We start from the raw sequence: 125,594 nt of genomic DNA on the forward strand, positions 1-125,594 counted from the left end.
TAAACCTGATTTAAATTCGGAGAAAAAATATGACTATTTTCCAATCTTTATCCTGGTGATTTTCCCATATCTAACTCAAGATTAGGCCAAGAAATTAGGCTCAATTGTTCACTTAAGTCCTGCTCAAATGGAAAGCATCTTTGGAAGATTAGCAGCAAAGAACAATTTAGGATCTTTGTTACAGTAGGCGTGTATTGCATCTAGCATCGCTGTATATGGACCATAAGCAGGAAATGCTTATTCACAATATTCACTGAGGGATTTATGTAGACTACCTCAGGCAGTCCTCGACATACGACCACAATTGAGCCCAAAATTTGTTAAGTGAACTTTGCCCCATTTTATGACTTCTTGTCACATTTGTTAACTGAATCACTGCAGTTGTTAAATTAGTAACACCGTTGATAAGTGAATCCGGCTTCCCCATTGACTTTGCTTGTCAGAGGGTCGCAAAAGATGATTACGTGATTCAGGGACACTGCAACCGTCATAAACGTGAGTCAGTTGTCAAGTATCTGAATATAATTCGTGACCACGGGGATGTAATTGGCAAAAGAAATATCCTGGGTTCAGTTCCAAGTGGGGAGAGAGACACTGGAAACATGGTAGCTGATTGGAAAGATGGTTTAATGGGGAATAGGACCACATGGCTTGAGGTCCTGGGCAAAAAGGCACATGGAGCAGGGAGAGATTTATACCATCTGTTGGGATTTGAATTTCAGCTTGTATTCTCATTGGTTCAGACTCCCATGGGGCCATTCAGGGGTAACTTTGTAGGTTGCGTTTTTAAGTCCCAAGCTTGGTTGAGCCTTGCTGGATGATGATGTAATGAAAGGGTTTTGGGAATCCTATTATGGTTCTGCTCTGCCTTTATGTAGAATAGACTGCCCCAGGCCTTAATGGCCCATTGACAAAGGTGTGTGGTGGGGTGCGTTTCTGCCTCTTTTTTAGGGGAAATATTCTGCCCTTTTAATATTTCCTAAAATCTTTTTCCAAAAGGGTGGATGCTAACTTCCTGCACTATAATGATTGTACGTGTCATAAAACCAGTCATAAGTCACTTTTATCAGTGCCACTAATTTCAGTCACTAAATGAACTGTTATAAATTGAGGACTACTTGTATTTTAGAATAGAATGGAATAACAGAGTTGGAAGGGACATTAGAGGTCTTCTAGTCCAACCCCCTGCCTAGGCAGGAAACCCTACACTATTTCAGACAAATGGTTATCCAGCATCTTTTAAAAAACTTCCAGTGTTGGAGCATTCACAACTTCTGGAGGCAAGCTGTTCCACTGATTAATTGTTGTGAGGAAATTTCTCCTCCATTCTAAGTTGCTTCTCTTTGATCAGTTTCCACCCATTGCTTCTTGTCCTGCCCTCAGGTGCCTTGGAGAATAGTTTGACTCCTTCTTCTCCTGAGATATTGAAACACTGCTACCATGCTCCCCTAGTCCTTCTTTTAGGCATACCCTGCAACGATTCTTCCATGTTTTAGCCTCCAGTCCCCTAATCATCTTCGTTGCTCTTCTCTGCATTATTTCTAGAGTCTCGACATCTTAGCATTAGCAACTAGAGAACAAAATAATGAACCACATGTACTCTTAATCCAAACATTCTTTATTTTAATCATTTTACAGAACAAGTTTTCAACATGCCTATAATCAACTAATTATCCTCGTTGTGGAAATTTAAAAGCTATGCCTCAGACCTGAAAAAAAAAGATCATATGAAGCATGTATTATCTGAGCGAAATTAAGCTACTTCTTGTACGGCAATAAACTTAACTCCACTTCTTTTGATTATAGACCACCTCCTCCATGCATTTCGCCGGAAATCAGTGTCGCGCATCAATGACGTACTTGTATCGTCATTCCCTTCGCTTAGTCCTGAGCCGGAGACAATCTCGTTGAAAGGAAGTCACATCTCTATGATCGGAGCGCGTCAGGCATTTTGGAACGCAGGCGTAGAAGAGCGCACGGAGTTCGTCGCTATTGCGGCCTGCGAAGGCCCGCGCTTTGGCCAGCCGACGCCCTCGGAGACCCGTTTCCCGGCTCCATGTTCCCGACGTGGGGTTTGTATGGGGCAACCCCCGGGCATTATCCTCCGCCCCCCACAATGCTTTTGCCGCCCCCGCCTCTGCCGGGTGTGCTGCCAACCTCCATGCCGCCGCCGCCGCCTCAGGTCCCGGTAGTCCCTCCGCCTGTTTTAGGCGGTTACTCGACCAGCTCGGCGGCTACTAGCAGCAGCAGCGGCACCGGGGGATTCCTGAGTCTCCAGGAGCAGCACCTGGTCCAGCTCCAGCAGCTCCAGCAGATGCACCAGAAGCAGCTGCAGTCGGTGTTGCTAGGGGGGCCCCCTCCGCCCGGCCCTCCTCCCCCGAGTATGCCGCCCCCTCTGCCCGCTTCCTCTGCCGCCAGCACTTCCTGGCAGCCGCCGATTGTCGCCGGACCGCCGGCGGCGCGGAGCTACCAGAAGCAATTTAAACACCGCGATCCCCTCCCTCCGCCTTTGCCTCGGGACTCCCAGTTCCGAAATCCCCCCATGGCGCCGCTCCCGTCTACAGATGAGGTTGCCGAGCCATCGCAGCCCCGCAAGGAGTGGGAGCCCGTGGCTGCCCCGGCCAGTCCTTGCATGGATATGGACATGGATCTGTCTTCGCCGCCGCAGTCGCCTCCCCAATCTTTCCTGCCCCAGGTAGAAGCTGACCCCTATGTACCCCCGCCTCAGACTTTGCTGGCGCAGAGTCAGATCCCACCACCACCACAGGCTTACCAGCCCCTTTTGCCCTTGTCTCAAGCAGTTGCCAAGACATTTTCAGATACCCCACCTCCAACTGTTTCTCAGTCTTACCCAAACCAGTCCCAGACTTACCAAGCCAACTCCCAGCCATCCACCCAGCTAGGCCAGCCACTTGCAACATCAGCCCCCCAGCCCGAATCCCACTTCACTTCATCCCAGATTACTCAGAGCGCTTCCGAACCACCAGAATTAAGACTGAGCAGTGGCCCAGAGAAAGAGTGTGAGCCACAGCAAAGCAGCTCAAGTGCAGATCTATCCGCAATGACCTCCCAGGTAAGGATAAAGTAACCATTGCAATTTGTCTCTGGACTACAAAAACTTTTTTCATTGTTTAATTAAATGTTCTAACTATGAGGTGTGTATGTACAGCAGTAGGACAAAATGTTACAGTGGCTTTTATTATGAATGGGAGGAAGGCATTAAATGCTTAAGTGAGATTCCATAAAGGCCAAACTTCCCTATGTTATTTGTGGAGTCCTTGGTGCATCCTAACTTTGGTTGTTTTACTTGCAAACATTTCATTATTCAACTAGATAAAATCAGTGCTCTAGTGGCGCTAATCTATTACAGTGCTCTGATGTTACTGGTCATTGCCCTGATGGTACAATCAGGGCACTGATAATACATCTGCAAGTAACAACCAAGCTCAGAAACCACCAAGGACTCAACCCTAAACTACATACATTCTCTTTTGGATATGTCGTTTGCTCAGTGGTTACTTAGACTTTTTCAATAGCATGGCCTCAATTTTGGAATAACCTATAATAATGATAGCTGACATGTCTACTGTGCTGTGTTTGGGGAGGGGAGGTGTCTTGCACAATGAAGACCTTTTTTTATTTTTAGACTTTATTTTTATCCTGCCTTTATTATTTTTGTAAATAACTCAAGGCAGCAAACATGTCTAATACTCATTCCTCCTACTTTTCCACACAACAATCCTTTGAAGTGGGTTAGGCTGAGAGAATATCTGGCCCAAAGTTTCCCAATAGTTTTAATGCCTAAGGTAGAATTAGAACTCGGAGTCTCCTGGTTTCAAGCCAGGTGCCTAACTACTGGCCCAAACTTAGTTTTTATTATAGAGTGTGGCATTCTGTCTGCCATTTGTGATATCTACTACTTTTCCACACATAAATATAATATGTATAATGCTATTTGTTTTTAAAGTAAGTGACACTATACAAAGCACAGGTAATAATTACAAAATAGAAAACTAAAGAATTAAGGGCATGAAGAAAAGGGAATACAGTTTAACATAGTTTATCTAGATAAGATTCACTGCATCTCTATTCTGTCCTTGCAGACCATCCTGTCTTTTAATATGTTTATGAACTGCTTTATACTTTGCCTTTTCATTTTTAAACATCTGACTTCTGAGGGTTCACCAATTCAATCCAAACACAAATGCCATGATGTTCTTGATCATTCTTCCTTCATATATTTATTTTGCAATTTGCTCCTCTTTCATTTTCTTTCATCCAGAATGTTTTAACGTATTTCTTTGTACTGGCCACTCTTATATTCAATCCATGCTTTATTGAACACCCATTACCATATTTTTGGACTATAAAATGCTCCAGACTATAAGACACACCAAGCTTTTGGGGAAGAAAATAAGAAAAAAAAATCTGCCTCTATTCCAGGTTGCGGGGATTGCCATCGTCATTGCTCATCACCGCTGTTGCTGTCTCCGCATGTCCCATTTTCGGCCTCCATGCGTCCCACTTTTGGCCCGTTCTAGGCAGTGGGGATGATTGGCAGCAATCCCCGCTGGAGCGGGCTAAAAATGGGGCACATGGAGGCGGTGATGGGGCGGGGGTGGTGTTTGTTATGTGCACTCCCTGTTGGGGGAACGAGTACGTTCAGAGAAGCGTTGTTAGAGTTGTGTTGGAGAACACACAAACCAGCGTACAGAGACACTTTAAATAGGCTTTTACTTTCATGGAAATAGAGGTATCAGAGTCCATCAAACAGTCTCAAGTCATACACAGATAAGACAGTCAGTCATCAATGTCTTTCAATTAAGGGATAATCCAAATAACATAGTCCAGTATCATACAATCAATTCGGCAGTCAAACTTTGCTAACAGTTGCAAAACTTACAATAGCTCAGGGCACTCAGATCAGATCAGCCTAGCATCTAACAAAACAGAGAGCTAACAGTCATTCTGGCTCCCTCTTATGGCCGATTGAGGAAAACAGCAACCAATCACATTTTGCAGTATGATTTAAAGAAACAGGTATAGCATTGTTACATGATTTATATATTGCCAACCCAACCGTTAGATCATTTCCTAACATTCTCCCCTTTGGGTAGGATAATATATAAATCTTACAATCTTAATCCATATTCCTCGCAACAACGTTTATGCTTTATATTACCTTGGGCCTTAATAAAATGATCTGTGATGTTATCTTCAGACATACAATAATCCAGTGAAACTAATTTATTATTCACACTTTGCCGTACATTCAGATATCTTATATCCGTGTGTTTTGACCTAGTTTTTACAGCAAGATTGGATGCCATCTGAATTGCTGCTTGATTGTCTTCATAAACAACAATAGGCTCTCGTACATCAATCCCCATATCAAGTAGGAGTTGTTTATAGCAAACCAAATCCGTACATAATAATGACAGACATGAGAATTCCGCCTCCATAGTTGATAGACCTTTTTGTCTAATAGACCACTGTCCAATTAGTGCTTTTCCCAGGAATACAACAAACCCTGATGTTGATTTCCATGTAGACACATCTGTAGCAAAGCTTGCATCAGCATATGCAGTTAAGCTCAGATCATCTTTAGGTTCTAAATACAATGCATAATGCATCGTTTGCTTAAGATATCTTAATATCCTCTTAGCAGCTTGCCAGTGCCTTTCAGCAGGTTCAGCATTAAACCTGGCTAATTGATTTACACTGTATGCTATGTCGGGCCTTGACCAATTACTCAGATACAATAAACTACCAATTAATGATTGATAAATACCTTTATCAAACACAAGGCTTTTTACATCATCATGGCTAAATTCCTGACCCATTGGAGTTTTAGCTGGTTTACACAGTTCCATCGTAAACGTCCTGAGTAGCTGGTTAATCTTCTCATTTTTTGAGATTTTGTATCCTCCCCTAGTTTTACCTATTTTTCAATCAAGATATTGCCTAATCTCACAGAGATGTTTTATACAAAATTTTGTCCTTAACAGTGTTATAATACTCATAGCTTCTTGCTCAGTTTTAGTGATTAATGCTATGTCATCAGTGAACAATAGCAACAATGAAATGACACCATTACTTTCTTTCTTAAACAAACATGGATCAGCCATGCCAGCTTTGAAACCTATCTTTGCTAATTTCTTCATTATGCATTGATTCCATTCATAGCCTGATTGCTTTAAGCCATAAAGACTCTTTTTAACTTCCAGCAATCAGTGTTATTACCAGTGTTTAACCCTAAAGGCTTCTTTAAATATGTAGTATGTTGCAACGGTGCATGGAGATAGTCCGTCTCAACATCTAAATGATTCACTACATATCCATGCCTAGCTGCCCAAACTAATGATGCACGTAATGTTGTAGCCTTTAGACTAGGTGCAAATACCTCATCATAGTCATTGGCTGAATGATGAAACCCTTGTGCTACCAATCTGACTTTATGGGTAACAGTCCCATATACACTTGTTTTGATCTTCTAGATCCATTTACATCCTATGGCATGTTTACCTGGGGGTAACCTTACATTTTCATACACCTCTAACCTTTGTAAGGATTTCAGTTCCTTTTCCATTGCTGTTTTCCAAACTATCTGCTCTTGTTCTTCTGGTTCTTCCTGTAACTGTACTTCTTCTTTAATTTCTTTAATTACTGGTTTTACTATTTCATCACTAGGTACTATCTGGGTGTCGATAATTACATTATCATTTGTTTCTAATTTATTCCACCCCACGTGTTCTATAAACTTAGCACTACGCTACAGTAAATCTTAGCTGTACCCTTCTCCCAAAACCTATGATCTATGGTTAGCCTCATATCCTACAAAAAATAACTGTTGAGCTCTATGTTGCCCTTTCAGTCTCACTTGTGATGGTATATGCACCCATGCTGGGGCTCCAAATGTATGTAGGTAACTCAGATCTGGTTTTCTGCCATGCCACTTAGTGAATGGCAGTTCACCGATTGTTGTATTCACCACATTATTTAAAACATGGTTACTACACATCATAACTTCACCCCACAGTGTTTCTCGCAAACCTGAATCAGCTATCATAGTTCGAGCCATGGCCTGTAATGTTTGCCCCCTTCGTTCTACAAACTAATTATGTTGTGGCCTATAAGGAGCAGAACATTTGTGCTCAATTCCAGCTGTTTTTAACATTGTTTGGAATTTATAATTGGTAAACTCTGTCCCATTATCAGTAACTACAGTAATAACCTTGGCTTTTATCTTTCTTTCCGCAAACCTCAGCCAATTAAAGAAATTCTGAAACGTTTGTTTTGTTTTTCATTAAGTAACAGAAACCGTATCTAGAATAATGATCCATGATATTCAAAACATAACAGGCACCTCCCAAACTGGGTTTCTTAGGTCCTATTATATCAGCAAAAACAACCTCCAGAGGTTCCTTAGTTTTAAAACCATTCAGTCTGTTTGCTGGAGTAACTTTGCTTTTCTCCTGATTGCAAACATTGCAGTTTAAATATTTTCCGCATGGTTTTAGTTTTACTCCTTCTGCCAACTTAACAGTTTGTTGTAGCATCTGGAAGTTAATGTGCCCCATGCATCTCTATGTAGTAAATGTATGCATTCGTCATGGGGTTTAACATTATGATAAGCTGTGTTAGCCATCTGGCAATCCGGTATAACATACAAACCGTTTTTTAAAGTAGCAGTAACCCTGTTACCCTCCTTTTCAATTAAACATATATCTCCCCTAAAGGTTATCACATAGCCAATGCTAACCAGAGCCCTAACTGATAGTAAGTTCAATTTCAGGTTAGGTACATATAACATTGGTAACTGCTCATTTAGGAATGAACAACATGCATTACCTTCACCTTCCATCCATTTGCCAAAAATATATGTTCCTTGCTCATGGTCATTTTTACAAACCTTTTTCTATCTCTAGCAATGCACTGTGATGCTCCATTATCAACAACCCACAAATTATGGTTTACAGTGCATTGCTAGACATAGCCAAAGTAGACATAGCTAAGTTGACATTTGCATTTTTTCTAGCTCTTCCGGCATTCTGTTGTTTTGCCTTTTTACAGAACCTAGCTATATGTCCCTTAGCCCCACAAGAATAACATTTTCGAAAGGTATAGGCAGTAGAAGGTGACTCCTCATGTTGTGGTGGTTTCTTTCTCAGATGTTCCTTTTCCATCCTTCTTCTTGACTCTTCCAACAGCCGTGCAGTAATGTCAGTCAATGTAAATTCATTTCGGGTTAGGACTTCAAGAGAAGATACAAAAACATCATAACTTTCATCCAGTGAGGAGAGTATGATATAAACTTGATGTAGCTCAGAAAAAAATAGTTCTTTTTCATGTAGCTCCTGAAAAACCCCTTTCATAAAGGTTAAATGAGCTAACATATCTCCTTCAGAAGACATGCCCTAAACAGTTTTCATGTGATGTATGTGTGCACCTACAGTGTCACGTACATAAATCCTCTTCAAATTCTTCCAACATCTTGCAGCAGAATTTTCTCCACGAATATGAACTAATTGTTGGTCATTCGGTGTTAGACCAATAATGCACAAGGCCCGTTTGTTACATCGCTGACAATCTGCTTAGCATCATCATCGTTGTCTGGATTCCAAGCAGTTACATCCAGTGGATTATGTACAGCATCCCATAAATCTTCCCTATGCAGGAGTAGACAGCATTTCATAGACCAGGAAACATAGTTTGTTCCATCCAACCGGGTTATCATCGATAGACTTGTTGATGGGTCGCTCGCCATCTTCTCCAGGATAGTAACAATCACTACAATAAACAGCTGTCTCTATACGGTACTGCATATCAACACCAACTCTCCTTTAGCTACGCCTGGTACACTCTGGACCATAATCAGGGTTATGTGCGCTCCCTGTTGGGAGAGCGAGTACGTTCAGAGAAGTGTTGTTAGAGTTGGGTTGGAGAACACACAAACCAGCATACAGAGACACTGCAGTTTAAATAGGCTTTTACTTTTGTGGAAATAGAGGTATCAGAGTCCATCAAACAGTCCAAGTCATACACAGATAAGACGGTCAGTCATCAATGTCTTTCAGTTAAGGGATAATCCAAATAACATAGTCCAGTATCATATAATCAGTTCAGAACTCAAAAGTTTGCTATCAATTGCAAAACTTACAGTAGCTCACGGCACTCAGATCAGATCAGCCTAGCATCTAACAAAACAGAGAGCTAACAGTCATTCTGGCTCCCTCTTATGGCCGATTGAGAAAAACAGCAACCAATCACATTTTACAGTATGATTTAAAGAAACAGGTACAGCATTGCTATATGATTTATATATTGCCAACCCAACTGTTAGATCATTTCCTAACAGTGTTGATCCCCGCAGCATGGAGCAGCTGATAGGCTGTATTCTGAAAAGCAAATCCAACCACCAATCAGCTGCTCGTCCTAAATCAGGCTGTGCTGAAGCTGACCAGGCTGTTTGCTGCAAAGAGGCAAATATCTGGGAGGCAGAAGCTGGCCAGTGGGTGGGCGGGGCTTCGGCAACATTCATTGACATTTCCACCCACCTTGGGGGGAGTGCGTCTTATACACCGAAAAATACGGTAATTCTTGGCTCTATTTTTTCTTTGTTTATTCCACATACCTCTTATTTGGGTGCAGTCAACGTACATTGATGTTTCTCCACAGGTATCCAACTCCAGCTTCTATGTCACAAAGCGGCAGAAGCACATAACTGTACATAGCTTTGTTTGACAAACATTTATCCTCTGCAAGAGACTATTCACTTTTCACTTCGTTTACACCATTTGCATGTCTCAAATGGCTTCCTCCATTTTCCACATTGAGTAAACATTCTACCAAAGTACATAATTCATTCTCCATTTTCTCTGTCAAACACAATTGCCTTCGTCTTTAATACATTAATTTTCAGATCTGTATTATTTGTATATTTTATAGTCCAACATATGTTACAAGGTACATGGCTTCTCATCTAGCAAAATAACATCATCTGTAAACAGAAATACTGCCAACCAACATATCCCTGCTGTCAACACAAAGCAATCCTTAATACATTTATCCATAAATATATATAAAACAACTATACTCTTCTGCAGGGTTTTGGCTGGGTTTATAGAATTTAGCCTTGAAAGCTATTGCTAGTCAGTTATTTTGTATTAGAAATCAATTCACTCTAAAGCAAGGGTCCCCAACCCTCTACGAGATTGCAGCCCATGTAGAACTGGGCCTCAGAAAAGGCAGGAAGTGTATGTATATGCACACAGCTCCACTTGCCTGAATGGTGGACAAGCACATGCTCTCACTCCCTGCTCACACAGAATCATCCCTCTTCCCCTCCCTCCTCCCCCCCCCCGCTACCTCTGCAGTCCACAAAGTTGGGAAGGTTGGGAACCACTGTTCTAAAGAGTCATACATACTCAGCATATTGGGACTTTTCAACAAGTATTGAGGAATTAGCTTACTAACTTTATTTTCTTCATTATTTCTTGATGAATTCTAATCTAATATATTATTGAAAGTCAGCTTCTAACGATCTTGAAAGAGAACAGTAGAATGAAAAATTCTTTTTATACTAGCTATGCATTATTCAGTTATAATTGCTAGTAATTATTGTAGTGTTATTTACATGCTTGTGTCTGGAATTAATATAGATTCATGAATTAATAATTTATTCTTGAATTAATCCTGTTACAGTCAAATTTTGGGCTAGGATGCAGAACCCAAATGGCATTGATCGCACTTGTGGATGACCTCTGGCAAGACTGGGATGGGGGTAGAGCATCCATTCTAGTGCTGTTTGATTTCTCAGTCACTATCAGTGCCATCAATCATCCTGGGCTGACTGGATGCTTTGGGAGTGAGAAGCATTATTATTCAGCGATACTTCTTCATCCAAGACCAGTTCTGTTTGTTATTGGTAGCAGGGAGAGTTCAGCCTCTCCTTCCCCACTTTTATAAAACCATTGAGTTAGGTCATTGATCAGTGAGCTACCATATTTTTCAGAGTATAAGATGCACCTTTTTTCCTCAAAAAAGAGGCTGAAAATCTGGATTCATCTTATACATCAAATACAGCATTTTTGCCTCCCGAAGCCCCGCCTCCTTCACCAAAATGGCCATACATACCTTTATGGGGGCTTTCAGAGAGCTCCTGGGGGCTGGGAAGGGCAGAAATGAGCAAAAAATGGGCCTTTTTTGCTCCCAGCCCCCAGGAGCACTCTATAAGCCTCCATAAGGCTATGCATACAAAAAATTTTGACAAAAAATGGGCCGTTTTTTGCTCATTTTTGGCCATTCCCCGAGGACCACTCTGCAACCCCCCCCCAATTATTCATGCCTCTTTTTTAAAAAAAACGGGCCCATTTTCATAAAAACAGGGCATTTTGGGGAGGTTTGCAGAGTGTAAAAATTGATGAGAATTAGATTGATCAAGTGCTGTGCCAGCAGAAACAAAGTCTTAAGTGCTGCAGATTGTCAGCGATTTCCTTCTCCAGCACATGGATAAATATACCTAGAAACATCTACCTACCTTCCTACTCACTGTCTCTCTCCCTACCTATCTACTATATTTCTCTCTCTCCCTCTACCTAACAACCTACCTACTCTTTCTCTCCCTCCCTACCTTTCTACTGTATTTCTCTCTATCCCTCTACCTACCAACCTACCTTCTCTTTCTCCCTCCCTCCCTACTGTATTTCTCTTCCTCTCTCTCTCTCTCTATTTCTTTCTCTCTAACCCTCAACCTACCTACACACTCCTCTCTCTCCCTACCTACCTACTGTTTTTCTCTATCTCTATTTCTCTCTCTCTCTGTTCCTTTATCTACTTACCCACCTAACTACTTTCTCTCCTCCTACCTATCTACTGTATATCTCTTTCTTTCTCTGCCTCTCTATCCCTCTATCTACCTACCTACTTTTTTTAAAAAAAATGCCTCTTCAAAACCTTGGTGCGTCTTATACTCCAGTGCGTCTTATACTCCGAAAAAATACTGTAAGTGAAATATCAGTATGATGATGATACTCAGCTGCACAACTCTGCCCCAGGCTATTCAGATGATCCCATCAAGGGGTTCTCCTAGTCCCAGGAGGCTAAATGTTCCTGGATGTGAAAGGACCAGTTTGGCTCGACCCCGACAAAAATGGGAGGCTGTGGATTTTAGGGTCCCCTGTGTCAATCAGTTGGCCTTCTTTAACTCTGGCTGGGATGACACTCATAACCATTGGGTCCAACTTGATGAGAGGTAGTAGCTGTGGCCAGGAGGGCCTTGTACAAATACAGTTTGCTCTTTAGGAGGCCTTGCTCACACTCATGCCTTAGTCACCTCCCATTTGGACTATTGCAATGCAGTCTCTATAAGGCTATCTTGAAGAACATTTGAAAGCTAAACTGGTCCAGAATGCTGGACAGGTAATAGTAACTGCATGGTGATATGCCCTTATAATGTTGGTGTGTAGGCTTTGGGAACAATACAAGGTGTTGGTGTCACTTTTAAAGTCCTACATGGCATGGGACCAGGTTATTTGTTGAACTACCTATCCCTGATGGTTTTTATACACTCTATTATCTCTGGCAGAATAGAAAGGCTCTGCATCCCCTCAGTGAAACAATATCACTTGACGGAGCCTCAGAACTGTACATTTTATATTATGACATCTGTCTTATGGAACAGCTCCTCCCCAAAAATACAGATTAACCCAAATCTGTTGGCTTTTAGGAAACCAGTGGAGATCTGGCTTTCCCAGTGAAAATCAGACACTGGGGCTAGAATGCTGATGGAACTGGTGTGAGGGTATGATGGATAAATGTTAATGAATTTCATTTGGGCTCATTGTTATTTTAAATGCTTTTTTGTTTTAGTGTACTGTGTTTTATTCAGTTCCTAAAATTTCTTCTAATAGAAGGACATCCCTACAAGTTTGTTTGTAAATCAAATGAATACATTAAGACTATGAGAACAAAGCCATGCTATTAATAGCTGAGAAAATTGTATAAAAGTAATCCTCATTTAATGACCTTAATTGGAACCAGAATTTCTGTCACTAAGCGAAATCATTGTTAAGGAAAAAAGCATGTGCCCGTGCTGCTTAGCCAATGCCTTGTGCAACACCCCCTCCCCCAATAATTTATAGGGATGAACTTGGGAGACAAAGAGAAGAGACACAGGCAAATGGCTCAGAAGGGGTTTCCACTTTCTTGGGATTTAGGAATGAATGAGGCGGGGGTGGTGTACTTTCAGACTTGCAATATTTTATTAGTATAACTCTACAGTCAATCTGTGCTTATCTATCACTCGTTCAGTGACTGTTTGAAGTTACCATGGTGCTGAAAAAGAATCTGGTGGGCAGTTCAGCCAAGGCCTTGATTGTAGCATACAACAAGATGAAAGCCTTGAACTACTGTATGTTGCTTCTATACAGCCCCTCTCTGTGCATCAGTTCCATGGTACCTTTTGGTTTTCCAATAAACTTTTCATTTTGAGAGACCCAGGTAGCATGCCTTTTCTGCTGTGACCCTCATTCTCTGTAACCACATCCCCACCCCCACCCCTGGTGAGGTTAGGTCATGTCTATTAACTAAGGCTGGAGGTTTTTAAAGCAACCCCAACCATTTCGGCTTGGTGGCCCCGCTGGTTGGGAGAAGATGGGAACTAGGCTGCTTGAATGGTGGACCAGTGCACACGCAGCCTTGCATAAGTAGTGGGCCAGCATGCACATGTATAGCTTGACTTACATGAGTGACAGGCAAGCATGCATGCATGTGAGTGCCTTATCAGCCCGTGGCTCACACAAATTGAGCACACACTGACCAGCCACTCGCAGGCTGAATTCTGGATAGGCCACAATCCAGTAGTGGGCCAGGGGTTGGGGACTCCTGCTTTAAAGCATGGTTTTTTCACCAGCCTTGGGGATACCAGGGAGATGCTGAAAAGTGGCTGTATGAAGTACCGTATTTTTCGGAGTATAAGATTCATCTTTTTCCCTCAAAAAAGAAGTTGAAAATCTGGGTGCATCTTATACGCTGAATACAGCATTTTTGGCCTCCTGAAACCCCACCCCTTTTGCAAAAATGCCCATGCATAGCCCTTAGGAGGCTTCCAGAGTGCTCCTGGGGGCTGGAGAGGGCAAAAATAAGCGAAAAATGGGGCGTTTTTTGCTCGTTTTTGCCAGCCTCCAGGAGCACTCCAGGAGCACTCTATAAGCCTCCGAAGGGTTATGCATGCCCTTTTTTTTTTTTTTTTTTTGATAAAAACCGTTTTCGTGAAAAATGGGCCATTTTTTGGAGGTCTGCAGAGTGAAAAACCTTTTTTAAAATTTTCCTCTTTAAAATCTTGGTGTGTCTTATACTTTAAAAAATACGGTAAGTGATATTTGTTCTCCTGCTTTCTTGGGTTTTATCTGTTTATTTTTATTTTTTGGTCCTGATGGAGTTGTTTTAATTGTTATGTTGTACATCTCTCAAAATCATGTGTTCGTAGTATATCTACGTAGATATGCTAAATAAATAAAACAAATTTCACAGTGCAACTTTAATTTGGGAGTGGGGGCACTTTTTTATGCTTTCAAGTCAATGTTGGCCCTCTGCAACTGTCTGGATTAGTCCCTGCTGTTTTCTTAGCAAGATTTTTGGAAGCAAAGTTGACACAGCCTTCTTTCCAGGACTGAGAGAAATCGACTGGCTCAAGGTCACCCATCTGACTTTGTGCCTAAGTCAGGACTAGAACCCATGTTTTCTGGCTTCTAGCCTGGTATCTTAACCAATGCATCAATAGGCTCTCTTGTTTGAATTAATTATTGGTATTCTTTTTTTAAAATATAGCAGTAGCAGTTAGACTTATATACCGCTTCATAGGGCTTTCAGCCCTCTCTAAGCGGTTTACAGAGTCAGCATATCGTCCTCACAGTCTGGGTCCTCATTTCACCCACCTCGGAAGGATGGAAGGCTGAGTCAACCTTGAGCCGGTGAGGTTAGAACCGCTGAACTGCAGATAACAGTCAGCTGAAGTGGCCTGCAGTACTGCACCCTAACCACTGCGCCACCTCGGCTCCTATAATATGAATGCATTTTCTGTTTTACAGTAAATACTGTAGCTTTCTTCAGATTCTAGGATATTCTTTCTATGAAACTGCTATACTTCTACCTATTGCAGGAACAACAGCAATATTGGTATCAACAGCATCTACTTACTCTTCAGCAAAGGGCAAAAGCACATGCATTGGGACAGCAACAGCCACCTATTGGGAATGATGCCCCTGAACAGGGAAAAGAAAAAAGAGAAACATCTGTTTCTAGTGTCCTTTCTGAACCCAGTTTGAATTTTGATCCCATGTTACAACATCCAAAAGATGAAGAGCCTCCTGAATCATCTGTTAAACATAAGGTACGATATTCATGGAAGTGTCACTATACATAAGTGTTCATTGATAAAGATTTCCATCGTTTATTGATTTCAGATATTTAAATGTATTTGTTATTAATGGAAGAATTGTTAGTAAATCTTTTGGGAGTCAAAAATTACAGCAAGTGTGGGCAAGTGGCAATGCCAGTCTTTTTCTTTGGGCTCCCTTGAGCCTGCTGTGATTAATGTTGCTGAGATTTATGGTAATATTTTTTATAATTTTGAGACATCAAACAGAAAACTACAATCTGAGTCCTATAATAGTTTCAACAGAGTTTTAAAACAAATATTAAGCTTCCCAAAAGTCAAAAGTCCCCCCTCCCAAAGCAAGAGAAAGACTTATCTTCTTTTCATAATTCCCCATCATTTCTTTTTTTTTCTCAAATTTTTATATTCTTCATACATATCAATGCGGATGGTAACTGGGTAACATACATTTCAGTACACACAAACACAGCCTTATTATTCCTAAATATTACATTTCATTTCCATTATTTTGTATTGTTCATACATGCCTTTTATTAACACCTTTAATTTCTGAAACATCTTTCTATCCTTTTGTATATCTTCATATATAATTATTATTATTATTCCCCACTATTTTCTATCCCTATTTTAACTTTTTTTCCCCTTTCAGATCAGTGTAATATTCAAAGATGAGTTTTCCACCTATTTTGTTGTTCATATTTCCTTAGTTAAATCAAAGTTTCATTCTTCCATTATTCAATATCTCCTTATACAGTTTTAGTATCAGTCACAATCATTTATACATTTAGTGTATTTCTATTCATATTTCCAGTTCTTCAATCCATATAATTCTTCTAATACACATGTATATATGTGTGTGTGTGTATACACATACGTACGTACGTATGTACGTACGTATTAATAGAAGATATATATTTGTGTGTGTATATATGTTTTCATAGATTTTTCTGGGTGTAGGTATGCTGGTCTTGTATTCGGTCTTTTCCCATGTAAGATTGAGATTGTCTTGGCAACGTTTGGGGGGAGTCTCCCTTTGGATTAGGTCGCTCCAACCACGCTTTAAGCCCAAAACCCAGCCTGAAGATGGCGAGTGAGACCTCGCCGAAATGTTGCCAAGACAATCTCAATCTTAGACGGGAAAAACACCCGAATACAACAAGACCAGCATACCTACACCTGTGAAAATCTATGTATGTGTGTGTTTGTGTGTGTGTGTGTGTGTGTGTGTATCCCTAATCACCCATTGTATGTTTTAACCTTCCACTATTCATATTTTTATACATATTTAGTAGTACAGTGATTCAAAATCTGTTTTCCAATTCTTCATATCCATTTATATTAAAATCTTATCCTGATATCTATCACATTGCTAAAATAATAATTCAGCCTGTATAGTAATGATATTAATACACATTATTGAAATATATTCATAAAAATATTCTTTTACTCTATTTTCCCTTATCCATCATCTCTTACTCGCATCCGAACCTTTAATCTTATTTTCTTTTCAGTTTTCTTTCCATATTTGTCCCTTAGGTCTTTTATTCTCTCTATTTGACTATGCAATCTTAAGTTTTCCTCCCAACTCTACCCTTTCCACTATCTAATTCTAGAACTATCCATTCTACCTCCTATCTCTTTTTCCCAGTTCTCTTCCTGTTTGTCTCATTCCCTTTTTAGGTCTTTTACATTATTTCCCTCCTTTTTTAGTTCCTTAATCACTACTCGTTTTGGCAACATCTCCTCCTTGTTATCTTCTTGCTGATTTCTCTCTGTTTTCAGCTCTGTTTCTTCTGGTAGCTCCATTCTTTCTTCCTTGTCCTGATCATTGTCCATTATTCTTTGTATTAAATTTCCCAGTTTTTGGTCTATACAATCAAATATTTTCTCAATGCTTTGAAAAAGCTCCATTCTGTTTAAGTTCTCCTCACTTCTGTCTTGTGTTGCATCTGTGTTTAGTAAATCTTTTTTAGTCCACTGTCCAGAGTTCATTAATTCAAAAAGCCAAACTTCCAAGTCACAATTTTAAATGTCTCATCAATAGTCCAAAGAATTTAAATTTACCAAGAGGTTATCCACACCTTTTCAAATTACTTTATATGTTCAATAATATTCAATGTTCAAGGGCTCTTAATTGAAGTCCTTAGTTAATAATAAAATCTCTAATGGTCTTAGAGTAGGTTTGTGTCCATCAGATATTTCCAATCTTTTTGAATAGTTATTACCAAGCTTACATATTTCCCTTTTCATCAGCAGATGACGCTCTTGCTTCTGTCTGCTTCAGCCTCTCTACGATATTGTTGACAGTTCCAATTTCAATTATTTTTAAATTATAAATCCAATAATTGAGCAATGTTTGTAAAGAGAAATTTGAGACTTTAATTCCAGCATTTTAAAATGCTCTCAATACCATGTCTTTTAGCTTTGAGGAACCAAGTTTCTATTTATTATTTAAAAAGCAGATTTTTTTCCTTCTTCAATTCTCCAGTGTTTTTCCTAGTTTCCTAGTGCCCATTCGTAGCTTCAACATATAGCTTTAAATATGTTTCCCCTTTGGATTTCTGGGGTCATCATCCAATAAAAAATATTTTCTCACCCAGATCACACTCCATTCATTTTCTCCACTCCAACACTGTCTTGGGTATTCAGGCTGTCCCCGGCTTCATGGTAGCCATTGTGGCTTCCGCTACTCGTCTTCAGATGAGGGGGCTTTCCAAGTCAAGGAGGAGAAATGAGGCTCTCCTCTACCTGCCAGGCAGTCCCCCTTTACTTTACCAATGCTTCAGGGTGGTTATAGTTCGAATTTGGATCCTCCAACAGGGAGAGGTCGGAGCTGACCGCAGAGCTTGCAGATCAGGCTTCTGAAGATGCTGGAAGTACAGCTGGAAGTCTTGTTCCCCATCATTTCTGTTCTCACCGTGATACATTACATATTACTGGAAATGACCTAGATTAAGCAACAGCAAAACGATATGTTTGTGGTTGAAACCTAGGATGTAACACTAGACTTTCTTCAATTTTTAAAAATATTTTTAATCCTTATTTTCTTTGGAATTCTAATCACTGATTGAAAAAAAATATGACTGATTCCTTCTACTGTAGCTAAACATTGAACCTTCAGAAGATCCTGAAGAAAGCTTGAGATTACAGCAGCTACAGGCAGCAGCAACACAATGGCAGCAACATCCACAACAAAGAGTGGGTTTCCAGTATCAAAGAATAATGCAAAAGCATTCACAGTTGCAACAAATTTTACAACGCTATCAACAGATTATACAACAACCATCACATTTGTCAGTAAGTTGTTTAAAACAATATAATTTTACTTAACTTCCAAATAAGTAAAATTCTTATTGGTTTTTGTTTTTGTCCCTTTGAGAAAGTGTTGATTCTTGGCTACTCCCTGAAACGTTTCTCGCAGTTTTTTGATAAGATTTCAGAAGTGCCATTGCCTGCTTTTTAAGGCTGAGAGAGTGACTGGCTCAAGGTCACCTATCTGGTTTCATGCCTAGGACAGTACTCACAGTCTCTCAGTTTCTAGTTCAATCACTATATCAAACTGGTTTTTGAGTGAAATTACTGCTATATTTTAATTATGAAATACAACTTAATAGTTATTTACTGTTTTACTTATTTTGCATAGGTTTTTTCCCCTGTATCTAGGTACACACAATTTGTCATCCCTCAGCAGTCTTGGATCACGGTTCATATAATCCCACACATATAGGGTTATTTCAGGTTAAAATTTATGGGAGTTGAATTTTAGCATTTATTATGTTAGAGAATGCTGACAACATATTTGCTTAGTATTCTTATTCTTATTCTAGAAATTATACATCAATCTTAGAAGTAACACTACTAATATTAATATCACTTTCTCCAGTGCACTGCTTGGAGAGTCCAATGCTGGGTTAACACAGCCTATCTGCCCTTGGACTGAGTGATGTTTTTAGTTGACCACGCCTCCCTTTGCCTCTGCATGCTCAGTTCAAAAACTCAGTCCGCCCGTTAGGACTGTTTTGGGAGAGCTCCAGTCTAAGTTCAGATAGGCTGGAAAGTTTCCCACTTTGGACCACGTTTGGATTCTCATATTAGAGAAAATTATATCTGTTGCAAGAACTGTCAAAAATTTGAGGTTTGTGTCGCTTTAAGAGGGCACCCGGGCTTCCCTGCAGCTGCTGGTCGCAAGCGCTCCAGGGGACTGTAATCCCTCGCCCAGCGGAGGCTGGCGAGCGGCAGGGGCGGTGGCAGACCTTCCCCAGCTGAGCCCCAGAGAAAAATTACCTCAAACAGGTTTGGGAGCCTGCAGGCCTTCTAACTAGGGGCCATTCAGCTGCTCAATTCTGCCCGGCAACAGCAGCGACGGTTGGAACCTTCGCGCGCTTTTCAGGCTGTCAGGCTAAAAAGAGCGGGAGGAGGCTGCGCGCGCAGCCGCCGCCATTTTGAATCGCTTCGGAGCGCGTTGAGGAGAAAGAGAACGCGCGGCTCGTGTGGAGAGCTGATTCCTCCAGCCTTGCCTTCGGAGAAAGCAGAGAAGCGGAGAGCCCAGGCAACCCAAGCGAAGCTACAGCCAGCCCTCAGCGACCGCAGAACGCCGCAAGGAGGCTGGGGACTAGCCTGGGGAGCCAGCTAGTCTCTCCCTCCTGAGAGGAAGATAAGTCTGGGGGAACCGAGGGCAGTGGGAGGAAGGAATCCGACCCCCAGGCGGTCCTTCCCTCCTGAAGATTCTGCGAGCGTATTTGAGCCTCAACGGCCAGCGCATGCCCATCCCAGCTCCAGCTATCTTCCAGGCCTCATGGGGACCTGAAATGGCAGAGGAATGCAGGGAGGCCTTAGGGGAACAGGCAGGGCCCTCCAGCAAACGCAGCAAGCTGGATCCCTCTGTGAAAAAAGGCAAAGGGCACAAGGGCTCAATTGAAAGGTCTTCACCAAGAGCCACAGTGGATCCCAGGGAGGTTTCTAGGCCAGAACCTAGCCCAGACCATCGCAGCAGGGAGTCAGCTTCCCCTGATCGTGAGGCCCAATCCCCTGGGGATAGTGAATTCTTGTCTGGGGATGACTATAAGTCCAGGGATCCGTCTCCAGAAGCTTCTTGGGGGTACCCCGACTCCCCTAGCTCCTCCATTGGAGAGGAACGAGATTCTATCCAGGATTCCCAGTGTGGGAAGGGTGAATCCAGCTCAGGCAGGCCTAGCCATCGCAGGCCCAGTAAGCAGAAACTGAAGAGTGGTAAAGGCCCTGCTCTTTCTGATGAAATGAGGGAGATAATTTCCTTAGCCATTTCCCAAGGGATAGCTGAAGGCATTAAGCACAGGGGCTCTCGCAAGGGCAAGGCCCCAAAGGAAAAGCGCAAGCCTAAGGCCTCCATTTCCAAGGAGCCTGTATTCTCCTCTCCATCTTCCAGCCCATCTCACTCTGGGCTTTCAAGTTCTGAGCAGGAAGAAGGGGAAATTTTTGTGCTTTCTGAAGACGAAAACCCTACCCCTGACAAACCAGCATTCACTGGCCTGTTTAAGCCGTCATTATTCAAATCAATCTTACACAAGGCCATGACAGCTACAGAGTTAGGCCCCATTTCCAGGCCTGAGGCCTCTCAGGCTTCCACATCCAGGGATCACAAGCATGGCTTATTCAAAGAGACAATAGAAACTCCTGAGGTTATCCCTGTTGACCTCTTTATGGACGCTGTACAGCGCCAGTGGCTACAGCCAGGCACGCTAACCAACCCCAGTGGGGGGGACAGAGCACTGTATGCCCTGGAGGGGAAAATGGAGGATATCCTGAAATTCCCTGAAGTAGATGCCCCAGTTGTGTATCTAACTTCCAACTCAAACCTGCCAGCTGAGCTCCTAGAGGGACTAAAGGCAGAAGATAAGAGGTCAGAAAAGGCGTGTCAGAAAACACACATGGCATCTGCCTGGGCCATTCAGGCATCCACCTCTGCCTCTTTCTTTATCAGGGCCACCTTATTCTGGCTGCGCCAACTCAGGTCTAGGCCACCACCCAGGAAATCTAGATGGCGCCATGAGCTAACCAAAATTATTACCGCTGTCGAGTATTCGGCGGATGCCACCTTGACAGCAGCCAAATTCTCATCCAGGGCTCTCGCTTCCAATATCACTTCACGCCGCCTCTTATGGCTTAGGCATTGGCAAGCCGAAATGAAAGCCAAGTGGAAGCTGGCATCGGCCCCATTTAAGGGAGGCCTTCTGTTTGGAGAGGCCCTGGACAAGTTTGTCACCGAAACCAAAGACAAACGCAAGATACTTCCTGCAACCCTTAAGAGGGGCAGTGTCTTTTCGTAAGAGACCTTACAGGAGTCAGGAAACAGGGCAATCCTCTCACCCTTCCTCCTACCAGAGACCCTTTCAGGCAGGGGGGGATAGGCACCAAGACAGACGCTTCGGTGCTCGTGCCAACCAATCCCAGTCTTCCTTTCGGAGAACATTCCGAGGAGGAGGAAACAACAGTGGTAGCTCCCGTCCCTTTCGCAAAAGAAAGTGACGGTTGCAGGGATCCTCCCATCGGGGGTCGGCTGCGGCTGTACACCGACAGGTGGGAGGAGATAACATCGGACAAGTGGGTCTTCAACACCATTCGGAGGGGCCTTGTCCTGGACTTTCTAACCTTTCCTCAGAGAAAGTTTCTCCGCTGTCCTACCCCCAGGAACCCAGAGAAGAGGGAGCGCATGAGAGCAGAAATCCGCCATCTCCTAGAGATAGAGGCGATAGAGCCAGTCCCCAGGGATCAGCAGGGGAGGGGCTTTTATTCTATCCTCTTCCTTGTGCCCAAGAGTTCAGGGGGGTGGAGAGCCATCTTGGACCTCAAAAGTCTAAATCAGCATCTGGCTTACAAGAGGTTCAAGATGCAGTCACTCCACTCCATCCTGGACCGTGTGAGGGAGGGGGACCTACTGACATCAATAGATCTCAAAGAGGCCTACCTGCATGTCCCCATCCATGTGGCCCACAGGCGGTTCCTGGGGTTCTGTTCGGAAGGGAAGCATTTCCAATACAGGGCACTTCCCTTCGGGCTATCATCTGCGCCCAGAACATTCACCAAAATTCTGGCAGTGCTAGCGGCTCATCTCCGCAGTCATCCGGTTCGTCTGGAATGTTATTTGGACGATATAATTATTCATTCTCTCACCACCAAGCAGGCACACCGCGATGTTTCTCTTAACTGTGCAGACCCTGCAGCACCATGGCTTCTCTGTCAACATGGAGAAGAGCCAGTTCCGGCTGTCCACCTGTATACAGCACCTGGGGGCAGTCATCAACTCCACCTCCTGCCAGGTATTCCTTTCTCCAGATCGGCTGTCAAACCTGAGACGCAGAGTGAAACACTGCAGCCTTGCCAGGTCGGTACCAATTATCCAGCTGTCCCAGCTCCTGGGGATAATGATATCGTGCCTGAGGGTGGTTCCCTGGGCTCGTTTCCACGCCAGGGAGCTGCAGTGGTTCCTGTTACCCATGCAGAGATCAGCAACTCACACAGGCGTGTTCGTCTCCCCCGAAAGGTGATCCGATCTCTGGCATGGTGGAGGTCCAAGGCAGTCAAGAAGGGCTGCTTGTTCAAGGAGCCGGAAAGACTAGTTGACACCACGGACGCCAGTCTCCTGGGGTGGGGCGCCCACTGTCAGGGCCACCTAGCCCAAGGCCGATGGACTCAGAGGGAGGCCGCCCACAGCATCAATTGGCTGGAACTGAGGGCAGCTCGCCTCGCGCTGAGAAGGTTCGCCGCTCTAGTAAAAGGGGCTCATGTACTGTTGATGACAGACAATGTGGCGACAAAAGCGCATATAAACCGGCAAGGGGGCACTCGATCAAAGGCCCTCATGCTCGAGGCGGAAGCTCTGGGCAGGTGGGCGGAACGTCATCTGGCTTCTCTCAGTGCAGATCACATCTCCGGCGTAAGCAACCGGGAAGCAGACTGGCTGAGTCGCCAACGCATCGACCACTCGGAGTGGCGCCTGCACCCGGACCTGTTCCAGAAGATTGTGAGGAGATTAAGTAGACCTGTTTGCCACACACAACAACACACATCTCCCACGCTTCTTCAGTCGCTACCACTCACCCCAGGCGGAGGGAACAAACGCACTGAGGTCAGTGTGGCCTCAGGGACTACTGTATGCCTTCCCTCCACTTCCGCTCATTCCTCAGGTGGTGAACAAGCTCCTGGCCGAAAAGGCAGACCTCATCTTGGTGGCTCCCTTCTGGCCCAGAAGGCCCTGGTACGCAGACCTGGTCAGTCTCTCAGTTCAGAGACTGTGGCGAATCCCTCGGGACCAAGTCTCCCTCAGCCAGGGGGCCGTCACCCATCCGGAGCCCCAGTGGCTACAGCTAGCCATTTGGCACTTGAGGGGGAGCTCCTGAGGAAGCAGAAGTTTTCTGACCAGGTCATTCGAACAATACAGGCGTCCAGGAGACCTTCTACTACTAGAATCTACAATGCCACCTGGGCCGCATTCTCACAGTGGTGCAAGACTAGAGACATAGAGGCCTCATCAGCCTCGATCCCTCAGACCCTAGACTTTTTGCAGGAGGGTCTAGATAAAGGTCTTGCGGTCAGCACCCTTAGACGTCAGGTTGCAGCGTTGTCTACTATCCTGGCTAGGGGCTCCTCTCGCTCTCTGAGTCAGCATCCTCAGATCAAGAGCTTTTTCAAGGGAGCTGCGAACATCAGCCCTCCAGCTGTTCACCGGTATCTGTCATGGGATCTTCCATTTGTGCTTAAGGCTCTGACAAAAGCCCCATTTGAGACTTTGAGAAAGACCAGTCTGCGCCACCTTTCCATCAAAACTACCTTCCTGGTGGCTATTACATCCGCTTACAGGGTATCCGAGCTGGCAGCTCTTTCTGTCAGGGAGGATCTGTGCGTAGTTCACCCGGACAGAGTAATTCTGAGGCTTGATCCGTCCTTTACTCCGAAAATTAACTCTCTGTTTCACAGGACTCAAGAGATTATTTTGCCCAATTTCTGTCCCCATCCTTCTCACCCTAAGGAGCGTGAGTGGCACAAGTTGGACATGAGACGAGCCGTGTGCACGTATGTAAAGAGGACAAAAGACTTCCGCCGTTCAGAGGCGCTCTTTGTCTCCTTCCTCCCTGCGTCCCTGGGCCACAAGGTCTCCTCTCACACAGTGGGACGTTGGCTACGCGCTTGCATCAAGCTGGCATATGAACACCAGGGCAAAACAGCTCCGAGACAGGTCACCGCACACTCCACTAGGAGCGCAGCAGCGTCTGCAGCCTGGGCAACCCAGGCTTCTATTCTAGACATTTGTAGAACGGCCACATGGCCACGGCCTTTATCAAAAACTATAAGATTGACACCTTTGCCTCAGCCGAAGCCTCTTTTGGCAGAAGAGTTTTACAAAGAGTGGCTGAATTGCCAGAGGCTACGCCGCTTCCCCACCCTGGGACTCAATAGCTTGGGCATGTCCCAGCACTGGACTCTCCGAGCAGTGCACTGGAGAAAGACCGTTGGCTTACCTGAACGGTCGTTCTCGGGGCACTGCGAGGAGAGTCCAAACCCGCCCGGGGTGTTTATTCTATTGAACGATGTGACTGTATTGACTGTAACTGATTACAGGACGGTTTCCTTCGTTTTCGAACTGAGCATGCAGAGGCAAAGGGAGGCGTGGTCAACTAAAAACATCACTCAGTCCAAGGGCAGATAGGCTGTGTTAACCCAGCATTGGACTCTCCGAGCAGTGCCCCGAGAACGACCGTTCAGGTAAGCCAACGGTCTTTCTAAGGAAAAGTAAACTCAAAACACTTTTTACTAGAAAATAGTAATAAAATGTTGGTTAAAACAATCAGTGAAATTGTAAAAAGTATGAAATTTTATTTAAGTTTAAAATGATATGCTGATACATTAGGATAACTGAATACAGATCATACTTTTAAAAAAATCCAAACATACAGTATCTTCCTAATTACTTTCTTTTCCTGACAGACAGCAACAATGGAGGTGCAGCTACAGCATTATAAGACTCAGAATAAACAATTCCAGCCACTTTACAAAGAGTGGGAACGTGAATTTCAGCAGTGGCAGGATCAACTTCTGACCTATCCTCACAAAGACCAGCTTTATGAGTATGAGAAACAGTGGAAAATGTGGCAGGGACAAATGAAAGCCACTTACGCTCACCTTCAGGAGAAGGTGAAGTCTCTTCAAAACCTGAATACTCCGTGTCCTGGGAGCACATTTCCATTTTCTCCATATTCTCAAACAGTGCAAAGCAGCATGCCTGCAAGTACACTTCCTCCATCAACTCCTGGATTTTCTACTGGCCCAGCAGAATCTGGACCTAAGAGCACTCAAACTACTTCTAATTCTTTTTCTTTTAAAGTCAATGAATCACTTTCCAGTTCTCAGGTGGTAGGAGAGATCAGGCCAGGTCTTCTTCCTACCCCTTTTTCTGGTTCTTTCACGTCCAAAACAGAAAATTCTTCTACCACTTCCCAGAGCATAGAGATGAGGCCAACTTTGTTTCCTTCTCCTACCTCTTTTAGCTTTAAAGTTACAGAGTCGGCTCCCACTTCTCAAAACACAGAAACCGCTAGACTAGCTCTGCTTCCCACTCCTAACCCAACTGAAACAACTAGGCCAGCTTTGCTTCCTACTCCTGCTGCTGCTTTTTCATTTAAGGTTAATGATTCAAATGCAGCTACCCAAGTCACTGAAACCACCAGACCAGCCCTTCTTCCTACCCCTTCCCCTGCTTCTTTTTCTTACACCGATACATCGGCCACTTTGCCTTATCATTCAAATGTGACAGCATCTGCCATCTCTTCAGACCAAGGTGATCCTTATGCTCCTCTGGGCAAACAGGGAGTGGCCTTAGGGTCAGCCTCATCTGACCATGTCAAAGTGAATTTAGAATCTACAATAGCTTCATCATCTATGTCCACCACTACTGTCACTACCACCACTGACTATCAGAACAGAGCATTGAGGCCAGCTGGGTTTCCAGATTCCCCCAGGGCACCATTCTATGAAGGTCCCAAGGGTCCAAGGTAGGTGTTCTTTTTGTTTTATTTTTACTTGACAAATCCTATATTATATACATTTAGAGATGTAATATGCTTATAGAAATAATATGCTTATCTGATAATCAGCTCGACTTATCTGATTATATTAACTATTGTACATCCCCACCAGTCACTTCTCATGAGATGGGCTACTAATTAAATTTGATCAATAAATAAATATTCATTGTGATATTCCCACCTTGCCAAATAATGTTTTACATATATACACCTTAGACATCCCTAAGTAATTTAGGAAACTATTCATCCAGGTACTGTGTTTACTTCTGATAATAAAGGATGCTTCTTGAAACAGGGCTATGAAGTCAAGAGTAACAAGGGTAAAGGTTCATTCTTCGAGCTTGTGGCTTGCTTTCTCAACATTGCGTTACCAGGCTAGGTAAATCTTCAGCAGAATTTAGGGGCTGTCAGTGATCTTCTATTTATAAGGGCTTCAGGTGTGGGTGCGTCAAGTGATGTTCTTGTGATAGGGAGGTCACATCAGGTCAGGGTCATTGGGAAGTGAACTTCTGCTGGGGGGGAATTGCGTGGGTTGGTTGAGGGTCGGCACTGGTTGACGGTGCGGTTGATTTTAATTCTGAGGGGTTCGTAGATGCTTGTAGATCAATGTGTCTATTGATGGAATTGTTTGTGGAGTGCCAGGCTTCAAGGAACTCTCAAGTGTGGTGGGTGGTAGTGTGGCCGATGATTTTTGTGTTGCTCCAATTGAACTGGTGCTGTTTGGTGTCAATATGAGAATAGATTAAGGATTTGGGATTGTGGTGTTTGACTGCCAGCCAATGTTCGTGAATCATAGTTTTTAATTAACATGATGTTTATCCCAAATTGGTTGCAGTGGTTACAGTTGATTTTGTGGATTACATTGTTTCTTTCATCTTTCTGTATCTTGTCTTTGGTTCGGGATAATTCCCGGTGGTGTGTGGCTGTGGGTTTGAGGGCTACTGCTATTCCTAGGCATTGGAGCATTCTGGCTGTCATTTCTGACACCCCTTTTGTGTATGGTAGGGTTAGCTTTTCATGGTGATTGGCTGTGTAATGTGTGGTTTCTGTGCTGTATGTCGGAATATTAAGTTTTTTTGGATAGCCATTATGGAGAAAGACGTCAAGCAGCCATTTCTTTTCCGCTTTTCTTAGTGTTGTGGTACTGCAATGTGTTGTGGCCCTTCTGAAAAGGGTCTGGACACAACTTCTATTGTGTGTGGTGGAGCAGTTGCCTATGAAGCTGAGGATCTGGTCTGTGTGCATGGGTTTGCAGTCAACAATCAAGAGTAATCTCAGAAAGTTGTCTGTCAATAATTTTGTAGCCAAAAGACTTTCATAAACAATCCAGAAGAAAGAATCCTAAATCATGCAGAAGAAAAGCAGAAACTATACACCCAGATAGCTCATTTATATTTAGACCCTATGATATTCAGGTATTGCTCGACTTACAATCTCAATTTCTGTTTCTAAGTGAGACATTTGTTAAGTTAGCTTTGCCCCATTTTATGACCTTTTTGTTACAGTTGTTAAGTAAATCACTGCAGTTGTTCAGTTACCGTATTTTTTGGAGTATAAGATACACCTTTTTCCCTGAAAAAAGAGGCTGAAAAACTGGGTGCGTCTTATACACTGAATACAGCATTTTTTTGCCTCCCAAAACACCACCCCCTTCACCAAAATGGTTGTGCATAGCCTTTAGGAGCCTTACAGAGTGCTCCTGGGGAGCTGGGGAGGGCAGAAATGAGTGAAAAATGGGCCATTTTTTGCTCAATTTCTCCCCCCCCCCCCAGGAGCACTCTATAAGCCTCCTAAAGGCTATGCATACCCTTTTGGGGGAGAGGGGGAAAACCAGGCCCTCTTCGTGAAAAACGGGCCATTTTTGGGAGGTCTGCAGAGTGCAAAAACGTTTTTAAAATTTGCCTCTTCAAACCCTTGATGCATCTTATACTCCAAAAATATGGTAATAACATGTTTGTTAAGTGAATCTGGCTTCCCCATTGACTTTGTTTTGTCCAAAGGTCACAAAGGTGATCACATGACCCTGGGACACTGCAACCATCAAAAGTATGAGTCAGTTGTAAGCACCTGAATTTTGATCACATGACCATGGGAATACAGCAACAGTTGTAAATGTGAAAAATCGTCATGACTCATTTTTTTCAATGACGTTGTAACTTTGAACAGTCACTAAACAAACTGTTGTAAGTCAAGAACTACCTGTATAGAAGAGTACATAAATTTACAATGGTAACTGTAGAACTGAAGCTGATGTATTATATCAGGTGCTCCAAAGCATCTTGCAGCTGGAGTACTGGCAAACCAAATATAAAGCCTACCTCAGAAACAACTCCAGCAACACTTATTATAAGTCCCCTCTTATTTAAATTAGTGGCCAGAATCATTTGATAATCAGAAATACTCTGCACTGATAAGTATTTTCTGGTTTTATTACATTAAAGGGGTTTGTACAAGTTGTATTTAGGTTTGATGCCTTTAAATATTTTGCTATTTTATCTGACTTGAAGTTGAATTTTGAACTGAAAGAAAGAACACAGAGAATAAATAATGCATAAAATAATATTTTTACAAATGTTTATTCAAATATCAAATTCCTGGAATGATCATTTCATCCATGTGCCACAAATTTTATCTTTAATACATTTTTATCTTACCTCAATGATCAGGTGCAGGGTAGTATATTATAATTAGATAATTAGATTAACATTATGACAAGGTTGAAAAATGTGTGATGAAAAATCAATTTGGAATTCCCATTGAAAAATATTTTAAAACCTTTATCTTGAAACATAATGAGATATGCCTATTTCCCAGTATGATACTTTAGTGCTCAAGTTGACATAGAGACAGTCGTTAATTTCAAATACTTAAAATGGCTGGCTCAGAAGAAGAAACCATTTTCAATTAGAAAAGCGCATCAAAATGGGCCTGACACAGAACAGCCCTAAGCAGAGCAAGATTTGAGTTTCTGGAGTCTATGATAAAACACAGGCTAGCTTCATCAAGTACCTTATTCAGAGAAAATATGTGTATATGAGACAGGACATTACTCATATCTTGTTTGGTTGCCAAATATATGCTTCAGCCACAGCACAACTTTCAAAGTCATTAATTGATAAGCATATGAGCAGTGGTTCAAATGCAGTACTGCAGGCTACTTCTGTTGACTGCTGGCTGATTGCAATTCGGCAGTTCGAATCTCACCAGGCTCAAGGTTGACTCAGCCTCCCATCTTTCCGAGGTTGGTAAAAATAAGGACCCAGATTGTTGGAGGCAATATGCTGACTGTAAACCGCTTAGAGTGGGCTGTAAAACACTATGAAGTGGTATATAAGTCTAAGTGCTATTACTATTGCTATTGATAGCTCACTGGGACCCATTAATAGCTTTCTTACCTTCTCCGAGATACAAACACATGGGTAGTAAAAAAAGGCTACCAGTTTATAGCTGGCTAAAGCCATCCAACTGAGAATTTCCTACTTTGATCGGATTGGGGCCAACTGTCCAGGAGATTATCTTATCTGATTATTTCATTGCTGTAGTTTACCCTATTTTATTTAATATAGTTCTTTCAATCAATAAACAAACTGAACTGAAACTTTAGTCTGTTCTTATGATTAAGTCATAAAGCCAATATTCCCAGTGGGAAGAATGTCAAGGTAGAGCAATCTATTTCTGCGGTGAATAACGGGATAATGAAGAGCTGAGCAGTTGATAACAGTGTTAATTTTCCCCCATCGTCCAATTCTCCCAGCTGTTGTCTCACTCAATACAGTCACTGTGCACTGTTTTATACATTTAATTTAAATTTTGTATTTATTTCTCTGACTGGGAGAATTGTTTTATAGAAAAGCCTCATCAAAGCTGTTAATTGAATAAAACATTCTGTCTAATCCCACAGATTCGATGGACCCCAGGGAAGAGGCTTTGAGCCTCCAAAGCAAGGAGGTCCTAATTTTCAGGGCCAACACTTAGAAGATCCAGGGGCAAGACTTCAGAATCAGCACGCAGATGGATCTTCAGGAAAACAAAGGTCAATCCCTCGGGGGCCAGCAGCAGCCTTTTATACTCCTTTGGCAACATCACAAATGCCGTCTTCTCAAGCAAGTGGACCATTGGTTAGGGGATCTAAACCTGCATCGGGACAACAGAACCATCAAGGGGAAAATAAAGAACTACTTATTGATACTGTTAATAAATCTAAATTTATGTCTGATGTAAACGTTTCTGGCCCAGTTCAGCCAGCTAAGGGTCTGCCTAATGTGCAGCAAAATACATCCAGGAAGAATGCCATAGAAGCAATGTCAGAAATAAAGAAACAAAGTGCCATGGATTCCAGATTACACTCAGAAGCATCGAAAAGTTATTGCACTTCCACAAGTTTGCATCAGATACCAGTTTCTAATATTTCTCAAACAACAGGAGGGAAGAAAACAGTACTGCCATCACCAATTATAGGAAATAAAGATATGAACTCCACACAAAATAAACTGGTTACTTCAGGCAATAATAAGAATAAGGAATCATCTAAACTAGAAAACAGGGAGAAGGGAGAGAAGAAGCCAGGAGATAACCAGGGAATAGGGCCAGCTGACAGAGGCAGAGGCCAGTATAGAATGGAAGATACTAGAGGCAGAGGACGGGGCCGATTAGAAGATATGAGAGGAAGGGGAAAAGCAAATAGAGGGAGAGATCACTCAGAGGATGTTGTTGGTAGAGATAAAAGCAGTGGGCTAGGAACCCATGACAAAATTCCAGGAGGTCAGTTAAGCAACTGGGAATCTGGAATGGGTAGACAAGGAGGTAACCAGGAAAGAGTACTGGGCAAGCAATCAAACATCCAGGAAAGAGGATTACCAGCTCCTCAGATGGGCAGCAGGGAAAGAATCCAAGCAAATAGCCAGCAAAGAGGACTACCAGCTCCTCGGATAAGCAGGTGGGGACCAATCCCAGCAAATATCCAGGAAAGAGGATTACCAGCTCCTCAGATGGGCAGCAGGGAAACAATCCCAGCAAATAGCCAAGAAAGAGGATTACCAGTTTCTCAGATGGGCAGCAGGGAAATAATCCCACCAAATAACCAGGAAAAAGGATTACCAGCTCCTCAGATCGGCAGCAAGGAAATAATCCAAGCAAATAGCCAGCAAAGAGGACTACCAGCTCCTCGGATAAGCAGGTGGGGACCAATCCCAGCAAATAACCAGGAAAGAGGATTACCAGCTTCTCAGATGGGCAGCAGGGAAACAATCCCAGCAAATAGCCAAGAAAGAGGATTACCAGCTTCTCAGATGGGCAGCAGGGAAAGAATCCAAGCAAATAGCCAAGAAAGACGATTATCAGGTCCTCGGATAAGCAGGTGGGAACAAATCCCAGCAAATATCCAGGAAAGAGGATTACCAGCTCCTCAGATGGGTACCAGGGAAAGAATCCAAGCAAATAACCAGGAAAGAGGATTACCAGCTCCTCAGATGGGCAGCAGGGAAAGAATCCAAGCAAATATCCAAGAAAGAGGACTACCAGCTCCTCAGATGGGCATCAGGGAAAGAATCCAAGCAAATAGCCAGGAAAGAGGATTGCCAGCTCCGCAGATGAATAGCAGGGAAAGAATCCAAGCAAATAGCCAGGAAAGTGCTGTAATCAGGTCTTCCAGCAGTCAGGAGAGAGGACTGGACTGGCAAATTGGAAGTAGGGAGAGAGCCCCTGGTCGACAACCTACTAATAGAGAGAGGGAGACAGATAGACAAGGTAATGATCTGGAAAGAGAACCCATTAGAAGGCCTAGCAATCGGGAGCAAGATCTACACAGACGTGATATGGGACTTGGAGGAAATGCTGAAAATTTACCACCATTTTATGAAGAACCACCAAGTCCTCCATGGAGTTATGAAGAGCAAAGCAGAAAAGAGGGTATTTCATTTGACTACAGACATATTCCTCCTTTAGAACACAGACAATTAGATGATTGGGAAAGAGAGAGATATTGGCATGATCAAGACCAGAGATATGATGATTCCATTGTTGTATATGAGATAGATGAGGGGGTACCACAACATCATCCTTTACCCCCTCTTTCACCACTTCCCCCTCTTCCTCCTTTACCTCCTTTGGTGGATGAAGAACCATTTTGGGAAATACCATTGAGTAGAGACGGAGAGGGAGACAGGGATCTTGAAAGGATCAGAAGAGCCTTGGATGGGTATGATTGTGATTTCGAAATAGACTGGGACAGGGATTATATCATATTATCGGGGGACAGAGATACATTGAATTGTGATATGGACATACCGCCTCTACCTCCTTTGCCACCTCTGCCTCCACTTCCTCCAATAGATAGATACCATGAGGACGTTTGGTTAGAAGAGAGAGACATAGATTTCTACGACAGAGATTCTAGAGACAGAAGTGGGATTAGAATTCGTGAATATCCAGAAAGATGTGATACATGGAGAGAACAGTCTGATTTCCCTCCTGATAGAGGAGATTGGGAAAGAGAAAGGTTTTCAGAGAGGTGGTATCCTGATGAAATGGATAGATTTAAATCTTTAGACGATCGTCTGGATCCACCACCCATGCCACCACGCTCATCTGAATTGTTGGAAGAAGAGTCAAATTTAGCTTCTGAGCAGTCGTTAGGAGGACTGGTTCTTAGTCAAAGGCAACATGAAATAATCTTGAAGGCTGCCCAAGAACTAAAGATGATACGGTGAGTTGATTTTTTTTCTTGTCTTATTTTAGAATAATTATATTTTCCTCACTCTTCTGTTTCTATAAATTACCCTTTCAAAGTGCTTTAAAAATGTTGTCAGGCATCAGCTATACATCTTTTAATCACTTTTGATGAAAGGGCATTTTATAGAAGTTGGGCTTCCTTTTGAATCCATTGAAATAACCACTTTAAATAGTATACTATATCTCTTAAGCTAAAGGAGTTAATCTTTGTTTTAATTTGGACCCACCATTAAATATATAAGCACAAGAAATGATAAAAGAGTTCAAATAACATAGTCTGGCAGTGATATTTTTTTAAATTGTGATGATGAAGAAAGAATCTTTCCTTGTAATCTCAAAATGAAAGGGGAGGGGGGAAAGATCTGGAAAATTTACAGAATCATTCATATAGGTTTTCTTTACTAATGCAGTTCCATCAACAAACTCCATAAAAACATTTGAAAAGTAAGTTGAGATAATTCTCAGAAAGGCTAATAGTTCTTCCAAGTGAGTTTTATCTCACACCTGTGATTTACATCTTTAGATCCAGTATCTTAAAAGATTTATGCAGTAAATAAACAGTCTATTAGAAGGCTGCTTTTACGTTGTTTAATTTTCAACTACTCCTGCTTAAGTGTATTATATAAGTATGTCAATACATCATCTTATCCCATTCTTGAATAGATGGTATAATATACTTTTAGAGTTGTTGTGGGGGCACTTGAGTCACATTTAAAGATTCCAGGTTCACTTTTCAGCAACTGTTCTTTTTAACTTATGGCCTGATAGGGCCATAAATCTGAAGTTGGAAGATCTTCTGGAGGCAGCATTCCACAGTGTTCATGCTACAACTAAAATGTGCATGTTTGTATCCTTAAGAAGACCATCTAAGACAGTGATGGCGAACCTATGACACGCGTGTCAGTGCTGACACGCGTAGCCATTTGGGGTGACACGCACAGGATTTCATGTGATTCATCCTCGGCTCCTGCACGGCCGCCAAGGATGAAAGAATCTGTGCTGGAGGAACGGGGGGGGGGCGTGTGATCTCCCCCGCCCACACTCACTTACTGTATCGCCGCCGCCCCTTTCTGAGCGCAGGGGCTGCTGGTAAGGCGTGCGTGCCGTGCGCACACACGTCATCAGCGCGGCGAGGGAGGACCCACAGGAGAGGAGCGCGGGAACAGTGCGCGCCTCTCTCCAGTCAGGCCGGCACAGAGAGTCTTATGTTTTTGTCGAAGTGACGCACAATGCGAGTTATGCTCGATTTTTTGCCGATTTTTGACACACCATGCCAAAAAGGTTGGCCATCACTGATCTAAGACAAACAATATACTTTTCTGCTTATAGGGAACAAAAAGAACATATGCAGAAGTTGAATGAATTTGTTCCTGATGCTCAAATGTCTGAACGCTCATCTCAAGAAATATCTAGGTTACAAAGAATACCTGCTAGGAAAGATAACTTTCAGGTAAATTAAAATATTGTTTATAAATGGCTTTCAGATAAACTGTATGTTTTAAAAATATAGTCTGGTTCTCATATAAAAAAAGTCCTCAGGATAATTTGCAAAATGTCCTAAATCATCATAAAATATAGAAAAATACAAGCCCGTACATCCCCTCCTCATTTAGCAACCAAGTTCCATTCCGACAACCAGTTCATGAAGTAACAGAATATGTGACTGAGAGAGACATGCCACAAAGATCATTGGATGTTACCATCTTATTCAGATTAAATTCTCTCATACAACTATACAAGCAATACTCCATCTGTTGTCAGCATTTGTTGTCAAGAGTGCAAAATTTGATCATACATGTGTGCATTGGTTGGGAAATGAGTCTTTTAATGCTGTGATATATGCAAATGGTCACTAACCAAGATAGTTGCTAAATGAAGAGGGAGTTTAACAACAAATCAAAATAAAGCATGAAATATAAATGGCCTTACATAGTTTGACTGAAGCAATTTCTTATTATTTGCCTGGTTGCTTACCAGTTTTTGATTCTACGGCAGATATACTAAAGGAGAATTTCAAATCTTGAGTCATAAACAAGGGTGTGTTTCATTTTCTGGTAGAATGTCTTAAATTTAATTTCCAGATTTTTTAATACATATATACATATTCAACATAGCATTTGTTTAAAACAAATGCTCCTATGTTTTCCTAATGTAAATTGTTCTATTGGAATACCTGTCCACTGATAATGAGTTTTGAAGATATGGCAATGAGAAGGTAGTGGACCTCACTATGTTTTGCTTTATGAAAAGTCAGAATTCATTAATATTACAACAATAATATTTAATTACAAAGCAGGAAATGCCATGTAACATTTTGTTTCTTTTTGGTTTTTCTAAAAATTCATAAAATGTATTTCCTTTTCATTTGAAAAAGAAACACAAAATAGGCTAAATAATAGTCAACGAAACATATAATAAAAATGGCACATAAAGTATAAAGTGCCAGACACATAAATTATTATGTGTTTTATTCTTACAAGGTTCAGAATGATGCTATCTGCTTTCTAAAAGATAGTAATAGAGTGTTTGGCATGGTATTTCTTGAAAAAGTCTTTAGTAGATGGCAGAACCAAGTTGATTTTGTCTGGACTTGGAAAGAAAGTAGGGTCAGCCATAGATGAGAGATTATTGTAGAATACCATAATTTAGGTTAGACTGAGAAAGCAAAACATTCCAGAAAAGGGAGTAGCAAACCATTTCCACATTGTTGCCAAAGAAACATAGAATTCTCCATAAAGTTACCTGGAGTTAGCTCAATTCCAGTTATTAAAAACAAGTTTTATCATTTTAGAACATATTTTTCATCTTTATAAGATTAAATGTAAATGCATGTTGAAAGAACCAATCTATGAATTTATCCCAGCATAGATAATTTTTACTGATATGTGGAAAATACCTAGCTGGCTATAGGCCAAACAACTCTATTATATTGGCTTAAGTGCTCAAGAGCAGGTGATTCCATGTTTCCACCAACATAAACATCCCAAATTCCAGTATCTCTCTTTCTCCTGAATTTTGTTAGCCCAAAACCTGCATGACACCTAGACACCAATTTAGAAAAATCTTCTGCCACTGGGTTGGATGAAAACAGATTTTTCTGTTATGACTTTACCCTTGAAGCTTGCAGTCGATCCAGTTTTTTAAATTAAATTAAAAATAACATAATCTGAACGACCCAAAAAGATAATTCTGGATGTATCGAATAGTAGTTATACCATGCTATGTATTGTTTTTGATATACAGTTTGAGGCGGCGCATGTTATATGTGATTTTTAAGTGCTTGATACTCCAGAGAATTGTGAATTTATTTTTATATGTCTGTATATGGGAAAGAAGAAATCATGATTCACCAGTTCATAGTGCTAGTTTGTATAAGCAAGGTTACAATTAATCTTGACTTGAATATCTTTTGCAGGTTATTCTCCAAAATTCTTCAAAATTATAGTTATGCTGGCTGGGAATGAAGGAAAATAGTGTATCATGTTAGCGGCTGATAGGCAGAAACAAACAATTGGTTTTGTTTTTTACTACATAGATGGCTTACCTGAAGCTACTTGCAATAAAACCCTTGACCATAATGCTGAGACATAGGAAGATTACTATGGCCCAATCCAACTCTTGTTGCTACTAAATAGGTTTTATGTATATATACATATTTATATAGCCACCTAAATTACAAATTACAACTCTCGATGGCTGTTATAGTGTTAAAAACTCAAAACATCTATTAAATATAAAACCACATACAAAACACCTAAGGTTAACTCAAAATCATATTAACATTTATTGATTGATTGATTGATTGATCCTGCCTTATCATTTTTATAAATAACTCGAGGTGAACACATCTAACACTTCTTCCTACTTACCCACAACAATAACCCTGTGAGATAAATTGGGCTGGGAGAACCTAATTGACCCAAGATCATTCAGCTGATTTACATGACTAAGGCAGGACTAAAAGACACAGTTTCCTGGTTTTTAGCTTGGTGACTTAACCATTAGACCAAATTGGCTCCCAAACAAATATCATCCAAACCATTTCAGGTTGAATTGATTTTATACTCTGGCTCAGTGTTCACAAAAAACTCAGGTGTTCATGGCTTTACCAAAGCCAGCACTTGCCCATCTGAATTTCAGAGATGTGCTGTTACAAAAGAGAGGTGCGCATTTGGTTTTGTTTTATTTTTTATTTTTTGCTTTCAAGTTGCTCTTGATTGTTGGTATCTGTATAAGCAGATAGGTCAAAGCATTTTTGGAAGTGGTTAGGCATTGTCTTCTAACTAGGTATGAGAGAGAGTGACTGATCCAAAGTCAGGGTTAGGGTTAGGGTTAGGCAAGATTAGAACATACAGCCTGCCAGTTATTAGTCCACCTTCTTTAAATTTGCTAGCTTAGATGTTTATAAATAATAACATTTGTAAAATATGTCTTAATTTATGTTTGGTTTGTACAACTTTTAACACTGAACATCTACAAAAAGTACACATTTTAGAAAAGGATCAAGGCATATGGTTGTATAGCATTGATTCTGTATATACTGTACGTCATACACGCTTAACAATAGCTTCATGTAGCCTTCTCCAAAATTATAGTTATGCTGTCTGGGAATTAAGGAAAATAGTTATGCTGTCTGGGAATTAAGGAAAATAGTTTATCATGCTAGTGGCCATCATTTAGCCTAGTGAGATTGCATAAATAGGAACAATCACATTGAGTCGTGCATTGCCATCTTTCTTCTTCTGGCAATCCAGGCTTAGAAATTTGACCAAATTGATTTGATTGCTTGTTAAATATCTGGATTTGAGCCTATGATTAATTAGAAACATTAGCTTAAAAAACACTGTTTCAGATCAAGTTTTTAAAATAACCAATATCAGTCAATCAATCAAAATCAATTTCCTCTTAATTTTGGTCAGTGAATCCCAGCAGTCCATGATTAGACTAAAAGTGAAAGTTTCCAACCTGGTTCTATTGGAGAGGAAAAAGAGAAGCATGGACTTTCTTATGGTATGCAAAGAAAAAAAATCATGGTTGATAATGTTGATATAACAATTATTTTACACATTTATTTTCACTTTTCCCATTATCTAGGCCTCTTCTGAAACCCAAGGTAAAAGGACAGCAGAGAAACCAGCTATTAAGCCTACTCCAGCTGTAATTATAAAGCCCCCTGTCATGTTTCACAAACCTGCTGCAACCACTAAGCCATGTCCTGTAAAATCTCCAGTGACAAAACCCTCTGTTTCAGCTGCAAAGGTTCCTATCCCAACAGCAAAGCCATCTGGCCTACCATTGCAGTCAAATGTTCCAATTTCCATTCCAACTGTAGCAGCAACTCAGGTTTCAGTTCCTGTGGTAAAGACATCAACTGAGACGATGGAAGAACGTTGGGATGAGGACACTTTCCAGGGACTTTGGGACAGCAATGAGGATAAAGGGTTGAAATCAGAATGTGTCTCATCTATATCGAATTCTGCATTGCCTTCAACAACAATCTCAGCATCCCCTTTGCCTAATGTGGCACCCCTTGCCAAGGCACCAATTATTCAACAGACTGTTGACTATGGACATGGACATGGACACAGCCATGGTCAAGGTGAATGCTGCTAATGTTCTGATTGCTACTTAATAAAATATTGAGGAGCTTTCTAAAGAAGCCTATCTTGGTTCTCTTAGTGTTGGACAGTATTCCCAGTCTCACCTTTGTGGGGAAAGTTGTAAAAGAGGTTATGGAATAACAACCACAAATACTCTGGAAGAAGCAAATTTAGACTTCTGGCAGTCAGGGCTCAGGCCTGACTGGAGGATTAAAATCACATGGGTTTTCCTCATAATTGGCCTGTACTGGGATTTGAAGGGAAGGAATATGTCTATGCTTGTTCTCCTAAATTTCTTAGTGGCCTTTGATATTATTGACCAGGGTATCTTTGTGGATTGCCTATGAGGGCTGGAAATCAGACTCACTATAAAGTGGTGAATGTGCACCTATGTGAGCAAGCAGTTGCATTAGGGTTTGCAAACCATGGGAAATTCCATTATGCCACAATACTCAAGCCTTTCTTTATCCTGTTTAATATCTACATTTTCACCAATTTGAAGTGAGAGATAAGTATGTTGTTCATACATAGTTCATCAAAGCCAAATTAGGAATGGGGTAGAAGCTTAAAGTCAGTGTCTTAAAACTGTCGAGAGTCTTTAATTATTATCAATTTGTGTTTAACAGATATAACCAACAGTAAAAGTGCACAACAAGTTCCTTATGGAGAACGAATAACTCTGCATCCAGAACCTCATGAAAGGCAACCCTTTTCAAAAGGTGGATTTATCTTTGTTGTCACAGAAATATCTCTTTGAAAAAAAGAAGTTTGTTTGGTATTTAATAGTTTTCTTTTTAAGATGAATTGCATTTTTGTCTTTGTGATACAATTACTTAAATGCTTTGGAATATTTTAAATATAGCGTGCAGAATAAGAATTATATATAAAATTAACACATGAAAGGAAATACAGGTAATCCTCAATTTACAGCAGTTTGAAGTTATAACGGCACTGAAAAAAGTAACATGTCAATTTTTCACACAATCAGTGCAGCATCCCCATGGTCACATGATCAAAATTCAGATGCTGGCAATTGATTCATATTTGTGACTGTTGCAGTGTTGCAGGTCATGAGCACTTTTTGCAACCTTTTGCCAAGCAAAGTCAATGGGGAAAAGCCACTTAACATCCATGTTACTAAATTAACTGCAGAGATTTATTTAACAACAGTGACAGGAAAGGTCGTAAAATGGGGCAAAATTCACTTATCAAGTGTCTCACTTAGCATCAGAAATGTTAGGTTCAATTGTGGTTGTAAGTCGAGGACTACCTGTAGTGGGTTCAACTTTCCCTGATGTGATCCTTCTAATTGCAATCTGGTTCAGCTCAAAAATTTCTTTATTATTAGGACTAACAATTATTTTGACTTCTTTTTTCCAGAACACTTAGGCCAGCGGGATCGATATGGCAAGGAGAGAGAGAGTTATTTTGAACGACAAAATAATTCCAATCCAGATCACAGGGATTTCAGGAGGGAACGAGAACCGTACAGAGAACGGATTTCTGGAGATCATGATCGAGAACGATTTGACAAAGAGCGATACTCACGAGAAGACAGGTATGTAAAACAGAAATACCTAGATAAGAAAATGTGCCTTCATAATGGTTATTGATGTGCCTTTTATATGGTCAATCTGTATTAATAAAAATCATGTTATAAATAAGAATAAAATCCTATTGATGGGTGGATCCTGTTTTTTAAAATTAATGAGCACAAAGTCTTTTAAATAAATAAATTGACAGGAATGCTTTTTCCATTTGACAGGCCATCTCCTTCAAGAAATCAGTCTTACCGTGACAAAGATCATTCAGTCTCAAGAAGGGGAGGATTTGAAAGACAGACATATGACCGGAAACCTGATCGTCCTTCTTATGATCATGGGCCTCCCATGTTTGGAGGTATAATTCTAAAATTATTTGAGAATTGGAATAGAAAATAAGTTAATTAGAAAGAGCCTAGAAATGTAAATTCTATTGATGTTGCTTAACAAATACAATTGAAAAAGCCAATTGGAAGGGAGGGATATCCATTACTTCCAAATGTCTGTTAAATTGCAAGTTACATCATTTGCAAGAATTGACATATAATTATTGAACATGTCTATTATTGGAAAGACAGAATCTAGACATAAGTATGATTCCTTGTTTCTGAAGTTCAGTAAATGACACTCCGCTAGAGAGAAGTTCTCTGAAGATGGGTTCCAAAACCTCAGAAAACTAAACCTCTGGTCCAGATGACTGACTCAGGTTGGATCCTGCTATATTATCCTGGGACACGTATATTCGCTTTCATTTATGAAATGAAGTCTCTTAAATTGAGGTTTCAAGGTCTATTTGTTATTTATTTTTCTAATTAAAAAGTAATTGTAACAATATTGATATAAATTATATGCACCAGTATCATATAATTGAAGAGTAACTGGAAACTCTCAACTAGTGCAGAATTCAGTGGCATGGGCAACTATATCTGCCCGTGGATCAGCACATATTACACCTCTGCTCCGCAAGTTGTCTGCTTGTTTTTAGGTTCTATTCAAGGTGCTGGTTTTGACCTTTTAAGCCTTCATGGTATAGGACTGGGTTATCTGAGGGACCTCTTCTCTCCTTACATCAGCTTGACCCATTAAGTCTGGCAGAGGGGCATGCTGTGGGTTCCATTTTCAAGGAACCTACATTTGATGGGTCCCAGGAGACAGGTCTTCTCTATTGTGGCACCTGCCCTATGGAACATACTGTTTTCCTCCTTCCCCCTAAGTTAGCTGTATCTCTGTTAAGGTTCAGGAAGTTCCTGAGACATTTTACAGGTGACAACTGTCTTTCCATTTGTTGTTTGTATATATTGATTTTTTTACTGATTTCTTTTTAAAAATAATAATTCTGATTTGTGAAAAAGCAAAAGGTTCGTGCACATTGCTCTGTCTCACTACTGTTGAGGTTGCAAACAAACTCGCATAGCTGTCAATAGCTTGCTTAGAATTAGGCACAAACAAGAACACCAATGGGCATTGATACCTATGAGAAAGAACCTATATAAATAGACTAGCAGATCAGGCTTATCCTATATATTGACTACTCAGTAATCGTTGAAAACTTCAGTGGCTTTTTATGGAAGACATTGGTCATCAATACAGTGCCTCTGTTCCTTATGGTTTCTTATGGTACCCTAGTAATCATTACAGAATTTGCAGAGTTAAGAAGTTATTTTTTATAACATTAAAATGACAACTATCATGAGAAGGCAAAAAACACAGAATTTTACAATCTTGCACTGACTGATCAGACATATATGTTTATTTTCATTTTTATACCTGCAATCTAGACAATCTATAGTATTTTGGAGACCATAACTTCAGAATTACTGACATAGATTATTCATGATAAATTAATGATTCAACCTGTGCAGACAGAAATGGATATTGTGTTAAACAAGCAGTGGTGAAATGTCCCATAGCAGGATTAATCCTTTTCCCAATGAAAACCATTCATACGCTCTTATATCAGTCTTCTTAATCATAGGTAGCTACCATACAATGAGGATGAACATGCTGCTAAAATGATATTTTAAATAGATACAATATGAATATGAAAGTCAAGTTTTTTTTTCTTGTTTTATTGTGCTTTCTGGTTGCTTATATTTGTGGTGGAATCATGTTTGTTTAGTTAGGAATATGCCAGATTATTGGACAAAATAATAATAAATAATAAATTCCATACAGATACAGGTAATCCTCAATCCTCAACTTATAACAGATTGCTTAGTGACCGTTCAAATTTACAGTGGCACTGAAAAAAGTGACTTATGACTGTTTTTATACTTATGACCATTGCAGTATTCCCATGGTCATGTATCAAAATTCAGACACTTGGCAACTTGTTCATATTTACAACAGAATCATGTAATCAATCGCTTTTTTTGAACTTCTGACATGCAAAGTCAATGGGGAAGCCAGATTCACTTAACAACTTTGTCACAAACTTAACAACTACAGTGATTCACTTAACAAAATGGGACAAAATTCAGTTCATAAATGTCTCGCTTAACAGAAATTTGGGGCTCAATTGAGATCGTAAGTCAAAGACAACCTGTATTTATGTCTGACTTCTTTCCCTCTTCTCTTAATGTAATTTTCATTGAAAGGTGATCGGAGAAATTATGCTGAGGATAGAATTCCTATTTCTGCTCCACCAATACCACGACAACCACCACCTGCCCCACGGGTAGAAAGAAAACCAGAATCAAAAAATGTGGATGACATATTGAAGCAGCCTGGACGGGAAAGTAGACCAGAACGGGTAAGTACTATGACTCTGGGTTTCTAATATGAGGAACAATTACGTGTAAAGAATTTCATACTTCCATTAATATTTATGAAGCAGTGCTTTCTAAAGCACTCATGGCTTCCTTAAAAAGTCTTTACTGCATGCCTAAGTCTATGATTGAACAATTATATTGCCATATAATTTTCTCAGCAGATCGTTTTCTATGAATTAAATTATTGAATCTTGCATACTCAGCTATCAGGGAGGATTACAATTAGAGTAAAAGGTTGATGTGAAGAAAGAGCAGTTCGTGCATGTGGACTCCTAGATACGCCAGTAGTTTTGTTTTTCCAGCATTATGTTGATTTCCAAAGATACTTTCTTTTTCCATTTGGTAACATCTTTTCTTGTTCTAATCTGACTCTGAACTAGTTGTCTAAATAATTTTCTTTTTTTGTTTAAACTATAATTATTGCAACGTAGTATTATCATAGTATCCTAAATTGCTTAGGTAATAACTGGTTTCCTTCAGTATAATTTTGATCCTGGACTCTGGTGAGAGGAAGGTGTGAGCGGTGACTGAGTTAATATCATGCCAAATCTGAAATTTAGTCCACTATTGCTACCAATAATGATGTCATGGGGATTTCATTTTGTGAATCTTTATGGATCTGCAGAGATTTTGAGCTTATTCAAAAGTTACCTGAATAAGTAACTGTTCAAAGTTACTGAACGAGGGAGACTTAACAAACATTGTTGCAGCTATCCCTACGGTCATATAATTGTTATTCAGGTGCTTGGCAACCAGTTCACAATTACTATGGTCACACCATTCCGTGGTCATGTAATCACCACTTGCAGCTTTCAACAAGTAAAGTCAATGTGGATGCCGGCAGGTGGCCTCATATGGCAATTACGTGACTGTGACACTAACTGCACAAGATTCACAACAATGGAAACTGGGAATGCCACATCTGCCATTTTATGACAGTGTAGTTACATGGCACTACACTTTACGATGGTGTTGCTTAGTGACAAAGTTCCTTGTCCCAGTTTACCATAGTTAAATTAGGACTAGCTTTAATTTGTCAGTCTGTAGTCCTAAAAATTACTTGGTCTACTGACTTCTCATTGTTCAGCTTAATAGGCATGGCATTATTTAAAGTGTGTGGTCTCTGTTTTAGATTGTCATAATCATGCGAGGATTGCCAGGCAGTGGAAAGACTCATGTTGCTAAGCTTATCAGGGTAAGTGAATAACTATTTTCTTTGTCTTCAGACTTTACTGAACAATAGAGTAAAATTGAATTGCATATTGTTCCAATCAGTTGTTTTATCTCTTTTTTCCCAGTCAGTTTCATTTCTTTATCTGCCTACAGGACAAAGGGAAGTTGTTTTTATGGGCATTCTGGATTTTGCACCATAGATATTATTTAAGATTACCTTGTGAAACTTTTTTCCTGTCCTATCATAGATAGCAACTGGGTTAATTGAACTGAATATATGGAAATAGAATGCTTTCTTAGAAATTGGATGAAAATTTACCTTTGATGGTATTGGTTTCAGGATTTTTCTTTATTTTTTCTGCTTAGGATAAAGAGGTTGAATGTGGAGGAGCTGCACCCAGAGTCCTCAGCCTGGATGACTATTTTATCACTGAAATAGAAAAAGAAGAGAGGGATCCAGATACAAAGAAAAGAGTAAAAAAGAAGGTATTCTTAATGTATATTCCAATTGTTAATTAAGTTATTGTAATTGCCTACAAAAATGAAAACTGGCAGGCAAGGGCCAAGAAACTCCTAATCTGCACTATTTTAGGGAGAAAAAACAGATTATGATCCATGAATGCAGAGTTGACAGCTTTTTCAATTGAACAAACCCGCACCATTAAATTTATGATCTCTTACTGTACCATTTAATCTGTGTTTTTGAGTTAAGGAATTGGTTCATTTAGAATCAAATGGGTTTTAGAAAGCTTTGCAGAATTTTCCTGTTAAAATAGTTTCTATTCTTCATGGTTCCCTGATTACTTTTAGGATGTAAAAAAAGTATTTGATTATCAATTACTGCTTATAGGTGTTTTATTGATGGGACACTAGCTTTTTGCCTCAGAATAACTCATACAAGATAGCACTTACTGTAAGCAAGACAATTTCCAGGTGATCACATGAATCAAGCCCTATTCCTTCCTTTAAAAGGATGTGAGAAGAGAGATGGGATGTAGTCTTGGCTCTCAATTGGCCCTGCTGCTCTCCATGAACCTGAAGAGAATAATATGCAGCAAGCAAATTGCTGTACACTTTCATTGCACTTTAAAATTCTGCAAAATTCTGTTTCTGAAATCACACAAAATAAATATTTAGCAGATTTAAGCATTATGGAGTTGGAAGGGTCCACAAGGATCATTTGAAACGTCTGTAATCTTCAGAAATACCAATTAAACTGAAAAGATTCTGAACTTACATTTGGAATTAGTGATAGTTCAGTCAAGTTTAAATAAACAAAATGTAAATCCAGGGAACATAAATCTTGGATTATCTTTAAATGATCAGGTTAATAGCACAGCAGTTCTCCTGGACCAGACTGTTTCATTAAATCAATAGCAGTGTTTTGTGGCAAGATAAACGGTCGCATATGTTTTTGTTCGCTTCCGGATAAGATGTTGATCTATGTATTGCTTCAACTATTATACTGTGTTCTAAGCCAGTGGATGATTTCAGCTTGTATAGAATATCACTATAACTATACTTAATTAATATGATGGATTTAGTGCGGTGATGCATTTGAGATAATGTCTCAATTTTTGGTAGGGACTAAAAAGTTGGAATATGTAAAAAAAAAAAACTGGTTAAAGCAGAGATAGATAATTCAACCCACTCCAGATTTTGAATTTCAGCTCCCATTCTAACTCCCATTCCTAATTGTCAGCAGTATTGATTCTTATTTTTTGGCAAAGCATTAGAGCAAGTGATAATAACATTTTCTGGCATTAATGAACAATTCTGATCTTTTTAAGTTTGACTGTCAAGAATGGGCTTGAAATATTGAGAAATTTGCTGGGGAAAGTTAGAATGAACACCCTATTAATTTTCCTTGACTTGCCAGCATCTTTCAGTACTAAGAATCATAGTAACTTTCTAAATAATCTTAAGAAAAGGAAATTAGTGTGAATTGTGCCCCACTACTTCCACACATGTCAAATGTCATTATTGTTGATCTCCTACCCAGCATTTGTGCCATAGGTTTCCTAAGGTACCATCTTACCCCGTGATGTTTAGGAATCTGTATAAAACTGCTTTATGGGTTTATCCACATTCGTAATTGAATGCTAATAACATGCACTACCTCATTCTTTTTTATTTCATTTTCATAAATTGTATCAGTTATTCATTTCTAGCATAGGACAGCAATAGATAGATTTAAGGTCTTCAAGGAAAAAAAGCTTAGTTCTTTACCTAACATTCCCCTTTTTTGGACCAGGTTTTGGAATATGAATATGAAGCTGATATGGAAGAGGTTTATCGTGCCAGCTTGTTTAAAACTTTCAAGAAGACTTTGGATGATGGATTTTTCCCCTTTATCATACTTGATGCCATCAATGATAGAGTACGGCATTTTGACCAATTCTGGAGCGCTGCAAAAACAAAGGGATTTGAGGTAAGCATCCCTAGATAATTTATGTGATTATTAACATTTCTAAAACAAACTTCCAGTGATTTGGAATCATAAACATTAATTTTTGTAAGATAGGCAATAATAGCAGATTTAGGTTTAGATATAGGTCATTGTAAGATAGCATATCGAAGATCCAGTAAATGTTGAACTTAGCAATAGTATTTGTGTCTTGTGTGCAGAAGGGTCTGGGTTCATTCCTCTATATCTCTGGAATAACTGCCTATTTGAAACCTTGACAAGCTTTTGCCAATCTCTGCACTCCAGTTTTTTGGGTGAAAGTCTACACTTGGCCTTTGGCATGCAAAAGATCACAATTTGAACAACAGCACAGAACATAAGACAAAAGTTACATTTTTGCCATATATATATTGCATATACTGTATATTGTGGGGGTTACATGGGTTTGAAGAAGACATGCTGAGGTACTATTCATTTGTGGAAAAAGAGGTGGCTCTGCGGTCCCAGTCTAGTGCAGAGTCTAGGATTTTCATAAGATTTTCTAGCAGGTTCTGTCAGCAGCTGCAGTGTCTAGTTTCCTTGGCTGGATGTCACAGTGGTACAGGGATTCTTTCATACCAACTTTGTAGTGCTTGCATGTTCAACCTCAAGGTCTCTTTCCAGAGTCCAATAAAATATAGATCAACTGGCAAGGTGTACAATGGTCATCCATTCTGTTGACATGTCTCAGCCATCTCATCTGGGTTTTGATAATCATGGGCTTAACGCTGGTGGATTCTGTGTGATCCAATACGTCCAGGTTGCACACACACTTCCCAAGATGCAGCAGAGACTACCATGTGAAATTTATCCAGGACTTACATCCATATAAGAGGGGAGGGATAACCTGTAGACTTTCAGCTTTGTGGAGATATGGATATGTATTAATTGAGCACTCTAGTATGCAGTCACTCCAGTGCCTGGCTGACCTTGCTGATCTCGAAGTCAATTTCTTTGTCAAAAGACCCATCCTGGAGATGATTTGTCCCAAGTAATTTGAAGCTGTTTACATTCATCAGCTGAGTGTCAGTAACAGTGATTTTTGGTTCAGTGGGCTTGGTAGTTGGCATGGGCTGGTAAAGGTAAAGTCTCATTCAGACTGATATCCCGAAGAGCATAGCAACATCTGAAAATGTGTTTTGCATCAACTGAACAGCAGGGACAGAGAATTAATTGCTACAGAACATTTCTGTCCCCAGCAATCTAAAACTCATAGGGTTATCAGTGCTTGTAACATAGTTGTTTGTGCGGGTAAGATGATCACTCCTGCTATCAAGCAAAACCAAGCATTTAATATTGTGCCATACCATGTGCATGAATCATACAAGTGGCAAGAAAATAGGGGCAGTCAGGCATAACACAGGTTATGTAGACAGTAACCACAGGGTCAATCAAAATGGACTCAAATGTCTATACACCAATGCACAGAGTATGAGGAATAAACGGTGAATTTCTTTCAAGTAAATGAGGGCAGATACAATATTGTTGCCATTACAGAAACTTGGTGGGATGAAACCCACAAATGAAACATACAGCTAGAAAGGGATTTTAATTACCCTGACATCAACTGGGAAACAAACTCTGCACCAAGCGGAAGATCCAACAGGTTCCTAATGAATCTAGCAGACAACATTGTTTCCCAAAAAGTAGAGAAGGGAACAAGGGGATTGGTCATATTAGACTTAATTCTCAGTAACAGAGAGGAAATGATAGACGGTGTTGAAGCCATAGGAACCCTGGGGGCAAGTGACCATGCAATATTGGAATTCAACATTATGCAAACACAAGTAGTAGAACAAAGTTAAACTAGAGTCTTGGATTTTAAGAGCTAATTTCAATAAACTTAGAGAGAGCTTGGAAAGAATTCCATGAATGAGAATCCTCAAGGGGAAAACAACTCAAGAAGCTTGGGAAATTTTGAAAAATGAGATTACAAAAGCTCAGTCTAGCACAATACCAATGAAGAAGAAAAATAACAGCTCCCCAAAAAAACCAGCATGGCTGCATAAAGAACTCTCTGACAAATTGAAAGACAAAAAGTTAAGTATAAAAAGTGGAAAGAGGGGGACATAACTAAGGCAGAATATCAGCAAATAGCCTGAGCCTGTAAAGATGAAGTAAGGAAAGCTAAGGCTCACAATGAAGAAAGGCTTGCCACAAAAGTAAAAAACAACAAAAAAGCTTCTTCCAACATGTTAAGAACAAGAAAAAAGGTTAAGGAAACAATTGGTCCATTGCTGGGAGAAAGTGGCAAGAAGGGGACAACAGGGAGAAAGCAGAACTATTTAACTCATTTTTTTGCATCTGTCTTTCCACAAAGGGATAAAACAGTCCAACCTATCAAAAACAGGGCCACAAAAATCAGATTAGGAACACAAATCGAAATAGGGAAGAAAATGGTAAGTGAGCACCTATCTACCCTAGACGAGTTCAAATCACCAGGACTGGACAGATTACGCCCCAGGGTTCTGAAAGAACTGGCAGATGAGATATCAGAACCACTGAACTATATCTTTCAGCGATCTTGGAGCACCGGGGAACTGCCAGAGGACTGGAAAAGAGCTGATGTGGTTCCCATCTTTAAAAAAGGGAAAAAAAACAGATCCAGGGAACTACAGACCTATCAGCCTGATCTCAATACCAGGAAAGATTATGGAAAAGATAATTAAGCAACAAATTAATGAACACCTAGAAGTAAACAAAGTAATAGCCAAAAGCCAACATGGGTTTGTCAAAAACAGATCATGCCACACTAATCTTATTGCATTCTTTGACAAAGTGACAAAATTAGTGGACCAGAGGAATGCTGTCGATATAGTTTACTTGGACTTCAGTAAGGCATTTGGTAAGGTAGACCATAACCTACTTCTAGATAAAGTGGGTTAGACGGCATCACCACCACATGGATTCGTAACTGGCTGACCAACCACACTCAACGTGTAGTCCTCAATGGAACTGCATCTACATGGAGGGAAGTATGCAGTGGAGCACCCCAAGGCTCTGTTTTAGGCCCAGTACTCTTCAATATCTTCATCAATGATTTGGATGAGGGAATAAATGGGGAACTCATCAAATTTGCAGATGACACCAAGCTGGCAGGAATAGCCAACACTCCAGAAGATAGGCTTAAGATACAGAAGGATGTTGACAAACTTGAACATTGGGTACTATCTAATAAAATGAAATTCAATGGTGAAAAGAGTAAGGTTCTACATTTAGGCAAGAAAAACGAAATGCACAGGTACAGTATAGGTGGTACCTTGCTCAATAGTAGTGACTGTAAGAGGGATCTTGGAGTCTTAGTGGACAACCATTTAAATATGAGCCAGCAGCGTGCAGCAGCTGCCAAAAAAGCCAACACAGTTCTAGGCTACATAAACAGAGGGATAGAATCAAGATCATGTGAAGTGTTAATATCACTTTATAATGCCTTGGTAAGGCCACACTTGGAATACTGCATTCAGTTTTGGGCGCCACGATGTAGAAAAGATGTGGAGACTCTAGAAAGAGTGCAGAGAAGAGCAACAAAGATGATTAGGGGGCTGGCGACTAAAACATATGAAGAACGGTTGCAGGAACTAGTTTAATGAAAAGAAGAACTAGGGGAGACATGATAGCAGTGTTCCAATATCTCAAGAGTTGCCACAAAGAAGAGGGAGTCAAACTTCTCCAAGGGACCTGAGGGTAGAACAAGAAGCAAAGGGTAGAAACTAATCCAAGGAGAAAAGCAACTTAGAACTGAGGAGAAATTAGAACAATTAATCAGCTTGCCTCCAGAAGTTGTGAATGCCACAACACTGGAAGTGTTTAAGAAGATGTTGGATAGCCATTTGTCTGGAACGGTATAGAGTTTCCTGCCTAGGCAGGGGGTTGGACTAGAAGACCTCCAAGGTCCCTTCCAACCCTGCTATTGTATTGTATTGTATTGTAGATCACTATTCATGTGCATCAGGAGTGCACAATCATTAACAAAAAGAGTTTCTTGAATGACTGGATGGAAATACTACAGGCTCTAATCTTCCTTTTTAGGGATGGTTGTTGAGGGGATTGTTGGTATTCAGCTACAGGCAGCCCTAGATGAATACTTTAGGCTGAGGCACAGTAATGAAATAGCACTGGGTATGCTTACAGATGATCTCTGGGCTCATAAGAATGGTGCAACTATCTTGACCTTTCTGGATCTTTTGGCAGTTTTTAATTTTATCAACCGTGATATCTTTCTAAGATGACATTAGGGGCTAAGAATGTTTCACAGGGGTTTCCCTTTTGCCCTGTCTGATTCCAGTCAGTGTTGGTGGTGCAGGAAAGGTCATACTCTAGGCCCCTGCAATAGAGGGGGAGCTTAGGACTCTCTTTTTTAACTTTTTCATGAAACCACTGGATGAGGTCATTGGCTGACATAGAGTCTGGTATCAGTATACTAATGTTATCAAGTTATACAACTCCGCTTCTGGGCAGGCAGATGAGGTTGTTGCGATTGTGACCAAGTGCCTTGAGGTGTGAGAATCCGGATGGGAAGGAATCAACTTCAACTCAAAACTGGCAAGACTATGTAGCTTTGAATCCCTCCCCCCCCCCCCCCCGGGTCTGATAATATCCCATCTGTGATTCTGGGCAGCACTTTTGAAGACAGAGCTGGTGTACAATCTGGGGTCCTAGACTCACGGCTACTGCTTAAGGATGGCTAGGGAGGTATTTTTATAAGTTCCTCTTGTATGCCAATCACATCTTTTCCTGGTCCAAGAGACCTCACTCATAGTCACTGATGCAGAATGTGGAATGCCATTCTTCTTGAGATTTAATCGACTCCAGCCTGTTTAACCTTATATCTGGCCTTTTTCCCAGACTCTGGGCTAGAGTGAGGTCAGAGCAGGATGAGAATGCTCTGGGTTGCATCAAGATTTTTCTGTTTCAGGTTTTATTCAGGGATGTTTGTTTGTTTCTTTATATGGCTGTATATAGTTTCTATTGGTTGTAAGCAGACTTGGCTTTAAGATGGGCAATTATGGATATGTTTTAAGTAAATATGAGACGATCAATCAATTGATCCAGACAGTGATTATGCTTCTGTACTTTTTTAACATCTTATTGTCCACATTTGTTTAGTTCATGAAACACACATTGAAAGATACTTCTGCCATGGACCATATGTTTTCAAACACATTCCCTCTTTTTCTTAGGTTTACTTAGCTGAAATAACTGCAGATCATCAGACTTGTTGCAAGAGAAATGTCCATGGACGCAAGCTCAAAGAAATCAATAAGGTAACTTTGTAAATCGATTTCCTCAACATTACAGTACTAAAAATTTTGCATACAGGTAAGCCTTGATTTACAACAGCCATTTAGTGACAGTTCAAAGTTACAACGGTACTGAAAAAAAAGTGATTTAGGACCATTTGTCACACTTAGCAGCATCCACTTGATCACATGATCAAAATTTGAATGCTTCGCAACTGGTTCATATTTTTGATTGTTGCAATGTCTGGGGGCCATGTAATCAACTTTTGCGATCTTCTGACAAGCAAAATCAATCGGGAAGCCAGATTCACTTAACAGTCATTTTACTAACTTAATAACTATAGTGATTCACTTAACAACTGTGGCAAGAAAGGTCATAAAATTCATTTAATAAATATTTCACTTAGCAACATCAATTTTGGGATGAATTGTGGTCTTAAGTCAAGGACTACTAGTACTGGAGGAAGTGGAGGAACAATAGCAATAGCAATAGCAGTAGACTTATATACCGCTTCATAGGGCTTTCAGCCCCCTCTAAGCGGTTTACAGAGAGTCAGCATATTGCCCCCAACAATCTGGGTCCTCATTTTACCCACCTCGGAAGGATGGAAGGCTGAGTCAACCCTGAGCCGGTGGGATTTGAACCACTGAACTGCTGATCTAGCAGTAGCCTGCAGTGCTGCATTTAACCACTGCGCCACCTTGGCTCTTAAACAAGCTGGGTTTAAGAATTTTTAAATGATCTTGAGAGGAGAAGCTGACATCGCAACGACACGACGTGCGATCTTGGAGTCCCAAGATTGCAGTCAATACTTTTGCCACTGGATGGTCCTTTCGGACTTAAACTGTCCCAAAGAGACGGTGATAGGATACTATTGTAAGCCACCCTGAGTCCCCTCAGGGAAAAGGGCGGCCTATAAATGCTAAATAAAATCAAAAAAAAAAAATCAAGTACGTCCTGCTGATCTCAGGGACACCCCAAAGAAGCTGATTGATCCAGGAGAATCTCTTTTTGACGGCGACAGAAGCGCAGCCATTGAAGCTGCTGAAGTTGGGACAGCTCCGGAACAGGAGGAAAACGGAAAGAGAAAGTGTGTCCATCTGGTGAGGAAACCTTATTATTATAAAAGAGACTATCTCCCAAAAAATTAAAGCTAAATTAAATTTGAAAACAGAAGAGAACAAGTGGAGAAATTAAGATGCATTAGACTGTGTTATCCTTCTTTTTTTAAATTTTTTAGATGGAACTTTTGCAAACGTTTCCTATTCTTTAAATTGAACGGATTAGTTTTTCTTCTACTACTACTTCTACTACTTTTTATATTCTTTTTTATTCTATGGATTAAAATCTTTTTCCTTATTTTTATAATGCTGGATTGGATGGCTGTTGTTGTTTTTGCTCCATTTAAGAATTTTGTTTTCTTTAAGCCTGGAATATAAAGAAGATACAAAAGGAATACAAAGAGGGCTGTAATAACAGAGGGAAAGGAAGTAACACTGCCACTTGGAGGCTGGAGGCTTGGAAAGCTTGGAAATATTGTCTATTTTTTTTCTCTTTGATCATTTGATTTTGCATTTCAAGGTTCCTCAGCTTGTTTACAGAGAGTGATAGTGAGAAGAACAGGGGTTGTTTATGCAGGTGCTTTTCGGGAGCTTCATTGGCAGCTGGAGTGGAGTGAAAAGAAAGCCTTGTCTTGAAAGATTATAAATGAACTTGCTTTAAATTTAATAAAAAGTTTTGAATGCCATAGTGGCAGTTTTTACAAGTTGGAAGAATGGGGCAACATGAAAATGAAACCTTAACATTGCAAAAGATTATGTTTGAAATTCAAAAATTATTAGATATGACAGAGAGAATTAAGAAGAGATTGGAGAACATAGATTCTAGAACAGCAAAATTTGATGGAAAAATTGAGGATGTTCATCAAATGAAGAAAGTGGAGCTCAGAGTTCTAAAAACTGAAGGAAAAAATGAACAGAGACAAGAAAATTGTTGATACTGACAGTGAACTGAGTGTGGTTGGAAATTGAAAGAGTGGAATATGGAAAGGGGAGATAGATGGACTGGAGCTCTACCCCAGATTTCAAAGAAGAAAAGAGAGAAGAATTGATGGAACTAAGGAGAGAAATTTTGTCAGAAGCACTAGTGATAACCAAAGATAAGCTGATCGAAGAAGCAGATGGAGGGTTTCGAGCTTATACAAGATATGCAATAAGCAATAAGTTGCGGAGAAGTCCATACAAAACTTACTAAGGAAATAACCAGAATACTAATGCCACAAATGGCAAGAGACAAAAGACTGCACTATTACTGGAAAGACACAGGTTGATGTAATGAAAGCTTATAATAAAAAATGTCAAATTTAGTTAAATTTAAAGCATTATGTATAAAATGAAGTGATAAAGGATACATTTAAACAATTGATTGATAATGATAATAATGCATATATATATATATATATATATATAGATATAGATTAGATATAGATATAGATATAGATATAGATATAGATATAGATATAGATATAGATATAGATATAGATATAGATATAGATATAGATATATAGATATATAGATATATATATAGATATATATATAGATATATATATATTTTATATATATAATGTTTGATAAGAGGAAATTTGATATAAAGTGCAAATGGTGATTATAAAGGAGGTTTAGAAACTGTTATTAAATATAACCAATTTTTATATAGATCATGTTATAAAGATGTAATGTTACTGGATGATATTGGAAAGAGCTAATGGAATGCCATTATGTGGTTTTGTTTTAAATTTAGAATATCTTATATAAAAGGACGTAAAAACAATTATAGTCAAATGAAGGTTCAGGTATGATGATAGTAATGTATATAAATATACTTGATTTAAAATATATGATTTGATATGAATTGTAGGTGATGACTGTGGAAGGGATGCACGATTGACATACTTTCTACCATTTGTAATGGAAGATGGTTTTGTGGGTTTGTGTGTGTGTGTGTGTTTTGTCTGTTTGTGTTTATTCAAAAATAAAAAAGTCTTTACAAAAAAAATTTTTTTAATGATCTTATATTTATTGAATTTATTTTAGAAGTTAGTTTTTCTGTTAAGTTTCCTTCTTTTGTTCTATCATTTGGACCAGATTTTATTTAGAAGTACTTAATATAACATACATTACGCTATAGCTCCGCTATTACCAGCATGTTTAATATGAAAACATAGGACTAAATCTATCTCTTATAGGTAGTTCTCAACTTATGACCACAATTGAGCCCAACATTTATGTTGCTAAGTGAGAAATCTGTTAAGTGAGTTTTATCCCATTTTACGACTTGTCTTGCCACATTTGTTAAGTGAATCACTGTAGTTGTTAAATTAGTAACACGGTTGTTAAGTGAATCTGGCTCCCTCATTGACTTTGCTTGACAGAAGGTCGCAAAAAGGGATCACATGACACTGCAACTGTAATAAATGTGAGTCAGTTGCCAAACATATAAATGTAAATCACAAGTCTATGGGGATGCTACAACAATCAAAAGTGGGGGAAATGGTCATGTCATTTTTTTCAGTGTTATTGTAACTTTGAACGGTCACTAAATGAGCTGTTGTAAGTTGAGGAGTACATGTACTTAATTATACTAATCACGTTATACACAAAAAAACATATATTCCCAGTCAAGGACTGTGTATACTACGTAAACATTGTATTTTTTATTTTTCATTTTCAGATGGCTGATCATTGGGAAACAGCACCCCGTCACATGATCCGTTTAGACATTCGCTCCTTATTACAAGATGCTGCTATTGAAGAGGTGAGATATGGAAAAATGCTAACTTACGCAAATGGGTAAAAAAAACACTATGAATTATACTTAAAAAGGTAGAAATTGTATTTTAATATGCAGTGATTATAGATTGAGTTATTATTTAATAAGATACGCTTCTCAAATTAGACGTTTTGAAGGGACCTAATTCCCATGAGTTATAACTTCATTCTTATGTGCATATATGCGCAGGATATGCTATCCAAAAATGAATTTTCTGAATAAACATCATAAAATACAAATCAGTTCAGTGCTAAATCTACGCAATGTATCTAAAGCTCCATCTTTGATGGTCTTTATAAGTGATGTATTGCTATACCAAAACATAAGAATGGCCATTAACCAGTGAATAGCATCTAATGGTATCTATTCACTGACAATGTGATTCATTCATGTTCACATTGCATATCCTTTGAGGAGGTAACCCTTGTGTCTAAGCAGAAGTCTGATTGCAGTAACTTCGTATATAACCTAAGAATTCTATTCATCTTGATCCTCTTTAAAGAAGTATAAAATTTGAAAATATAAGATTTTAAATATAAAAACCCTGTAGAAAATAAAAATGCTACCTGTGAAATATGTATATTTAAGTGAATTCTCAAAAACATTTTGTGTGTTATTTTAAATTTATAGTTTATTTGATTCTCTCATAAGTAGCTAAGGCTAAAATAGGTTTCCACTAATACAATCCTGCTATTACGTATTGACTTAGGTGGAGATGGAAGACTTTGATGCAAATATTGAAGACCAAAAAGATGAAAACAAAAAAGATGCGGAAGAAGAAGAGAGCGAACTGGTAGGAAATGCCCCTGCAACCATTTTTCATTACAATCAACAGCAGATTTTGTATTTGCTAGAATTCAATCTGCTTTCTCACCACCACTTTCCCAGTCACTGTCTCTAATACTGTCATTTTAAGAGCACTGAATTGAATATATAAATTAATATTTAAGAATTCCTTAGGAAAATTTAAATCTTGAGTACTAGGGATCAGCATTCTGTCCTCTGTTAATAGATGTTACAAACCTATACAAGCTACACGTTAGTGCCTAAGAAGACAATTTTCAGATGAAATTGAGAAATTCTTGTTTAAATACCCAATATAAAAGGCAGTTAAATAGTTTGTTTCATTAGCCATTTTCATAAGAACTAATCTTTTTCTAAGTATCAAGATATCTTTTACACATACAAACATAAGCATGTATGCTCAGACATAATTCCATTGTGTTCAGTGAAGCTTATGCAGAAGAATTTGTGCTCACAATGTTAAGCTTTTGAAGCATTTGCATAGAATGCTTATTCATATGAAAAGAACAAAGGGATAATTCATTCTTTCTAAAGCTGAGCAGCAATTCACATTCAAAGCAAAAAAGGCAATTGTGTGGATACTTGTGTTATACCTGTCAGTTGCTGCACCTTCCCTGGACTTGAAGAGCTGCCATATGCAATCCCAGCAAAATATGTATTTGATTGAAAGATGTGCAATGTCCATGGTCACATATGTTTTAAATCACCTTTTCATTTTTGAGTCTATATCAATGCACAAAACAGACCTCATTCCATCAATTGAAAGTTCCAGTTTCAATTCAGCTTTCTGGCTGAAGGGCAAAATTCCTCTGACACCCCAGTACAGAGGGAAAGCTGACTTTACTATAAGCATAAATATCATATCAAGGGAATAGAAATTTGTGTCTTTCTTTCCTCTTAAAACCATGAATTTACACAGTAAAATAAGAAGGGATACACTGGACCTCCACCAATTCTAAAATACTATATTTGATCCTTTTACTCTTTCTGGCATCCTTTTTGGCTTGAAGACTAAGAATGTAGTTTTTATTTTATTTATTATATTTACCTGCTGCCAAGATCCAAGCAACTCTCAGCACTTCTATTTTGTTGAAGCTATACCTTTTCTACTTTGGGGAAAGATGTCAGAAGCTGCAATAAATGCTTTCAGGAAGAGGAAAAAAAGTTGTCCTGATATAAGCCACAAGTGCTTCTTGGAAGGGTATAAATAAAGGTATTTAGGCATACCTGAATACAGTTTTCTACATGGCTCGGGCTAGCTGTTGTGATAAACTGAAGAAATATATGGCTAAAACTTCTAACCAAACCCAACAGCAGCCAACTGCTAGAGAGAAAGTTCAATAGATACTTGTGGGGTCAGGAAGAAGGAAAATTCTGATCAACATGCAATTTTTACAACCTCGAGGAGGCTAGAAGATCCAAGTCTACTTGGTCAACAAATTAACATTGATGCCCTTCTGTCTGAAAAAGTGGATAATTGCTATTGAGTAGGTTTACCACAGCTCTTCAACCATCTGTGGGAGTTCACAACCAACGTTTATCCTTCAATAGATTGCAACTGGATTGTGCTCGAGAACTAGCTCGAGATAGTTCTTATGGAGAGCTATCTATAAGGTAGGTTTGCTTTCCCTCTTTCAACCAAGTCAAGGAAAAAGTTTCAGAAGGTTTTTTTATGCCATTGCTTATTTGTTGGATAAAAGAACTTTCAAGGAAATTTTAGCACCTCCTCTGTCCATTCACATACACATATTTGTTTGATATTTCTAGATTTCACTTTTTGAAACAGTTCTCCAGGAAAATAAAAGAGTATACTGTCTGACATTGACTGAAATGGTAATAGTTGGATCCTTCCAGGATACCCAATTGAACTGTTCGTTGGTTTATTATATGCAAAGGTATCAAGAAATAATGAATCCCTATTATGGAAACATGTTTCTTAATCTTTTGTCAAAATGAAACATTGTTTTTATCCAAGACACTATGAAGTCTAAACATGTTTTCAGTGGCCTTCCTTGTACTTATTTGTACTCATACCATTTGGAGAGGATGTGACCAATCAGAACTGGAGTGGTTCTGTTGTTTCATGTTGATTGCATAAATTTCTCTCCTCTCACTAACTACTTCATTTGTGTGTTTTAATATGTATACATGCATATGTGTACATATACATGCAGATATAACACCTTTGAATGAAGCCCCTTGCATCTAAAGAATTCATTTAACTTTCATGAAATAAGCTGTTCAGCAGATGAGCAGCATTAGCTGGAAATGACAAAATATTTCTCAAATGTTATCAATTTCTGATCTCAAAGCATCTACCAGCAGAAAAATAATCCAATATATTGATTGTTCTAGGAAAATAAAGTCTGAAAAAAATTAAGGGGGGAAAAAAAAAAAAAGTTAACTACCGTATTTTTCAGAGTATAAGACACACTTCCCCCCCCCTCCCAAAAAAGGGTGAAAATTTTGGTGTGTCTTATACACCGAATGTAGCCCCGCCCACCCACTGGCCCCCACCCTTTGGCCTCTGCCTCCCAGAAATTTACCTTCTTGCAGCAAACGGGGAAAATTGGGCTTGAGGCGACAAAAGGCTATGGCAATCCCTGCAGCCTGAAACAGCTGATCATTGGGAGGCCTATGCTGAAATTGAAAGTGAAACGGGCTGTTAGCTGGAAGGAGGCAGCTTGCTGGGAGGCAGATTTCTTTTTTCTTGTGCTAATCAGGCTAAACTGGAACAGGCTGTTTGCTGCAAGGAGGTAAGTCAATAACTATAAATGCCTATAGAATGTTCAAATTATTAGACTTATTTTTTAAAAACTGCAATATTATTGTTCTAGACAACTTAACAAAATGAAGAAGCTTTTTAAAATAAATGCTTGATCTGAAGTGGCCCAGTGCTATTGTATTTTCTTTTAAATAGCAGAGAATAACATATACTTCCAGAAAGCCACATCTATTTTAACAGCATCTGTACAAGTATAGTCCGATACAACAAACAGTGTATATCGTCTGTACTGTTTGCTGTTTGCTACAAGGAGACAAATTACTGGGAGGCAGAGGCAGATTTTTTCCCCCTTGTTTTCCTCTCCAAAAGCTAGGTTTTACTTCAGAGCATCTTATACTCCGAAAAATACAGTATGTATCTTTTACCTTTAGTTTATCAAGGTGCTTCTCATACATATACACAAGGAAATGCAACATTCTTATTTGTTTGCAATATAGCTAATCTTTTTTGGAAGCCTGCTACTGACTTGGTTTTATGATTTGCTTTTATTTTGAAATACAATTTTTGAAAAGATACATTTAAAATTTCTGCAAATAAAATGTATTTGTAATTATTTTTGCAGAACACAACCAACATAATTCACCATTTTAACAACTAAACTATGAAGGATGCATAGTGAATACCCAATTCTTTGTAGAGTGCTTATTTATATTTTACACTGTTTCCACATTATTGAATCACCTCTTTTTATTTAGGTACTTTCATGTTAAAAGCGAATGTGTTATTATATGTTGTTTATCCTACTGTAAAATCTTTGCACCAGGATTGTGCTTATTAGATAAGCCTTTTGGTGATAGGGAACTTGAAATTTTGAAAATGGAGGTAAATGCAAAAGACTCAGGTAATATATTCCAAATCTACACACCTAGATGCATGATTTCAAATGTTCTAGATTCTAAATGTTTACCTCAGAAGGACATCAAAAAAATTTCATGTAAATTACTGTAGACCCAGGCTTACTGTAGACCCAGGCTTAGACCCAATCTGTCATCAGATTGATTTGAGAAAACATGTAGATCTTCCACATATCTAGTATCATGTTGTCTCTCTTAGAGCACTGGCATATTACATAGAATTTCCTATTAATTTTTGCATGAATATCCACTACAAAGAGTAGATATCTTGGAAGAAAGCCGGTATTAAAAACCCAGATATGTATAGAATTATTGAAAATATTTTTGGCGGAAGACATTTACCAGCAGAATCAAAGAATTTTTGAAGTGTTTGGGAACTATTTGATGATCCAGTGAAGAACAGAATGTGATACGTTCCTGGATGACAGGAATTCAAAGGCATATAGACATAGCTGTTGGCAGCCATTTCCAGAATCAGAGACTGCATTTTTTCTGATCAGTGACTGAAGCACAGCAGTGATCAAGGACTATGTTCTGTGGACTTTCCATAACATTTACTTGACTACTATAGGAACCTGGACACTGGATTAAATAAATTGGTGTGGCCCAGCAGTTTTTCAAGGATGTAGTCATAATTCTCATGAGGAAAATAAAGATTTTCCACAAGAAAATCTAGACGGATGAAGACAAATTGCCCGTGAAGACAGGTCTTCTGCCCATTCAGAAGAAAGCATTTCAAACTCCTTTCACAATAAAATTCCTGCCCATTTTGGGAGCAGATAATCAGAATCCTGGAGAAAAGGTTTTAATTTCTAAAATTAAAGCTTTTAGCAATCCATGTGGCTTTAAAAAGAAAAGAAAGTTAGAAAGAGAAGAACTGATATCATAAAAGGATTGTGCTTTGGGAAATTTAGTGATAAAAGCTGAGACCCACAGGTCTCTTTCCATGTAACCAGAAAAGAATTTTATAACCAGTTTAGATTCTATTTCTAATTCAAAAGGTAGAACAGCCAAACTATTGGGTGTACAGAAATGGACAGTCCTTTCAGGAATACACTAGTTCTTAAGCAATCTACTGTACAGATGTTCTCCATCTTCTGCTTGGTTTAGAAAGACTCATTATGGAGGTGATTATATCACCTTATAAAATTCATTTACTCAGGACATTGGAACAGCAATAGAAGTTATGTTTGATAACAAAAGTTGCTATAAATAATAAAAAGGCTCCACTAAAAGCAATAAAAACTCCACAAATTTAAAATAAGGAAGTAGGATAAGGATGAACACACAACGGTTTAACAGAAAGCTATCTGAATAAGAAGTTAATAAGTTACAAAATCTTATTTCCATTTAGATTGATTTATTATTGTACTTTGCAAAGGTTAATCCAAGCTGTCCCTTCTTTAGCAAAGTTGTAAGTGTAGGTATTTTGCAATCAAGCTTATTTTTTGGGCATCTTTAATAAACTGAAGATATCTCAGAAGTAATCTAGACAGGCTGTCATTCTCTTTAATGCCTTCAAGATTAGTAATTATCACCATTCAGGTAAATTCAATTTAAATATTAGTAGCATGAACTTTCTAAATTAAATAATGCTTCTTTTAATTGGACAAGTGATACAAGTCTTTTCATTTTTACGCATTCTACGTTTCAAGTTCTTAACATTTTTATGTTGGAATCATATATCTGCCAGCTTGAGAGTGGGTGCTGATTTTATTCCGTCCGAATTGTACTGTTTCTTTTTAGAAGACAAAAATGATCAAGAAGACCAAATATACAAAGAAAAAGCAGAACTGTAATTGCAATATAGAAGGGGAAAATAAACACTTTCCTGTATTGTTTTTCCAGTTTCCTTTCCTCAAAAATTTCCAACATGGAATTTTTCTTTCAGAGTTTATTCTTCCAAATGAATGTATTCTTATGAAAAAGAAAAAATACTGAATTCAGATAATTGCTTTTCATGGCGTAAATGATGTAAATATAAATAACTAAATATCTCAGTTACTAACATAAACACCCATCTCCAAAGCACATTATAGAACAAATGATAGTAACATGGCCATTTCAGTCAAATCTTCAGAAACCAGGATGATAATTGCCTATGGAATAATGCATATGAAGAAAAAAATAAATGGACAATACAATCATTGCACCCTAAAGTGCCAGAATTTTAACTAGCATCTGAAAATTAAGTACTGTGATATTCTATACTGCTGCTACCTGTAGTAAACATATCCCGCCGCTTCTCTTAGACAACTACTAAATTTCAGATACTGAGAGAAAAAAGAACATGATCTAGTGACATGCGTACAGGATGGCAAGAATCAGCGTTTGGATCTGAACCAGAAGCCAACGAATAACCGGTTCCAATTAATCAAATTGCTGGACCAGCAACTTTTTTCCTCAGGCTTTCCAGACATTTTTCAAGAGCAGCCTGTTAAAGAAATGAAATATGGAAGTTCATAGAACTTAAGCATACAGTTCCAGAAAACTATGTTGCAGAAAACTCTTAAGCTGCACGTTCATACTTCTTGCAGTTGGAAGTGGCTTCAGATCTTGCAAGCAGTGCCAAAGATCTGCAGTCTACAGTCCAAATTGACAATCTATTTCGAAATCAGGCAGCCTATCAAACAACAATATTTCTATTTATAAACATTATACTTTAAATCAATTTGAACCAACAGTTGTATTGAATAAAATGTATTAAACCTTGACTGAGGTATTGGGTTATAATTCTATTGGTTCTTCACCCTAACGTAACTAGGAAACAAGTACATGTCCCTGATTGGATGAGGAATCCTGCACATACACACCCTTGCTGTGTTGGTTTTCCATCCAAATGCTAAAGTTCAGTGGACATAAAAGGTGAAATATGCCATCAGCTGTTCAGAAGGAAAAGCAGAAATTGGATCTAATCTCTAAATAGCTGATGAGTGAAATTTCATCTTTTTGAAAACATGGGGTGCTTGTGATATCCTGCCTGCTCAATTATGTACTCAGCTGAAGTTAATGAGTTACGTATTTTTGATAACTAACAACATGAGGTTTCCATGAATAAATGCTTTCTGTCATTTCTACTGGTTTTAACTGGTTTTTTTTTCAATCAATTCTTGTATTCAGTAAGACGTGTTTTTTATGATTAAGTTCTTTTCTGATTTTTAAAAAATACATATTGAGGGCTGAAATAAAATGCAGAAATCCATACTAATGAAAAAAGAAGCAATTTTAGGATACTTTTTTAAACACATTTGCGGAAGGTTCCCTAGAAATTAAAAAAAACAAATAATTGCCAGACACATTCATGCTTATACAGTGGGCTTCTGAAATCTTCATCCTACACTGTGTCTCCATATGCAAAGATTACCTGTGAAGATACCATTATAAAATTCTATGTGGAAATCCCTGAGGCACATGAATTCTGATCATGCAACACACACCACACTGAGAAATATGTCATACCTTATTATTGTGAGATACATTCTTATTGAGAGAGACACTTGCACTGGATGCATAGTGACTATGAATATTTTTTATATTGCAACATTTTACAATTCCAAATCATGTTTACAATTCAGATTGAATATCTTAAGAAAATATTTGCAGTATAATTCTTTTGCAGGATAAAATGTTATATGCTTTCTTGTATCTCTCTCTAATCCTTCGAGCTTCTCTCTGTATATGATTTAGGGTTACATTCCGAAAAGCAAATGGGAGATGGATACTTCTGAAGCAAAATTAGGTGGGTATTTAATTTATTTTATTAACAAAAAAAATTCCTTGTATTTGCACATCTGTAGTTTCATTGTCTGATCTGATCACATGCTTGAGCAAAATATACTGAATTTGACATTTTTGATGATACAGCTGCCTCAAGGCAGTGTAATATCCTTTTATCTCTGCAGTTACAATGCTATAACAATCAGATTTTTAAATTTTAGTTACTTTATACTTTTGTGATGCAGTTTCTTATATATTAATATTCAAATAAATGAATGGTGAGTAAAGTGAGTTATTTGTAGTGGCTTAGCATTTCCTACAGAGCTGACCTTATGTATGCCATTCTTTAGATCATTTTATCTATATGTTACTCTGATTAGGCTAACATTGTTCAACATTATGCCTTGTTTTGGCATGGTGGCAGAGACATATATGGGTATCATCTCAAAGCACTGTTAATCTTTTACAATGTTGCTGTGCATGAGTACGTTCTATAATGTAATGGATTTCCAGTGCTTCTCAGAGAAAAGAAGTAGAAAGATGAGATTTTATATCCTTTTTTAATTTTCATTTAAGCCATTTGCTATGTTCATTTCTTGAACGCCATTGCTTTAAAACAGTTATTTAACCAGGGTAAGTATGTGCTTTTGTATTTTAAAAATACTATTTTAAATAGTTACATTTATTGAGTTATAGCATTTGAAGAGTAGAACTTTTCTAGTAGAAATAATAATATATCAGTTGTGTCTGGACTACAGCTGGTCATAATGATGAACAATGTCATATGTAGAGACATCAAAGAATTTTTTATGTACTTCAGTTTCTGTAACATTGAGTTAACTCTATGGTAAATGTGTCTCACTAATCTTGAAGGCTTTCTAGGACAATATATCAATAAGTATTCCCTTTCAAGTGCTTTGATTTTCAGAGGTTTATAACATTCAAGGCAAATACAGCATTAGGAAGGATTCACCTGGTATCTCATCAAATAAGCTATACTTATGGATTGCATCGCATCTATCCAACATAAATAATTTATGTGCTGTGGGAAAAGGAGATTTATTTATTTATCATATTTGTATGGCTGTCCATTTCACAGAACATGACTCTGGGTGGCATACAATAAAAAATAAAAAGCAGCAATATAAAAATAATTGATAATTAAAAACACCAATTAAGAGGCAAAAAGAATATCAACTTATTCCCTTGAGACTTCCAGGCCTGCTGACACAACCAAATCTGTTAGCAGGAATGGGGCCAACCTTACCTCAGAAGGGGGTGGTGGTGGTGTTGATTATCCATGGGGTGGATGCCATCCTAGCCAGACTCTTGGTCTCACCTGGTGTAGCTCTTTACCATACAGGAGCCACAACATACCTTGTGCCAGACATGATGGGTTGGGCAGGTAAAATCCGAAAGAGGTGGTTCCTCAAATAACCCAGCCCAATGTCATGATAGACTTTAAAGCTCAAAACCAATACTTTGAATTGGACACAGTGCAGCTAACATTTAATATAGATCTGTTTGTTTAATGTCTTTACAATGGGGAACAACTTGAAGAAAACTCTTCATTTCTGAAGGAATGGTATCAGATTATACATATATAAAGGTTTTTTACATTTCAAATCTGTTCTTTTAGAGAACAATTAAAATGTCAATAAGAACTCCACCATCAGGCCTTTCCAATGTATGACTTATATTGTGGCCCTCAGCAAGAGGGCCACAATAGAGTGCTGAGTAGTTGGAAAAGATTTGATTAAAGCGAGCATGTGCATTCATTGAATATAGAATTCATTCCGAAGCCAATGGCTTAATATCATGATTTGTATCTTTTATACCATATTTTAATATTTAAAATTAATATTTTGATACAATTAATCATAGTTATTTATTGAATGACTCTCTCTCCTTCCCCCCCTCTCTCTCTGTATGTATATATATACATAATTAATTGTTCAATATTTAACATAGTGCTTATTTAATTTTCTATATTCAGGTATACCATCTTAAATTCTTTTCATGTTCAGTCAAATCATTTTATCTCTTCCCCTCCTCCCATACCCTGAAGGCTACATTATCTTCCTGTTGCATGACTTAATTTCCTAGTAATGCCATAATCTGTAAGTTTTTCTTCTACAATAAATTCAATATTTTAAGCAAAGGGGGAAAAAGGTTCTGGGGGCATTGTATAAGATATAAAAATGAGAAACTGTAACATAACATGATCCAATAAAATACATTAAAATATTCATAAGCAAAGAATTAGTAATATGGCATTCTACCATATTATGGAAACATTCCTTGTTAAATCTGTAGTGTAGGCTACATATGGTGAATCTTCTAAGCATTTGTGCATCATAAGAGTTTACTTCATGCATGCATGTGACATAGTTTTTTTATTGGATTGTTCTAAATAGACATAAACTCGAATTTATATCACCTTTTGCAATTTTTTTTGAAAAAGTCCTGGAATGATTTAAAATATTTCTAATCCACTTCACAGTTATATGTGTGATACCTTTACCATATAATCAAAATGAACAATAAATAGTTCAATGCCAAAAGAAAACAATTGAAAAAATAAACCTGTTTTAACTTGTTGGAACTTAAGTGAAAACAAGCAGTAAAAAATTCCCAATAAAAGCTGTAGCAAAGACGGCTTTGAAAACTACGATTGCCACTCATCTCACCAGGGTATATGAATGGAGCCATTATACATGATCTAAAATCATTGTTCTGAGCCTGCCTATTTATTTATTAGTAATTGGAAGCTAGTTGAATATAATAAAGTTATTTAAATGATGTGAGATGTTTGTTACATTAGATAACATTCTTGATGCTGCACTCTGAATTAATTTAAATTACTGAATGGGATCTTAAAGAAGACCCAAATAAACCAAATCATTTTAGTTCAGCATCTGCGTTACCATACCAAACCTCCTAAGAGGGCTACCTTTGGTGTATCAGCTGAAATTGATTTAAAGAAATGGGCTATGAATAGTATTTATTTATAACACAGTTTGTAATAACACACGCATAGAAGATCTGATCAATTAACAATTGTTAAACTACTCAGACCATCCTTTTATATTTTGGAAACAAATGTGCTGCAGTGTTAGCTGGCTGCGTTCAGTTTGATGTTGGATGGCACATAAATAAAAGTCCCTTCCAACTCTGTTATTCTGTTAAATAAAAGATGTAAACCATAAATAAGAAAAACTACAGTTGTTAGTAGGTAACAATGAGAATGTGCTGTGCCTTCGCTTTTAATATTATCTGACAGTTCTTACATTTCTACAGTCTTGTTAACTTTTACTTACTGGCTTTCTTCCAGCTTATTATCAATTCTAAACACCTGGATCAAAGCATCTGCAGTCTTTCTAAACTTAATGGAAAGGCAGCAGAAAGGTTTTGGGTGGGGGTTTTCTTTGTTTTATGGTATAAGAATTTACTGTACAGATTTCCTGTTGACTCAGGCAAATGAAATTTTGTAAAACACTGTAGCAAGTACAGTGTATGGTGGAGCAAAGCAGCAACTTTCCAGCACAATCTTTTGAAACCAATTGGACATGTTGAACTTTAGGCACAAAAACCTCTAGTTTCCATGGGAGATGGAGAATATAAACATGTACTCTGGTCATATAGTTAAAAACTGATGAAAGGTAACAAAAACACTCCCATGTTGTCTTAGTTACATAACTTGACCACAGTCAGACAACACAGTGATAATGTTCCCAGTCAGACAATACAATGATAAAGTTCTTCTGAAGCTCAGTTGCTGTTGCTCCTGGTACCAACAAAATCAATAAAATGTCACTAAGTATTAGTTTCCTAATTCTAAAAACATTCCAGATGTTATTTACTTCAAATATTATCTGTAACATAATACAGCATGTTATATTCTGTATATTATCAACTTTTTGCATATTTGCTTGTAAAGGAATAATATGTGAACTAAAATGTCTTCTGTTAATTCTTTTGATCACTTACCTCATAATAATTCTTTTCTTGCATCAATTTTGCTAGTAGTAAATAAGACTTGATGAAAATAGACACAGATATAATTTGGTACAATGAAAGATTTGTTCCTTAGAACTTATTTCTTTGTTTTCTAGTCAGATATTGCCTAAACTATTCTTGTATCAGTTGAACAGAAGAATTAACTTGTTGAGCAGATGTGTCTGTTAACAATTTGTGGGTGCAACAGTAAAAAGCAAGCTGTTTATACCCTCCTACCCATTCAAGCTTTCTTTCCTGAATCTGTTCTTAAAGGCAAGAAAAATTAGCAAATACAATCACACACAATATATGTATACATAATTAATAATAATTGTGGCTGATGTGCAGGATTATTTAGATTGTGATTTGAGTTTGTAGCAGTTGCTGAATAGTTATATAAATCACATATAATCTGAAATATGCATATGGCTATATTTATTTATGGTTTGTAAACATTACCTCATGCTTCTCATTATCTCTTAAATGGAATTGGTTTTGGTAAGATAATTTGTGAAAATGTTGAATAGATTTCAGTACATTTTTACTATTATAGAAAAACTAAAGCCCTTAAAACCAGAATAAATTCTTCTGTTAACAGAAGAATTAAATATAGGCAAAATGTTTTAACTGGCTGCTTAATTTTTTTTTAAACATAATTATAAGTTTAATATCCCAATTATAATTTTGCAAAGTTTTTAAGTTCTTCCAGTAAAAATAACAAAGCAAAACAGCAGGGGTGAAATCCACTTACCTTTGCTACCGGTTCGGTAGCAATATGAATGTGCATATCTTCCGCACATGCACAGAGGATGCCTGTAAAGGTAAGCGAATTGCGAGTGGGGGGGAATCTGCTGTGCCACATGATTTATATTAGCTAGAAAGCAAGAAATCCTGCTTTCTAGCTAATATAAATCACGTGGCACAGCTGATCATCGTAAAAACCTGTTTGCCCAAACTGGTAGCATTTTTTTTACTACCAGTTTGGGTGAACCGGTCTGAACCAGTAGCATTTCACCCCTGATTTTTAGGATAGAGATAATTCTGAGGTAGAGAAACATAATATGTTAATTTTCAAATCAGTGCACTTTTCTGCATGTTTTGTTAACAAATAAGTATGTAAGTTATTTAAAATTTGATTCATAAAACAGCATAATATGGAATTTGCTATTTTTAATAATCTGATAGCCATTTAAAAGAATATTTAAAAGTTAAAATATTATATTTTGCATTTAAATATAGGTGTATTTATAATAAATTTAATATCTGTCTACTTCACAGTATGATGAGACTGGGATAATAATTTTAAATGATCTGTCTACTCCACAGATGGTGAGACTGAGAAAGATAGTTCTTTTGTATAAGAGAAACACCAGTATTACTTATATATGCTTGCATGTAGCCAAGTTTGAAAAATACTGTTTTAAAAAAATATGTTGATCTGTACCAAATAATTACTAGAATCACATATTTCAACTTTATATCAGCTGCTGAAGCAAAGGCAAAAAGAACCTCTGACCCGCTTTTGGATATAATTCCTCACAGCTGGTATTCTGCATTACATTCAAATTCTTTATCTGGTGATATTCTGAAATAATGTTCCATAATGCTTTGTGGAACATCTCCTGTATCTTCCATAGTGTTGGCTTAAAACATAGAATGGAACTTCTAAACTGGTCTTCAGAAATGCTTGCGGTATCGCCATTGTACATGGATTCTGTTAACGATTCGAGGCAAGAAGTAGCTTCCCTTATACATATGCCTGTTCATATTTTGCACACAAAAGGCTGAATTTCGAAAGGGTAGAAATGGGTGCTCCATTTTGAATTTATGCCACTCACAAAGACATCAACTAATATTTGGATTTCATCACTATATATTGTCAGTGACCTGTTTAAGAAAATCCCCATGCATTATATTTATGTATGCAAAAATTTTTTAACAATAAGGCTATGTGTTTGTTCTCAGACAAATTGGATGGGTTGCGAACTGGTACTAAGAGGAAACGTGACTGGGAAGCAATTGCCAGCAGAATGGAAGATTACCTTCAGCTTCCAGATGATTATGATAGCCGTGCTTCTGAACCTGGGAAAAAAAGGGTAATAAATGTCTTGGTTTAACATACCCAGCCACATCGAGCTTTAAGAAAACTCATTCTGATAGGGTGAATAGTTCTATTCTTGCAATGGTGATATTTGTTAATGGAATGCTATTGCTCAAAAGTATACTGAATAGATCATGTTGGTATATGATTCTTTTATATCTGGAGAGAACAACATTTCAGTATATTTAACATTGTTATGTTCGATGGAGTTATGTTAACATATGGATGAGATTGGTGAGGCAATTTCTTTTTCAACATTGAACTGCCTATTGGAAGTGCCTATGGTTTTAGGAGTTATCTCAAAATGGCAATGACCAATTATAGTTACTGGGGACTCCAAGAGCTGTGAAAAGTGACTGTGGGCACAATCTTATTTTTCAGTGGAATACACATTCCTCTCCCATCCAAACTAGCCAACTAAATGCAACTGGATTTAGGAGCATTGAGTTGTTGTCTCAGTAATTGAGAGTGGTCTCATTACTTTGTCAATATTTCCTTGAAATATGTCTATGGAGATTCTCTTATTGAAATAGTTTTTCACTTTTTTACCAAAGGTATGCAAAAATTGCTTAGAATGTAATTTTAAAAAGGATTTTATGAGGTTTTCCGGCTTTTGACTATCCATCCTGCCAACACATTTTGTAAGTTGCAAAGTCAGTAGAACGGTGGAACAAGATTCAGTGACAAATCTTTTTCCCCTCATTACTTTAGTGTTTTGTTTCTCAGTTTCATTATAATCTAATTAGTATAGTTTTTACAAATAAATAATATGGATGAAAGAAAGCAGAATGTGAATCAAGCTAGCAGTTTAATTTGCTTGGTATAAAATTGGAAAACAGACTGGTTAGAATATTATCTGTGTCCCCTTTATGATATGATATTGGTGATCTGTATCTAGAATAGAGCTGAATACAACAGCATTTAACTTCAGTAATCAAAGAGTATAAAAACTCCAATGGTAAAACATTAGCAACATTCCTAAATATTCAGAAAACAGATGCATATTGAATATGAAGAAAACGCCAGTATCCTCAGAGCTTGTTAGCGAAATTCTAAAGTTGTGTGGAACAGTCACACCGAGCTCTAAGGAACTGAATAGGTCCTTGTCCAATAAGAAGCAGAATTTAAAATATAAGTTAGCAAGTATTGAAAAATAAAAAATGGAAACATTTTTGAAAAATAATTCAATTTTTCATCCACTTCTCCAAGTAGGAAGGTTTGTGAAAGACAGCAAGATTAAAAAGATCTTCATCCAAATGCTTGATTTTAACTTTTGTTCACCTCTAAATACATTAGGAAGCTCAAGTAAAGTGATGGCTAATGCCTTTTCTAAATTGTCCAAAATCTCTGCAGGGGATAAAATTGTATCAGAGATTTATGCATGTTGCTTCTTTTTCCTGAAATGACTGTTATCCAAGCAGCACGTCTTTTTTTTTAATAGGTAAGGTGGGCAGATCTTGAAGAAAAAAAGGATGCAGACAGAAAGAGGGCCATTGGTTTTGTTGTGGGACAAACAGACTGGGAGAAAATCACAGATGAAAGTGGTCGTTTTGCTGAGAAAGCCCTCAATCGCACTAAATACATCTGAATTAGTTGGCACATGGAAGATGTCTTCCTTTCAGGTTAGAGCTGAACCTTCTATATCTTCATATGTACTTGACAATGAGCTAAAGAGCATGTGGTGGATGGGATGGATCTGGACACTATTTTAATCATTTGGTTAAAATCAGATGTTTAATCTCTGACTGCATGCAGTTTGGAGGAAAGAGAATAGCACAGTTCAAAAAATCCTGGTTTACTATCAGCTGTGATTACTTTTCCCAGGCTCATCATCTAATCTTTTTGTTTTTCCTCTACAGGCTGTTTGCTTTGGTGAGCGAAGTACACAAGGTGGTATGGTTGGAACATGTCATTGCCCATCTAGAGAGCTTTCTGATTCTTTCCTTTTGAACTTTTTTATTTCATTGTGTTCCTTCCATTTTAACTGCTGATCCAGGATCCCCAAGTTATATAATATCCTCTTGCATCTAAATGTGATAAAAATTTATGTTAAAATCAGTAGTCTTAGTTTTTATGTGTACAGTAGAATTGCAAGACAGTCCTGAAGCCATTTCCTCTGCCGTACTCTGACCCAATGTCAGCATTACTTTGTATTGTTGCTTTGTGCTATTGTTATTTTATACTGTACAAACTTGGTAGTTTATTGTACTAGGAAACAGAACAATAAACTTTCACTATGACTTTAATAATGTGGTTGACCATATATTTATGTTTTCTATTATCTCTGTATTTGATTTTTAAAACAAGAACTTCCCTAAATAGCGTGTTGGAGATTGGCAAGAAGATAAGTAAATGAAATAAGGTTGAGCCCCAAATTCTGGTCATTAAAATGCCCCATTTCCTTGTACATAAATCTCTTCAAAGCATTTTTATTCTCCACACAACTTTATTCTTCACACACTCATCAGTGCATTGGCTTAAAGCCATCTCAGCTGTCTGTCACAAGAAGAGAACTTTAATTTATATTTGACTTAAAATAATCTGTCATCAAATAATTTGGTTAAGCAGCTTTCTGAATAGTATATATCTTACGGGATGGGTAAGATACACTATATTGCCAAAAGTATTCGCTCACCTGCCTTTACTCGCATATGAACTTACTGTAAGTGACATCCCATTCCTAATCCATAGGGTTCAATATGACGTCGGTCCACCCTTTGCAGCTATAACAGCTTCAACTCTTCTGGGAATGCTGTCCACAAGGTTCAGGAGTGTGGTTATGGGAATTTTTGACCATTCTTCCAGAAGCACATTTTGAGGTCACACACTGATGTTGGACGAGTTTACGTGGCCTACCACTTCGCGGCTGAGTTGCTGTCGTTCCCAAACACTTCCACCTTCTTATAATACAGCTGACAGTTGACTGTGGAGCGAGGAAATTTCACGACTGGATTTGTTGCACAGGTGGCATCGTATCACAGTTCCATGCTGGAATTCACTGAGCTCCTGAGAGCGACCCATTCTTTCACAAATGTTTGTAAAAACAGTCTGCATGCCTAGGTACTTGATTTTATACACCTATGGCCATGGAAGTGATTGGAACACCTGATTCTGATTATTTGGATGGGTGAGCGAATACTTTTGGCAATATAGTGTATATTGCTTTCATTCTTGGCTGCTGTTTTTGTTTTGAATTGTACATCTAGCATTGTATATTTTATGGTTTCAATTAAATTTTAAGTACTACTCTGTCATTGTGACAAGAGGTGTATCAATTTAAATTGAAATAAATAAGATATGCATATCTTATTTATTTCCCATGCTTATTAATTAACCAATACAATTAACTTTTTGTCCTTCAAATAATTTCTGTTTATAGGTATAATAGTATTGATAATTCTGTTTTTCCTCTGTTGATGGAGGATTGTGATTTATTACTTAAGGAATAGTTGCTACTGAAATATATTTATTTACATGACTTTATCCAGTTTGATTAAATATGTATAATTAGAAGCTATTGATATATCAGAATACTGTATAGAATGTTAGAAGACTACAAAAACATTTGTTTGCATAATTTATCTTTATGCCACACTGTAACTTTTAATATTGGTAAGTTATTTTTGAGTCTTCATCTCACAGCAATTATGAACACACATTACACATTTTTTATGATTGGCTTGCAATATTAGAATTACACTCTGTTGGGTGCTAAGTAAAACCTATTAGTGGATTAAATAGTAACTAGTTCCAAATATATTTTTAAAAAGTTCTTGTTTAATCCAAAAGTTTTGTGCACTTATTTGTTAATATGATCATGCTTCTCACATCTATAAAATCCTACTAGTGAAAAATTTTACTGTTTTTCATCACAAGGGAAAATATTGTTTACCTTCTCATATTTAATTAAACAGGCAAATGTGAAATGAAAAAAGTTTGTCATAACATATTTGGTGATGTTTTAAGAAATTGTGAAATTACAAAATGTTCATGTCGATTTAATTAACAATTTTCAACTCTAAATCCTTAAATCTTTTATCTGCCTCTTGTGGAGTTACCAAAGTTAGAAGCAACTCAGCATGCACTGGAAATTTATAAAGTTCATAACATTGAGGCTCAAATAAAGTGGATTGTGTACTGTTTTTGGCTTGTTTTACTAACATTTTTATGCTTATTACAGTATTCAGTTAGCAGGAATGGTCAGGTGTGCAGAAATATTTTCCATATGGCTGGTATATGGGTGTTTTAAAATACCTAAAAGCTTATAAGTGATGATGATGTTATCCATTCAGTTGTGTCCGACTCTTGGTGATTCTATGAACCAGGTCTTTCTATGTCTTTTGAGCTTGCACTACTTCTTTAAGTGGTTCTGTGCTCTGGCTGGTGTCAGCTTTTATGGTGTCCAGCCACCATGTTCTTTGGTTACTTTTTACCATTAACTCTTCTAAACATAATTGCTTTCTTCAGTGAATTCCCCCACATGACATGACCAAAATAAGTGAGGCACAGTTTCGTGATTTTGCCTTCCAGTGATATGCCTGATGTTATGTGCTCCAGTACTTGTTTGATAGTCACCTTTATTGTCCAAAGAATATGCAATATGCAATATCCAATCTTCACAACCATATATACTGGTCAAAAAATAAAGGGAACACAAAAATAAGACATCCTAGATCTGAATGAATGAAATATTCTTATTAAATACTTTGTTCATTACATAGTTGAATGTGCTGACAACAAAATCACACAAAAATTATCAATGGAAATCAAATTTAGCAACTATGGAGGTCTGGATTTGGAGTTACACTCAAAATTAAAGTGGAAAAAAACACTACAGGCTGATCCAACTTTGATGTAATGTCCTTAAAACAAGTCAAAATGAGGCTCAGTAGTGTGTGTGGCCTCCATGTGCCTGTATGATCTCCCTACAACGCCTGGGCATGCTACTGATGAGATGGTGGATGGTCTCCTGAGGGATCTCCTCCCGCACGTGGATTAAAGCATCCCCCAACTCCTGGACAGTCTGGTGCAACGTGCCGTTGGTGGATGGAGCGAGACATGATGTCCCAGATGTGTTCAATTGGATTCAGGTCTGGGGAATGGGCAGGCCAGTCCATAGCATCAATGCCTTCGTCTTGCAGTAACTGCTGACACACTCCAGCCATATGAGGTCTAGTATTGTCTTGCATTAGGAGGAACCCAGGGCCAACCGCACCAGCATATTGTCTCACAAGGGGTCTGAGGATCTCGGTACCTAATGGCAGTCAGGCTACATCTGGTGAGAACATGGAAGATTGTGCGGCCCCCTAAAGAAATGCCACACCATTACCAACCCAGTGCCAAACCGGTCATGCTGGAGGATGTTGCAGGCAGCAGAACTTTCTCCACAGCGTCTCCAGACCCTGTCAAATGTGCTCAGTGTGAACCTGCTTTCATCTGTGAAGAGCACAGGGCGCCAGTGGCAAATTTGCCAATCTTGGTGTTCTCTGGCAAATACCAAACATCCTGCACAGTGTTGGGCTGTAAGCACAACCCTCACCTGTGGACGTTGGGCCCTCATACCACCCTCATGGAATCTGTTTCTGACCGTTTGAGCAGCCATGTGCACATTTGTGGCCCGTTGGAGGTCATTTTGCAGCGCTCTGGCAGTGCTGCTCCTGTCCCTCCTTGCACAAAGGTGGAGGTAGCGGTCCTGATGCTGGGTTGTTGCCCTCCTATGGCCTCCTCATCTCCTGATGTACTGGCCTGTCTCCTGGTAGCACCTCCATGCTCTGGACACTACGCTGACAGACACAGCAAACCTTTTCGCCACAGCTCGCAATGATGTGCCATCCTGGATTAGCTGCACTACCTGAGCCACTTGTGTGGGTTGTAGACTCCATCTCATGCTACCACTAGAGTGAAAGCACCAGCAGCATTCAAAACTGACCAAACTATCAGCCAGAAAGCATAGGAACTGAGAAGTGGTCTGTGGTCACCACCTGCAGAACCACTCCTTTATTGAGGATGTCTTGCTAATTGCCTATGCTTTCAACCTGTAACAACAGCATGTAAAATTGATTGTCAATCAGTGTTGCTACCTAAGTGGACAGTTTGATTTCACAGAAGTGTGATTGAGTTGGAGTTACTTTGTGTTAAGTGTTCCCTTTATTTTTTTTGAGCAGTGTACTATCTGATGCTAGGAGTACCACAACCTCATTGCGTGATAACAGTCAAATAGCTCCTAACTTCATCAAAAGTTTTCTTTTGCCATGTACCCCACCATTTCACTGTAGAATTTAACTTTTCTAACTACATTTTTCAAAACAAAGATTTCTTTGCATCGGTTATTCAATAAATATCTTTCTAACAATTATGAACAATTTATTGAATTAAAATCTGGTGGTAAATGTTATAAAAACAATTTTAATAATAAAATGTTGCCCTAATAAATGTATTGTTTTAAATGTGTTATAATTTAAGAATTTTGTTTTTTACGACTGATGAATAGACATGTACATGAATAGACATGAATATGAATATATTTTATTTCAATTACCTTGTCATCAAATGGAAATAAAACTTGAGTAATTTTTGTTCTGAATAATCACAAAAAAGCACTACACTCAGGTGAAATTCAGCAGGTTCCAACAGGTTCTGGAGAACTGGTAGCAGAAATTTTGAGTAATGTGAAAGGGTGTTGGTCTTACCTGATGTGCCTTTTCTCATGGAGTGGAGATAGCATCCAGGAATGGGTTGACCTCGTCTGGGTTGATTCTGTCAGAAGCTGAAGTCCTGTATGATGCTGTGTCAGAGACTGTAGCTTCCTACAGCACCAAAGCCAGTGCTGCTACCTGCCCCTCGGTAGTGTTGGGCGATAACCCCTGTCCAGTCCATCCTGGAGGAACTCAAGAATTTGGGTAAGGTGGAATTATATATGCAGGATGTGAAGGGCCTCCTAGAGGCCTGGATGGTTTTAATGACCCTGGAGGAAAAATTGTCCTCCCTCAGAACGCTCCACTCAAGAGCCAGGTGGTCAGATGGAGCCACTGTAGTTCTGGATGAACCAATGCCCCCTGGCTGAGTGAAATCTTGTCCTGAGGGATCCTCCAGGGCTGAGCCAATGACAGGTTCACCAGATCTGCAAACCACAGCTGTCTGGGCCAGTCGGGCGAGAAGCTGGATCTTCGCCCTCTCTGCTAGTGCCTTCCATATCACCCTTGGGATAAGGAGAAGAGGAGGGAAGGCATACAGTATTCCTGGAGGCCAAGGACATCGGAGAGCATCTACTCCCTCCACCCCTGGCATCGGAAACCTGGCATAAAATCTTGGCAGCTGAGCATTGTCTGGAATGGCAAAGAGTTCCACCACTGGGAGGCTGAAACAGTCCATGAGTTCCCAAAATAGTGACAAGTACAGAATCTACTCCGCATGGTCTACTGTAGCTCTGCTGAGCCAGTCTGCACGTTTGTCACCCCTGAGATATGCTCCACTACAATGGATAACAAGTGCCTCTTCGCCCAGAGGCCTAGTCGCTTGGCTTCCTGCATAAGGGACCTAGAGCGGGTCCCCCCTGACGGTTAATGTGCGATTTGGTGGCCATGTCCGTCAGAACGAGGATGTGCTTACCAGAGACCGCCTGTTGGAAATTGTGGAGGGACGGGTACACCGCCCTTAGCTCCAAGCAATTGATGTTGTGGGTCTGGTCACTCTGGTTCCACTGCCCTTGGGCCATCTGCAACTGAAGATGCCCCCCTCCCCAACTGAAGAGGCTGATGGCCATAGTGACAGTGACCCGGGCTCTTTGAAGTAACAGCTCTTGGCAATGGCTGGAGGGAACTATGTCCCTGGCCAGTGAACTACTTGTGCCTGTCCTCTGAAAAGGTAAGAGAAACCATTGAAAGTCTCTGGCATGCAGTTGTGCCCAGGGAACAATGGAAATACTGGACATCATCTTGCCCAGGAGCTACGTGTTTTTGTACGCTGCCCTGAGTCCTTTGGGAGAAGGGCGGCATATAAGTCCAATAAATCTAAACCTGTGAGAGCAGGGCCAAGGATATGATTCGCTCCCTTTTGACCAGACCTGCTAGGTCCTTGAGGCTGGTCTGCCGCTCCTGGGATAGGTAAAACCTGCATGCCACCGTATCAATGATTGCTCCCAAATGAAACAGGCAGTTTGTAGTGGTAAGGTGGCTGTTTATGTTAATAGAGAACCCGTGCTGCTGCAGTGCCTGTGTCGTGACCCTCAGGTCCTCTTTAGCCTGGATGGCAGAGGAGGACTGGATCAATATATCATCTAGATAGCACTAGTCGCACATGGGCATAGCCTGAAAATGGGCTGCCAATGCTGCTAGAACTTTTGTGAATGCCCTAGGTGCCGATGAGAGACCGGATGGTAGGGCTCTATACTGATAGTGGTAATCCACATAATGAAAGCAGAGATATTGCCGATGAAGTGGCAAAATAAACATATGGAGATAAGTCTCTGTTAAATCAATAGACATGAGGTAGTTGCCCTCCTGCATGCCCCCCAGAATAGTTTGCAGAGTGCATCATAAACCGCCTGTAAAGCAGATGGTGGTTCAGTTTAAGATGTAGAATAGCTCTCCAGCCCCACCCTGAGGCCTTGGAGATCACGAATAGAATAGAATAGAATCCCTGGCCTTGTTGAGCCTCTGGCACCCACTGGGTTGCTCGAATGTCCAGCAGTTGCTGAATTGCTGACTATGAGGGCTCTCTTTGCAATGTCTTTTGAGAGTGGGCAGCAAATAAAGAACCTTGGGAATATGGAAAGGAATTCAAGGGAAAGCCCCAACCTCACTGTGTCTCTGACCCATGCGTCTAGTTTCCTCCCATTGGTTGGCAAAAAGGGCCAGGCAGCCCCCGATGGGAGGGAGGGATGTGCCAGTATTAGGGGCACTGAAAGGAATGACCTCCACTGCGAAAAGACTGCTTAGACTGTCTACCTCTAGGTGGTCAGTCTCACTGTTGCCACTGCCTTGGGAAGTAACCCCCCCTTGGGCCTGGAATTTTTTGATCTGGGGTCTGGGGCCCGAAAGGAAGGCCGTCTCATGTATGGCAAGGGGCAAAAAAAGTCCTTCCTAGTTACAAGCAGCAAAATTCTTCTCTTGTCTCCTGAGTCCACCAGATATTCACCCAACAAGTAATCCCCTTTAAAGGGAGCTGATGCTAGATGCCACTTGTGGTGACATCCGTCTGCCATTGGTGAAGCCAGAGTAAGTAGTATGCCACTACGGAACAGATCATAGACTTTGAGGCAAATCTGGCAGTTTTGAGTGTGGCATCCATCAAAAACTGGATCACTGCCACCAGTTTGTTGATATCCTGGTGTGCTCTGGTATTGGCTGCCGGGATCCTCTCCTGCAGCTGTCGAAGCCAAAGTAATGATGTCCAGTTGAAAAATGAGGCGGTCACCGATGCTCACCCACGTAGCTACTTGATGGCTACTCTGCAGAGTTGAATCTGTCCATCTGTCTTCCGGTTTCAGAGACTCCTGGTACACCAGGCATGGTGGAAGACACTGGTGTGTCTACTGTCGGTAGTTGAAGCATCCGGGCCAGCTCAGGTCCCATATTGTAAAAACGTCTATTAGCCGAGGTTGGCATAGGACCCAACGTAGGTGAGTTCCACTGCCTTTGGACTATGTCAACAAAGAGTCTTGGTGATGGAATTGTCTCTGCCTCAGTGGTAGGCTCTGAAAAGATGGGTCTGTTGTGCTGGTCAGGCTCTCTGTGTCCGGGTCAACTGCCTTGACCCCGAGTCTGGCTTAATTCTTAGCCTTGAAAAGGAGTGAGTTGAACATGCCAGGTTGAAACAATCTGGTGAAGGCCGGCTGTTCTGGTATCATACTCTCATCGTCTGACAAGTCTGCTTCCCTTTGCCCTCCCTCTTCTGAGAGCAGGGATGGGAGAGTATACCTCAGAGCTGGCTAAAATTCCTGCATGATTCATGTGGAGCCCAGAAGCCACCAAGGAGGCTTGTCTAGATTGTTGTTGGAGCCCAGCTGTAATGCCTTGCCTGATTGCACTTGCAATAATGTCCTACAAATTAGGCTAGGCTATTGGGTCTGCCTGCAATTCTGAGCCAAGACCCGCAGCTGTTCAGGTAAATGTGGCTTCTGGAGCAGCACTGGCTGAAGTACAAGGCCAATCAATGTTGTCAGCTGGGATGGTCAAATCTGAAACCGATCCCCATAGGCCTGTGTTGTTTACAGGGAAAACGATTTGGGGGAGAAGCCCTAGCAATAGAGGAGTGCCCTAACAGCTTTTGACAGACTCAGTCCAATCAGTGAGCAGACAAGGTCAGCCCATTCCTGCACGCTGTCTCCACCACAATGGAGAACTGACAAATACCACCTCTGGTTGGCCCCAGAGTGGGGAGAGAATGGGGATTTTGCAATACCCTTCCCCCAGGAGTGAGGTGGGAATGGAGATTTTGCAGTATCCTTCCCCTGCCATGCCGACCAAGCCACGCCCACAGAACCGGTAGTAAAAAAAATTGAATTTCACCACTGACTACACTGAATATTCATATTATTTCAAACTACACTTTTCAGTAGATGCACATCTCTCATTCAGTTTGGTGTTACTATACATATATATGTAAAACAGCCTGAAACTAAAAGCATACTACAGGGTTTTTTAATATTTTTGAAAGCATCTTTCCAATTCTATTTAATTTTTTACTTGTATTTTCTGTTTGTGTTGAACACATTTGTATTCAAGTGGATAATAATTTCCTTTTTTATATCAGAATATTTTTCTTTTTATACAATTACACACAAAGTGTGCAAAGTAAGGAAAATAATTAAAAATCCATTAGGGATAAAGAAAAGGAATAGCAATTAACTTTCATTATCTATAACAGTAACTATGCATTGCTATGGAAACTATGGAAAATGTGTTCCAACATGATATGGAAAATAAATATGCGTTGATCTTTAAATCTGTATCCTCCCCCAATAATTTGAACTATTAATTTATGTTGCTTTGATTATTTTCATATTCCTTTCAGTTAATCATGTAATTTTTATTAGTTGCAAATTGTTTGTATATTTATACTGCAGAAAAAAATAAGAGTTCTATTTTGGAAACTTGATTGGTGCTACATAAATTACAAGTACCAGAATCATTCATACTTCTGATAACTGAAATAGCAATGAAGGTTTTAACTAATTAGTATAGGAGACAGGAGTGGAGCCGATGCAAGCATTTTCCTATGTACAGAATTGGTTCTATATCAAAATTGTGTGTTAGACTCTTAATGAGGCCTGAAAAGTTATACAGTAAACAGAACATTTGGTCCCATAGTAGTATATAGTACCATACTACTATAAAGAATAGTTCTTTATACTATTCCATAAAATTGGACAAGCATTTACCACTATTAAAATAGGAATAGCTTTTGCTGTGTAAAGTTTTGCTGGACAATGTGAAGATATGGAAATGTAACCCAATAATGATGGTTTTCCTTGGAAAGTTAATATATTTATAAACGTTTGTATATCACAACATATTATCATATCTACAGTTGTTACTTGCTAGCTACAATGATCTCTATACTAATCTAAAGCTGGAAAGAATGGTGACTTCTAAAGAGGGGGAAAACCTTCTCTAGGAAGCTGCTCCTCTCCGCAGAAAAATGGAACCTTTAAAACTGGATACAACAAACTGCTAACAAATAAGAACAAACTCTGGGATTGCTCTGCAGAAGAGAAGTGGAAAAAATAGGAAAGTGTTCGTCAGGGGCTGCTTAAGACATTTCTGGAAATTGAAAAAGATATAACTCAGGTGGCACTTGAAGAATGTTTATAAGCTTTCAGGTGTTAGGTTAGGTTAGGTTTTTTGGATTTATATGCCGCCCTTCTCCCAAGGACTCACGGCGGCTTACAATATAAGAAAACACATATTACAAAAATTAAAAGGGACATTAAATAAAGTATCCAAAAAACCCCAATTGATATTTACAATAAAAATTTAAAAATTAAATTAAAATTAACAACCAAATTAATCCTATATTTTATTCTATTCAGGTCAGACCGGCTTGCTGGAAAAACCAACTTTTTAGGGCACGTCAGAAGGACCGGAGGATTATGCGAAGCTCCGGGGGCAGCTCATTCCAGAAGGAAGGGGCTCCCACAGAGAAGGCTCTGCCTCTGGGGGTCGCTAGCTGACACTGTCTGTCCGACGGCACCCTGAAGAAGCCAACTCTGTGGGATCGCACTGGACAGTGGGATGCTACTAGTGGCAGTAGGTGGTCTCGCAGGTATCCTGGACCTAAGCCATGGCATGCTTTAAAGATCATAATTAGTACCTTGAATCGCACCCGGAAGACAAATGGCAACCAGTGCAGGCTGCCTAAAAGGGGTGTAACATGGGAGCACCTATATTTCCCCATAATAACCCGCGCAGCCGCATTCTGGAGCAGTTGAAGCCTCCGGGTGCTCTTCAAGGGCAGTCCCACCTAGAGAGCATTACAGTAGTCCAGGCAAGAAAGGATGAGGGCATGAGTGACTGTGCACAGAGCATCTCAATCCAGAAAGGGGCGCAACTGATGTATCAGGCAAACCTGGTAAAAGGCCCCCCTGGTCACGGCTGTCAGGTGTTCTTCTAAACTAAGCTGCGTATCCAGGAGGACTCCCAGATTGCGGGCCCTCTCTGAGGCGGGTAAAGTTTCTCCCCTATCAAAGATGGAACAAGATGCACAAATCGGGATAATGGAAACCACAGCCACTCAGTCTTGGAGGGATTGAGCTTGAGCCTGTTCCTCCCCATCCAGATCCGCACAGCCTCCAGGCATCGGGACATCACATCGAGGGCATTGTTTGGGTGGTTTGGGGTAGAGATGAAAAGTTGGGTATCATATATAGCATATTGATGATACCGTACGCCAAAACCAGGATGATCTCGCCCAGCGGTTTCATATATATGTTGAACAGGAGGGATAAGAGAACCGACCCCTGCAGCACCCCACAAGTGACGCGCCTCAGGGTCGATCCCTGTCCTCCCATCAACATGAACTGCGACCGATCCGACAGGAGGAGAACCACCACAAAACGGTGCCCCCCACTCCGAACCCCCCAACTCATCGCAGTAGGATACCATGGTCGATGGTATCGAAAGTTGCTGAGAGATCTAATAGGACCAGGACAGAGGAGCAGCCCCTGTCCCGGGCCCACCAGAAATCATCAACCAACGCGACCAATGCCGTCTCCATGCTGTGCTCAGGCCTGAAACCTGACTGAAATGGATCCAGATAGGCAGCTTCATCCACGTACTGGGGAAGCTGACGTGCTACCACACTTTCGACAACCTTCGCTACAAAGCGAAGGTTGGGGACCAGACGATAGTTGGCTAAAGAGGCTGGGTCCAGGGAAGGCTTCTTAAGGAGGGACCTCACCACTGCCTCCTTCAAGGCTGTGGGAAAGAACCTCTCTCTCAATGAAGTGTTGGTAATCGCTTGAAGCCAGCCTTGTGTCACCTCCCGGGAAGCCAAAGCTAACCAAGAGGGACACGGGTCCAGCACACAAGTGGCAGCACTGAGTCTCCCCATAATCCTGTCCATGCCCTCGGGGGTCACAGGGTCAAACTCCTCCCAGATAGTCTCCACAAGATTCATCCCCGTCGACTCGCCCAAATCTACCCAGTCAGAGTCCAAGCCTGTCCAAATCTGAGCAATTTTCTCCTGCAGATACTGAACAAATTCTTCAGCCCTATCCTGCAAGGGGTCTTTCCCAGTTCCTTGATTAAGTAAGGAGCGGATCACCCTAAACAGGGGAGCTGGGCAGTCATCTGCGGACGCGATAAGAGCGGAAAAATGTTGCCGTTTTGCCGCTTTTATCGCCACTAAGTAGGATTTAATATGAATTCTTACTAGTGTTTGATCAGATTCGGACCAGCTGGCCCTCCAACCACTCTCAAGGGGTCTTTTCCAGCGTTTCATCTCCCGGAGCTCCTTGGTAAACCAGGTAGCTACCCGGGATCGACACCGGGTCAGAAGCCACAAAGGCACAACACGGTCCAAGGCCCCAGTGGCCGCCCTATCCCAGGCTTCCACTAGGGCTTCGGTCGAGCTGTGAGCAAGCAATTCAGGAAAAATCCCAAGCTCCATCAGGAACTTTTCAGGGTCCATCAGGCGCCTGGAGCAGAATCATCTATTCGGTTCCGCCTCCCTGCGGCGAAGGGTAGCAGTATGGAAGTCAAGCCTGATGAGGAAATGATGAGACCATGACAAGGGTTGGATAGAAATATCCCCTAAATCTAGATCATTCATCCACTGCCCAGAGACAAAAATCAGGTCAAGCGTGTGTCCCCTGTTATGGGTGGAGTCTTGAATTAACTGAGTTAGGTCCATAGCCCTCATGGAAGCCATGAACTCCCAAGCTGATTCGGATGTCTCGCCAATGGAAGGTAGATTGAAATCCCCCAGGATCATAAGCCGGATAACAACCAATCCGGATTGATCAACAACCAATCCGGATAACACATCCAGCAGCTCCAGCAGGGCCGATGAAACGTAGCAGGGAGACAGGTATGTAACAAAAAGGCCCACCTGAACTCCAAGGCCCCATTTCACAAAAAGGGACGCACACCTGCCTATCTGAAGCACAGTGACCTCCTGAGGTCCGAGACTTTCCCTAATAACCACCGCCACCACCACCCACCCCTGCCCTGGGCTCTCAGCTGGTGAAACGCCCGTAAGCCTGGTGGGCATAATTCACTAAGGGGAACAACCCCCTCATGGCCCAACCAGGTCTCCGTAATGCACTCCAGGTCTGCTCTACCCTCTTGTATGAGGTCGTAAATGAGGGGAGCCTTACGTACCATGGACCTGGCGTTAAGCGACACCAGCCAGAGACCAGGGTCCTGTAACCCTGGGGGCAAGAAGGCGATGAGGGTTGGAACACATGATTGCTCTTAAACAGCAAACTCGTGTCCCCCGAACCTAATTCTGCGCGCCTTGGGACCAAGAAGGATTTTGGTACCGTGTAGGCCGGCTCTTTATCTGGCCACAACAGCAGGGTTTAGAACGAAAGTTCGGCTTGGCATGCACTGGGGAAGATGGCTGCCTGAGCTTGCCGCTCAGGCTCAGAGAGGGAAGAAACAATCAAAATTCTAATCCTCTGCTGAAGCCAGACCTATTGAAAAAGAAGGCTGTAAGAGAGGGAGCCAAGAGGATCCCAGAAAGCCGTTTACTTACTCAGAACGCTGCTCTGAATGGCTCCGAACGGCTCCGAAGGGCCCTCAGGCAACGCAGTTTCCTGCAGGCAGCATTCCAGCGGACAGCAACTCCAACGCCGAGCCCAAATCGCCGCAGCCTCGGTCTATTAATACGGGGTGCCACTGAGCTGCATTGGGACGTGGATTTCAGCTACTGGGTTCCACAGCCACAGAGGGGTTGGTGAGTTGGGACTGGGCGGCTGGATTTTTTAGTGCCGCCGCTGATGCCCCCCCTCCTTCTCCATCGCGGCTGCTGTGATCCTGGCTTCTTTAAACATCAAAGCCAGCTTCCCGCTGCTGTTTGCCGCTGCCACACGCTACCATCTTGGGCTTGCCTCTTTGGGCGACATGGGCTTGCCTCTTTGGGTGACATGAGCTTGCCTCTTGGGCGGCGTGTTCTCCGGTCGCCCTCGCCCTCTGGCCGCCCCCGCCTTCATCCTCAGGGATTTTTCTGCTTATCATTCTAACTGTTCTAACTGTTGCTGCGGCCATGGAGACCTCTGGCCACGCTGATAGTTCTACATGTGATCCCGTGTTATACAACCTCCGTAGAAGGAGAGGATGGGGGACAAGGAGAACGTGGACAGGAAGCCTGCTCCCCCCCCCAACTGGCGTCAACCCCCTCAGCCATTTTAGACTCTCAGACTTTATGTACTTTTCTGGACTCCGCAGGGGAGAAGATCAATAGCGTGGAGGCCCCCCCCAAAAAAACCTTTACCAACTTCACCTATTTTAAATTTGCGTCAACCGCTTCTGCGGGTCAAGAACTGCGCTTGTTTTGCTTGTTGAGGGAATGTTGTATGAATGGGTGAGAGCGTGTTCCCACTTTTAACTTTTATATTTGATTAACCTTTTATATTATTACTCTGTATTTTAACTATTGTAGTGGGGGTGTATGAGGAGAGTGGCTGTGGGTTGTGTATGATAGGATCAGGTGGGCGACCTGAAGCCCCCTCCACTGAGTGCAGATGCAGAAGTGGTGGGGACCCAGACTCGCCCCCTGTCCTGGTATGAATGCTGAGTGCGGCCTGTCGGGAAGAATGGGGGCCATGGGAGGTGGGTGGGGGTCTACGGCGACGGGGGAAGGTCGGAGCATTTCGGTTACGATGGGGAGGGGCAGATATGATGGGAGCTGTAGGGCTGGCCATTACCAGGAAAGAAGGACTCTCTACCTTACAGCGATTCCTTGTTCCGGCCCTACTGGCTCAACTCAAGGGCCTGGTGGCAGAGGAGATCAGGGCCCTGGTCTCAGGTTGCTGCTGCTAAATGCCAGGTCTGTAGTAAATAATACCTTCCCTCCCGCCAATTTGGCAAATATTCCATCTCTCAGGCTGGGGGGTCAAACATTATACCCCTCAGACAGGGTCCGCAACTTGGGAGTCCTCCTGGACCCACAGCTGACTTTCGAACACCATTTGTCAGCTATGACCAGGGGGGCATTTGCCCAGGTTCGCCTGGTGCACCAGTTGCGCCCCTACCTGAACCGGGAGGCTCTCACAACAGTCACTCGGGCCCTTGTGACCTCTAGGCTGGAGTACTGCAATGTGCTCTACATGGGGCTGCCCTTGAGGAGTATTCGGCGACTTCAGCTAGTCCAGAATGCAGCCGCGCGAGCGATCGTGGGTGCACCTCGCTTCACCCACGTAACACCTATCCTCCGCGAGCTGCGCTGGCTACCTGTCGATCTCCGGATACGCTTCAAGGTGCTACTTGCCACCTATAAAGCCCTTCATGGTAGTGGATCTGGGTACTTGAGAGACCGCCTACTGCCGATCACCTCCACACGACCCATTAGATCTCATCGTTTAGGCCTCCTCCGAGTTCCATCCGCTGGCCAATGCCGACTGGCCACCACGCGGAGGAGAGCCTTCTTGGTGGTAGCCCCGACCCAATGGAACGATCTCCCCGTGGAGCTTCGTACCCTCACCACCCTCCAGACCTTCCGCACAGCCCTTAGAATCTGGCTATCCCGTCAGGCCTGGGGCTAAATGATTGTAACCCGCCCGAATGGTATGAATGTTGCGTTTTAATCATGTACTGTCTTATATGTAAAAGTCTGTCCCCCCCTTCCTTTTGATTGTGAGCCGCCCTGAGTCCCCCCAGGGAAAAGGGCGGCATACAAATAAATAAACTATAAACTATAAACTATAAAGCTCTCCTTGTCCGGGACTTAATTTTAGACGGGGAGGCAGACCTGGCATGTATAACTGAAACCTGGCTGGGCCAAGAGGGAGGAGTCCCCCTCTCAGAAATGTGCCCAGATGGGTTCCAGGTGCTACACCAACCGCTAGATAAGGGGTGGGGGGGTGGCAGTTCTTATCCGAAGGTCTTTAGCTCCTCTCAGGATCCCTGCCCCAGAGATTGTGGGGTGTGAGTCTCTTCTCCTGAAGTTGGACCTAGGGATTCAATTGGGCTTGTTTTTGACATACCTACCTCCCAGCTGCGTCACAACGGCCCTGCCTGCGCTCCTAGAGGTGGTAGCCGGCGGTGGAGTTCCCCAGACTGATGGTACTGGGGGACTTTAACCTGCCATCCCTGGGCGAACACTCCGATGGAGCGCAGGAGTTCATGGCTTCCATGACAACCATGGACTTGACCCAAGTAGTTCAGGATCCAACCTATAGAGCGGGACACACACTCAACCTTGCATTTCTCTCGGGGCAGTGGAGATGTGATCTTGAATTAAGGGGAATAGAGATATCACCCTTGTCATGGTCAGATCACTTCCTACTGAGGCTTGACTTTGGGATGCTACTCCCCCATTGCAGGGAGGCGAAGCCGATTAAGTGGTTCCGCCCCAGGCGCCTGATGGATCCAGAAGGATTTCAGAAGGAGCTTGGAGGGATACCTGACTCCCTTGCCCACAACCCGACAGTTGCAGCGGCTGAGGCTCTGGATCGGATTGCGCCTTTGTGGCCTCTCTGCGGCAGTGGATCCAGGAGGGCACCTTGGTTCACCAAGGAACTCTGGGAGATGAAGCGCTAAAAGAGATGCCTAGAGCGATGCTGGAGGGCCAGTAACTCCGAATCTGACTGAACACTATTAAGAACCTTTATTAGGACTTATTTAGTGGCGATACAGGCGGCAAAATGTACATATTTTTCCGCTCTTATTGCATCTGCGGAATCCCGCCCAGCCACCCTGTTTAGGGTGACCCGCTCCCTCCTAAAAGGTGAGGTGGGGGAACCCCTGCAGGGAAGAGCTGAGGAGTTTGTTCAGTTTCTGTTGGATAAAATCACTCAGATTCGGGCGGACCTGGACTCTACTTGGGCAGCACCAGCTGAGATGCCGACGGAGGGTCTTAGTCAGATTTGCTGGGATGAGTTCGAGTTTGTTACCCCTGAGGAAGTGGACAAGGCCATGGGAGCAATGAATGCCTCCACCTGTTTATTGGACCCGTGCCCCTCCTGGCTGGTCGCGACCAGCAGGGAGGTAATACGAGACTGGCTCCAGATGATTACGAACGCATCTTTACAGGAGGGGTCTTTCCCGCAGCCACTTAAGGAAGCGGTGGTAAGGCCCCTCCTTAAAAAGCCTTCTCTGGACCCAGCTATTCTTCAGAACTATCGTCCTTTCTCCAACCTTCCTTTTCTGAGAAAGGTTGTTGAGACGGTGGTGGCGCTTCAACTCCGACAGACCTTGAATGAAGCAGATTATCTAGACTCCTTTCAGTCTGGGTTCAGGCCTGGATACAGCACAGAAACCACTTTGGTCACACTGACCGATGATCTCTGGCGGGCCAGGGATAGAGGACATTCCTCTATCCTGGTGCTTGTTGACCTCTCAGCGGCTTTCGATACCATCGACCATGGTATCCTTCTGCAACGGTTAGTGGGAGTGGGAGGCACGTTCTACAGTGGTTCTCCTCTTACCTCTCTGACAGGTTGCAGTCGGTGTTGGTTGGGCGACAGAGGTCGACCCCTAGGCCCCTTAAATATGGGGTGCCGCAGGGTTCGGTCTTGTCCCCCCTCCTATTTAATATCTACATGAAACCGCTTGCTGAGATCATTTGACAGCACGGGGTTAAGTATCATCAGTATGCTGATGATACACAATTATATCTCTCTGCCCTGTGCCAGCTCAGTGTAGCGGCGGACGTGATGTGCCGGTGCCTGGAGACTGTTAGGATCTGGATGGGGGTAAACAAACTCGTACTCAATCCCAACAAGACCGAGTGGCTATGGATGTTCCCCCCGAACGACAGCCCAGATAGTCCATCCTTGATCCTGGGGGGCGAAAACGTACACCCCTCAGAGAGGGCATGCAATTTGGGGGTCCTCCTGGATTCACAGCTGACACTGGAACACCATCTGTCGGCTGTGACCAGGGGAGCCTTTGCCCAGGTTCACCTGGTGCATCAATTGCGGCCCTACTTGGATCGGGAGGCACTCCAGACTGTCATTCATGCCCTAGTCACCTCAAGGCTGGATTACTGCAACGTGCTCTGCATGGGGCTACCCTTGAAAAGCGTTCGGAGGCTGCAACTAGTCCAGAAGGCAGCCGCGCGAGTGATATTGGGTGTACCTAGGTACACCCATGTCACACCTATCCTCCGCGAACTGCACTGGCTACCTATTGGTTGCCGGACGCAATTGAAGGTGCTGGTTATTACCTTTAAAGCCCTGCATGGCTTACGACCAGCATACCTGCGAGACCGCCTACTGCCACACTCCTCCCAACGGCCGGTAAGATCCCACAGGGTGGGCCTCCTTCTGATGCCGTCAGCCAGACAATGTCGGCTGGCGGCTCCCCGGAGGAGAGCCTTCTCTATGGCTGCCCTGACCCTTTGGAACGAACTACCCCCAGAAATCCGGACCTCACCCACTCTCATGGCCTTCAGAAAAGCTGTTAAGACCTGGCTATTCCGGCAGGCCTGGGGCTATTGACCTCATTGTTGAGGTCCAGCCCCAACTGAAATGAATGTATCTGTGTTGTTTTTTAACTTGTCTATTTTATTTTTATTTTATTCTGTTTTGTTTTCTTTCCCCTCTCTGTAAGCCGCCTGGAGTCCTCCGGGATTGGGCAGCCTATAAATAAAATTAAACTTGAAACTTGAAACTAATTTGGCCCTCGGCCCCCACCATATCTGCCTCTCCCACAAACAGTAGAGATGGTAAACCCTCCAATGGAGTGGCTTAATGTCTCCCCCAGAATCCCAACCCTTTCCAGCACTCCCGACCTGTGCCCATTAATTAGCTCTGGCCTATGCCCTGGCAGACCCCCCCCCCCAAGCCTGTATGAGACATCCGGATCAAACCCCCCCGTCCCTCCTTGAAATTTGATTGGGTGTATGTTTTGGATCTATTCTATAGAGTGGGAAAACTTCAGGATCCCATCTGCAAGAAAGAAAAATATTGATCTGTTTATGTTGGACATCCTTTAACGATCAGTAGCAAAAATAAATAATTGTTTTGGCAAATTCTGCTAGATTAAAGCAGTAATTAATTAATTAGCCCCCAGATGAACTACACAACAGCCTGTCTTCTTTGAACCAGAAGGATTGCCTATATAAAGCAGCTAATTAGAGGAGCATTGAATGTGAATTAAATTATTTGAGACTCAAAAAAGCATTTGTACAGATGAAAGAAGTTAGAGATTAAAAAGAACTGGAAGCTACTTGTTGAATATGATAATAGGGAGGGAAACCTTGGGAGAAAGTTTCCCTCTGGTCCACCTGTCAGGCAGAAAAGACTGGTGGTTTAAATTGATTGGTTCACACTACAGGCGGGAAATTCAAAAGATCTCAGTGGCTGAGCTGTCAGACAGCTCACTTTAAAAGAGGGAGATGCTGGACAGCGCACTCATTTTTGTGTACTGGTCTACCAAATAAAGAGCTGCTGTTTAGCGGAGCATCCTGTCTCTTCACTTGACCCACACTTAACACTGGCAATGAGTTTGGGATTTGAAGAGAACAAAGAACAAAGGAGTTGAAGTGACTAGGACAGCCGCATGGCATCAGCGACCATCTTCAAAGCAAGTCAAGATTCTACATCGGCCATTCAAAGATTACCACACATGCCCCACCAGCTCCATACAATCCAGCCAAAGTAGATTGGGCATCATATATGGATCAATTTCAGATGCTCATGGAAGCCAATGATCATCTAGTATAATAGGAAAAGGGTGCTTTTCCTAAGCTACTGTGGACCGAAGGTTTTTTTTAATGGCTAAAGCTCTGCTGGCGCAAACTATCCTGGGAGACACTCCAAAAAATGCTACAAAAATGCTACTGCACCTGCTTCTTCGGATTTTTTTAAGCGACACACATTTTACCGGAGGGATCAAAAGGAAGGCGAGACAATCAATAATTTCATTGAAAAACTAAGAAAAATCACAGCTGACTGTGAATTCAGTAATTTAGAGGCTGCAATGCAAGATAGACTCATTTGGGGTTTGGAAGACATAAATCTGCACAAACAACTATTAGCTAAGCCTAGCATTATACTCCAAGCTGCGCTAGATGAAGCCAGGACAAATGAATCATCCAATACGTCAGCAGCTGCACTGAAGAAAAAGCAGCGGCCATCAATTGAGTGGAATGGCCACCATACGTCATGAAAGCACAGAGTCAAAAGAATTTGCCAAAGAAGACAACAAAATCCACTGCATTCACTCCAAGAGAAGGGTAGGAAATTCGGAAGCAGGAAAGAGACCTTTTTTGTGTGTGCAGATTGTGGGGGAAAGCGCCCTAGATTGGCATGTAAGTTTAAAGATGTCATATGCCAAAGCTGGGAGCGGAAAGGGCACATAGCAAGAGCTTGCTAAGCAACCCAGTCAGTTTTCCTCCACCAGAAACAGCCTGTTTACCCATCACAACCATATGTTTCACAAACAGGATTCTGGAAGGCGCAGTTTTCGAAGCATAAACAAAGGGAAAACTAAACCAAGGAAACAAGGGAAACTCATCAAATAATTGTCAGACACTCAGACGCTTACTGCTCCAAGAAATTCCATGTCGCAATCCATATCAAGGGATCTCCATGTGACATGGAAGTGGACATGTAAATTACACTACATGTAAATGTAGTGTCATGGCAGACTATTAGGAAGGCCATTCCGGGGCTGCAAAAGAACCAACTGAAACCACAGAAGATGCTCCTAAAAGACTATCAAGGAAACTGCATCCCTGTCCTAGGCAGCAGAGCCTTCCAAATCAAGTTTAAAAACTTTTTTGGACCCTTGCAGCTGACCATAGTGAATAGAGATCCCCCAAGCTTGCTTGGGATAGAGTAGTTCGATGCCCTGGGACTCGGAATGACCAGCATCCACAACATGCAAGCAGACAACGCTGAGGGGCTGATCAAGGAATTTGCCAACATTTTCAATGGGAATCTAGCAAGTAAAGGGGAACCCCTATTTCGTTCAACCTAGATCCCAAAGTTACTCCCATTAGAATGAAGCTGCAAAGGGTCCATTTTGCTCTTTGGCCCAAAATAGATAGCCAGTTAGACAAACTAATTGCGCAGGGGATTTTGGAGACGGTGGATCATGCTAAATGGGAGAATCCAATTGTCACTCCAGTAAAGCCAGACGGCTGCATCTGCGCAGATTATAATGGCACGATCAACAAGGCATTACAGCAGAGTGTGTATCCCATGCTCATTGTACAGCATTTATTGCATTCCCTGGGAAACGGCAAGACTTTAGCAAAACTCGACCCAGCCCAAGTTTATCAGCAACTGCCAGTGGACAATACTACCCCAGGGGCACAGGCAATTGTAACACAGAGAGGGGCATTTAAATGTCGCCAACTGCAATTTGGGGTAAGCGTGGTGCCAGGACATTTTCAAAGCATAATGGAACAACTCCTACAGGGCATTCTGTGGGTGGTACAATACTTTGATAATGTCCTCATGTCCGCAAACAACAAAGAAGAGCTAACACATAGACTAAAAATAGTTTTGAGTTGGTTTCAAGAAGCTGGCCTTAAAGTAAAAAAAGAAAAATGACAAATAGCAGTGCCACAAATTCGATTCCTGGGATATTTAATCAATGGCTTGGGAGCACATCCCACCAATAGCAAAGTCAAAGCTATTAAGGAGGCCCCCACTCCAATAAACCAGACAGAACTGCAGGCATTCCTCGACCTACTAAACTTTTATAGCATTTTTCTGCCAAAGAAGGTGACTGTTGCTGAACCATCATCGATTGCTAGATAAGAAAGCGAAATGGTCCTGGGGACAAAAAGAAGCTTCCACCAATGCAGTTAAAAGACTCTTGTCTTCTGGATGTGTTCTTATACAATATAATGAGACTGCCCCTCATTCTGACCTGTGATGCCTCCCCATTTGGCATTGGAGTAGTTCTCAGCTCCCATTACATTTTATTCAAAAAATCTAGCAGCAGCCAAATGGAACCTACAGCCAGCTGGACAAGGAAGCGCTGACTGCAGTGGCGCGGTCAAGTGATTTCATGAATACTTATATGGAAAGGACTTTGAATTAGTTACAGACCACAAACCACTTCTAGACATCATTGCGGGGACCGACTCACTTCAACATATTATCACCACGAATGACTAGATGGACTATCTTCTAAGCAACATGCAAATACTGGCTAATCCATCAGCCAGGCAAAAGCTTTGTCCATGCTGACGCCCTCAGCTGGAACTCACTACCAGAAGTCATTCAGGACCCTGCTCCAGTCACATCTGTACTCCTCATTGAGGACATTGTGTCCAGCCATCTCACTTTGACTGAGATAGCAAAACATTCAGCAAAAGACAAAACTTTGGCACAAATTTTGAACTGGGTGTGGAGGGGATGGCCTGGGGGACCAGTGAGGGGCGAATTGAAACCATTTCAAACTCATCAACATGAATTGTCGGTCCACAAGGGGTGCCTGCTGTGGGGAGGTAGGGTTGTTGTACCTCAAATATTAAGGATATTGGTATTAGAAACATTACACATGGGGCACCCAGGCATTGTCAGAATGAAAGGGTTAGCCAGGGACTATGTCTGATGGCTGAGGACATAACGGAATGGATCCCTATGTGTATACCTTGTCAGGAGTCCAGACCGGCACCACTCACTGCCCCTATACACGAATGGGAGACCCCTAAATCATCATGGTCATGAGTGCACATTGATTTTGCAGGACGCATATGGGATGAAACATTTGTAATAATTGTGGCCGCATACTCCAAATGGCTTGAGGTAGTTAATATGTCCACTACTATGGCCGAAATGGTCACCAGGGTGTTACAGAGGCTTTTCGCCACCCATGGCCTACCGGACATTGCAGTTTCCGATAAGGGGTTCCAATTCACAGCTAGCCAATTTGAAGCCTTTTTGGCGGAACATGGAATCCACTATGCCTTGTCAGCGCTGTTCCATTCGGCCATGAATGGTCAAGCAGAACAGATGGTGCAGTCAACCAAAGAGGTTCTAGCCCAGTGATGGCGAATCTTTTGGACACCGAGTGCCCAAACTGCACACATGCACATGCTCAAACTGAAAAGTGCACACGCATGCATGGACATGCCTGAATGTGCACATGCATGCATGCGCAGCAGAGACCCAAAGACCAGTTGGCCAGTGGGAGGTGGAGCATTTCAACATCAGCAGCGCAGCAAGAGGTAAGATCTTTTTCTTTCATGAGCTTCTGTTTCATTGTTTGCAGGGAAATAGAAGCTCATGAAAGAAACATTACGGAGATCTGACCTTGGGCGATGGCACACTTGCCAGCAGAGGGGACTCTGCGTGCCATCTCTGGCACATGTGCCGTAGGTTCGCCATCACCGCTGTAGCCAAAATGAGACCAGGGGAGCTGCAAGCCAAAATTGACAAATACCTTCTAGTGCAGCATATAACCCCTAGCACTTCCACAAACCATAGCTCAGCAGAGTTGCTAATGGGCCACAAACTCAGATCACAGCAAGACAGGCTACACCCCGATTACAACACAAAAATGCCCACAGACTCGACTAGCAACACCGGTTATTTAGCATAGGGACCTAGTATATGCCCGCAACTATTCAGTGGGCGTGGCCTGGGTCCCTGCAAAGGTAATTCACTATTACAGGTCCCTGCTCTTACTGAGTTGAATTAGAAGATGGTAAGATATGGAAGAGGCACATTGACCAATCCGGGGACATTTGAGGCACTCTGTGCTAAGACAGCCAGAAGAAGAGCCAGCCTAACAACTAAAGTCCCTATGCGCACCGAACAACAGCAGACACTCCATCTATCCTACACTCAAACCCGAGTTCTCAATACATAGACACACCTGAAGAAGCAGGAGTCCAGCAAAGAGTTCCCGGGGATCCGGTTCCAGATGAGTCACCCACGCCCCATGGAAATTTCCAGACAGTTCCATTGGCTGATCCCGGAGCACCAGCAGGCCTGATTACTCAGGTGCCACCGCTAAAACAACCGAGCTGCGCAGGTCAAGTCAAAACTACCGTTGCCCCGCCTACCTGTGTGACTACATCAAGAAACACTGCTGATTGGGTAACACTCCTTCCAAGAGGGGAGGGATATTGAATATGATAATAAGGAAGAAAACCTTGGGCGAAGGTTTCTCTCTGGTTTGACTGTCAGGTGGAAAAGGCTGGTGGTTTAAATTGATTGCTTCATACTACAGGCGGGAAATTCAAGAAATCTCAATGGTTGAGCTGTCAGCTCCCTTTTAAAAAGGAAGCTGCACAGTGCACTCACTTCTGTGTACCTGTCTACCAAATAAAGAACTGTTGTTTATTTGAGCGTCCTGCCTCTTCATTTGACCCACACTTAACACTACTAATCAAGCCCTTTATTGTGACAAAACTGTGTTACGTAATTAGATTGATTTATTTTTTTTCAACTGTACAAGCATAAGCAAATTTTACAAGCATGCATACAGACAATTTGCATTTTGTCCAAATGGTCTTCCAAGGCAACTCCATGAAGTGCATATAGTAGTAGTTCAATCATATGATGATAACGGCATGAATCACCATTGCCAGATCCTCCCACTTTAGGTAGAGCTGCAACTGGTCCCCAGCTGATTCCTTGCAGCAACCTCAACAAGCTCCTCTGGCAGAAACCATGAATCTTGGAGGATCCAAATTACAGATCTGATTGAGGAAATATCCCACCCTAACCTCAATTACAACTGGAATAAATAGAAAAATCTTCTGAACAAATGGCACAAATAGTAACTACATCTTCCTAGAATGAACAGCAGCCTGCATTCACACAGGTCCCAACAACCTTCAAATTCCCAATCAAGACTTCATCAGCACTTTAGATTAGTAGAGATGTAAAGCACCCTGCTAATGCCTCACTGAGATCCAAGGGTTTTATATGGATAGTGAAAAGCAGAGAGAATTTGGGGGGACCCCACCAGTAAATGCTCAATAGGGTGGCCTCTGCTTCCTCAGCACCATCAGCTTGAAATGCACACTCAGGAAGCAGTGCAATTAACTTAAGAGTGTCTCCAACTGCCAATCCTCATAGACAGACCTGAAGAATATCATGATCAATAGTGTCAGATGTTACTGAGAAGTCTTGTAAGACCAGAAGAAGTACCTATCTCATGTCACAGCAAAGGACATCCACTAAAGCAAGTACTATTATTTCCATCCCAAGTTAAGTTGGGATCAGGCTGAAAGTTGTTTGGATAATCCTCTTCATCTGGGCACTGTGTAAATGGATAGATAATTCTCAATTTTATTGACAACCTTCCCAAAGGGAAAGCAGGAAATCATATGATAATTTGCCAACAGTGTTGGAGCCAGAGAAGCTGTCAAGAAAAAGGCATATCACTAGTGCTTTCAAAGAGGCTGTCCTCACTCCCGACCTCCTGAGAACTTAACTTCTCAGCTTCCCCTCCAATTACCAATTACCATCACTTGGAGGAGCCAGGGGAAGCATGGATTTAACTCACAAGAGGCAAAGGTTACCTAATTAACAACTGAAAAGCCTACAACTTTTAACATGTTTATAAAGCTGCCAATCTTATATCAAATTTTGGCACAATTGCACAAACAGCAATTAAACAACATCAATTATAAAACAATATAATTATAAATATACTAAAACCAGGGGTAAAATCCTACTGGTTTGGGACGGTTCGCCCAAACCGGTAGTAAAAAAAAATGCTTTAAAAAGGTTTTTTAAAAGTTCCAACAATCAGCTGTGCAGCGCAATCTATCCTACTTTCGAGCTAATCTAAATTGTGTGGCACAGCGGATTCCCACCCCCCACCCCCCACTGTTCTACTTACCTTTGCAGACTCAGAAAAGGCTTCTTAACACATGCGTGCAAAGCGAACCAGTAGCAGACTTCAGAGCATTTCACCTCTGATTAAAACCATAAACATTAAAAATATTGCACCAAAGTTGAACTTCTGACATACAGTTCTTCATAGTAAATTTTCATCCACCTCAACCTGGTATATAAGAGCAACTTTATTGGCGCGGTGTTGTAAACTCTTGTAGCAGTTGGCAGCAGTTTTTTCTGATCATCTTTCTCCGACTGGAATTGGGCACCAATAAATAGCATCACTGGGTGACAACCAGGGACGTGCAGGCAGGGGAGGTGGGGCCTCACCAGTGTCATGAGGAAAAGAAAAGAATAATTAAAATAATTAAAAAGGCTAAGGTAGTTGCTGCCAGATTCCAGAGTCACAGTGGATGACTCTGAGTCTGCTTAGTGCTAACTGTAGGGGGAGGCGAGAGAACTATGGGCCTCCTTTGCATAAGGAATTTTTCACCTTTTAACCCTTGCTCAGAGTTAAGCAAGGGTTAAAAAGTGAAAAATTCCTTATGCTAAGGAGGCACGTGGTTCTCTGCCTCCTGATCTGGGAGCAGCAAATCGTGCCTAAGTTGCTTTTTTATTTATTTTTTTACATTTTCATCATGGCGGGCGGACAAGAGGAGAGTTGAAATCCACAGCTGGAAAAGGTATGTGGATCGGACGGAGGGAGGGGTGGGATTCAAAATTATTGTAATTTAATTTGTATTTTTTTATTGTGAATAATTTGTGTGTCTGTGTATGCGTGTGTTTCTTCACTCAAACTCAATTTTAGAGTTTGTTTGAGAAGAGAGGGGCAGCCCTCTCCCCCCCCCACTGGGAGCCCCGTCCTGCTCCCCTCTCCCTTTCCTCCTCCCCCTCCCCCCTTTCTTTGCCGGCTGCCACCTCGCCCCCCCCCCCCTCCATGTCCACATAAACATGAGACGCCTGGCTTGTTGGACACAGCAGTGGGGAGGTTGCTTCTTGCTGCTGCCGCGCTCTTGCCTCACCAACCATAATCCTCACTGCACGTCACTGGTGACAACAGAGTGATTCAATAAGATCAGAGAAAAAACTGTTTTTACCACCATTCTTTAGGTTCACATATGAACTAATCGCTGTACTTGGTCCGTATTCATCTTTCTTTTCCTCCACAAGTAATTCAATATTGTTTCTGTGGTTTCATCTCTTGGGTGCTCAAAAAATCAAGACACCTCTGGTCAATGGAGGAATATTAACCAGCAATATAATCATGTAAAATGTGTTCCATTTCCAGGAAGCTACCAGGTGTGCTCAACAGAACTGTCTGCCAGATCATTACAAAAGTTCCAAAGTGTTCTACTGGATGCATCTCAGTTCACTGGGCACCTGAAACTGGCCATCTCAATGGGCTGCACTACCCTGCAAAAGTAGTGGACAGCAACAAATCTTACCTAGACCAAGAAGTGATGTGCATGATAAAGAACTCGATTCAATATAACATCTGGGTCAAGGCCATACTTGGAAGACTCATATTGTCACGAAGGACTAGTATCCCATCGGGTCTAGGTAGGACATGTTTCTTTCTATATAAGACAGACCACTGAAACAATTACGTTGTCACTCCCAAAAGGACAGATCATTTGACAATCACTCTGAGTAGAAATATGATAAAGATAAATTAATACACACACACACCGACAATGTTTATGGAGATCATTCACAGAGTTTTCTTTGCTCTTCCAACTTCTGAATGCTGAAAGTAGGCAGGGGACTCCATGGATCAATTTGCATTCTTTCTCTCCTGCCTTCCAACCAACAAATGCAAAAATAATCATTTACTCAGTATTCTGTATCTTATGATATAATAACTCCTGAAGGAGAAAAAAAAATTCACTCCACATAGAAATGGAAAATAATGACTTTGCTAATGTCTCTTCCTCAAATCTATATTTTAGTACATACTGTGTACATTTGGTAAGTTTACAAAAAATCTAACCTGTTGGTACGAGGATTTATAGTCTCTTCAGGGATTAATCTTTACTGATTGATTGATTGATTGATTGATTATTTATTATATTTTATAGTTTAATTATATTGTTTACATTATAATCATTTATATTACTTATTTGTATCTGCTTCATTCATTCATTCTAGTTCTGTATGGATGTGTGTGAAAAAGAGAATGAGGTTCTCCAATGAATTTCATTATTTTGTACAGGGAATAAAACTATATCCGGTAGATCCTATGTTGATTCTCATAAACTTTCTCTCTAGAGAACAATAAATTTCCATGGATGTTACAAGACTCTTAATTCCACTGCAGCTGTTTAGAAATCACCTATCACAATACTATTCTAAAGGTAAGCATTCTTTTGTCCTAAGACTTGGTCTCTCTATTCCATTTTATGCATGTTAATTATTTTTATCATGCAACTTGGTTCTAGTACATAAGAATAGACATTTTTAATTAATGCAAATTAGCCTTTTTTTGCTCTTTATAATTTTCAAGTTATGAAACAATTGTATGTCCTGTATAAAATGCTTTACACAGGTCTGTTGAATTATCAGACTTACCTGAAACATGTGACCATTGTGTTTCATTTATTAATTTCCTTTATATTCCTAATCACAATTTAAGAAGCCCGTTTTAATCTAATCTTCTAATGGCTTAGCTCCAAGACACCCAAGATGTTTCTACCTTATGCTTCACACATTTCCAAATGGCTACAGATAGGCTGATGTACAATGTGGTGCCTAGTACTTTCTAGAACCATTATTACTATTTTTATATCTGATCTGTATGGTTAAATGAAAGGATGGTAGGTTTTTTAAACTGCACTTCCATGTTATGTTTTATTTTGTTCACCTGAGACATGGTGATGCACTTTAGTGAAGTAACAGATTTATTTTTCAGTTTCAGACACTCCTTTAAAAGTATTGCACTGTATGGCCTTTAATTGTATAGTTGCTTTTAAAGTTTTATGGCTATTTCTTAAATATTTTGGTAGTTTATGCTTTAATTATAAGCCATACAGTCATGAAAATAAAGTAAAGGTAAAGGTTCCCCTCGAATATATGTGCTAGTCGTTTCCAGCTCTAGGAGTCAGTGCTCATCTCTGTTTCAAAGCCGAAGAGCCAGTGCTGTCTGAAGACGTCTCTGACATGACTCAACACCAAAGGCTCATGGAACACTGTTCATTCCAAATAGAAACCAAATTGGTTGGCAGAAGCTGGGACAATTAACAGGAGCTCGTTCTGTTACACAGCGCTAGGCTAGGGATTCAAACTGCTGACCTCTCTGATCGACAAGCTCAGTGTCTTAGCCACTAAACCACCACGTTCCTTTAAGTCATGAATATATAAATTCAATAAATAAAAATAAAAGTCATATAGTTCAGGAAAAGATAGCACGTGTTTTTTCACATGCCAACAAATGTTAATATAATATATAATGACATTTCAGTATTGTATATGTTGTAAATTGTATTAAGCTTTGTAGAATATAAAACTGTCTGGAGTATGGAGTATTTCATTGTCCATGTAATTTTGTGTGGAACCTTGCATAGAATTCTAACTCATAGTGACATAGTTACTTCCAACCAAAGATGAGATAATACTGATACTTGAAAAGGCTTAAGTCCTGATAATTGAAAATACCATACTAATTCATCCATTCTTTCCAAAAGTGATGCTAGTAAAATCCCTATACAAGCAAAATCCATGTGGAATGTACGCTGTAAGTCTGAAAATAACTGATCTCAAAATGCTGACATACAGGTAAGTCCTGAAATGTCCAAGCAGGTACCATCTATCAGCTAAAGCAATTATGGTTTCTGAAGTATCAGCTGAGACCCATACATGCTTCTGCAATAATGAATGATTTTCAAGCTTTGAACACAGTGACTAGATAGCTGATTCCCAACAGTTAAAATTCAGTACATGATTGCTGAAGGTAAACAGTCTTACAGCAACTACTTTGCATGCATAAATTGAAAAACTAGGAATTTCTTAATTTATTATTTAAATGAAAAATGTTTAACTGGAACATGTTGATTTTGCTTTATTTCCTTGAGTTAACCATATCCCAATTGTTTGTTTGTTTTTTTATTTAAAAAAAACCGTTTATAAATTGCTAATTTATTGGGTGATGCATTTTTTTCTTTCTGAAATCAACTGATTATATTTAGTGTATTTGAAAAATTAATATCTGATTCACTTAACTCCCTTAAAAATAAAAGTGAATGTGACAACATTTCCATCAAAGGGAAGTCGCTTTTTCTACAAATCCATTTGTTTTTTATTATGAATTTTATTATGAATATGAAGCTTTGGTTGTTGCATAAAACTTGACAACGTAAAAGGGAGAACATTATGTAGTAAATCCTTTGCAATATGAGATATGTAATACCTGCAAGCAGAATAAGACAACTCGACACAGCCAGCTCACCACCAAGTCTCGCCTACCAATTCATTGGCCCTGAGTCACTGCAGGACAACTCCACATGGTCAACTCCCCACAGGGACTATTCACTGCAGAGGGCCGGAGGCAGAACCTGGCAGGCAAGTGAGCTGGTGGGCAGAGCACAGAATGGTGGTGGCAGCCAGGGGCTTCCCATTTTCACACCATCGCCATCCCTGCTGAGTTCCAGGCCAAAGAGGTCAGGGACTGCAGCAGCAATGGGTGGGGCAAGCAGGTGCCGGTATCCGGGGGCATCCCATTTTCACAACCCCGGCTACCACCATGCCAAACTCTGGGCCACAGAGACTGGGAATGGTGGCAGCATGGGATGTGTGAAAATGGGGTGCCCCTTGTTGCCACCCCCTCCCTGCTGCCCACCCCATCCACCGCTTCCATCTCTGGCCTTTTTGACCTGGAGTTTGGAGGCAGGTGAGAGTTGTGGAAATGAGAAACCCCCAATCACTCCTCTGCACTCTGCCAATCCACTTGCCAGCGATCCCTCCAGCTGCCCACAGCAAGTTGGCCATGTGGCGTTGTCTTGTGGCGATTTGGTAGCGGTGAGCTGCCGTGCTAAGCTGGCCTGGGCAAGTTGTCCTAGATCCACCTTCAAGATGGTTGTTTAAAACCTGTAGTTCTGCAATATTTCCCGGGAGGAATGTTTTTTATGCACAGGAAACTGATAGCTATTTAAATGAAGTAACTAATATTATTTTTGAAAGCTTCTTGCTGAATTGCAAGTTAACATTGTATTTCTGTGGAGCTCAATGAAGAATTCTTGACTACACCTGTAGTCTCCTGAGAATTGGAGACCAAGACCACAAGAATGCAAGTTGATCCACACTACAATATTCTTCATGTACTTTTTTAAATGTAGTAAAATTTTGTAAGACTATATGTTGGGTAAGCATACATTGTATTAAAAAAATAAAAAATATTTGAAATATATTTGTTGTTATGTATAGACCAGACGTGGTAGTGGTTATGGGATTTATTTTCTCAAATTAATGACAACCAATTAGTCCATAACAATGCACAGTCTTCTAATATTGGCAGCATACAAAGAGAACATTTCCACTTGGTACATATTAAGACAATTAAACTGGATCTAAATGATCAACTTGATTCAAAAAGCCAAATGTACCAATTCAATTTGTCAAATCATGCCAGTTTGATTCAAATTTCCAAACTGAATCAGAACAAGCATGCCCAAAAGGCTTCAACAATCTGCGTCAAGATGCTTCCGCTCTTCCTTGAGCAAGGAGAAAACTAGGTCAGCAAGAAATGTGTTGTCTCCATTGCCAATCTATCCTGTTGCCAGTCACTGGATTAACCAAGTGACACAAGGCCTAACAGATTTCACATTCTGTAAAACTGCCTTTTGAATAGCATCAGAATAAACCCTGCTAAATAAATAAATACTACTTTAATACATATAATTAAGGGAGACTTACCATATTTTTCAGAGTATAAGACGCACCTTCCCTCCCCCCACCCCAATGAGCGTTGAAATGTTGGTGCGTCTTATATACCGAATACAGCCATTTTTGGCCTCCCGAAGCTACGCCTTTGCACCCCATTTTGGTGAAAAATGTGCCATTTTTCACAGAAATTGAGGCATTTGTGCCTTCCCCCAGCCTCAACAGCACTCTGCAGGCTTCAGCAGAGCTGGGGGAAGGCAAAAATGCCTCCATTTTTGCAAAAAAACAGTCTGCTTTTGTGAAAAACAGTGCTTGATTTTCGCAAAAAGGGCCGTTTTTGCCTTCCCCCATCCCAGCTGAAGCCTGCAGAGTGCTCCTGGGACCAGAGAGGACAAAAAAAATTCTTACCTACCTCTTCGAACTCTTGGTGCATCTTATACACCAGTGCATCTTATAGTCCAAAAATATGGTAATTCTATCTCACTCTCAGCATAGGTTACCACTTAGCTAAACCCTAGATCACTTGGAGGCATGTTATTCAATTTCAAACAACTGCTAATCAAAACTCTGAATCAAATTTTTGAACAGCTGTTCTTGTTATTTCTCTCTCTACTATGAAATCTGAATCATTTCATTACCCAAAATGTGTGACAAATATTGGAGACTTGACTTCATAAAGAGTGGCAGAGGGAACCCATAAATGAAGCAGGCATCTGCCAGGAACTGTTAGTTTGTGCCATTATTAGAGGCAAGTGGGGAAAGACCTAGATTTTTTTACATAGAAAGTAAAACAGCTTCATGACAAGACAATCCAGGTATTAAAGAGAACAAAATTTTGAATCAAATAGTAGCCTATCAAATTGCGAATTAATTGATAATTTAAGCAGTAAGGAGGAGAGCATTGGGCCTGACACTCCATTCCCTATATTTCATTTTAGTTATTTATAACACTTTGCTTGTATCTTAGGTGTTGATGGGATATGTATCCACCATCACAATCAATGTTGCCCAACCCTTCTGGCTTTCAAGAAAATGGAGAGCTCAAGCAGGCTCTGAGTTACCGTATTTTTCGGAGCATAAGACGCACCTTTCCCCTCCTAAAAGAGCATGGAAATATTGGTGCATCTTATACACTGAATACAGCCATTTTTGGCCTCCCAAAAATGGGCCGTTTTTTGCAAAAACAGACGTTTTACCCTTCCCCCAGCCCCCAAAGCACTCTGCAGGCTTCAGCAGGGCTGGGGAATGGGGAAAATTCCCCCATATTTGCGAAAATGGCCCATTTTCCACCAATTATTTGCAAAGGGGGGGGCATTTTTGCCTTCCACAAGTCTTGCTGAAGCCTGTAGTGTTCCTGGAAGCTGGAGAGTACAAAAACTTTTTTTTCTTACTTACCTCTTCGAAATCTTGATGTGTCTTATACACCGGTGACTCTTATAGTCTGAAAAATACGGTACTTTTATGCGTGGTCCTGATAAACACCAGCATCAGTGCAACACATCTGATTTATTCTTCCCAGCAGGGTAATTGTTTTAAACTTTGGCTTTTGTGATAGGTTGAACCCTTCATAAATCATCCAAGTGAGCAGCCTTAGAAATCCATTAAATAAATGAAATGATGTGTAACATGGGAACAGCTCAGTTCCTATTGCTTTCAGCAGCAGCCAATACAGACAGAACTCCCCTGGGTGGGTGACTTTGCCTTGACAGCAGATGCCAGGAACAGAAAACAAAGTGCTCACAGGACAAATTGTCAAGACTCATATAAATCTATATAAACAAAAATGTAATTGTTGTTTGTTCAAAATCGCTAATCTCTGAAAGTTCTTCACCAATTGTTTTGAAATTTTGACACAACGTTGCATTCAAATACGCGAATGTTTTTAAATATGTATATTATATAGATGTCACACCTGTGACAGGCAAAAGCATCCTTTTTTGAAAACCAGCGCCATCTAGTGGACGTAAAAGCAACACACCCTACACTAAATATTTCATGATTCCATTTCAATGTTTCCGATTGCATTGTTATATTGAATTTTCATAATTTTGAATTATTTTCAGTTTGATTTAATTATTTCATGTGACATTGCGTTGGAATTGAGCTGTGTCATTTACCATAGCATTCATTTAGTGAATATAGTATATTTGGAACAGTTCAGCCTCTCTCCAGCTTCGTCCCAATTGTCCCTTTATATGTGTGGCTGGGCTGCGGCCGCACCCTTTCCGCCCTCCTCTGACGAGCTTCGGCCATTTCCGCCAAGGGGAGCCGAGGCCCTTTGGCCTCCTCCTCCCTCTCTCCCCTCCCCTCCTGTCAGACCTTTGCTGTCTCCGGTGGGGTGCCACCTGCGCCATCCCTCAGCCGCCTCCACCCGCCCTTAACCCAGCCTACCCCCGGCCATCTCAGCGGAGCTCCAGAGGAGGCAGAGGCGGAGTGTCTCCTCAGCCCAACCAGCCACGCACGCTCTCCACCCCCCCCCCTCACAGCGAGCCAGCTACGGCCTCGCCAAGGCGGCTCCGAAGGGGCGGCAGCAGCGGTGTCAGCCTGAGATGCAGCGGGGCTGGGGTGGGCCCTGAGTGCCCCGTGAGGCGTCACACTGAGGAATTCTCCTCCAAGATCCTGGACATCTCACTCCCCCCAGCCACCAAGGAGATGCTCAACAACTTCCACGAGGCCGACAGCCCCGGCGCCGTCTCTCCCAACCAGCCTTACCCGGCCCAGCAGCCCCGAGTCCTGACCAACGGCAGCACCCACCTGTCGCCACACTACGCCCAGACTGGGCCACAGCAACGCGTGGCCGGGTACAGCTAGTAATAAATAAAATAGATAAAATACCCCAACTGAAGGACAGCAATGTTTGCTGAAACAGGCAAGAGTTGTTCTAGTAATACCCAATTCTCCACCGCCATTATCAGGAGTGGAACTCCTCCCTGGTTAGCAAAGAGGTGGCCAGCCAGTTTCACTCCACCTTCTGCTGCCCAGGCTAGTCTATAAGAAAAGCAGAGGAAGGGAATTTCCCAGGGATTCACTTTGCCAGTTCCATGCACAAGGCCTGCCCCATCATCATCACCACCACCACTCTTCTATGAGGACTTGCAGGTAACCTACAAGGTGTGAAGTAATAAAGCAATCTCTCACAATGAGGGAGTTTATACCCACCCGTCTATATTCCATAGGCCAGTATTTGAAATGCACAGGCCTAAGTCGTACCTAAGGGAACACTGGAACATTGTCCATATCTGCTCAAAGATGAAAATGTTTTATGAAATAGCTGCACCCCGAGGCTACATTTCAGGACAAGAGTGGGCTAGACTGCAGCCTCTTAATGCCACTCCTTCCCAGGGGGAGATGCATGGAATAACTTCTCCAACTGGCCTGGCACTTCTACCCCATCACACCTACTCCGAGGAGCTTTTTTTCCTTGCCTTAATTGATCAACATTTCAGCCGTCCAGGTCATACATCCGGTTAACTGAAGCAAGACAGGAAGAATAGCACCGTTAAAACCAGTGAAGGCTCTGGTGAAAATCAGCAGAGAGTCCCCGAAACACTGAAAGATGAAGAGGTGGGCGGGCGGACAGACGCCAAGACTTGGAGGCTGCAGCTGGGCTGTGTGCCCATTGTGAACCAAGGAAAGATTATAATGGCCCTAGAAATTCTGAAGGTGCAGTTATTTCTAACTGTAGATAACTGGGCATGAGATTTAGGTAGGCTGTAATTTGGTCGATTCATCTCAGTCAATCCAAACGAAAGTTTGGATTATAAACAAAATTAGAAAGAGTTAACCCTGTGCCTTCCAGCGGCTGCCATTGGAAATCAGCAAGTAGCGATACTGTCATAATGTAAATGAATTGAATCCTAATTCAGCCGCCAAACATTGAAAAATGAAAGCGGCGGGCGAAGAGACGTCAAGAGCCGGAGGCTGCAGTTGTGCACTAGCAGCGTCCCACGGTCGTCCCCCCGCCCCGTCCCCGCCTCCGCAGAAAGCCGGGCGAGCGAGGCACCGCCCAGCGCACACTGTCCATGCGGCGAAGGGCCGAGAAAGAGGAGGAGCTCCGCGGGCCTTATGCAGATAAGGCGCCGGCGCCGGGCATTGTGGGGAAGCGACAAGTGCGGCGCACGGAGGATCGCGAGTGTGTGTGCCTCCCACGGCCTCCGCTCGCGGTGTTGTCAGCAAGTTTCCGTGTGTGAGAAGCGTGATCTGGAGGAAGTGGGCGACGTACTATGGGCCACCGTGAGCTGAAGTGAGTGGAGCGATGATGGGAGCGGGTCCCGGCGCGAAGCAAAGCATACTTACCTGGCAGGGGAGACACCTTGATCATGAAGGAGGTTTTCCCAGGGTGAGGCTCATCCATTGCACTTCGGGTGTGCTGACCCCTGCGATTTCCCCAAATGCGGGAAACTCGACTGCATAATTTGTGGTAGTGGGGGACTGCGTTCGCGCTTTCCCCTGATTTTTCTGGTTAAAGAATAGATCAATATATTTTTTTTGTGTCGTCCACTGCGTTACGAGCATGTGTATTTTTAGTGCTTCGCTAGTTCTCTACTAAGTCTACTTCACTCTCACCAGAACTCCCACGGTAACATCTCTTATCCTTAGCCGTGCCCTACAGAAGCTCCTATCTCATCACCACCTTTCCCTCAGGTTCCTCTCCAAACTCACAGCCCGCAGGATGGATGAGTCACTTGCTGGCCAAGTCCAAGTTTTCAGATTGAACTTGAGGGGGGAGTAGAAGTCTAAGTCCTTAATATCAGAGAGTGATGATAATATATGAAATACTAATGCCCTGATCATCATTTCGAAAAATATTTTTGTTACCAAGCACCTAGAAGCCAAGAGGAACATACATGCCAAATTTCAATTTTGTAGGCTTTACAGTTCTGGAGATTTCTTGATTCCTGTGTGTTTTGGCATTTATATATATAGATTCTCAAATCCAATGTTTTCTTGGAGAAACATGGAAAGAGGGTCTCATAATTCTAATCACTAGATCAGTGGAAATTGCTAAGGAAACAGCCAACCTCTGGTAGGCCCATTTTTCACCATCTCTGAGCCTCTGTGCGTACCCTGCACTTACCTGCATCCAAAATGGGCTGCGAGGGGACTCATGGGGAGGTGGGGTTGGCGGGCCCAGCCAGGACTGGGATTTGGGGATTCTCCGAACTGCATAGAATCTTAGCTAGAGGTTCTTCTGAACCCCTGCAGACCCCCAGCAGCCCATTAGTACTGTGTGTCAAAGTCTAGGTGGTCAAGATACATACTATATGTCCGGTCTATGAAAATTAAGTCATTTTAGGGAGGTAATCAATCTGGGAGATGGTCAACTATGGAAGCTTTATTGTATTTGACTGAGTTGGTTGCATGTTTTTTTCCCCTAAGAGATCTGCTGGCAGTAAAGGCAGCAGCTTTTTTTTTTACCAAGGCCTGCACACTGGAAATCACTGGTGTTCAATTTAACCTGGTACCTAAGCTATTTATGATTAGTTATAAAGAAAAATGTAAAATACATAGAACTTTACCCTTTTGAGCAGTTTGATATTTTACTGTGAATCTAATTAGGAACAAAGGTTTAGGAGAGTTGTTTCCCATGGTGGGAGGTGTGTATTTGTGGAACGGTTGTCTGTTTCCTTAGCAATTTCCACCGATTTAGTGCAAATGAAGAACTTGATCAGAATTATCAGAGTCTCTTTCCACAAGAGTCCGAGAAAAACCGGACGACAATATAGCGAAACAAAAAAACACACCCTGGTAAAGCAACAATGACCGACACACACAAAAATCCATTGATCTATTCTTTAACCAGAAAAATCAGGGGAAAGCGCGAACGCAGTCCCCCACTACCACAAATTATGCAGTCGAGTTTCCCGCATTTGGGGAAATCGCAGGGGTCAGCACACCCGAAGTGCAATGGATGAGCCTCACCCTGGGAAAACCTCCTTCATGATCAAGGTGTCTCCCCTGCCAGGTAAGTATGCTTTGCTTCGCGCCGGGACCCGTTCCCATCATCGCTCCACTCACTTCAGCTCACGGTGGCCCATAGTACGTCGCCCACTTCCTCCACATCACGCTTCTCACACACGGAAACTTGCTGACAACACCGCGAGCGGAGGCCGTGGGAGGCACACACACTCGCGATCCTCCGTGCGCCGCACTTGTCGCTTCCCCACAATGCCCGGCGCCGGCGCCTCATCTGCATAAGGCCCGCGGAGCTCCTCCTCTTTCTCGGCCCTTCGCCGCATGGACAGTGTGCGCTGGGCGGTGCCTCGCTCGCCCGGCTTTCTGCGGAGGCGGGGACGGGGCGGGGGGACGACCGTGGGACGCTGCTAGTGCACAACTGCAGCCTCCGGCTCTTGACGTCTCTTCGCCCGCCGCTTTCATTTTTCAATGTTTGGCGGCTGAATTAGGATTCAATTCATTTACATTATGACAGTATCGCTACTTGCTGATTTCCAATGGCAGCCGCTGGAAGGCACAGGGTTAACTCTTTCTAATTTTGTTTATAATCCAAACCTTCGTTTGGATTGACTGAGATGAATTGACCAAATTACAGCCTATCTAAATCTCATGCCCAGTTATCTACAGTTAGAAATAACTGCACCTTCAGAATTTCTAGGGCCATTATAATCTTTCCTTGGTTCACAATGGAATCTATGTTGAATTTGCAACATCAAAATGCTAACCTATTACACTTTTTATTGGGGTAACTCAAGAAAATGCAACCAGGCAAAAATGTATTGATTTATTACATTTTTATTTTCCCAGGGAACTCAAAATATAGTTCTTCATTCTCACAACAATGCTATGAAATACGTTTAATTAAGAAAACGGGCATTGCTGTCAGCCAGTTGTCAGGATGAGAATTTGAACGAGGAGAAGCAAAACACACAAACTTCAGATTCCTTACAATTTAAAGGGAAAGTATTAAGTGATATTTTTAATGTAGGTAACAAGGGACACTGCAGAAAACTGTTGTTCAATTAAATAGTACGGCACTGGATGGACAGATAGTGTGACCTGATATAAAACATCTTCCTATGTTCTTATCCTTTTGGGGAATGGGGTTATTGGCATAGGGCCGGGTTACTCTGTGATTCCAATTAAGAGTCATTACTAATCTCATTCAAGAGATGACATAGTCTTACCACTCTTCTAGATAAGACATGAGCCAGAGAGTGAGATGCAGACAAAGGAGACTATAAAAGCAAAAGGAATTTTCCCATGGTGGAGGTAAAGTTGTAGTCACTCATCTTGAGTCAGTAAGTATTGTTTTTATACCAGCCTGAAATCCACTGTCCACATTACATATCCATTTCCTGCATCTAGTGCTGCTTTTCCCTGTCCTGCCAGTCACCTGATTTCCCTCCCTAGTAGCTTAATAGATTTTGCTAACTTCAGGCTTGACCTTTGTCAGACTAAGGAGGGAAATAGTATTTTAACTCTGGTACAATTTAGGAAGACTTAAGGTTGTCTCCAATGTTCCCTCTAATTTTTTTTCAGGGTGAGCGGAAAAGTATAGTGTTTGAGCGGCACAGTTTCATGCCTGAGCACCTAAGAGAGCAACAGTTTGAACTTCTGTCTCGTCTGCTGGACATTTGCGCAACATTCCAAGCGCCAAGCACCAATTGTGAGCACTGTTCCCTCTAAGGTGCGCGCGTGCGCTGCCGCGCACGTCGCTAGAAACCTCCGCGCAGAGCTTTCTAACCTCCGCGCAGAGCTTTCTACCAAAGCAAACGTGGAGAAGTCCTTTGCAGGCAGCTAGAACTGGCCACCTGCAAGGGACCTCCCCAGACTTGTTTTGATGAGCCGCCAGTCCTCTTGCTTCTTCTCCTTCACCAGCAAAGCTCCCGCAGTGGTGCCTCTCTCTCCACGCGGAGCACCTGAGCTGGCCCCCGCGTTATCCCTCCCCCTTCCTCCTCTGCCGTGCTTTTGAGGCCGCGGGAGCTAGTAGGAAAGCGGCGGAGGTGGAGGCGATGACAGGGATAACCCAGAGCCCAGCTGAGGTGCTCCGAGCGAAGGGGGAGGCACCACCGCCGCTGCTTTGCCGGTGAAGGAGAAGGAGCAAGAGGACTGGCAGCTTTGAAATGGTCCCGCCGGCTGCAGATTTGATTCAGCGTAAGCAGGGGCCGAACACATGCTGAGCCGACTTTGCGCAGTGAGGCGGAGTAATTCAACCCCCCCCAAAGAACACGTGTCTCTGTGTGTGTGTGTGTGTGTGTGTGTGTGTGTGTGTGTGAGAGAGAGAGAGAGTGTGTGTGAGAGAGAGAGAGAGAGAGAGAGAGAGAGAGAGAGAGAGAGAGAGAGAGAGAGAGTTGGATCAAAATTGGTGGCCAAAGGAGTGGAGGGAAGGAAGGAAGGAAGCCCTGCCCCCTGTGAAAAAAACTGAAGATGGAGCAGTGAATGAATAAACCATAAAAGCAACAAACAGTTAATGCGTAAGTAAGCTGAAGAGGAAGTTCTCAACTAAGGAAGAAATATTAGAAAGAAATATAAAAAGCTCAATATGCCAAAACACTTATTTTAGTCTTCATTTAATTACTTGTATTGTAGTCTGATGTAACATCTTTTTAAAGTTAACGTTAGTTAGAAAAGATAGGGTACAAAACTTAAATAATAAAAAAAATTGTACATTCATTTTGAAAAATAAATGCAATACTTGATTAATTTCATATCTTTATTTAAAATAGTTTTGGCATGGCATATGATTTTATTGACTCAGTTGGAAATGATGTGGATGTTGTATCTGATTCTGAGGCATATATATTCTTAAGTAACATAACATATAGCATATTGTCCAAACTTGCTAGACTATTTAATTGATCTTATTACTTTAAAGGGGGAGAGTTTCATGATGAATTATTTTATTACATTTATGTTGTATTTATATATTATATTTATTACATTTATATTCCACATTATATATTTGTATTGTTATTTTAGTGTTTATTGTCAATTTTGATAGATATATTGATATATCAATACTGATTTTAATCATACTAAATAACAATTACTGCTATTATTTATCAGCATTAAATATTTACATTTTTAATATCGAGTTAGTCATATTTTAGAATAATAGGATTATCTTTTAATAGGATAATTGGCAAAATCTAATTCAAATGTGATGGGTTGCATTCCAAAGGAATGTGAGAGGACAGGTTGCCTGCAAAATGCCAGGACCCAGGACCTGTTGGTGCCATGTCTCTCTCTAGCCAGTCTAATGATCTAAAAGCTGAGCAGAAGTCTTTTTTTTTTCAGGGTGAGCGGAAAAGTATAGTGTTTGAGTAGCACATTTTCATGCCTGGCATTCATCAGGCTGAAACCTCGCTCACAATTGGTGCTTGGCGCTTGGAATGTTGCGCAAATGTCCAGCAGACGAGACAGAAGTTCAAACTGTTGCTCTCTTAGGTGCTCAGGCATGAAACTGTGCCGCTCAAACACTATACTTTTCCGCTCACCCTGAAAAAAAATTAGAGGGAACATTGATTGTGAGCGAGGTTTCAGCCTGATGAATGCCAGGCATGAAAATGTGCTACTCAAACACTATACTTTTCCGCTCACCCTGAAAAAAAAAAGACTTCTGCTCAGCTTTTAGATCATTAGACTGGCTAGAGAGAGACATGGCACCAACAGGTCCTGGGTCCTGGCATTTTGCAGGCAACCTGTCCTCTCACATTCCTTTGGAATGCAACCCATCACATTTGAATTAGATTTTGCCAATTATCCTATTAAAAGATAATCCTATTATTCTAAAATATGACTAACTCGATATTAAAAATGTAAATATTTAATGCTGATAAATAATAGCAGTAATTGTTATTTAGTATGATTAAAATCAGTATTGATATATCAATATATCTATCAAAATTGACAATAAACACTAAAATAACAATACAAATATATAATGTGGAATATAAATGTAATAAATATAATATATAAATACAACATAAATGTAATAAAATAATTCATCATGAAACTCTCCCCCTTTAAAGTAATAAGATCAATTAAATAGTCTAGCAAGTTTGGACAATATGCTATATGTTATGTTACTTAAGAATATATATGCCTCAGAATCAGATACAACATCCACATCATTTCCAACTGAGTCAATAAAATCATATGCCATGCCAAAACTATTTTAAATAAAGATATGAAATTAATCAAGTATTGCATTTATTTTTCAAAATGAATGTACAATTTTTTTTATTATTTAAGTTTTGTACCCTATCTTTTCTAACTAACGTTAACTTTAAAAAGATGTTACATCAGACTACAATACAAGTAATTAAATGAAGACTAAAATAAGTGTTTTGGCATATTGAGCTTTTTATATTTCTTTCTAATATTTCTTCCTTAGTTGAGAACTTCCTCTTCAGCTTACTTACGCATTAACTGTTTGTTGCTTTTATGGTTTATTCATTCACTGCTCCATCTTCAGTTTTTTTCACAGGGGGCAGGGCTTCCTTCCTTCCTTCCCTCCACTCCTTTGGCCACCAATTTTGATCCAACTCTCTCTCTCTCTCTCTCTCTCTCTCTCTCTCTCTCTCTCTCTCTCTCTCTCTCTCACACACACTCTCTCTCTCTCTCACACACACACACACACACACACACACACACACAGAGACACGTGTTCTTTGGGGGGGGTTGAATTACTCCGCCTCACTGCGCAAAGTCGGCTCAGCATGTGTTCGGCCCCTGCTTACGCTGAATCAAATCTGCAGCCGGCGGGACCATTTCAAAGCTGCCAGTCCTCTTGCTCCTTCTCCTTCACCGGCAAAGCAGCGGCGGTGGTGCCTCCCCCTTCGCTCGGAGCACCTCAGCTGGGCTCTGGGTTATCCCTGTCATCGCCTCCACCTCCGCCGCTTTCCTACTAGCTCCCGCGGCCTCAAAAGCACGGCAGAGGAGGAAGGGGGAGGGATAACGCGGGGGCCAGCTCAGGTGCTCCGCGTGGAGAGAGAGGCACCACTGCGGCAGCTTTGCTGGTGAAGGAGAAGAAGCAAGAGGACTGGCGGCTCATCAAAACAAGTCTGGGGAGGTCCCTTGCAGGTGGCCAGTTCTAGCTGCCTGCAAAGGACTTCTCCACGTTTGCTTTGGTAGAAAGCTCTGCGCGGAGGTTAGAAAGCTCTGCGCGGAGGTTTCTAGCGACGTGCGCGGCAGCGCACGCGCGCACCTTAGAGGGAACAGTGGTTGTCTCATTCATGGCCTGAGCATGAAATGAAGACATGAAAATGACAGAAATCAATATAATGAGAACACTATGTTTCTTGAAAGAATGGCACAAGGTATAAATGTTAATGTAGATCAGGAGTGTGAAACTGGCAGCCCGCGGGCTGGATGCATTATGCGCAGGCCACGTCTACCCCACCTCCGCAAATGGAAAAAACATCAAGTGACGAAGTGACACCGTGAGTTTGACACCCATTATGTAGATGCTTATTTAATAATAAATGTATTGCCCCTCCTTTTCAAACATTAGTTTTCTAAAGGTAGCTCATTATGCTAAGGGTTCTATAAATTCTGTTAGGACCATTGAACAAAAGTAGAGCATGCCTAAATTCATATTTATAACAGAGTATTTTAAGGGTTCATATTCCGAGAAAAAAATAACAGAATTTAAATGGATGTATTAGATGAGGGCTGTCAAACTCCCAGCCCATGGGCCAAATGGTTCCACCACAAAAGCGCGTAGGACAAAATCGCGCTCGACAAAAGCGCGCTGTGACGTCATCACAGCGCGACGAAAAAGTTCAAAAAATGTAAAAATAAAGCGAAAACCTTACCCTAAGCCCCCCAAACCTAACCCTAAACCTAACCCTAAACCTAACTCTTAACCTAACCCTAAACCTAACCCTAAACCTAACCGTTAAAGTAACGAAAAACCTAACGCTAACCCTTAACCTAACCCTAACGCTAATGCTAACGCTCTAAAGCTAACCCTAACCCTTAACCTAACCCTAACCCTAACCCTAAACCTAACCCTTACCTTTATGTGAATCGGCTTGCTTTAATTTAATTTTTATTAATTTTTATTTGAATTTTTCGATCTTTTTCGTCGCGCTGTGATGGCGTCAAAGGCGCGATTTTGTCGATTGCGCTTTTGCCGTCCGCGCTTTTGACGGGTCACGGGGCCAAATGTGTCACGCACTGGCCATGCCCATACCCAGTTTAGCAAACGGGGAGAAAGTCCTGATACATCACATGACGCCACCGTGACATGAGTGACACCACTGTATTAGGTAATTGTACAGAAGTAATACCTTATAAACATTTATGGCAATTCAGTAGATTTCAAGGAAATGTATCATATTTATTATTTATCCTATCATACTATTGACTGATCACACTGCAGCTTGGCTCCGCATTCTTTTTCAGAGGAAATAAAGAAGGATTGTAGAAAACAATCCTGGATGAAACGGTGTTGCCTATAGGGCTTCAGTGGGGCTTGCCTTCTCTGCATGGCATCTGATTTATGAAACAGCCTCTCCCCAGAGACAGAGATGGCCCCAATCCAATTGGGCCTTCAGAGAAATAGTGAAAACTTGGATTTTCTCCCAGATACTGAATCCAGTGGATCCAGTGGTGGAGTAAATGAAAGAGATGGTAGACAAATGATTGCAAGTTTTATTGGACCCTCATCGTCTTTTTAATGTATGGTACTATATTCTGTTACTGCAAAGTGTTTCTTTTGGTAGACAGGCAGCTATATGTCTGCTTATATAGTTTGCTTAATAAATAAGTAATAAAACATACAACTAAGGGATACACCAGAAAACCTTTCTGTATATAGTCCCAAAATGTTCCTTTCATATATTTATAAAATATTAGAATATTAATCGTACTTTCTCTGTTGATTCAGATTTCAATTGTTGCCTTAGTATACAGTCAAAACTTACACAGCACTAGAATCATTTCAATCGCATGCCATGATCACTGTACATTAATCTTGGGTAAATTCCTTAGGGCAATTAGAGGATTTAAATACATCTGGGATCTCACTATCAAGCTTGGAAATTATTTTGTAAATTGGTTTTTTCCAGGAAGGATCCAAATCCCGCCCTGCTCTGACAGCACTAAAGAATTCCTGAAGGGTCAGACTGGCAACATCCAAGAAACCATCAGGAACCTGTGAAGATAGAATGAAAAGTTTAGGAAAAGTTTATTAATTTGACACCTGTATGATCAACGATCAGCCTCATTTTAGCAAAGCTATTGCACTGCGGTGTTTGCTAGAAACTACCTATGTTCCCCAAGTTACCATTAATTTTATACCATAATTGATAAATTGTCAATTCATGGTCCTAAAACCATCTACCTCTAACCATCTATGGTTTAATATCAGAATTGGATCCTGTCGAGCAGGGACTCATCCATTAAGAGTATCTTATTTAATTATCCCGTTATGTATTGTTCTGTACCTGTTCTCTAAAAAACTTTATACGGTTCACAATTTAAAAACATCAATATAAATATCCATCAGAATAACAAAAACACCCTTAATGTTAAGCTCCTCCTTAACAAAATATGACAAAGGAATGCAGTATGCATGGGGCTTTGCATTCAACAGTAGCAGAACAATCACAGAGAAGACTGTAGCAGTAGCAATAGCAATAGCAATAACAGTTAGACTTATATACCACTTCATAGGGCTTTCAGCCCTCTCTAAGCGGTTTACAGAGTCAGCATATCGCCCCCACAGTCTGGGTCCTCATTTCACCCACCTCGGAAGGATGGAAGGCTGAGTCAACCTTGACTGTATATGTGTGAACAACTGCTCAAGTACTTACACCACATAATGTTATCATTTAAGCAGCTACATTGTTACTTCATTAAATGTATTTGGAATAGAAACTTCTGTTATTCTTATTAGATAATTCGGGAAATATTTCAACACTTTAAGTCTCTAAATAGTAGGATCAGAATGTAACCAGTATCACCATTTTTTGAGATGCAGGGCTGTGATACAGCTTCCTCAATTAGTTTCACAATAAATAATAATTAAGCTAAGGTGATCTCTGTGGTATTCTGATCTGAAGAGATTGTGGATGGTGCTTTTTCTATGCTATTCAAATATAGTCTCACCTCAAAATCATTCCCTTTGTTGTAATGGACATTGAGGATCTGGAAGAGAGCACAGTCCCTGGTAACGATAAGATCACCGAGTTCAGTAATTCCTTCCAAGAGAGCTTGTCTTGCAAATTTTTCCATCTGGATGTAATAAAATTCACGGAAATTGCTAAACCACTTGATGAGCTGGGAGGTGATACAGCGAGTAAACTGTTAAAAAAGTTAACATAGCATTATATGTGAACTTCTGTTTTCTCTGTGTGGGAAGTTATCATCCAGCCCTCTCCCAGAAAAATGAAATATCATAGGAAATATTGAAAAGGCAGAATATTTCTTTGGATGTGAAAAATAAGAAACATGTTTTAAAAGACAGAATAGTTGCCTGTAGCTTTCTGCCCATCCCCAGTTAATGGGTCATTAAGACTAGCCAGGCTAGCCCACTTTACATAATAAAGACTTCACCAGCAGCTACAGAAAGGCATGATAATATACTCAGCTGACCACAAGGCATCTGAGAACTCATCACAGCCTAGAGAGTAGCCCCCTGCATGGCACCATTGGAGTCTGACAACCAATCAGAATACATTTCTTACACAGGAACAGGAAACAGAGAGGTGGGACTAAACAGGGTATAAAAAGCCTAGCAAGCCCCTTCCTCAGTCCTTCTCTCTTCTTCTCCATCAACACTAAAACATGTGATCACCTTTTCTGTTCAGGGCTCAAGCCATGTGGCCCTGTCCAACAATAAACCATCTTTCCAAGCAGCCTCCATGTCTCCAGTGTCTTCTTCCCCACTTGGAGCTGAACCCAGAAGGACATTTCTTTCAACATCTGGAAACTACATTGTATTATATCTGTGTATGTGTTCCCTCCAAAAACATTCCCTAGCAGTGGTGGGATTTAAATAATTTAACAACCGGTTCTCTGCCCTAATAATTTCTTCCAACAACCAGTTCACCAACTGCTCAGAAAGTTAACAACCGGTTCTCCCGAAGTGGTGCAAATTGGCTGAATCCCACCATTGCATATAGGTAGTCCTTTCATAACGAAGTAACTGGAAGTGGAATTTCCATTACTAAGAAATATAATAGTAAAGTATGATGTCACGCGATTGTGCACTTATTGACAGAAATTCCAGCACTTTGGCTTGCTGTCGTTAAGCAAATCACTCTGGATTGTCACCACTTGAAACTTTCTGCTGGCTTCCCTATTGAATTTGTGTATAGGAAGCTGAGAGAGATGGTTGCACACAGCGATCACATGACCATACAATGCTGCAATGTCATAATCAGGAGCCAGTTGCAATCACGAGGGATATTGCAACAGTCAGAACGTCAAGGTCATAAGTACCACTTCGTTGGTGTTAATATACAGTAGGTCAATAGTTTCTGAACAAGTGGTCATTAGGCAAAGATCATGAGTACAGTGTCAATCTGCAAGGATTTTGTACACAGCTGGACATAATATGATTGGTACTTAATTTTTGCATCATCTTTGCTTCCCTTTCCAGTTTTCACAAATATCCATGCTCTGCTAAGCGGGGTTTTGGAGAATCTGTTATACGTTAGCAATGAAATACATGAAGTTAAGCTTACCTGTATATCTGGAAAATAAACTTTCAACAGGGAAGATGTGGGATAGCGCGAGAAGAAGAACATCAGTTTAGCCTTTTTCAGATGGCCTGGGGTCAAAGCTTCCTGGATTTATTCTGGAGTCAAGGAAAAAAATATTTGCCCAACTTGGGGCTGTACAGCTATCTAAATGCATAGGACAGGATCAATGGTGGGTTTCCATTCTTTTTTACTACCAGTTCGCTCATGCGTGCGACGCCTCTATGCATGCATAGAAGCATTCAGGCAGGTGGGCGGAGCCTCCTGCCACCGCCACTACCGGTTCGCCCAATCTGGGCCAAACCGGGAGCAACCTACCTCTGGACAGGGTGTGTAGCACCTATTGGGAATGCCTTACATTAAAAGCAACTTTTTCTGCAATTACAAATCAGCTGCAGACTGCTCTCATACAAGCCCAAGAAAGCATTTTTGCTTTAAAAGTGTTTCCAGGAGCAGATGGTACTTGAAAGCCCAGGTATGCTCCAAATCCTACTGTACTCCTCAAATCAGATATTCTGCACAGCCCAACCAATGCTACATGTCCCCATGAGATTCCTTTCTATTGCTGTGTTCTATATCAATACAATAGCAATGTTATCAGATGGGACGTTGGGGGGAAAAATCTAGGATCTCATCTTGGAAGACGTGTAAAGAAATACAGATTAACACCTAAAGGGTGATGTCCCGGCCAGAACATAAAGATGCCCAATAGTGCCACTATAATGGAAATATTGTCTTAAACCTGTGCAATGGAGACTAGCAATGGAGACCTATTTTTTTATTTTATGCTTCATCTGATTGATGAAAGTAAAAATCAGTTAACTCATTGTCATAAAAGTAACTTTGGATATATAGCCTAGTATTGTGTAACATTTCTCTCTGCAGTGACAGCTTTCATTTTAAGCAGGCATTTAAATTCATTTTACAAGAGTAGAAGGAAATACCATATTTTTCGGATTGTAAGACACCCCTGACTATAAGACGCACCTAAATATAGAAGAGGGGGGGAGATTTTGGCCTCCGTATGCTGCATTCTCAGCCCTTGGGGGGGGGATTTGTTTTGGCCCTTTTTGAGGCTTTTTTCTACCCATTTTTCAAGGCTTTTAGGCCCATTTTTTAGGCTTTTTTCGGGCCATTTTTCCCCCAAAAAAGTTCTCCCCAAAGTCTGAAAAACGGGCAGAAAAAAGCCTCAAAAACGGGCAGAAAAAAGCCCCCAAAGTCTGAAAATGGGGTGTTCAGAGGCCAAAAAATGGCCAGTGGGTGGGCGGGGCTTCGGCAATATTCAGTCTATAAGACGCACAGACATTTTCACCCCCTTTTGGGAGACAAAAAAGTGCGTCTTATAGACCGAAAAATACAGGTAGCACAATTCAGATTTTACATCAAGGTAATAGCATTCAAGCATCTTTCTTATAAATAATAGACTATTAATTTGTTTGGCAAGTGGCAACTAAAGGGATGTGGCTATAGGAGAAACAAAACATTTCAAAATGTTTTTGGGGATTCCAAAGGGAAGGATGTCTTAAGTCTTGCCTTTTGTCTCTTACCTCTTGGCAAAAATAGGCTCAATCTTTTTTGTGCAGTGTCACTTTTTTAAGGAGGATAAAATGGAACAAATAAAGCCCTCATTTGATTCAAATTGTCAGGAAAGATTGATTCTAACCACTTCAGAAATGTTTGGGGAATATTAAATGGGTATTAATGAGTTGCATGCAAGCTGTCTCTCCTACCCTAAATTCAAAGAGGTTTTAAAGACCTCTAAAGGATATATTTCTTGCTGAGAAGTACACTCCATCCACCATTGCATGCATTTCAGCAAGCATTGGATTTGTAGAAGGAAGAGAAGCCAAACTTTCCAAGTGCGGTGGATATTGTTGTTTCACGCCTGATGGTTTGAGTTTGATTGGTTGCCATGGCACTTCTAAAGACTCAGGAGATACCATTCTTGGAGGACTGTTCCAATGGCCTTTTTGACCACAGAATAACATTTGACTAAGAATGCCATTTTCTTGAACTTCAGAGGTCAAGATCAAGGGAAAATTCTCTGGTGCCTGGCAAAGTTTTCTCTCTCTTTTTGTTTGGATGGGGTCAATAGGAAAGCCTAGAGATTTTTCTGCAATTAATGATATAGGACCTTTAGGAGAAGAAATCTTAGGCAGCCACTTACTGGGTATATTTCTTCCAACAGCTGTCCCTATGGAATTATTGGGCAACTGAGATGGAAGGCTTGATGATTTAGGCAAGATCTTTTTCAAAACTGAATCTACAGCGTGTGTCATTACCTGTGTTAATTCTTGTTTTAATATTTCTGAAAGTGTTTTTTCTTCCAAATTTTGAATGCCTGTATCTTCTTTCTCTGACAGCACAAGGTCTCTTACTCTGGGTGTGCTTTTCCATAAACAATCTTTATGCTGGTCGCAACACAACACTTGACTGTTGGTGTCTATCTTTCCACTATACATCTTCAACAAGCCCGTAGTTCTCTCTATACTTTCTTGGCTTGGATTAGAATCATTTTCCTTGTCACGTTGAAGAAACCTGTCTCCAAGTTGCTTCAACTGATGTTGCAAAGTATAGAGCTGTTTTTTCAGCTGAAGGAATTCTTCTGCTGAGATGCTGCTTCTAGGAGGTCTTGTTAGGGAAATTCCTGGCAAACTTTGCTGTTGAGGAAGTTTTTGTTTCCTCTTGTTCTGTCTACTGCTTTCCTTTCCTTTCTCAAAATTGTGGTCCTGTTCCTCCAGAGTACCGGACACTATTGGGGTTGGCATAATACTCATTCCCTGGATAATATTTTCCACTCTAGCTCTCTTAGCTTGTAATTGTTCATTATGGAATTGGGTTGTGTTACCAAAACCATAGGTAGGCAATGGACTCATGGCAATAGCTTCCCTAGAAGATGGGTGCTCAGCTTTCTGTGAGCAGGGGAGAAGAAAGCTTATATCTAGCTCACTATTTACTTCTGACTGATTAAGAAGATGAGATATAATAGATTCATAATAAGGAGGGCGAAAAGAATAATTTCCTTCAGTACAAAACTCTCCTTTTTGTCCATCTACACATATAGAACTAGGAATATAATTATATTGATTAACAATACTATTCACATTCATAACTCTTTCTTCTTTCAGGACAATGAATTGATATCCAGTAAAACAGTGAAAATTGTAGAGGGAGATACAGCTTTTGATTTTGAGAGTACAGGTGCCTTGGGACTTTGTTTTTTATATTTTAATTAGCTAGGAATCTGGAGCAGAAAGAAAAGAATAAAATATATTTAGTATGTAAACACCTATGTGATTAACTGCAGTGTACAGTGTACAAATCAGATATTGAGGACTCTGCAAATAAAATAGACAGTGCAAGAAAAACAAAACGCTAATCTAGGTAGATTAAATGTTACATCTTGCCCAAGTTAGTAAGTTTAAAACATTCCTAATGAGAGGCTGGTAGATGAATATGAAGAAAGCAATCTTTGCTATCAGGTTCACAATGTAATAGGATTAACTGATTTATCACTGTATCATTTATCTTCTTGGATATAACTCTAGTATTTGGAATTTATCAAGATTTCTGGATATTTTGGACATGGGACCTGGAAAAAAAACCTATAATACAAGTAATCCTTGATTTAATGACCACAACAGAGCTCAGATTAAGTCAGGCAGTTGTTAAGTGAGTTTTGCCCCATTTAACAAACTTTTTGCCATAGTTGTTAAGTGAATCACTGTAGTTGTTAAATTAGTAACGTGTTTGTTAAATTAATCTGGCTTCCCCATTGACTTTGCTTATCGGAAGCTGGCTGAGAAACTTGCAAACTGTGATTACATGAGTTCAGGATAGCATCTTTCGCAAATACATGGCAGTTGCCAAGTGCCTTCATTTTCATCGCATGAAGGGTGGTGGTGGTGCTGCAACAATCATAAGTTGAAAACAGAAGTTACTTTTTCAATGAAGTTTGTAACTTCAAGCGTTCACTAAATGAATAGTTGTAACTCGAGGACTACCTACACAACATTGAAAACTGATGTGCAAAAATGGATTGTTGATATGCACTATTTGAATTGGTCTTATTTCTTTTATTGTTTTTCTGTCCCTTTTGTGTTTTTGATTAGTTTTTGACAAACGGGACAGGAAGAAAACATTATCATTTTTTGGGGAACTGTTTGTAAGTTTTCCCTCCTTTTTGTGGGGTAAAGTTGATATTATCTTGCATTATTCATATGTATATTTCGTTTCTGGTCATTAAGTTGAAACAATAATAAAGTAAATATAAACTATTCGTCAATTAGTTTAGAAGGTTAGCAGAGGCCGATGTCATCAGTACTCAGATGGAAGACCACCAGAGAATGTAAGTACTGTAAACTAGAGTGAGAACTGAAAAACATCCAAAAGAAAGCATGGCTACTCATGGCTACATTGGATATCACCAGGAATCAAGCCATCCCATAATATTCTGAATCTGAGTTAATAGCATCACTCATGTAGATTATTAGCACACATCCAACATGTGCACAATAAGGAACATCAGCCAGTAACTCAGCTAATGTTTTCTTTGCACTAAGCATAAATCCTCAAAGCAGCAACACTAGCAATAGCAATAGCGGTTAGACTTATATAGCACTTCATAGGGCTTTCAGCCCTCTCACATACACATACTATAATAAAAGCTTCCCTCTTGAGAATATATAATACTTTGGATTTACTGTAGCCCAGTGTCCTGTCCAGAAATGGGCAGATCTTGTATACCAATCTAGATTAACAACAGTTGGTCATAGATATTACGGTCAGCAAGGTATCCAGCTTACAATGATAGATTGGCAGTACCTTCAAACTGCAGGAGATCCATATCAAGTAATTTCTCTAATTTCAAATCCAAGGAATATTTGACCCAAATTCCTTTATTTTATCAGGTATCAAAGTTAGTTTTACTGGACCTCATCCATGTCTAGGTTGTATGTTGACTTTTCTGTTTCAAATGTCACTAAAAAGTATTGTTGAGTCTCATCAGTATTATGACAATATTTTGCAACCCTTGAAACTATTCTAAAATGAAAGACGTTTACTGAGGTTTTTTTCTTAATCTGTATGTATCTGCTCCCCTTAGGTACTTTTTCTGTAAGAGACTGCAGTCTTGTTGCTGAATTAGATTCCAAGAATGTGACTACTTTGGAATATGACATACATTAATTCAGTCTCCTAATTTATGCTCATTATGAATTATCACTTGCACTCCCATACCTTGCTTTACTGCTCTGAATGAAGACAAATATATAAGTATTTAAAAGTGAATCATTTTCCAGTTTAAAGTTCTCTCCTAAACAACCTCTCAATATCTGGTTAGGAGGTTTTGAGCCACATCAAATAAGACAATGCCAATGATCAAAAATAACTTAAACTCAAAAGTAGCTAACCTCAGAAGTACAGTTATAAAAATAATACAAAAAAAACAAATTTACAAGAGAGCATGACACATGGATTTACAAGTATATAAAGTCAAATTTTTAAGAAGGGAAAAATATTGCAGCATCCCTCCACCAATAGACTACCCAACATTGATCCCTTTCTTGTGTTCCCAGACATAAAACACTCACCTTGGCTTCCTTCTCCTTTGAAAGCATCTGAAGCCTGCTGTTAAATGAGAAAGGGGCAGAGTTGTCAACAAAGACCTCCCAGTGATCACAATATCAGAGTCACAAATAGGGAGTGAGGGAAATCAAGAACAGCCAACCAGTTTGAGGAGCCTATGAATATGCAAAGGAAACCAAAATCCATGTCTTCTATTGCATTTTCTCAGTACACAGAAAGGCTTGAGATGCTATAGTTCTGAAGTGTGTGTGTGTGTGTGTGTGTGTGTGTGTGTGTGTACACATGTACACACACATACTATAGTATAGTATTAGTAGGGTAGAGTGCCCCTGGACAAATAGTATTATTAGTTAAGAATCATTGTTCCTAGAATGCTTGTGTTTAGTGGATATTTTGTGACAAACAGATGCATAGAAAAATGAAGGCTTCGGTGGGGAAGTGTTATTATTTTGCATACCTCAATAACATACAATGAATGACAATTGTTAGATAACAAACTGTTGCCCTGGTTTTGGCTGCTATTCCAAATACGCAACTTCTGTCTTGCTGATTATGTCCATCATGAATGCATTGCAGATTTTCTCCTGCTTCTGCCAACACAGGGTTTTGCATGATTTTTTTTAAAATACTGTTTATGTTACAGGGGTGGGGTGAATGCCATTTTGGCTATTTCCAATATTAGCTATGGTCACTTGCTGCCAGCATCATCAGGGGCATCCGTGGGGGTTGAAAAAGTCAAAATGTCAGCCACAACTATGCAGTCTGCTTTAACCCATTTTTGTGGAACACATGCCAAAAGTGGGTTTACAACTGCATGACTGTGCTTTAACTTTAATTGATTTAACTTTCTTGTGCCCACTTTCCTCTGCAGGTGTCAGCCAGGCTATTTCTGGACACCCTGTAGTGCTGTTTCACAGCCAAGCGACAACACAGCTCATTCGAAGCAACCACCTAGGCATACCGATCCTCCTCCCACCCCACCTTAAGAACAGTTGGCTGTTT

General features: G+C 40.9%; 3 protein-coding genes and 2 non-coding genes across 6 annotated transcripts; 2 read left to right on the forward strand and 3 right to left on the reverse strand.

Moving 5' to 3' along the window:
* Positions 1–1,953: 1,953 nt before the first annotated feature.
* On the forward strand, positions 1,954–72,292 carry YLPM1 (YLP motif containing 1). 2 transcript variants are annotated; one of them, XM_087724250.1, is made up of 21 exons: positions 1,955–3,073; positions 15,161–15,391; positions 18,500–18,694; positions 25,358–26,421; positions 30,356–33,157; positions 34,513–34,633; positions 38,278–38,782; positions 39,410–39,502; positions 40,164–40,341; positions 40,549–40,682; positions 42,922–43,076; positions 44,228–44,290; positions 44,635–44,754; positions 46,523–46,699; positions 51,895–51,978; positions 55,685–55,768; positions 56,493–56,576; positions 63,914–63,965; positions 69,908–70,038; positions 71,485–71,665; positions 71,903–72,292. In XM_087724250.1, exons 1-20 carry the CDS (start codon positions 2,057–2,059, stop codon positions 71,629–71,631), a joined length of 7,437 nt encoding a protein of 2,478 aa, XP_087580376.1. In that variant the 5' UTR covers positions 1,955–2,056; the 3' UTR covers positions 71,632–71,665; positions 71,903–72,292. The 2 variants fall into 2 exon arrangements, with proteins under 2 accessions (XP_087580388.1, XP_087580376.1); XM_087724262.1 differs by lacking the exons at positions 63,914–63,965; positions 71,903–72,292 and having other exon boundaries at positions 1,954–3,073; positions 71,485–71,620.
* Positions 72,293–77,550: 5,258 nt separating this feature from the next.
* Positions 77,551–84,211, reverse strand: LOC148049725 (uncharacterized). Its single transcript, XM_087704554.1, has 2 exons — positions 83,235–84,211; positions 77,551–77,898 (listed from the first exon to the last, which is right to left on the reverse strand). The coding sequence occupies exons 1-2, from the start codon at positions 84,171–84,173 to the stop codon at positions 77,551–77,553; spliced, it is 1,287 nt and encodes a 428-aa protein (XP_087560680.1). The 5' UTR covers positions 84,174–84,211.
* Positions 84,212–107,623: 23,412 nt separating this feature from the next.
* Positions 107,624–107,787, forward strand: LOC148049726 (U1 spliceosomal RNA). Its single transcript, XR_015695282.1, has one exon. It is a non-coding gene; the product is annotated as a U1 spliceosomal RNA (small nuclear RNA).
* Positions 107,788–109,144: 1,357 nt separating this feature from the next.
* Positions 109,145–109,308, reverse strand: LOC148049727 (U1 spliceosomal RNA). The gene has a single exon (XR_015695292.1). It is a non-coding gene; the product is annotated as a U1 spliceosomal RNA (small nuclear RNA).
* A 6,207-nt stretch (positions 109,309–115,515) lies between these two features.
* PROX2 (prospero homeobox 2) lies at positions 115,516–122,229 on the reverse strand. The gene is made up of 5 exons (XM_014057160.2): positions 120,763–122,229; positions 119,365–119,381; positions 118,992–119,093; positions 117,412–117,606; positions 115,516–116,455 (listed from the first exon to the last, which is right to left on the reverse strand). The coding sequence occupies exons 1-5, from the start codon at positions 122,114–122,116 to the stop codon at positions 116,270–116,272; spliced, it is 1,854 nt and encodes a 617-aa protein (XP_013912635.2). The 5' UTR covers positions 122,117–122,229; the 3' UTR covers positions 115,516–116,269.
* Between the last annotated feature and the right edge of the window lie 3,365 nt (positions 122,230–125,594).

The sequence above is a fragment of the Thamnophis sirtalis genome, unplaced genomic scaffold (genome assembly GCF_051295495.1).
Source record: "Thamnophis sirtalis isolate CommonGarterSnake01/CBP01778 unplaced genomic scaffold, rThaSir2_p1.2 scaffold_1, whole genome shotgun sequence".
In the NCBI taxonomy this organism is placed as follows: domain Eukaryota; kingdom Metazoa; phylum Chordata; class Lepidosauria; order Squamata; family Natricidae; genus Thamnophis; species Thamnophis sirtalis.

Bases quoted from the DNA above. Each gene is read 5' to 3' on its own strand.
- YLPM1 (XM_087724250.1), top strand. From the start codon at position 2,057: ATGTTCCCGACGTGGGGTTTGTATGGGGCAACCCCCGGGCATTATCCT. The intron at 38,783-39,409 runs GTGAATGCTGCT...TGTGTTTAACAG, and splicing joins TGGACACAGCCATGGTCAAG to ATATAACCAACAGTAAAAGT. The intron at 70,039-71,484 runs GTAATAAATGTC...TTTTTTTAATAG, and splicing joins CTGAACCTGGGAAAAAAAGG to GTAAGGTGGGCAGATCTTGA.
- LOC148049725 (XM_087704554.1), bottom strand. From the start codon at position 84,173: ATGGACCCTGAAAAGTTCCTGATGGAGCTTGGGATTTTTCCTGAATTG. The intron at 77,899-83,234 runs GTTGATGATTTC...TTACCTTTTCAG, and splicing joins AGACGGCATTGGTCGCGTTG to AGGACAGGCACAAGTAGTTC.
- PROX2 (XM_014057160.2), bottom strand. From the start codon at position 122,116: ATGAATGTGAATAGTATTGTTAATCAATATAATTATATTCCTAGTTCT. The intron at 117,607-118,991 runs GTAAGCTTAACT...CTTTTTTAACAG, and splicing joins TTTATTTTCCAGATATACAG to TTTACTCGCTGTATCACCTC. The intron at 116,456-117,411 runs GTGAGACTATAT...CTATCTTCACAG, and splicing joins ACAAAGGGAATGATTTTGAG to GTTCCTGATGGTTTCTTGGA.